At 40.5% G+C, this 144,179-nt stretch overlaps 1 protein-coding gene and 1 pseudogene across 1 annotated transcript; one reads left to right on the forward strand and one right to left on the reverse strand.

Annotated features, from left to right (window-relative positions):
• The first annotated feature begins 20,174 nt into the window (after window positions 1–20,174).
• LOC149065024 (uncharacterized) lies at window positions 20,175–103,647 on the forward strand. Its single transcript, XM_089254372.1, has 4 exons — window positions 20,175–20,652; window positions 79,838–80,235; window positions 101,451–101,832; window positions 101,939–103,647. The coding sequence occupies exons 1-4, from the start codon at window positions 20,337–20,339 to the stop codon at window positions 102,394–102,396; spliced, it is 1,554 nt and encodes a 517-aa protein (XP_089110498.1). The 5' UTR covers window positions 20,175–20,336; the 3' UTR covers window positions 102,397–103,647.
• On the reverse strand, window positions 25,392–27,563 carry LOC149065025 (uncharacterized; annotated as a pseudogene).
• Window positions 103,648–144,179: the final 40,532 nt, after the last annotated feature.

Consider the following 144,179-nt stretch of genomic DNA (forward strand, 5'->3'; position numbering starts at 1 on the left):
TGGAGCGCCCTTTCACACACACATCCCCCTCCCCACGCTTTTCCTGTCACATGTACTCTAATTGCTTGTTTTTACTTGATCGTTCAGAGTAGGACCGCAACTAGATGCTTGGTCAGCCGGGGCAAGCACGTATTTTGAAGTTGGAATGTTGACGGAAAGGTTAATGGGTAAAATTTACGCTCCCTGTTGTCCGGGGCACCAGACCCGCTAGTAGTGCAGTGGTAAGAGGTGCTCATCTTTCACGATGAAGGTTACCATCTAGGTCCACGGGTTTGAATCCGAAAAAGAACATCAGAAACAAACTCTTTACCTACGTAGCCTGGGGCGACCATTGATAGATGGCACATTCATTTCCAACCCAACTTCACTTGTTGGAAACTGCTGTATGGCGATATATGACCGGAGTTAGTGTGCGGTAAAGTATACCCGCTTGCTCCTACTAGTTGCGGCTTTGGTACAGAGTTCTTAAGTCTGGATACCTTCTCGTGTCACCAGTTGGGATCCACAGGAAACCAACTTCAGCTGACCAGATGGGTTGACACGTGTTCACGTGACTAAATAAACTCTCAATCACATTTTTTTGGGAAGAGGGACTTCGGGAAGGGGATTACCATCTATCTGTGGCGTGTTCAAGATGGGGAGGTGGTGATTTCCCTTAGCACACCAACGCAACTTGGACGTATCCTGATGATGTCAACTACTGTGTTGGGGGAACGTTGAGAAGAATATAAATGTGTACCAATGACGGCTCTTTGCCTCGCGAAAACCCTTCGATTATCTGTTTTGTATTTGTTTTAGGAATCATTAAAAATTATTTATGTGTAGTTGATTTTTCTGTTTGTGCGCGTGTCTCTTGCAGGGCCAACAACATGCTGGAAGTACGATTGGAACGATCTGGAATCAAACCATCAACGATTCCGAGCTCTCAACCGGTACTTGCACGAACGCAAGCTGTTGATGTTGGTCAAGACCGATCACGACAGCGAAGGGCAGTCATCGATCCCGTCCGGCTGCAGTCAGCTTAGCGGCCATTTCGTGGTGTACCCGACCTCCCAAGATGGCACGATGCTAATCAAGTCTGTCGCCTGCAGGGAGATCCTCGTCCGCATGCCGGCCTCGGCTTTCGAGGTGGACGGGGACGTCCCACACGAGGTCACGGAAGACATCAGGCGAAATATGGACCGGTTCAAAGCCGAGAGCCTCTTCAATCCTATGTACATCGAGTCTGGACTTTACGCGTATCTGACAGGAATTTTGCGTAAGATACGGCCCCCGAACAAACCTACTATAAGATCTCTGATGAACCAGTTGACGGTGGATGCCGAATACAATCCCTCTGGTTCCAATCTTGCGGGGAATAGCAGTTTCTCTGGTAAGAAACAAGAGACTTCCGGTCCATTTGGTGAAGGAGATGTCACTGATTATCCACCACTGGGGGCTGTCACTCATGGAGGGGCTCGGCAAAAGAGACCCAAGAAGACCTTCGTTCCATCTTTCGTCACGGCTTCGGATTTCATGCGGGGGTCAAAGTGAAGCAAAAAACATGCTTTTCACAGACTTTATTTATTCGAAAAGTAGAAATTTCTTCACTTACCTCAAATACATATATATATATATATATGTATAGTTGCCATGCATACTTTGTACGTATATGTGTACTTTGCAATGCCAGTCGGCCACTACATCATATACGGCAGGGCCGTAAATAGGATTTTTCCGCCGGGGCAAACATGATTTTGCTGCCCCTACAATTTTCAAAATGCGATAATTTTGCAACGGTGTTCTTTGTTCCCACCTAAAACTACAGCCCCTGAATTTTGCCGACCGGGGCAGTTGTTCCCCCCCCCTCTAGTTCCGGCCCTGTTTACGGTATATGCATATAAGAGTATAGGGCCTATATATACATTTAAGATTACAGTGTTTGCATATGTATCCATGATGTTCAAATTAAATTTTTTATCATAATTTACATAATTACATGCATAATTTATTTATTTGCGATCAATTCGTCCTTCAAAGGGTGGCGATGCGTTGTTAGGGATTTACAAACATGTTTACATAACATATAAGGTGTTAGGAATATACACTGAAGAGCCAAAAAAACTGGCCCACCTCCCTAATATCGTGTAGGGCCCCCGCGAGCCCGCAGAAGTGCCGCAACACGACGTGGCATGGACTAGACTAATGTCTGAAGTAGTATTGGAGGTAATTGACACCAGGAAACCTGCAGGGCTGTCCATAAATCCGTAGGAGTAAGAGGAGGTGGAGATCTCTTCTGAACAGCACGTTGCAAGGCATCCCAGATATGTTCAATAATGTTCATGTCTGGGGATTTATGTGGCCAGCGGAAGTGTCTAAAGTCAGAAGAGTGTTCCTGGAGCCACTTTGTAGCAATTCTGGACGTGTGGGGTGTCGCATTGTCCTGCTGAAATTGTCCAAGTCCGTCGGAATGCACAATGGACATGAATGGGTGCAGGTGATCAGACAGGATGCTTACGTACCTGTCACCTGTCAGAGTCGTATCTAGACGTATCAGGGGTCCCACATCCCGCCAACTGCACACGCCCCATACCATCACAAAGCCTCTACCAGCTTGAACAGTCCCCTGTTCACATGTAGGGTCCATGGATTCATGAGGTTGTCTCCATACCCGTACACGTCCATCAGCTCGAAGCAATTGTAACCGAGAGTCGTCAGACCAGGCAACGTGTTTCCAGTCCTCAACAGTCCAATGTCGGTGTTGTCGGGCCCAGGCGAGGCGTAAAGCTTTGTGTCGTGCAGTCATCAAGGATACACGAGTGGGCGTTCGGCTCCGAAAGCCCACATCGATGATGTTTCGTTGAATGGTTCGCACGCTGACACTTGTTGATGGCCCAGCATTGAAATATGCAGCAATTTGCGGAAGGGTTGCACGTCTGTCACGTTTAATGATTCTCGTCAGTCCCGTTCTTGCATGAACTTTTTCCGGCCGCAGCGATGTCGTAGATTTGATTTTTCACCGGATTCCCGATATTCACGGTACACTCGTGAAATGGTCGTACGTGAAAATCCAAATTTCATCGCTACCTCGGAGATGCTATGTTCCATCTCTCGTGCGCCGACTATAACACCACGCTCAAACTCACTTAAATCTCGATAACCTGCCATTGCAGCGGCAGTAACCGATCTAACAACTATGCCAGACACTTGTTGTGTTATATAGGCGTTGCCGACCGCAGCGCCGTACTCTGATTGGTTCCATATCTCTTTATTTGCATACGCATGCCTGTGTACCAGTTTTTTTGGCTCTTCAGTTTAATATATCATATATTATTCAGTGCCAGAATATTTTACATTAAAAGAACAAGGAATGGTAATAATAATAAAAAGAATAATTATCTCACATAATAAATATAAACACGTATTATTATTAATAAATAAACACGTATTGTTATCAATAAATAAACACACACTATTAATTTAATTTGTAGGCTAAATAACCGCGAAGGGATTTAAAAAATGAATTAATTATCACACTAGGGAAAAATCTTTTAATTACAGCGGACTTATAATTAATATCTCATTAACCGAAGTTTAATTAATTAAAAATTTTTTTTCGAATCAAAGTCATTAAAATTTGTTTATTTTTATCTTCTTTTCTAGGCAAAATTCTAAAATATTCCAATGGAATTTACTCCTCGCGCACATCACATTGCAAGTACGTATAAGCACCATATTTTCTTTAAAAAAATAAATGAATAAAATCAAAAACAACTACTACTACTACTACTGCTGCTTGAAAGTTAATTAGATTTCTCTTTACAGTGTTAAAATAAAAAAAAAAAACTTTCCCGTGTTTGCGAGAAACTCTCGTGAAAATGAGTTTCCGAAATGAAGTTAAGGATTGGGGGGGGGGGGCCCACGAAAATAAGTCTCTGCTGAAAATTGAAGTGGGGGGGGGGGGTCCAAAGATATTTCATTTGCACGCGTTGAAGAAAGAAAATGTTATATGTCCGTCCGTACCCCACTACCCACAAAAAAATCATCGGAGCATCGCAGGAATCGCGAAAATTCCACCGAGAATTTTCATTAAAAATTGAAGATTGGGAAAAAGGAAGAAGCGGAGACGAAAGTATAATTAAAATTTACCCCGGGACCCAACCCTTCTTCCATCTTACCCGGAGTGAAAAAGTACCATCTTGTATACTAACTATCGCATTAGCTTGCAAATTTTGTTATATGTATCACGTCTTTCATAGGAGAGATTCGGTAGGAAGAGGGGAGTGGGAGGAGTCTTCCGGGGCAAAGTGGGTGGAGCTCCGATGACAGGGTGGGGGAATAAAATATTACATTCACCCCCCCCCCATATTTATTATTTTATTATTATTTCCGAGATCCGCAATCAATTCTCATCGCACAGAATTCGTTATCAATGTCGACACGCGCATATTGAGAGAAAAGCCGAGTAAGTATAGGCTACTGCATTTCTATTGTCCTCACCGAGATAATTGCATAGCAATTAAAGTCCCGGAATTGAACTTTTTCCTTTTAATTTTTAAAAGGAAGATAAATTACAGGAAAAGGAGGATTTCTGTGAAGCGATGAGTCGGGATTTTTGGACTCGTTCCGCTTTTTAAATTGAAACTGATGACTCCTCGGAATTGGAAGTTCACAGCGAGGCAGGGGATGTTTAATCGAAATCTGGTGTTGAAGAGAGGAGCTTTTTCTTTCTCGGGGTTCCGAGGAAGGAAGGGGGGGGGGGAGATAATTAATAACCAATTAATTTTTTTAAATTCATTTACTGTATAAAATTTTACCTACTAGGAAATAATTCGTAAGTTAACAATGTTAAGTGTTTTCGCTTGATGCAAATTATAATAGATGGCGGAATTTCTATTAGAAGTGTTATTTCTTCCATAGAGGGAAAAACGATGTCACTCTCCGCTATTCATACGAAGTACGAAAAGTCCGTAACCAAGCGGAGATTGAAATGTAGTTCGGAAAGAAAATTCACATTCCTCTATGGGGAATCGAACCACCAGTCTCTCACTATCCGGGCGACTGCTCTAACCAGTGAGCTACAGAGGACAGACATTTTCTTTCCTTAGAGCATATGAATGAATGTAGGACTGCGCATAGACAGCCTCCTAGCTCAGCTAATAGCTCTTACGACGTTAGCCCCCAGATGGCGACATATAGAGAGAAACGATGTCACTCTCCGCTGTTCATAAGTAAGCTGTCCATGCGCAGTCCCGTTCAGCATTCATACATATGCTCCAAGAAAAGAAAATGTCTGTCCTCTGTAGCTCAATGGTTAGAGCACTCGTCCGGACAGTGATTGGTGGTTCGATTTCCCCACAGAAGAATGTGAATTTTCTTTCGGAACTACATCTCAATCTCCGCTTGGTTATCCAGGCTTTCGAACTTTGTTACTTCTTCCATATTTTTCCGAAATGCAGTAGTGATTTTCAATAGGCGGTCCGTGGACCTCCTGTGTTATAACAAAGCAGACATTGGACTATAAATGCAGTGAGCAAGGGAGTCCCAGAATCAGAACTAAAATTTTACGTTGGTTCCTTGCCCCTTAGGGGTGAACTGCCAATTTAAGGGCTGCCCACATGGGCCTATGAAGGGACCAACAAAACTGTGCATGTTTGTGTATACTGTTATGTAGTGCATGTAAGTGTAAAGGAAAGGAAAATTTTGACCACTTCGGAATACGGAAAAACAACATGTCGAACGTGAAGTCGGTATCTTAATTTATAAAATTCAATGACAGACACTCAGATAATCCGAGCAGCCCTTCTTCCATTGACCATTTCTAGCATGTTGGTACATGCTTTTCAACATAGCAATATGGTCCTATCTACATTCGCAGTCGGCATCACATCAGCAGCAATGAGCAACAATTTGTCTGACTAAAAATGTTATCTTAAAAATAGTCTAAAAATTTTTTATGTGACTCTCTCTCTCCTAAAAAAACCACCACCTCTTAAAGTTTTTCCTCATCTTTTCTAAATCACCGTGTATAACCTGGCAGACGCTTCGCTCTTCATCTTGGAGTGGCAAAACCAGCTTTTTGTTCAAAGTGACGTCTAATCGTTAAAGAAGCATGATGGAGAACAGCAATTGGCTATAGCGATAATGCTGATGTCACAATGCACTCAAAGATGGTGTATAAGTCAGCATAGGGTTTCAAGAAACCCTATTTCAAGCTACTTGTTAATATTTTATTAACGCTTTAAGCGGCAATTAGAAATCACTAATCCCCAAAATGCCATATCTCTTTTTATGAAACAGGTTTTCTTCCGATTTTCAGCAGGTAAAAACTAAGGGGCGTAGAGAAAGGAAATTCCATTCGGAAATAATTTTTACAAAATATCTGGGTTAGTCAATGCTAAAATAAGGGGCTTTCATGGAAGTGAGATATCCCGTCATTGCCGCTCAAAGGGTTAACATTTTCCCATATTACAAATACAAAGGCTACAACAGGAAAATTGCTCATCGTCGTAGCTGTGAAAAAAAATGCCCATAAAAATATGAATGTTAAATGTAACCAAAATACAGCAACCCAATATAATAGCACATATCACGATTTAAACTATACTGGTGTCCCCTTGTCGATGCAGTTGATTGACGGTGTATTAATAACTCATGTGTGGTCCATCTTATCCATCGCGTTGAAAATTTTAAGCACTGCGATCATATCCCCCCCCCCCCGACACCTACGTTCCTATGTAAACGTATTCAAGAAATCGTCTTTCTTCATAGCTCAAGCCCCGTGTGCCAATAAGGAAACGCGTGGCTCTTCTCTGCACCCCCTCGACCAAGTCAATGTCCCCTTTTTAAGTATGGTCTCCAAAACCTCACGGCATACTCAAATCAAGGACGAACTAAACTCCGGAAAAGTGGAAGAATCATTATAGGAGAACGGAAGAGAACTTTTTGAGAATGAAACCGAGCATTCAATTTGGTTTTTGTTTTGCCACAGTTTAACAATGTTCAGAAAACCTAAGCTGCTCGTCAATGAGAATTCTCAAATCAGTAACCCTAGATGCATCCGGTATAGTGACACCATTCAACTCGTACGAGAAACGTGGGTTGTTCGAACCAAAATGAGTGACTATGCACTTGTGAACGCTAAACGTCAAGCTCCATTCATTTGCCCATGCTACAATCATATTCAAGTTTTTCTGGAGCTTCTCCCTTTTACTTTGATTCCCGACTACCCCCATAAGTTTCACGTCATCTACGAATGTGCTCACAATCTCATCGATAACCTGATAGAGCTTATAGATAAAAAGTGAAAAAACATGGGACCAAGTCACTTCTTCGAGGGACTCCACTTTTGGATACCTATCCAATCAGCAAATTTCCCGTTCACCATAACCCGTTATGACCTATCTCTCAACTACGATTCCATCCAATTCAACACAAGTTGCTTCAAATCCCAATCTGATGTAAACGCTTCAAGAGTTTACCATGTTGGACCCGATCGAATGCCTTCTGGAAATCAAGATAAACAACATCGACGCTTTTACCATTCCCTAAAGCGTTGGTCACGTGATCATATTCTGAGTCATTACTGAGTTTTGACCTCAGCGATGTGTTAGGAAAAAAACATTTTGTTCTCGAGGAAGTGTCTTTTGGCATCTTGATGTAAACGCAGAAAGTTTGGAGATCTCTGAATATAAATATAGCGTCACGTCTGAGGCACCATAATTTTGTCTCCCCCCCCCCCTCCCTAAATTTAATCAGCATAAATACACTGATAAACCAAACGTCTTTGACTCCAATCAATGAGGGAGCCCCTAACTTCAAATGCAAACTTTTCAACTTCCCCTTCCAGTGTAAATCGATCACCCTGCGTATGAATAGAATATTTTCAGTTTCATTTCAGTACAGACTGTATATACATATAGCAACACAAAATATAACAGATTGTGCCCATTCATAAAAAAGCAAAACAAGATTAGTTACACACGCGTAATGTACAGTAGGCCCCATGTACTTACTCTTTCACACAAAATGGATGACTTCCCCTTCAGTGTCATGCTGGCCCCTGGAGTGTGTTTGCCCCCAGTGTATATTACTGTTGAGTATTTTACGGGATGATGAATTTGCTTTAAAAAGAGCCCAGGCACCACCCTGCAAGCAAGCTCTATAGGCCGCATTTCGAACGATTAGAAGGGTGTTATAGTGGGAAAGTGAAAAATTATCCTTGGTAATGGGGACTAAATTACTTCGCCTAAAAAAACAACAACGGAGGGGCACTTTTCGGAAAACCCCTGACACAGAGGGGAGAGGGAAATTCTTGTCCGGGAAGGGGTAGTTGCATGATCGATGAAATCAACTGAATGATTCGAGTCCCACCAGCACCGATCTCGAAAGACTATTTTTTGAGGTTGTGATTATGCATTATGCAAACCTTCTATTATAAAGAACAAGATCACAATTATACATATAAAATATTATATAATTATGTAATGTGTTAGAAAAACACATTTTCAGACATATATCTGTTAATGTTAAAGCCCGAAATGCAGCCAATTCGCGACTGGGATGACGATTTCGCGATTAGCCAAGAATTTTGGCCAAAGTCCGAATTGCAGAAATGATTCTGATTTTGGCCAGCCAGTTCGTGAAGTGAATATTTCTCACTTTATCTGAATTTTTATTTATTATAAAATCATTTTTTTAACTAAATACGAATCTTCATTTATTTTGAAAATATTTCCTTCAGTAATTCTAGAAAAAAATATCTTCATTAATTCCGGAAATAACATTTTAATTCTTCCAATATACAATTCTAAAAATATATTTTCATTAATTCTGAAAATATTTCTTCATTCAGTACGCTATGAGTTTCCGAAATTTTTTTTTTTGCCATTAAATATGAACCATCATTCATTGTGAAAATATCTGCTTCCTCCATTCTGAAAATATCTCCTTTATTTATCGTGAAAATGTCTCCATTCATTCTGAAAATGTATCCTTCATTCATTCTGAAAATATCTCCTTCATTCATTCCGAAAATATCAACTTCATTCATTCTGAAAATATCAACTTCATTCATTCTGAAAATATCTCCTTCATTCATTCTGAAAATATCTCCTTCATTCATTCTGAAAATATCTCCTTCATTCATTCTGAAAATATCCCTTCATTCATTCTGAAAATATCTCCTTCATTCATTCTGAAAATATCTCCTTCATTCATTCTGAAAATGTCTCCTTCATTCATTCTGAAAATATCTCTTTCGTTCATTCTGAAAATGTATCCTTCATTCATTCTGAAAATATCTCCTTCATTCATTCTGAAAATATCTCCTTCATTCATTCTGAAAATATCTCCTTTATTTATCGTGAAAATGTCTCCATTCATTCTGAAAATATCTCCTTCATTCATTCTGAAAATATCAACTTCATTCATTCTGAAAATATCAACTTCATTCATTCTGAAAATATCAACTTCATTCATTCTGAAAATATCTCCTTCATTCATTCTGAAAATATCTCCTTCATTCATTCTGAAAATATCTCCTTCATTCATTCTGAAAATGTCTCCTTCATTCATTCTGAAAATATCTCCTTCATTCATTCTGAAAATATCCCTTCATTCATTCTGAAAATATCTCCTTCATTCATTCTGAAAATATCTCCTTCATTCATTCTGAAAATATCTCCTTCATTCATTCTGAAAATGTCTCCTTCATTCATTCTGAAAATATCTCCTTCATTCATTCTGAAAAATGTCTCCATTCATTCTGAAAATGTATCCTTCATTCATTCTGAAAATATCTCCTTCATTCATTCTGAAAATATCTCCTTCATTCATTCTGAAAATATCTCCTTTATTTATCGTGAAAATGTCTCCATTCATTCTGAAAATGTATCCTTCATTCATTCTGAAAATATCTCCTTTATTTATCGTGAAAATGTCTCCATTCATTCTGAAAAATGTCTCCTTTCATTCTGAAAAATGCCTCCATTCATTCTGAAAATGTATCCTTCATTCATTCTGAAAATGTATCCTTCATTAATTCTGAAAATATCTCCTTCATTCATTCTGAAAATATCTCCTTCATTCATTCTGAAAATATCTCCTTCATTCATTCTGAAAATATCCCCTTCATTCATTCTGAAAATATCTCCTTCATTCATTCTGAAAATATCCCCTTCATTCATTCTGAAAGTATCCCCTTCATTCATTCTGAAAATATCTCCTTCATTCATTCTGAAAATATCTCCTTTATTTATCGTGAAAATGTCTCCATTCATTCTGAAAAATGTCTCCATTCATTCTGAAAAATGTCTCCATTCATTCTGAAAATGTATCCTTCATTCACTCTGAAAATATCTCCTTCATTCATTCTGAAAATATCAACTTCATTCATTCTGAAAATATCTCCTTCATTCATCCTGAAAATATCTCATTCATTCATTCTGAAAATATCTCCTTCATTCATCCTGAAAATATCTCATTCATTCATTCTGAAAATCCTTCAGTAATTCTTGAAATGTTTTCATTAATTCTGAAACTATATAGCCTATATACAGGGCGTCCATAATTAAAAGACCTTATTTTAAAGTAGCCTGCAGGCGAAACCAGTGATCAGAAAATTGTGAAATTTTGTGAAGGACTTCATGAAGTGTGTGTATGATGGGAATTTGTTTCAGGGGGGGGGGGTTAGTTGCACATGTCACCACCAGAGGGCGTATCACTTTTAATAACTGTGGTAAGCATGTAAATTTATGTGATGGCTGCAGCTGTTATAAAACCTAGAAACATTCGCGGAGATCTTGTTTCCCAATTGCTGTTCACAATGACGATAAGTTTATGTGATGCGCTTTCTTGGTGAAATTGTTTTACCAAACCAGCAATTCCGCAGTAACTGCTCTACGGAAATACCGGACTTGGAAAAGGATTCGAAAGGGTCCATTGAATGTTAAAAACCTTCGGAGTAGGGTAATGAAATTTGAAACCACAGGAAAAACCAGGCTGTTCGTCCTGGAACAGGAAGAAAACCCGTTTCTATAGACGCAGTACATGAGGTTTCGCTTCAGGTGGAAGAGGACAGAGCTTCAAATTCTCGTGGTAGCACTAGTGTCAGGCGTGTAGCACAGCCGTTGAATAGGCCACTTTCAACTGTCCATAAGATCATGCGGAATGTCCTCCGATATCATCCGTACAAACTTTCACTTGTGCAGCGGTTGCTTCCACACCTCTGGACAGACGAAGTGCATTTTCACTTGGATGGTGCGGTCAATACTCACAACTGCCGAATTTGGGAACCAGAAAATCCGCATGTTATCTTAGAGCAGTGTTTCCCAAAGTGGGCAATATCGCCCCCTGGTGGGCGATAGAATGGTCCAAGGGGGCGATAGAACCTACTGATTTAACATAGGATCCTATGGGTTTACGTGAGTTGTGGGGGCGATGAGAGGAAAAAATTTCTGATGAAGGGGGTGATGGAACAAAAAGTTTGGGAGACCATGTCTTAGAGGTTCCGTTGCATTTACCAAAAGTAACGGTATGGTGAGGATTTACTGCATCATTTATTCTCGGTCCCAACTTCTATTAGGAGTTACGTTCTACAGGTCCAGTGACATGTTCGATCAACGGGAAGCGATATGTATTGCTGTTACAGAACGAAATTGTTCCGGCTTTGTAAGCACGTCACTGAACTTGCAGACACAATCTTTATGCAAGACGGAGCTCCTCCACACATTGCAGTGTGTGTTGAGAATGTTCTTAAAACCATTGTACAGAAGAACGTGTCACCAGCCGGCACTTCCCTAATCTATGGCCTCCCCGATCCCAGAACCTTAATCCATGCGATTTTTATCTTTGGGGACATTTGAAACGTCTGGTCACAGAGTAATAATACTATAGAGTGCGCGCGAGGGGTTACAATGTGAAGCAAAGATCCGGAGTCACGTGACTCCGGTCGAAAGGCTGGTCAGGGAATCTCGCTGGCAATGCTTTCCTTATGGCTACTCGTATGACGATCTACACGCGCTGTCTTATTTTTGATTAGAATGGCCAACACTTGCGCAGCTTTCGGATGTTCTGAGCGGTTTAGGAAAGGGGGACCAGTATCCTTTCACAAGGGAATACTTTTTTGCTTATTCCTCTTCTTATAAATTAAAAATTGGAATATTAAATTGACGATGCAATGGATTTCTGACGTAATCTCAGTTTTTAACGACTCCATTTTTGATTTAATTCAATTAAAGTTCCAAGTTTTGGTAAAATTCAAATGTCATGAATCATTATTAAATGTTTTAATAGAATTTTTGGCAATAAATGATTGAAATTGTGAGTTTTATGAAGTTTTAACTGAAATATACGTCTCCGCAAGATTTGGCGAGATTTGGCGAGCTAGTGAGTTCATTCGAGTTTTGCTCAACTTGGAAGAAAATACGCTTTTCAGAAGGAGAAATTTATGAAAAATATTCTATTTAAATAGAATGTGAGGAAAACTCCCCCCCCCCCTAGACAATTGCAGTTTTGCATAAAAATGCATAACAACCTCTAAAAATAATAGTATTTTTACCCCTCTTCACACCTGACATAAAACTATTACAGAAAAGAAATTTTTTTATTCATTAATTTATGTTTGTTGTATGTGAAATTGCCGCTTCAAACAAGAAAATTAATTATTCAATTGATTTTTTGAGTCAATATCTGTACTAAGACCTGAAGTCATATATTGTGTACCTCAGATGTTATCTTGAAAAAGAATCATTCTAAAAACGATTTAATACCTTAAATTAAGATTAACATATGCATACTTTTGGAGCGAAGAGATTACATATGTCACATATATATATATATATATATATATATATATATGTGACATGTGTAAATATTATGTTATGTATATGAAATATTATATCCTAAAATATTATATATATATATACACACTTTAAATTATTACATATATACTCTACATGGAATTTTAATTCTTATAATTTAGAGAAATTGATGATGAGATTCTGTAATTTTCTTGAGTAAAATCTATTTTAATCCTGAAATATTATGTAAGTGTTTACAGTTTTGTGTGATGAGGTTATAAAAGGTTTTTCAGGAATGTTAGAAATGAAACTTTTTCTTATTGTTTGAATATTATTTCATGACTGAATATGGTATGAGTGTGAATGTGTTACATTACATAACATAATATGATGCATTATAATTAATTATGAGTATATAGAGTAAGTGTAATGTTCTGGAAAGATATATTTTTGTTTTAATAACCCCTAGTATAAATAAATTTTCGAAATTAAAAGCGACAAAGTGAATGAAGAGAATATTTAAAAATATAAATGAATTAGGCTTTACAACATATACGTTGTTCCGTTTTCCAATATTTGTTTATTTTATAGAATTTATTTTTTCAAATCTGATACTCCCTAAATATTTCACATAAAAATGAGTGAAATTCATTGAAAAAATGAAGGAAAGTGTTCATCAACTTGATCGAATTGAGTCAAATTTCGTTACAGCAACATCCTAGCTTCTGCGAAAACGCGCCAAATGTAATAGCGCAGAACCTGTTCTTTCCCTGACAATACTGCTCATCTTTTCTTCACGTTCGACAAGTTTTATGAATAGCGTGCGCGGTCTATTTATATCTTAAGTCTATGCGTCTGGTAAGTCGTGAAAATCCAACAACTTTACCTGACCTTAAAGGGAGCATTTCACGCCACGTGCTGAGCATTTCCCCGCGCACACTTCAGTCAGTTGTGGAACATGCCATCTTGCGATTTCACATGGTATCTGAAAATGATGGCCATCATGTGGAACGTGTTTTGTTGCAGTAACAATGGTAAAAGTGTTTAACAATTGTTAGAATTGCAAACGTTTGCCTAAATGTGACAGTTCTTAATGAAACGCCCTCTGGTGTCGACATGTGCAACTGATTCTCCCCTCCCCCTGAAACAAATTCCCATCACTGCATGAAGTCCTCCACAAAATTTTACAATTTTCTGATGACTGGTTTCGCCTGTAGGCTACCTTAAAATAGGGTCTTTTAATTATGGACAATAATTCTAGAAATATTTTTCATTATGAATTTTCATGAATTATTAAATAATTTTTTTCCACGAATTCCAAAATTATTTTTCAATAATTATGAAATTATTTCTCGATTCTGAAAATAATTTTTCCATTAAATATGAATCTTCATTTATTCTTAAAATATTTCTTTCAGTAATTTTGGAAATATTTTCATTGATTCTAGAAATACTGTATTTCTTTCAGTAGTTTTAGAACTACAGTCGAATCCCGTTTTAACGAATATCGTTATAGCGAAAATCTCGTTTTAACGAATATCGTTATAGCGAAAATCTCGTTTTAACGAATACCGTTATAGCGAAAATCTCGTTTTAACGAACAATTTTCTAATCCCCCCCCCCCCCCCAGATAAGTTTACATAGGAGCAATGCGAAAACCCGGGATTCCTATATAACGAAATTCCGTTTCAACGAAGGGATTTCTCCGGTCTCCTGGAGTTCGTTACAACGGGATGCGACTGTATTTTTTTTAAATAAATATGTGACCATACGTATTCCCAAGAGAACTTTAGAATCTGCCCAGGGAATTTGTTAGTAGACATCCATGACCGAACCAGGATTCGTACCCAGACTTGCACATTCAGAAGCTGGCTCCCTAACCACTAGACTGCCAGGTGGCTTTTTCATTTCACTGCCGGTATTTTCATTTTTCTTCAAATCGATTTTCATGAAATGTGAAATCATTTTTTTATCACCTATTCCGAAATTACCTCATTCAATAATTATGAAATCGTCTCTCTCTTAAATCCTAAAATTATTTCTTTCAATAATTCAGTAACTATTTAAGCGTTTTTGTCGGCGGGGCCATTGCAAAATGCCTCGTGGGATGCGCGTGGCCCCACTGGCCATGCGTTTATGACCTCTTTCCTATACTGAAGTGTATGCACAATTGTGATTATACATAATCGTCAGTAAATGTGATAAATTCTCGTTATATATCAACAAAATTTATCAAACGTACTTGAATGGTCAGCGATTATTCATAATCACCGGATTTATTATGTATCCACTCTGAGTTGGCCTCTGGCTACGTCATGAAACGTCACAATGGGCGACGTTCCATTTATCTAAGACGCCTTCATATACTATTATTAAGGAGTTCTACATTTATCTATAGCCATTAGAATAAGGGTGATTCTTGATAAGGGGGCCTGATCAAGTCGTCTTACATTTATCTTCTTTCGGTAGAAAGAAGGTCGTAGGGGAAAGGAGCAGGTTGGTATTTTCCGTTGGCGTCTTTTGCGCTATTTTAGTGAATCCCCCTTCTCCCCCGTTTCCCCTCCTTGGAAAATGAACCCTCCCTTCACGCGTCAAGGTCAGAGGCCAACTCAGTATCTCAGTATGGCATACAATATCGCTCATAGCGTAACATATTGGCATACATACATTGGGAGTATAAAAAATTCAATGACTGAGCCGACTGATCTCTAATGTATACGCTTATACTGTATGTGATCATCACTATCATTCTGCCCCACCCCCCGCCCCAGCCTTTGAAGTCTATGTAGGTACTCAAGGCTAAAGCGCTGACTGGTGCACACAGGTTTGTTCCGTGGTTTAGAATTTGTATTTAAATAGGAGACGTTTGTGTGGAAAACATAGATATAGGCTGTATACAAATACAGGGTGTTCTGTTAATGGACCGACAAACTCAGAGGGTGTGTAGTAGGCATCAAGAGGAACAAAAATTGCAATGGAGCATGAATTGTTTTTACTTCGTTGTAGACTGTGCAATGACGTCAGCGGCCGCCACCTCCAACAACTCTTGTAATAATTAATCAAATAATCTTTTTGCAGTTATTATTGTACTTTTTGTCGTTCCAGCGGGACGTCGAAACCTGCATACTTCCGCGATTCTCACCCTGTCAACGTGGTTTCCGACACCCTGTTCCATTGCAATTTTTGTTCCTCTTGATGTCTGCTAACAACCATCTGAGTTTGTCGGTCTATTAACAGAACACCCTGTATACATATAGGCAACATATCTTGAATCAGCCCTATGCTGACCCAATGCGATGTGTCTGGAAGGGCGACTTTTTGTTTAGGTTCGTAGCATCATCCTGTGTCTTGCGGGACAGACTTATTTCTACCATATTACCCAGCTCTTTAGAGGGGTGATCGTCCCCATCTGCATCCATACCTGTGGTGACTATCAATTCTGGATCGGAATTACACTATAAAAGTTTTTTTTTTTTCAATAAAACTTGAAAAATGCAACCAATAAGCGTGTCGATGACGTTCTAGCGAATGTAACTGATTCGATAATTGGTTTCATTTTTGAAGTAGCCTATTATAAAACAACTTTTCTTAAACTTTTATAGTCTAATCCCTGCCCAGTTCGCGTTTCGCCTTGTCAGAAATTGTACCGTCAGGATTTCAACTTCCAGCTATCAGAAGAATTTACCGCATTGCCTTCAGGCTAGACCGGAAGTTGCCACTAAGGCTTACCTTCGGTTATCTTGCCTTGTCTTGCATATCATTTGTCCTAAGGCCGGGATTACGCTATAAAATTTTTATAGAAGTTCTTTTATAAAACCTGACAATTGCTAGAATGTGACCGATAAGCTTATTTGTTGCATTTTAAAGTTTTATAAAAGAGTTTTCATAAAAATTTCATGGTGTGATCCCGGTTAAGATGCTCGTCTTCCACCATGAAGGTTACCGTCTGGGTTCAAATTTTGAAGGAGAACATAGATAATAAGTTCATTACCTACCGAGCCTGAGGTGACCACCGATAGATGGTGTCTTCCTAAATCTATTGTTCTATCACTTTGGTTCCCCCTCCCGAAATGAAAGTGCCCCCCCCCCCGAACAAAATTTCTGGCTACGCCCCTGGATGGCATAGATGGTTCGCAAGCAGGTGATAAAATTATTCACCCGTTGTAATTGATATTAATAATATCCATATGGGTTCAAATAAAATTATATCTCCATACTTAGGTTCACCGTACATCATCGAGGAGGAGGCAAGAAATTGCTATCCTAAATACGGGATGCCACTAACTTTTGCCAAAAATTACAATTTATTGCTTTAAATGCAATATGCTAAATACTGCTAAAATTGCATAATTTTGTGGAAATAACAGCCTACTACTAATCACAGAAAATGAAAATTTATTTCACAAAAAAAAAAGATCAAATGATCTGATGATCTTATTTCATTGAGAAAAATAAAATTCAGTAAATTGGGATCTTATATGATAATCCGTAAAATACAGACAATAGCCATCAACAACATTTTCAGAAGTAACCAATTCCAAAAAAATTGAGAACAAAACGTTAAAGTTCCAAAATGTGTGAGATGAATATTGATAATCTTTGCTATAATTAATTATCGTAACATAATATATATTATGAAAACGCTGTATGTGTGTAATTACAAATTCAAATAAGTATCATTGAAAAAACTGCACGGATATGTAAAGAAAATCGGAACAAAGAAAATTATACAGGAATGTCCCGTAATTCGGGACACAAGTGGTCCATCAAATTGTTTCAAACATTTTACTGGTCCTTGTTTTCAGAGAGGTGGAGAAACACTGCTATATAAGGCGATATGACCGCAGTTGGTACGTGGTAAAGTAAATATATATATATATAAAAATATGGCTCTCCTGCTTAGTGATCATTTGACTGCAGTGCTTGCTGATACAATTATTGACAGAATCTGATATATATTGAGCTTTGTACAGTGCTGTCTTAACGCATGGGCCCACCCGGGCCCCAAGAGAAGAGGGCCTCAGAAAAACAAGAAGTACAGGGTGGGCAAAAAGTCCGTGAAAACTTTAAAAATTCATAAGAACCGGAAAAATAACCGAAATAAAAATCGGTATGCAGGATTAGCATTGCTAGGTCACGGAACTTTTTTTAAGACGGGGAAAAAACTCAAAAGAACAGCCGATAAGTGGCACTGGTACGAGTGGTACGGTCCCGGGTGCATCGATCCAGTCCATCCAATCTGTCGGAACTGAAAGATGCGATCCGCCGAGAGGTGTCATGTATACATCCGGACCTGCTGCACTCTGCTGTTGCTGGATTTGTGACTCGCCTGCAATGTGTGGTGGTGGTGGTCATGTGGAACACATACAGCTGCAATAAATGATTTTGAGGCATTCTGTTCGTTATTTGCGTACATTTTCTTTCACTTGGGTACGTCAGCGCCACCTATCGGCTGTTTTTGAGTGATTTTTTTTCTTTTTTTCTGTCTTAAAATAATTCTCGCGACCTAGCGATGCTAACCGTTTTTTATTTCGGTCATTTTTCCGATTTTTATGAATTTTTAAAGTTGTTACGCAATTTTTGCCCACCCTGTAGTTGAATTTTTTGAGAGTTTTCCAGATGGGGGGGGGGGGGTCAGAAGAATCACTTGGCCCGGGGGGCCCATGTGCTTTTAAGACGGCCCTGGCTTTGTACATATTTGAAAACGGCCTATCCAGGGCCGGATTAACCATTAAGCAAAACAAGCACGTGCATAGGGCATCAAGAGAAAAGGGGCACCACAAAAAATAAGTAAGTAGTACATTTTTTTAATTTAAATTTTTCTCCCAGCATCAACTATCCGGTAGAAAATTCTAAAACTTTAAGAGCACTTGATTGTAGAGTTGAATATCTTTATCGAAAGATTGACCAGGACTGCAACTAATTGAGGACGGGGGGGGGGTGTATGGTGCGCAGGCTCTGGACCAAGAAGGGTACTGAGTTTACTATTTTTTCGTTAAAAATTGTGGGGACGGGGGCGCCAAAATGGATACAGATTCCTCTAAGTAACAGGGTAGATTTTAGTTTCTAGTTCCGACCCCGAGGGTGACACAAAAACAGAACAACTAAGTTAATTGCAAACAAGAACTTGTATCAATGCTCAGTATTTGGATTGAAATTTTGCTATATTTCCATAAAGTACCGTAAGCACAGAGCTGTCTCAACAGAATCATAGGCCTCTGGGAAGAACAAATTTTTCTGAGGCCCCCCTCCCCCACTTAGCTATAAATACCCCTGCATACTTACTCATTCCAAAACTTCAACCAGATCAAATTGTCATGAGGCCTCCCGGTAATCGATGTTCCCGAGCCGTGGGATCATGTAAAAACGTGGGCCTTGAGTGAAATGATTTTTTTGAATCGCCCACCCCCACTTAAAAATAATTGCATACCAATTTACACACTTATTCGTGAAAATTGTAAACAGATCTAATTGTCATGAGGTCCCGGGCCATGCGTTAAGATTGAAAGAGGGGGGGGGGGGGCACCAAAATAATTTATCATTTGTGTGCTTAAGGCCTTCATATGGGTTAATCCGGCCCTGGGCCTATCGTTGTTCTTAAGCCTCAGTAGATCACATATTAAACTCATGGAACTACAGTTTCCGCTGAAGTAGGATACAACAACGCTACCAAGTGAGTGGGGTCGAACTCCAACCGTGGTCCCCACATCCTGGAGCAGGGCTAGGCTAGGATCTTCTGCGGGAGGGGGTCTCCGATCAGACTTTTCACGGGATCTTCTATAGTTAATTTGTAGTGTGAAAAAGCAAAAAATTGATGAAAAAATGGCCCCGGCCTAGAGCTCGGTCAGCCCAGCCTTTGGGGGTGGGGGGCACGACTCCAACCATCCAGCTTGAGGTTCAAAATGATCGCGTTCATTTCCTTGCCGTCACACAGCGTCCCTCTTCTCCTCGGTTGAAAAAGGAAAAGGTCAAAAGACGATTACATGGTGTTGAGACACGAGGATCCAATATCAAGGCACAGTTTCGAAATGATAATCTGATAATTCATCGCAAGATTCCATTCAACGTGTAATATTATTTTTCTTTTAATAACAAATCCATTCACTCAACAGAAATTCGAGTCTTCTTTTACAATCGCTAAAACTGTTATTTATCCCATTAATTACACATCCACGTGTTTCCCATTACGTTCACGTCAATCATTCCGTGTGTCACGCCTACCTTCATGATGTTTCGACACGCCTACGAAGCATCGTCGCACTGTAATTGGTGTTTTCAAACTGTTGGGCGGACATACGAGCGACGCTCGCCAGCGATTGGCAGCGGCCGGCCGCGAATGGGCGAGGCGATACGCGTCGGGAAGACCTCCCAGGCAGCCATGACAGGAGGCTTTTCAAACAGGAACCAGTCCCGGTTCCAAACCAGATTCGTCGGCGTGGATGCTGCACCCTGTTGTTATTGTTGTTATTTTCTTTTGTACCGACAAGTGAAAATTGATTCGCGTAATTGAAATTACATGTAGCCGGTTGTTTGTAATACCGACCGAGGCCCTTGAGCATGGACGCGAGGCTCTTGAGCCAGGGTTTCGGACCGGAGCGCTTCCTGAGCAGAGCCGCCGCTTTCGGGGCCCAATTCGCACCAATAGCTCCTTACAGCATCCCGCACCGTTCGCCATGTGATCCGAGACCGTTACTGGGCACTCCACTGACAGCCACCGGGGTCCCATCATCGTACTCCATCGACGGTATATTGGGGACCCAACCACCACATGTATCCACGGGACTCCAACCGAGGGCCCGTTTGCAATTACCGAGGACTGAATCGAGGCCTAGGACTGCGAGTATCTGTCCTCCGAAAGGTGCCAGCAAGAGAGGTAAGTTTGCGTTTCTTTGTTGCTTCAATAATAGCTTCAAATAACCTCCGATAAAGTAAAGTAGCCTATAGTCTCGATAATTGGATTCCCGAAATATCGAGATTCCGGGTAATCCGAGGTGCTCTGGAATTTTTCAAAATTTCTTCTCAAGAGCGCTTTACGAATTTCTTTTGTTAGGCTATTCCAATGAATGCGAGTAACTTCAGTTTCAACGGGTATTGATACCTAGGCTGTACAGTACCCCGTATGAGAGAATTTTCCACAGGCCCTTCTATAGTAAATAATTAGTGTAAAAAATAATAATAACATCATATTGGGCCTCAGGGATAAGAGAGCCCCTGTCAGCCTTCCTTATAAAGAGGCCATAGGTCTTAGAAGATCTAATCTTAATTAACCAAGCCAGTGGTTCCCAAAGTGTGCGTCGTGGCTCTCTGGGGCTTCGCCAGGAGTTTGTGTAGAACGGGGGGGGGGGCCTTCAACCGCTAGCGCAACGCAAACTACATCTGACGTTTTAGCCAGGCCCGTGGTTCGTTCGCTGAGCAAAACAACACACATGCTGTCAAAGAGCTCAGTGGGCCACAAATATCTCGGGGGCCATGCGTTGAATACCCCTGATACAGTGATTTGTGCTGGTTCAGTGTTTTGTAGTGATTCTTTTCTAGATTTGGCTACTTCGGAGGGTCGCGGATTAACGATGATAAGGCCAAAGGGAGCCATGGGTGGAGAAAGTGTGAAAATCGCTCAACTAAACCATTCAATCAAGGCCAAACTAGGTGAGAGTAAAGATTAAGTATGAATACATGTCTCTAACCCGCCACCCCCAAAAGCCGATTTATTTTGTTCAGTTTGGATTATCTGAGTTTTCAGTAAATCTGAGGTGACTTCGGTCCCGTTCACCTCGTATTATTATCGAGACTGTGCTGTAACATTTTCTCCCGCAAGTACGGCTATACAACCATGAATTTTAGGTTTTTCTTTTGTAAGTGTGGCTGTATCTCTGCTGCAATAGCTATATGAAATCCAACATATCAGGATTTTTTTCATTTTTCTTCGTATCTGAATTGGACCAATAAGGCAAGTCAATTTGTCCCTCGTTGCAAAGAGCAAGTTGTTTACCACTCTAATGGAGGCCTCCCCACATGTTGCAGCACGTCCCACTACGGCGAATTTATGAAGTGAAAAACAAGAAAATGATAAGAATCACACGCCCCCCCCCCCCGGGTTGGAACCCGGTCAGCTCTACCCTTGAGGGAGGGGAAAGGGGCATGAACACTACTGTTTGAATGTTTATCATGTCGCTATGCGTTGCCATTGCGTAATTTGTCGTTTCTAGCAGCAGACTTCATACGATAACAACAATAAATGTAATACAGTTGATCCCGCTTGGAACGTTTACCCGATTAGTAAGACTCATTTTCGTGGTCCCAACTCTTGATAACTCTCATCGAGATTTCCCGTTTGAAAAGTTTTCCCACTTACGACGCTTTTTCCTTGAAATTTAATTAAAAACGTTATAAGTGGGAAACACGGCCTACCAGCACATATACAGTAGATCCCGCTTTTGTTCAAAAAACCCATCATGGAAAAGTTATAATCGGGAAACGATTTCAACGGGAAATTTTGGTGAATAGGCAGGCCTATTACTTTGAGTTAGGACCAAGAAAATAAGTCTTACTGAGCAGGAAAACTTACAGGCGGGATCCACTGTATATTGTTGTAGACTGTTATTTCTCCGCTCACTAATACAGTGGATCCCACTTAGAACGTTTTCCCGCTTCTCATAGGCTACAACTCATTTTCGTGGTCCCAATACTCATTGAGATTTCCCCGTTTGAAGCGTTTTCTCGCTTACAACGTCTTTTCCTTGGTGATTATTTGAAAAACAGTATGAGTGGGATCCACTGTATATTGTTATTGGAGGAATTACAAATAAAGTAAAAGAAGTGAAGGGAAAAAAATCATTTAAAAATGATAAATGAAATTAAACAATCACCTGAAGAAAAAAAAATCAATCAATATGAATACAGCAAGAACTATTTTGAAAGCTATTGTTGAAGTCGAAAAGACATTGTTTAAATCGCAAAAGGCCTTATTCAAGCGAAAAAATCCATTGATAGAATCGAATTGTTATATTCTTGAGAGTCCAAAGTGCTCTTGCTAAGGTATCAGCCGTAAACGAATTTATTTGTTTACATAGGCGTACGCAGAATTTTCTCAAGGGGAGGGGGGGGGGGTTTACGTTTTTTCCAGGAAAATAACACTATTGTCTCGGCTTGACGGGGAGGGCTCCCCCTTGCGCACGCCAATGTTTGTTTACATGCAACAAAAGGGTGGTTAATTACACATATTGCGGGAAAGATAACCTAATTTTACCTATTATTTTACTTATCTTTGTATAATTTATTGGTTTTTCAAAAAGGGGGAGGTCTGTATGGGTTCCAGGGGCGGGAAAGTGTTTGTTCATTAATGAATTTACTGCTTCGTTTTATTCTCCGGGAGAGGTCATGGAGCCCCCCCGGAAAGAGCACTCGATGCTCTAAGGCATGCATCTTCAACGTGTTGCTCGCGAGCACCACGGTGCTCCCTGAAGTACCTAGAGTGCTCACGAGCGCTTGATCAACACTCCAATTAAACACTTTATATATAAATTGCATTCAAAGATCGAAATTATCCTAATTTCATGTATTCGTATCTCAAACTTGCCGTAAGGGTGCTCTTCTTTTGATGATGGGTGCAGGCTTTCTTTCAAACCGAGCACAACTCAGGTCCATCACCATCTATGTGCGATTTACTACCTAGTGAGCTGTGCCGGAAGTGTAACTGTGTGTGTGCACCTAACAGTCTTTTGAGTGTGTATGTAGTGTATTCAGTGCTGCCATCTATATTTCAGATTTGAGTGATGTTTTATGATTTAATTACATTTGTACTATTTGTGTAAGTCTGTTGCTCTTTGTGGCGAGACTTCTTAACGGTGAGATCGGCTCGCATTCGTGCCTTGAAGTTGGGAACCACAGAAAACCAACTTCAGCCGACCACCACTGTGATGACGGTGGGGTTCGAACCCGGCACCTCACGACGCGAGTCCGTCACTATGACCACCACAGCGGCTGATGGGTACAGGCAGTGCTCGCGACTGGAAAAGGTTGAAGACGCCTGCTCTAAGGGCTCCAGAGCACTGGACTACGACATATAGCCGAGCGTTCTTGGCTCCCTAGTTGTTTGATCTAGAGATTTTCATGGGAATGTAGGGCGACAACTACCACGTCATTGTTAAGACGTTGCTAAATACAGTGGTTAAGAAAGCCATTGTTAAGTACGGGAGACCATTGTTGACAGATGGCTTTCCAATAATTTTTGATACTACCTACGGCCGTAACTAGAGGGGGCGGGAGGGGAACTACCGCGGTTGGCAGAATTTAAAGGGTGGCGGTTTTATGTGGGAACAAAGAACACAATTACAAAATTATCGAATTTGAAAGTTGTAGGGGCGGCAAAAACCTAGTTACGACCCTGATGCTGCTACCTGTCGAGTTTTATAGCCGACTCCTATTTAATTTCATATTGGTTTGGATATGTATGCTAGTGTTCTCTGAAACCCATTGAGCTGCCACAGAGAGCCGGCACCGTAAAGTTCGACAGAACACTTACTTACCGTAGGCCTATAGGCCATGGGTGAAATCTTCTGTTTGAATCAGTGTGGATATAACCAAAATTTCGGACAAATATTTGAACAATTTTTATCTCATGTGATTTTAATTATTTTTAAGTCTGACTAAGGACCACCTGTCCCATCCTTGTGGGCCTCTTCTGGCCTACTCATCTCATAGAATTATAACTATACTTAAATTTTCAAGTCTTACTGAGGACTACCTCTAGTCGTTGAACCATAGGTTTTACGCTGATATAAGCTAAACTTGAACTAGTGGTTCTCAAACTTTTGTCACAAACGGCTCTCTTGCTTCAGTCAATATTTTTCCGCGTCCTCCGTTTCCCCCAGAATAGTCTAACAAAGAACCGCTTGAAAGACCGAACAGACCCACATCGATATCGCCAGCTTGCCGCGACGCACACTTTGAGAACCGTTGGGCCAAATGTTAAAGAATGTATGTATGTATTTGGAGATGTGTGTTACGCTACGAGCCGTAAATCTGGTGATTATGAATAAATGCCGTACATTTAGTAAATTTTGTTGATGTATAACGAGAATTTATCACATTTACCGGTGATTATGTATAATCGCCCAGCTGGTATCGATAAATTTGACAAATCGTCGATGAATTATTGAAATTCACCGGCAGTTGTGCATAAACTTCAGTCTAGGAAAGAGGTCTTGAACGCATGGCCAGCGGGGCCACGAATGACCCCCACATGGGCGGGGCTGATAGGGCTCTAAGCCTGGGGCTGAGGACAATTCTCATCATTTTTTGGCTTTTTTACGCTATAAATTAACTATAGAAGGACCCGTGAAAAGTCTGATCGGGGAAGCCCGCAAAAGATCTCAGCCTGGGGGGGGGGGGCTCTGCTCTAGGATGTGGGGAGGGCATGGGGCTACGTATAGCCCTTGAGGCCTTTTGCGACGAAAACGCTTAAGGTATCCGACTACGTTCGAGAGCACTTTTCTATAAAATGGTTGAGAAGTGAACTTTGATAACATTTTTTGATTGAAAGTGTCTTGAAATGATGGAAACAGTAACAAATTTAGGTCTCCCTATGTTATTTTCTATGAAAAATTCATTTTTATGTCAAATTTTAGGCAAAATTCACATAATATTCGAAACATGATTGCAAAAAATTTTTTGAATGAAATGTTTTGTGATTTTCACAGTGCATTTAGCTAGTGATATTACAGGTTATGAACCAAAATCTAAAGTATTGTGTGATATGCTCATAAGTTACACTCAAATACGTTAATGTACATGTGAATTTTTCGAAATTTCATCCAATATTTCGTCTATAAAACACAGTAATTCAAAAAGTATATGTGATAGACCTTAGATTTTGGTTCATAACCTCAACAATATATAATACAATATCATATTAAAATTTCGTAATGATACAGTGAGTTGATTTTCAGAAATCATGTCACAAACTCAAGTAAAATGTCAAAAATATCATTTTCTGTAAAACGCGTTTAAAGTTTTCATTCTTAAATTACTTGAGGTAGGGGAATGTTTGAAGTACTAAAATCCACCACTTTTGTACATCACACCTTGTTTCATTTCAGCGGTACGATTTTTATTCTTTCGAGCACCTCGAAGTTTTTTTCTAGCCATTTTCGTGGAAGGCAGTGAATGTCGTTTGGACTCTCTGATACGTTCAAAGTCAAAATCAATGAATTTTTCTGCTGTAAAAGAGCATTTGCTTATATTCAACTTATCCATAACTTGGCAAAGTCCTCTAAAACCATCATTGAATTTAATTACAGCAACATATGCTCCTAACTGAAGGGTTTGTAACTCAACAAACACATTTTTTGGTATTATCATCCAAATGACGTTATTGAAACTCTCATTTGCATTTTGAGTTAAGCCATGTAAGCATTTACTCAATAGTTTTTTACTACAAAGTTTCAAATATGTAGGCTTTATAATATTTACAATGTTCTCTGGAAGACCATTTCCACTTTGCGTGAACTTTTTTCCTAAAGAAAGAGCCTTTTGGTACTTGCACCAGCTTTTTGGGCCTTTCGGACACTGTCCATGCATCGGCTTCTTTCTGGATGAACAGCAGTGAGCGAATGCTGCAATAGTTGCACTTTGCATCTTTTGAAAATTTCCTGCATTACTTCTGATGGCGATGCCATAATAGTTCTGCAATTTATTTATGAAATCATCTGTGAGTTTGCCTTTTCCACCGAGACCTTTTGTGGTGGCCTTCAGTTTACGTAAATGAGAACCAACTCTTTTCTGTATGTGACCAATACATTCAAACTTTTCTACTGAATTTTGACCATAAATATGCTTTACATTTTCGTAAGCTTTTGAGTCACCATCTCCAAAGTACTGATTGTAGTGCAATCCCCTGAGATGTTCAGAACGCTCGAATATTCTATACGTCCCAACTACTTCCATGTTGCCAGATGATCCTTTATGATTTGAACAAATATGCTCATGTTTTCTAGAGTTAGGATTCTTACAAATTCTGCAAAACTGTGACATGATTTCCACGTCCAAAATTTTACCAGTTTTGACAGATATAACGCTTACTATCCCATTCAATGACGAATAGCCCCGCCGCTGCCACGTTCCATCAACAGACACACCACAATCTTTGACATCATTTGTCGTCGCTGTTTCGCAATGACTTATCTCTGCTGCTGCATTCTTCATGGAATTAATGGCCACTTTTGTTACTGCATTGCAGAATCTTTTTCTCTTGATATCTGAATGCTCGTTTTGAAAGGAACGAAGGTAAATTCAATGTGGAACATAAAACCTTTGCTGCTGACAAGCCTTTTCCAATTAGTCTGAGACCGTATATAAAGCGTGTATTTATCTCATTATTTTTGTTTTGCTTTGGTGTGCTTGAAAAACCTTTTGAAAATTGGCAGGTTTTACAGGAAATAGAAAAATTTGAGTTGAGACCAAACCTGGAATCTTCTATAAGAGACAGATTATTGGACAAGCATGTTGGACACAATAGCACAGAAATGACCGATAGCAACACTTCAATGTCAATAATTCTAAACCCTTGCAACTTTTCAGCATTCACATTTTTTGGAAATTCACAAACATTTTTAAGTTTTGAAGCACTAGCAGTTTCCACTCCGGTTTCCAAAGGCACACTTGGAGAAGTTTTTTTTCTTGCTGTTGACGAGCTCGAGCTGTACTGATTTCCAGCAAATTTACGCTTTAGAACACGAGTTCTGGCTCTTGCCATCGCCAAAAAACACGAATAAAGCTTTTAAATAATATAAATAAATTAAAAAAACGTGAAAAATGTAAGATATTGCTATAAAGAATGAGCAGATTCCCGTATAATGTGGTCACGAAAAATGTAAACAAAGATGTAAACAACCAGTTCAAGTTGGTAAAGTGTTGCCAGCTGCTAAAAAATATTTGTAGTGAAATATTTATTCTCTTCAGAAGAATAAAATAAATAACTCTAAAATTAATTTTGCTGGTTTTGATCAAAATAGACTGAAAACAATAGGTAAAACTCTGGATTTATAGCACTTCCGGTCCTTTAAATACCCACTTCCGGTTGTTAAAAGGACACACATCACTACACAAAAGTGGGCGTAACTCCAGTTCTAAGCGTCATATAAACAAAACAAGACCTGTTTTGAAATCGCAAAGAATGGGACTTTCATAAAAGACTTGAAAAGAAAAATCGATATTTTCTTCAAAAATGACGTTTTCAACGTAGTCGGATACCTTAAATAGTTACTGAATTATTGAAAAGAATAATTTTTTAGAATTTATGAGAGAAATGATTTAATAATTATTGAATGAGGTATTATTCCGGAATAGGTGGAAAAAAATTATTTCGTATTCCGTGAAAATTGATAATTAGTGAAAAGTATTGCTGGAATAATTGAAAAAAATATTTTCAGGAAAATGAAAATATTTCTACGAAATTGTTGAAATAAATACAGTAATACAAGATTCATTGAAAGACTGGTTATTTGTGGAGATGAAGATTACAAGGAAGTTTGCAAGGAAGATATACGTTTTCCTTGTGTAATCTTCATCTCTACAAATAACCAGTCTTTCCATGAATCTTGTATTAACAAGTGGAGGGGACATTTCTACATATTAAATACCGTAAAACGTCCCTTTTGCGGACACGGGCGGGACTAAAAATTCGTTGACCGTTATTGAGGGGTTTAAAATGCATACTTTTATTGAACAAGGGGAAATTATTATTTGGCCGTATTAGAGGGGTGACCGCATCACAGGGGGTGTCCGTTAAGAAAGGTTTATCTGCATTTTCAAAATGAATGAAGATTTTTATATTTAATGAAAAAAATTTAGGAAATGACTTGAATTTTCATATTTAATGAAAAAATTTAAATTTAGGAAATGACTTAAATTTTCATATTTAATGAAAAAATTTAAATTTAGGAAATGACTTAAATTTTCATATTTAATGAAAAAAATAATTTTAAAATTAATGAAGCTTTACATATTTAATAAAAAAAATGATTTTCAGAATTGAGAAATAATTTCATAATTATTGAAAAAATATTTCTAGAATTATTAATGACAAATATTTCTATAATTTTTAATGAAAAATATTTCTATAATTTTTAATGAAAAATATTTCTATAATTTTTAATGAAAAATATTTCTATAATTTTTAATGAAAAATATTTCTATAATTTTTAATGAGAAATATTTCTATAATTTTCAATGAGAAATATTTCTAGAATTATTAATGAGAAATATTTCTATAATTTTTAATGAAAAATATTTCTATAATTTTTAATGAAAAATATTTCTATAATTTTTAATGAAAAATATTTCTATAATTTTTAATGAAAAATATTTCTATAATTTTCAATGAAAAATACTTCCAGAATCAATGAAAGATAATTTCAGAATTAATAAATATTCATATTTAATTGAAATCTATTTTCGGAATCACATGAAAATTCATACTTAAATTATTACCTAAATTATTCTTTCATTAAATATGAGAATCTTCTTCAATTAGAAGAAGATTGTCATATTTAATGAAAGAATAATTTTAAAATTAAGAGAAACTGAGAGATCGAGAAACAATTTCCTCACAATTAGTGAAAATAAATATTTAATGAAAGAATAGCCTAAAGAGAATAAATAAAATTCTACAGGCCGCTCCGTTTGACTTGAGCCCTGGGCCCCCTTTGGGCCCTCCTGTTGAAACGCTATTTTGTGAGTGTAGATACCGTAGTATGACTTGTGGGTCCTGGGACTTCATGGATTTTTTTTGCCAGTAATGTCTACCCGAGGAAGATGTAAAAACTGCCTAACTGCGATAAAGCTTGGGCCGTGCTAGGTTTGGAATTGTTAGCACTAATGTTGGTTCTTGAAGAGGTTTCAAAGGGGTCCTTGAGTTTGGATGAAAAAAAAAATTAACTTATTGTTTTTACATTATTATGTGCTGAACATTATTCTGAGAATGGGGTCCGTGACCTTCATCTTACTGTCAACGTGGGAGGTGGGGGGTTTCCTGGCCTTGGTACAAAGGGTCCGTGAAACACAAAAGTTTAAGAATCCTTGTTTTAGGCCAACTATAGAGATCAATAGCAGTATTTCGAACACCTCTAATTCGAAAAAAGCGTCTCGTGAGCAAGGCCGTTCTGAAAACATCATTAGATCTCACAGGCAAAACAATTTTTCTAAGGCCCCCCCCCCCCATACCTGTCTCGAAATGCGCCTGCCCACAATTTACGTGCTTACTATCGAAAATTTCACCCAGATCTAATTTTCGTGAGGTGCCCTATGCAACAGATAGGGCCCTCCGAGTGGCCATTGCGTTAAGACGGCACTTCTCGTCAGTCAAGATCAGTGTTTCTCAATGTGGGTGACGTCGCCCACTCCGCACCCCCGAAGCACTGAAATAGATCGGGGAGGGTGTGTTACTAGCTACGGGTACAACATTGGATTATATGTGTTTACTTCATGTGCTAGGTTCTTTGGTGGGCCCCTAGGCCAGATATTTTATAAGCCCCTCCATAGTAAATTTATAGCGTCAAAAAACAAAAAATGCTAAGAATGGCTCCTTAAGACGAGGGGTGCTAGGAATTCAATTATTTTTTAGAAGGAGATCGATAAAACAGAAAAGTTTAAGAAACTGTGACCGGATGTCTTCCATTGAATATAATTAGTTAGGCCGTAGGTAATAGGCCTACTGAATATCGAGTTTGAACTCCACTCGTACAGATAAATATTACGAATATTGTAACATTGTTTTTTACATTATTTCGCACTGAATATTATTCTGGGAAGGAGGTCTGTGTGGCCTTCATTTTCATGGCACAGACGGTCCATAGCCTTCATCCCATCAGCATCATTTGGGGAAACGAAAAATTTAAGAGCTCCTGTGTTAGAAAGATAATGAAGGTGTCCATGCCGGCCTTTAGAAAGGCCGGTGAATAATGAATCGAGTTTGTAGACGAATTTAAATAGCAAGTCTGATTTGCAACGTTGATTCTACTCTGTAAAGCAAATTTAAACAGCTAGTCTAATAGTTGTAAGAGAGTCTAGTTTGAGAGTTTAAGTTGGAAAAACAAATTTAATTAATATAGTTTTTGAATATGAGTTTTAATAGCTAGTTTAGCTAGCAAGACGAATTGAAATAGCTAGATTGCAAATAGCGATAGTTTGTGAGATGAATTCGGATAATGAGCCTAGTTAGCATATAATGAGTCTACATTTTGCGAAGCAAATTTATAATTCGAATCTAATTCACAAGTAGTGATTATACTTAGGAAGAGACTAATTTAAATAGTGAGTCCAGTTTGTAGGACGAATTTGAGGATGTCTAATTTTTAAGATGAATTTGAATTCAGTGGATCCCGCCTATAACGTTTTCCTGTTCGGTATACGACTTATTTTCGTGGTCTCCCAACTTTTCCTAACACCCATCGAGATTTCCCGTTTGAAGCATTTTCCTGTTTACACACGTTATAAGCGGAATGAACTGTAATGTCAAGTTAGCAAGACGAATTAGAATAATGTCTTGTTTTTAAAACGAATTTTGTAAGATGAATTTGAATAAAATCTAGTTCGTAAGACAAATTGATAATTTTTAGTTTGCAAGATGAATTCAAACAATGTCTAGTTTGCAAGATGAATTCAAACAATGTCTAGTTTGCAAGACGAATTCAAACAATGTCTGGTTTACAAGACGAATTCAAACAATGCCTAGTTTGCGAGACGAATTCAAACAATGTCTAGTTTGCAAGACGAATTCAAACAATGTCTAGTTTGCAAGACAAATTCAAACAATGTCTAGTTTGCAAGACGAATTCAAACAATGTCTAGTTTGCAAGACGAATTCAAACAATGTCTAGTTTGCAAGACGAATTCAAACAATGTCTGGTTTTTGCAAGACGAATTTCGCAAATAATGGGTCTACTTTGCAAGTAGAATCTAAATTACGAGTCTAGTTCGCAAATAGCGATTCTGATTTGAAACAAGTTCAAAAATCGAATCTAGTGCAGAGGAAGAATTTAAATTATCGATTTCGTTTTGCAAGAATTAATTGTAAATAAGGCCGGGATTACACTATAAAAGTTTTCTAAAAGTTCTTTTATAAAATTTGAAAAATTCAACCAGTAAGATTATGGGTTGCATTTGCTCGAATGTAACCTATGAGCTTTATATTGGCTGAATTTTTCAAGTTTTATAAAAGGGATATTATCAAAGTTTTATAGTGTAATCCCAGCCTAAAAAACGAATAGGCCTATAGTTTTCTCCATAGCAGTTTTTCTTAATTTTTTTTACCCATGGCCCTCTTCGGACCATATTTTTCTTCATATGTATCCCCCGGTCTTATCCTCTAGCTCCCTCCCTATCAAGGAGCGAGACCTGCTTACTTAGGCCGTGATTACACTATAAAAGTTTTATCAAGGTTCTTTTATAAAACTCAAAAAAATGTAACCAGTAAACTGATCAGTTGCATTTACTCAAACGTAACCGATCAACTTATTGGTTGTATTTTTTAAGTTTTGTAAAAGATATTTTACAAAACTTTGACTCTAAAGAACGTGTTCTGGGTTTGTGTGTGGGGGGGGGGGGAGTTCTATCCATTGCTATCTTACCACCATGCGCCCTCGGGCAAAATATTTTCTGACCCTTTACTTTGGTTGGAAGCCAAAGCTTACGTATTTGCTTACTCTCACAAATGATGGTAGGCTACTAGATCTCATCATGTAGAACCCACTATTGACATCAGGATCAGGACCATACCTAGATGGGTCCTAGTTCTATGCAAAGCCATTTTAGTAGCATCAGGTGGATCATCTACTTGGCTGGGAATTGCCTGTATACATACTTATGAATACAGGCATACATATACATATACTTATGAATACAGGCATACATATACATATACTTATGAATACATATATTAGAATGTAGATACTTATTCTCAAAAAAAAAAAAATCGTATCAAATCTCAATATCGAGGCAGTGCTGTCTTGAAGCGTGGGTCCACCCGGGCCGTGCCCGGAAGCCTCAAGAGAAAAGGGGCCTCACAAAAATTAGATCCGGTAAAAATTTTCAAGAATTTATCAGGTAGGGCTTCAGAAAAACCACTTGGCCCGTGGGCCCATGATGCTCTTATGCTCTTAAATAACGAGTCTATATAATAAGTTTCCTAAACCTTTTGCTTCATCGCCCCTTTTCCAATCCTTCATTCAAATTTCGAATTTTCCCCCTCCCAATTCAAGAGAGCCAACCCATCGTATCCTTTACTAAACCCATAGCTTCTGATGCTCCCCCCACCCTGAACTATTCCATCGCTCCCAGGGGACTGATATTGCCCTGTTTGCAGGGCCGTCTTAAGAGCATCACGGTCCCCCGGGCCAAGTGATTTTTCTGAGCCCCTATCAGGCAAATTCTCGAAAATTTCAACCACATTTCATTTTTGTGAGGTCCTTTCGTCTCCTGAGGTCCCCGGGCAGTGCCCGGGTGGGCCTATGCGTTAAGACGACACTGCCTGTTTGGAAAACAGTAGGTCTAGAAGGAATTGGGCAAGGATTTTGATACACGGAATATGGTCTGATCGAGTTTGGAGGGCGAGCCCAAAATTTGAAATATACGTAAATGATTTCAAAACTTGAAAATTCATAACTAATTTAATGAGTAATTTCAGAATCAACGGTAATTCACGTGGAAACTTTCGTGAAAATTGGTGAATTATGTAAATTCAGAATTACCAAATATTCGATTTACTAAAATGAATCATTTTAGAATTATTGAGAAAAGTAATTTCAGAACCAATGTGAAAACTCAGAAATAATTAAAATTGAGATTTAGTTTATTTGACAGAAATAGTTTCAGAATTGCTGAAAATTCAGATTTAATGCGGGAAACCATAACCAATGAAAATTCAAGATTCAGTTTCGAGAAACAATTTCATAATGAATGAAAATTCAGATTTAACGCGAGAAATAGTTACAGAATCAAGGAAAATACAGAGATATTTGGCAAATAATTTTGGAATCAATGAAATTTAGTTTCAAATGCGGGAAATGATTTCGGCATGAACGAAAATGCAGATTTAATAAAAAATTTCATAATCAATGAAAATTCAGATTTAATGTGAAAAACAATTTCGGAATCCATTTAATGTGAGAAATAAATTTCGGAATCAATGAAAATTCAGATTTAATGTGAGAAATAAATATCGGTATCAATGAAAATTCAGATTTAATGAGATTAAAGTAAAATTCAGAATAAATTAAACAAAAATTATTGAAAATCAGAATAAAACTGGTGGAAAGAATAACAGAATTAACAAAATTTTTAAATTTTTTGCCCAAAGCCAAAAAAGGTTCCAAAAATGTCTGGAGCCCCCCCGGGAATCAATGCTTTATCCCATAGTTTACCCAAACTTCTTGCTTTCTCACCGCCCCCTTTATCAGAATTGTTTTCTCTCATCCTTCTCCAACTCAAGTGAACCGATAGGGTCGTAAGTTAAATCCATAGCTTCTATCAACCCCCCCCCGGGGGTGATATTGCCCACTTTGGGAAACACTGCTTTATCTTAAGGGTGCTTCTTGCATAACCCGTCCAGGGAATTTGATTTAGGAACATGTCGCGGGCCACTTGAGTTATCTGAACATGTCGCGGGCCACTTGAGTTATCTGAACATGTCGCGGGCCACTTGAGTTATCTGAACATGTGCCTGAAGCTACTTGAGTTATCTGAACATGTGCCTGAAGCCACTTCAGTTATCTGAACATGTGCCTGAAGCCACTTGAGTTATCTGAACATGTGCCTGAAGCCACTCAGGTGATCTCAAAATGTGCCGTTCAGGTGATCTCAAAATGTACCATCGTCCACCTCAAAAAACTGGAATTATGCTGCGAGTCATTCAGGTGACCTAAAAGTGTACCGCGGACCACTTGAGTGATATAGAAATGTGACCCGAGCAATTTAAGTGACCTGATCTGGAGATGAGCCGCGGGTCGTTAAAGTAATTTGGAAATGTGTTCGGGGTCTCTCAAATGATCTGCAAATTTGACGCGTAATCTGGAAATGTGCCACTTAAGTGATTTGATCATCTTTCGCAGGCCACTTGAGTGGTTTGGTTACTTGTCACGGGTCACATCTGTGGGCCATGGGTTAGCGTTTCATCCTATCAAGTCAATATTAACAACCTTTACATGACGCATCCATAATCCCAATACAGTTCCACAAAAAAAGATTAAAATTTTATACATTTCAAAATTAATTTTCTGTAAATTTTTTCTTTCATGGCTTGAGATGGCCACATACTTGTGAAAGCCCGTTGTCGCTCCCATTGAAAATGTCACCGTGTGGCCAACTGTCGTAGCCCCCAACCAATATTGCCCATGGGGGAACCCTACTAAGGAGAGAGAGAATTGAAATGTCTCACCATGTGTGTCGGGGAATCCGATTGGCACAAATCGGTAGAAGGGAACCCCTTAATTATTAAATTGCGTGCTCGATACCCGTTTGTGTGATGATTATATAGCCGTCATTTTGCTAAAAAAAAAAAAAATGGCATTGCTATTTTTGTTCTTTTCGCCGTGCATGCGATACATTAAGATGTAGGCTACGCGCATCTCCCCACCGCCCCGCGACGGGCGCCATCGATAAAAAGGAGAAACTGGGCGTCGACCGTGTCGTGGGCGTATCCGAATCTCCGCCCCTGGATCAGCTTATTGGGTCGAATGACACGGTATTTATCGGAACCGTTTCCCGCCAAAATGCTTTGGATGGTATGAGATTTGTTTTTGAATGTTAAATTCGCGTAGCCGTTGCAGGGCCCCCTGGGGCAAGATTTTCCACAGGCACCCCCTTTTTATTCATTTTATAAAAAGATAGGAAGGTTCCGATCCGGATTCCAGGACCAAAAAGTGGAGGATTTCGGGGTTTTTTAAATGTTTCTCTTATAACCCGTGGGTCGGGCCCACATCCGGAAGCCGGGCCCCTAGGCCGAGATCTTTAACAGCCCTTTCCATGATGAATGGAAAAGTACAAAATTAATAAGATTCACGCTGGGCCCCCAGGATTGGAGCCTTGCCTTGGGGGGGGGGACCATAGGCACGTTCGGCATTACCTAGAGCAGTGTTTCTCAACCGCCGGGCCGCGGCCCAGTACCGGGCCCTGACCTCATTCAAACCGGGCCGCGAGTGATTAGCGTTTCATTTTTCCTTATTAATTTCCCGATGGTCATGTATTTGACTGGGCCTTCGACTCACAATACTGAATGAAACCGGGCCGCGGGCTCGAAAAGGTTGAGAACCACTGACCTAGAGGTCCCAAATCATCATTGATCAATTGACCATCCAGTAATTATGCAATTATTCTTTCATTGATTATGCAATTATTCTTTCATTGATTATGCAATTATTCTTTCATTGATTATGCAATTATTCTTTCATTGATTATGCAATTATTCTTTCATTGATTATGCAATTATTCTTTCATTGATTATGCAATTATTCTTTCATTGATTGTGAAATAATTTCTATCAGAAATTACGAAATTATTTCTTACATTTATTCTAGAATTATTTCTTACATTTATTCCAGAATTATTTCTTACATTTATTCTAGAATTCTTCATCTATTCTTGAATTATTTCTCGCATTTATTGTAGAATTATTTTTTGCATTTACTGTAGAATTATTTTTTGCATTTACTGTAGAATTATTTTTTGCATTTACTGTAGAATTATTTTTTGCATTTACTGTAGAATTATTTTTTGCATTTACTGTAGAATTATTTTTTGCATTTACTGTAGAATTATTTTTTGCATTTACTGTAGAATTATTTTTTGCATTTACTGTAGAATTATTTTTTGCATTTACTGTAGAATTATCTCTTCCATTAATTGTAGAATTATCTCTTCCATTAATTGTAGAATTATCTCTTCCATTAATTGTAGAATTATTTCTTCCATTAATTGTAGAATTATCTCTTCCATTAATTGTAGAATTATTTCTTCCATTAATTGTAGAATTATTTCTTTCATTAATTTCAAAATTATTTCTTCCATGAATTTTAGAGAGTTATATCTTCCATTTATTCTAAAATTATTTCTTTCAGAAATTCTGGAATTAATCGTTTTTAAATGTTTTCAACCATTTTCTGAAAATGATCGACGGGCCACGACAAAAAGCCCCCCGAGGGCCAAATGTGGCCCACGGGCCATTTGTTGAAGACTCCTGGCTCAAAAGGGAGTCGTTGTTACCCTTCCGATTGCCACAAAGAAAGATTGAAACTTGGATGTGCGCATGAATTACAATATAATGTCATTCTCATTCTTCTCTCAAACGAGAGAAACGAAACATGATCGGAATTTTTTACATCGACTCACATCGGAAACCCCTTCGCGATAACAGAAACAGACAAATGAAAAAGAAATGGCGACACATTTGAAAGTCACGACAGTTAGAGAAAAAGACACAATCTGAAATTGCAAAATTATGCTAAACACTTCTGGGCTACTGGCGACATGTTTCTACTATGATGCGTACGTACTACTGTAGTACGCATGACGGGACACGAGTTTCGTGTGCGGTTGTCCGTGGAAAAGCTATTAGTTATTGCATATTGTATAACTCATATTATATACACACTATCAGGATTATGTGTGTGTGTAAACACATTGATAGTCTCATCATCCCATTTCGTTATTATTATTATTATCATTATTATTTCTTGTTTTATGTGAGATAATTGATCTGATCGGCGTCTTTTATTGTTCTTGTTTTTCCATCCATTTCCCGTTTCGATAACACCGAGATGACAAACATTGAAATTCTGCGCCCATCATAATCCCGATTCTTATCTGTATTTTTTATCTGAAAGGGCCCTTCGTGAGAGAGTTTCCGAAGCCTTTGGTTGGATTTGATTTCTTGCAATGGATTGTAATACTTAGTCCACATTCAGGGATTGTCTTGTACAGGGATCTTCAACCTTTTTCCGATCTGCGGAGCGGTGGAAATCGGAGAAATAATTTGCGCACCAGCAAAAAAATGAATAATAAATAGGAGAAAAAGCAGACAGAAATGATTCACGGACCGACAAGAAATGAATGGGAGAAATAATTCCAGATCGACAAAAAAATAAGTGAATAGGAGAAAATATATATAAAAAAATTTGCGGACCGGCAAAAAATATAATAGAAATGCGCGAGGATTAGCAAAAAATAAACTCAAGAAAAAAATACAGCGGTAGAGTAATAATTTGCGGGCCGGCAAAAGATAACTAAGAATATAAAAAACTGAGTAGAAATAATTTTCTGAGACCGACAAAGTAAGTAAATAGGAGAGAAAATAAATAGAAAAGGAGAAATAATTTGTGGACCAAGGGAAAAATAAACATAATATAGTAGTAATAATTTGTGGACCGGCAAAAAATAAATGGGAGGAATAATGTGCGGACCGGCAAAAAAAAAAAAAAAAAAAAAGGAGAAAAATAAAAAACAGTAGTAGTTAAGTAATTTGTTGACTTGCAAAATATAAATGAGAGAAATAATTTCCAGACTGGCAAAAAATAAATGAATAGGAGCAAAAAATGAATGAATAGGAGCAAAAAATGAATAGAAATAATTTGAGTACCCGCAAAAAAATAAATAAAATAAGTAAAGAAATAGTTGAAACATTTGCAGACCAGTAAAAAATAAACAGGAGAGAAAAAATATATATAGTGGCAGTAATAATTTGCGGACTGGCAAAAAATAAACAAGTAGAATGAACAAAAATTTGTGTAGAAATGACACGTTTGTGTAGAATTTTACGAAATGACAAAAAATAAATAAATAGGAGAAAAAAATACATAGAAAAAAAATTTGCGGACAGGCAAGAGAAATAAAAAGGAAAAATTATTTCCAGACCGGCAAAAAAAAAAGCGAGAAATAATTTCCAGACTGGAGAAAAGTAAATAAATAAGAAAAACAAATAAATAAATAGAAATAATTTGAGGACGGCAAAAAATAAACAGGAAAAAACGAAACAAAAACAGTAGTAATAGTAATAATTTGTGAACCGGCAAAAAATAAATAAATAAGAGGAAAAATAATAACAGTCAAGGAAACAGTTATTTTCCGGATATTATGCTGAGGTGAGCTCGGAAAGAAAAGTCATCACGTCTCCGCCGGGACTCGAACCCAGTCCCTCTTGCATACTGGGCAAGCATGCTACCATCTACACCCCTGGAGACACAATAATCTACCTTCCTAATTTCACGCACGTGCGTGTAGAGGGCCTGGGTTCGAGTCCCGGCGGAGACGTGATGACTTTTCTTTCCGAGCTCACCTCAGCATAATATCCGGAAAATAACTGTTTCCTTGACTGTTATTATTTTTCCTCTTATTTATTTATTTTTTGCCGGTTCACAAATTATTACTATTACTACTGTTTTTGTTTCGTTTTTTCCTGTTTATTTTTTGCCGTCCTCAAATTATTTCTATTTATTTTTTTCTCTTATTTATTTACTTTTCTCCAGTCTGGAAATTATTTCTCGCTTTTTTTTTGCCGGTCTGGAAATAATTTTTCCTTTTTATTTCTCTTGCCGGTCCGCAAATTTTTTTCTATATATTTTTTTCTCCTATTTATTTATTTTTTGTCACTTCGTAAATTATTTCTACAGATTTTTGTTCCTTCTACTTATTTATTTTTTGCCAGTCCGCAAATTATTACTGCCACTATATATGTATTTTCTCTTCCTGTTTATTTTTTACTGGTCTGCAAATGTTTCAACTATTTATTTACTTATTTTACAGTTTTTGCAGTGAGATAGTTTGCGGAGACCGGGAAAAAATAGATGTAGTAATAATTTGTGAACGGGAGAAAAATAAATGCATAGGAAATAATTTTTAGGCTGGCCAAAAAAAAGCAAATAAACATAATTTGCGGAGCGGCAAAAAACAAAAAAAGTGGGAGAAATATAATTTGCGGACGGAATAAAATAAATACGTATGAGAAAAAATAAATACAGTAGTAATAATAATTTGCGGACCGGCAAGAAATAAACAAGAGAAATAATTTCCACACCGGCGAAAAATAAATAAATAGGAGAAAAAAAATTTGTAGAAATAATTTACGAAGTGACAAAAAATAAATAAATAGGAGAAAAAAATTTGCGGACCGGCAAGAGAAATAAAAAGGAAAAATTATCTCCAGACCGGCAAAAAAAAAAAAGCGTGAAATAATTTCCAGACTGGAGAAAAGTAAATAAATAAGAGAAAAAAAATAAATAGAAATAATTTGAGGACGGCAAAAAATAAACAGGAAAAAACAAAACAAAAACAGCAGTCAAGGTAACAGTTATTTTCCGGATATTATGCTGAGGTGAGCTCGGAAAGAAAAATCATCACGTCTCCGCCGGGACTCAAACCCAGGCCCTCGTGCATACCGGGCAAGCATGCTACCATCTACACCACTGAAGACACATGAATCTGCCTTAGGAAGGAACTGAGTTTATATATATCAGAACTGGCAAAATCTATTTGGGAACGTTATAAGTCCAGTGCTTGGGTCTACGGGAATTCTTCCATTGCCAAGTTTGATCAACTAATGTGAAAATGATAGCAGTGCCGAGTCATTTTGCAGTTGAACTCGCATGTTGGTCTGCCTTAGGAAGGCAGATTCATGTGTCTCCAGTGGTGTAGATGGTAGCATGCTTGCCCGGTATGCAAGAGGGCCTGGGTTCGAGTACCGGCGGAGACGTGATGACTTTTCTTTCTGAGCTCACCGCAGCATAATATCTGGAAAATAACTGTTTCCTTGATATCTCTGGCTGAGAAAAAAGCCATCTATATCTCTAAAAACAATAGTAATAATTTGTGAACCGGCAAAAAATAAATAAATAAGAGGAAAAATAATAACAGTTTTCGCAGTGAGATAGTTTGTGGAGACCGGCAAAAAATAGATGTAGTAATAATTTGTGAACGGGAGAAAAATAAACACATCGGAAATAATTTTTAGGCTGACCAAAAAAAAGCAAATAAACATAATTTGCGGAGCGGCAAAAACTAAGAAAAGTGGGAGAAATAATTTTTGAGGACGGACTAAAATAAATACGTATGAGAAAAAATAAATACAGTAGTAATAATAATTTGCGGACCGGCAAGAAATAAACAGGAGAAATAATTTCCACACCGGTAAAAAATAAATAACCAGGAGAAAAAAATAGAAATAGAGTCGCATCCCGTTATAATGAACTCCAATAGACCGGTGAGATCACTTCACTATAACGACAATTCTTTATAAAGGAATTCCAGGTATTTGCATTGTTCTTATGTAAACTTATCTGGGGGATTAGAAAAGTGTTCGTTAAAACGAGATTTTTTCCGCTATAACGGTATTCGTTAAAACGGGACTCGACTGTAATTTGAGAAAAGGCAAAAAATAAATAAATAGGAGAAAAAATAATAATTGTTGTGTAGTGAGGTAGTTTGTGGACTGGTAAATAATAAATGTAGTGATAATTTGTGAATGTGAAAAAAAGTAAATAAATTGGAGTAATAATTTGCGGAGCGGCAAAAACTAAAAAAAAGTGGGAGAAATAATTTTTGAGGACAGAATGAAATAAATAGAAGAAAAAGTAAATAAATACAGTAGTGGTAATAATTTGCGGACCGGCAAAACATGGGCGGAGATACGGGGGGGGGGGCGCTGGGGGCAGTAAGTGTGACGTGGATCACTGAAATGATCTGGAAACGTGCCGCGGGTAGCTTAAGTGATCTTGCACTGTGGCGCCGGTCGCTTAATTGAAGCGAGAATGTGCTGCGGCCACTTAAGTGATCTGTAAATGTTCTGCGGCCACATAAGTGATCTGTAAATGTGCTCGCGGTCACTTGAGGGATCTGGAAAGATGCCCCGAACACTTAATTGAAGCGAGAGTGTGCCACGGGCCCCATAAATTATCTACTACTACTACTAAACCATACATGTACCTCGTCCATATTCCTCTGCGGAACCTCTAACGAATTGGTACATGTTGGAATGTGCGTGTACGTGCAGTGAAACCCGACGTCAAGTTTCTTTCTGTGTAATGCTTGTTATGTGTAGTGCTGCCATCTGCCACCAGTTTTTTCTACCTATGAGTGAAGTGTAATGATTGAACAATTGTATCGTTGTAGGCCTGTTACTCTCTGTGGCGAGACTTTTCAATGGGGAGATAGGCTCGCACTTGCGCCTGGAAGTTGGGAACCACAGGAAACCAACTTCATCCGACCACCAATGCGGCGACGGTGGGGTTCGAACCCGGATCCTCGCGATGCGAACCGTAAATGATCCGCAAATGAACTCGGTATCACGTACTTTGATGTACAGTAAATGTACAGTTAAAGTTTACTTTGAGGTCACGGGCCACATTGAGCTCGAGGGCCATAGCCCCCCCCCCCCAGCGCCAAAGGTGGAGTAGACTGATCTAATGTATAAATGTATATATGAATTGACATCATCGTCATCGTGCCCCCCCAGCAATAATGACCGTGCTCCCCCCACAGACTTCCAAGTCTATCTCCGCCTATGCGGCAAAAAATAAAAAAATATGTGGAAAATAAATAGTAGGAGTAATTTACTGTGGCCTTATTTGTAGTATTTTTTTTTTTTGCTGGCCTCATAGGTAGAAAAAACTGGTGGCAGATGGCAGCACTACACATAACAAGGATTACACAGAAAGAAACTTCACGTCAGGTTTCACTGCACGTACACGCACATTCCAACATGTACCAATTCGTTAGAGGTTCCGCAGAGGAATATGGACGAGGTACATGCATGGTTTAGTAGTAGTAGTAGATAATTTATGGGGCCCGTGGCACACTCTCGCTTCAATTAAGTGTTCGCGGCATCTTTCCAGATCCCTCAAGTGACCGCGAGCACATTTACAGATCACTTATGTGGCCGCAGAACATTTACAGATCACTTAAGTGGCCGCAGCACATTCTCGCTTCAATTAAGTGACCGGCGCCACAGTGCAAGATCACTTAAGCTACCCGCGGCACGTTTCCAGATCATTTCAGTGATCCACGTCACACTTACTAATCACTTGAGTTGCCTACGGCTCGTTTTCGAACCAATATTTGGAGTGACCCGCATTCTCCAAAAGGTTAAAAACCCTTGCAAGTAGAGCAGGCATCTTCAACCTGTCGCTCCCTGAAGCACCTAGAGTGCTCGATGCTCGTGCCCGATTTTATGCTCGCGAGCACTTATAGGTTCGACGTCCTAATTAAATACCTTGTACAAATTGCATCCAATGATTAAAATAATCCTGATTTCATGCATACGTAATATGTCGAGGGTGCTCTTCTTTTGATGATGGGTACAGGCAGTGCTCGCGATTAGAAAAAGGTTTAAGACCTCTGCTGTAGAGTCTCATAATCGGAGGTGAACGGGATCGAGGCAACCTCGGATTATCCTAGAAAACAATGGGAATCTGCTTTTATTGGGTGAGAGGTCTTAAAATAACGCGTTCGTACTTACTTTTTGCCCTCATCCATTTTGTTCTGAATTCGATACCTAAGTTCCGAGATTCTCGAAATTTTTCTACCCGTGGCTCCCTCATCATCGTTTATTCGTAATTATTATTTATTTATTTCTTTCCAGAATAGTCTAAAAAAGAATCATTTCAAATCACTGAACAGTCACAAAATTACTATACACAAATCATCTTCAACACATGGTTACATTTGGCTTCCGAGCTCTTTGATAACAAGTGTGTAGTAAGTCTATAGCTAGTGACCAGCAGGCTTGACTAAAACGTCAAATATGATCCACGGTGCGTTCAGCGCAATTAAAGACCCCTGCACTACACTGCCTCCTCGCGACGCTTTTGACCGAGATTAGCGACGCACACTTTGAGAACCACTGGCTTACTTCATTAAAAATGCAGCAGAGTCTCGATAGTTCGAGATTCCGTAGCATCATCCGAGCTGCTAAAATTTGTCAAAATTCCTCTTCTCAGAACATTATTCTTTCCCTTTTTGAACGCGTTTTGTTTCATTTTTCCTACGAATGCCGGTAATTTCAATTCGAAGAGGACGTTTTTGCCAGGGACCGAAGGGGGTCTTGATTCCCAGGCTGGAGATCTTCGTTTCCCCCCACTCCTAGAGACAGAATTTATCACAGACCCTCTATAGTAATTTCATTATTACCGCCTATAGTAAATTTATAGTGCAAAAAAAAAAAAAAATCATAGCTTCATATCGGGTCTCCCCTGGCAGGATCCCCTGTCAGGCCTACTTACAAAGAGGACATGGGTCTTGGAAGCCCAAATTCAGTGAATTAAGCCAGTTAATCAAGACCTAAAAAACTAAGGATAAGTACGAATAACGTAGGTCCAAAGAGAAAAAAAGAACAATTCAACCCAATATGAATGTTATTATTTTTTTTACACTATAGGAAAAGGCCTGTGGAAAATTCTGGCATGGGGGGGGGTCCATTGAAGACCCCAACCAAAGAATCAACACGAAGCTTTTTGAGAAGGAGTTTCCGGAAAACAGCTCTCCTCGGATTATCCGGGAACCTCGAACTTTCAAGACCCCACTGTAATCACGACCATTCTATTCATAATTATCGATCTCGATATCTTATTCCGAACGGGAAAACACCCCTTTTTTCCTCGAGAATAATTCTCGTCCGTGTCCCCACCCGATGTATGTCGTCGTAACGATGACGAGAGACGACGACTCCACCAGTTTCCATGGTTCGTGTTGGTCATTTGTCTTCAACGTGTAAAGAACGAACATAGCAACCACCGATTACCAAAGTCCCTCTGTCTACTCCTTCAAGAAAAGTTCCACATCAAATTCCCGATAAATGTAAAGAAATTTTTAGTGCCAAAAGATTCAAAATATCGAAAAAACAGAAATCGTTGAGATTTCGCAAATGTCTCGATAATTCGTTTCCTGAAACAGTCCATTAAGTTTTATTCGATGCGTGAAGATTAAATAAAACATTACCTTTTGTTTTTTTTCCATATATTGGGATAGTCAACAAATAAATCGAATCCATTAGCCCAAATGTTTGTTATTGGTGAGAGAAAAACCAATTGATTCCTAATAGGGTTTTTGTTTTTCGATTACGAAATTTCGTGTGAAATTAAGGTCTTTCTATTCATTTATTTGCTCATTGATTTTTTGGTATTGATCAATAACAAAGGTCTGCGATGAAAAAGCTTTCTTAAAAATAATTATTGTTTTTTTTTTTAAAATGATTTTTTGGTTGCTAATTACTGGTAAAATTATTAAAATACTAGCTATAATACCCGGCGTTGACCGGGGGTTCTTTAATGAGGCTTTTTCGATCACGTGATATCTCCCTCTTTCTTTGAGGGACATGCAAACCGTGTCTAAAGTTAACCAATATGGCGACTTCCTGCGCGTTTCATGAACTAAACAAATTTAGATTTAAAGAAACATGGAAATGAATATAGTCCCCCCCTTTTTTTTTGATGGGCGCTAGGTATTTCGATTCCCTCCCCCTGAACTTCAAGTTATCTATCTCTGCCTGTTTCAGCTTCCAAAAATGCTTAATTATAAAGCTGTGGAATTTTTTCGACGTACTTTTCACGGGCCCATAATTAATTTCAAAATATCCTAACCCACATGGGTTTATGCAGTTGAATATCAAAAGACAATACGGAGACATTAATTTTCATGCTTGAGAAGATGTAAATAAAAAGTTGAAATCAATGTTATTGCATGAATGTCCAACTCAAAAGTAGGTCCGGCTAATTACTTCATGATTAATCTCCTGGACTTCGTATATCTCTAAGCGACCTCAATGTTTCAAAAATCGGGAATTCAATGCAATTTTTAAAACTATTGATGTGACAGAAAACTCCACTAAATTTCCTCATTTCTACATTAAAATCGGCAATTTTAACACTGATTTCTATGCGGATTCCCTCTTTTCCCAACCCTCAAAGCGATGCTGATGATGATTACCACGTCTTTTCAAAAAGCCTCATTATTGGGAGCATTAAAAATGTGGCAAACCATTATAAAGGCATAAACTATTATACATATACGTACAGCATTGAGGAAATGACAAACCATTGCAAAGGCATATGCACGTCCTAAACGCATTGCTAGGGAACCACGGTAACCAAAGTAAACGTTCGGAAAGTGATTGTTGAGGCCCAAAAACCATTGTTGCCCTACGGTTTTATTTGCCCATTTGGGGCATTTGCCCTGCTCTGACGAAATTTTAAAGTAGCCTATCGTTCAAGTCGGGTCCCATTTGGTATATATGCCAAATTTGGCGACACACAGAAAATCAATTTTATATGTATAGATTCCATCGCGTCTAGTTTTGAGAATAAGAAGCGAAAATTGAATTTCAATACTGATTCATAGGCAGCATACAAATCTCATTCGAACTGTGAGTTATAAACAGATGTAATAAATCATTTCCAAAGATATTTCAGCGATTTTAGAGTCATTTTGGGGGCGCTGATTCCGAATCTGGCATGGGTTTTGTCAGATGGGATCTACTTTTTGAGATGAAGTGGAAACCTAATTTCAACGGTAATACATAATTAGCATACAAATCTCATTGAAACTGCAATGTAAACAAATATAGTAAATCATTACCGAAGATGATTCATTAATTTTAGAGGGATTTTGGGACATATCATTATAATGACAGAGCTAAGATGTGTAGATGTGGGACGTACAGCCAAATCTCGATAAGTCGAATGTGCAGCTGCAGACAAGTTATAACGAGTTACCGTTAGCTCGATTTAGGGGTCATTCAAGTATTACGTCAGCATCGGGTGGGGGGGGGGGGTTTCGGATTTGCTGACTTTTGATAACAGGGGGGGGGGGTTGAAGGTTGCTTACGTCATCAACCACCCCTTTTACAAGATATGAAATATTCTAAGCTGCTGACGAAATTTTGCTGATAGGAGGAAGGGGTCAGTGTTTTGCTGACAAGGGGGGGGGGATCAAAAATGGCTGAAAATCTGCTTACGCAATACTTAAATGGCCCCTTATCGGAAATTCCGAATTCAGAGTTTGGGGTAAAGTAAGATTTTGAAATCTTTACAGTGCTATTTACGAATATCGTATTAGCAAAATAAGTCAAACTACTTCAGATGAAGAAATTCGGAAAGATAAGTTATTTTATTTAATTATATTTTTAATCGTTTGAATGAGAAGATTCATAGTCCGTTTCAGGTTAACTTTGCAGTGAAGAGGAAGCTACGAGGGAACCTCATCACTCGTTGCTATGGCAACAAAAGCCTCTTAACCACTGTATCGATGCGCGGCCTGGGTAAGGTATGGACGATTTCTAGGATACCGCGAAAATGTCGTTGTGGTTGCTATAGATTTTTGGATAATGGTAACCAATATTTTTTTCTAATTTAAAAATTTCAAACGAAGAAGCATCGGTTCAAAACGATATTTTTCCTTTTTTTTTCACAAAATCATTAAAAAAATTGAAATATTCTGTATAAATGATCATCATAAAACTCCGATTTATGGGAACTTTATTTTGCGGCGGAGGAGTACACTCTCTACCTTTCTCTCCACTGCAAAGTTAACCTGAAACGAACTATAGAAATAAACTAGACGTTCGCACTGCATGATGGAAGCGGACGCATACATGATACTCACATAAATGAGACGAATTAAATAAAGTGTGTACAGGATTATTTCTGCCAAAAAATGCAATGACTGTCTCTCTATTTTTTGCCTTTCTTTCGTGAGAAAGCCATTCACATCTGCAGAATTCTGTTGTTAAATGCTGAATTCTATTGCTAAATGATAAATTCTTTTGTTAAATTCTGAATTCTGTTGTTAAATGCTGAATTCTGTTGTTAAATGCTGAATTCTGTTGTTAAATGCTGAATTCTGTTGTTAAATGCTGAATTCTGTTGTTAAATGCTGAATTCTGTTGTTAAATTCTGAATTCTATTGCTAAATGATAAATTCTATTGCTAAATACCTACTGAATTCTATTGCTAAATACCTACTGAATTCTATTGCTAAATACCTACTGAATTCTATTGCTAAATACCTACTGAATTCTATTGCTAAATACCTACTGAATTCTATTGCTAAATACCTACTGAATTCTATTGCTAAATACCTACTGAATTCTATTGCTAAATACCTACTGAATTCTATTGCTAAATACCTACTGAATTCTATTGCTAAATACCTACTGAATTCTATTGCTAAATACCTACTGAATTCTATTGCTAAATACCTACTGAATTCTATTGCTAAATACCTACTGAATTCTATTGCTAAATACCTACTGAATTCTATTGCTAAATACCTACTGAATTCTATTGCTAAATACCTACTGAATTCTATTGCTAAATACCTACTGAATTCTATTGCTAAATACCTACTGAATTCTATTGCTAAATACCTACTGAATTCTATTGCTAAATACCTACTGAATGAATGAACGCCAGGAGCTCTGCCACCGGACTTATCCCGTTGCCGAGATCTCTTAGAGCCCAGCTTCGTGGTAGAGTCTGGGGCAAAGTGAGTGCACCTATCAGTCTAAGTGTGTAGCTAGTGTTGTGTTTGATATTTCCATGCTGCCATCTATACTTTAAATTGTGAGTGAAGTGTAATGATTGAATATTTGTAACTTTGTAGGCCTGTGGCGAGACTTTTTAACGGGGAGATCGATCGGATCGCATTCGCGCCTTGAAGTTAGAAACCACAGAAAACCAACTTCAGCCGACCACCACTGTGGCGCCGGTGGGGTTCGAAGCTAAATACCTACTGAATTCTATTGCCAAATGCTAAATTCTGTTGCTAAATGCTAAGTTATATTGCGAAATTCTACTTTTTTTTAAATTATCCTGTTCCCGAAAACTTCGACTAAAAAGAAGATTACTTTTGAGTTAAGGGGAAAATTTTAACACTAACATACGGAAAAAGTTCTGGAAGTGAAAACTTCGACTTGAATAGATATTCGAGACAATGGAATTCGACTTAAAGCGGATTGACTGTACGTATTTATGAAGTGATCAAATAAAAATTCCAAACGGCAGTGAGTTAACGCCAGAAGAGAGACTACCACCGGACTTATCCCTTCAACGAGATCTCTTCCAGCCCAGATTCGTGGCAGAGTCTGGAACAAAGTGTGCTTCCCATAAAATACGGGATGACCTAACATACACGATAAGTCTCCCCTCCCGACACATCACCCTAGATCCTCGCCCGAAGAGACGCAATTACGCGCTCGATGAAAAATGGTGCCGGCGATTGGAAACATATACAGCCTACCTACAAATCGTAACTGGAATTACTGTTTGTCTAAAAATTCGTCACAGACATACGGCAGGACTACAAGAACCATTAAATAGGAAAGTATAAACACGGTGTTTATGAGTCATAACCGTATACTTATATAGCTACCAAACAGTAAATATGATGTCACTGGAGGTAAAAAAGAAAGATGGCGTCTTGAAATTAATTGTCCGAGGGTACGAGCCAGAATATATTAGGTACCTACAAGAGGGTAAGAGACGGCGTATTTTTCACACGACATTGAAAAACCTTATTTCAATTCCACCCCATATGAAAATAATTACCGCAATTTTCTATTCCCCCGACCATTTTCACGAACGGCCGGGAAAAAAAAACAAGAAGTAAAATAAAATGGCGCTTTCATATATATATATATATAAAATGAAAGCCAAAGTATAAATTAATTTCTCCCTCGGTGAATTCAGTAGCGACAGATCGAGCGTGACGCCATAAATAAGAATTTATTTCCCGTTAATTACTTAATTATACCCTAGAGGGAAGCCATTTTTTATTCACTCTCTCAACCAGCGCCATCTGCCGGACGGCGAGCGTATCAGCCGAACGGGTGTGTGTTGCAAAGGGTCTGCCTTTTCACCCCTGCTGTTTCCGTATTCCGATGGCGTTTTTTGTGTACTTGCTGCTGGCTGGCTTCTACTGGATCCGAACCCTTGTGTGTGTGTTTGAGGAAGCAATTAACAATCATTTTTCTTCTGGTTCGTCGTGTTTTCTTCTTTATTCTCCCCCTGATTCTTTTTGGTCTTGAAGATGAGAAAGAGAGAAAGAAAGTTGGGCCATTAAGGAGGGATTTTCTGAAGGCATGGGAAATCTCAAATGGAATCGGCCTCAATGGTCTCATTGTGTGACGTCGGTCGTTTTCTCTTTTGTGTCTACGCCTCGATGAGATTCTTGCTCCATTATCCCTTTCCTTATGTTATTAAATGCGATCCAAGCCGCCGATATGTAACACTTACTGCTCCTTATTCAAATTTTCAATTTCACCGGGACTTGAATTTCATCGCCGAGACAATTTCATCAGTTTGCAGCTACTACTAAGTACCTTGCATGGGCAGAGATACGCCCCCCCCCCCCAGCGTCAGAGGTGGAGTCGACTGATCTAATGTATATATATATATGTATATAAATTGACATCATCATCATCTTGTCCCCCCCCAGTAATAATGACCGTTCCCCTTCTCCCAGACTTCCAAGCCTATCTCCGCCTATGGCACCATGGCTGTTTTCGTACAAGCTGGAGTTCGCTAGCATTTATTTAATGAATGCTTTTTGTATGCTGATATGCTCCCATCAACATATCGTACAGTCTAATCCCGTTACAAACAGCACAAACGTAATTCAATCATAACACATCACTCACTTCACTTCTGAGATATACTGTAGATGGCGGCATTGCAAAATTCAAACACAGCACTACATACGCACTCAGACTGTTAGGTGCACACGCAGTTACACTTCCGGCACAACTCACTAAGGTAGTAAATCGCCCATGGATGGTGATAGACCTGAGTTGTGCTCGGTTTGAAAGAAAGAAAGAAAGTCTAATCCTGTTATTACGCTTCACTCACTATGGGTTGAGAAAAAACTCATAGTTAAAACTTCACGAAACTTCACTATACACACACACGCCAACACGTACTAATCCATTAGAAGTTCCGCAGAGGAATATGGACGACGTGCATGTCTGGTTTGGTAGTAGTCTAACCCCGTTATAACGAACATCAAGAGACTAGAGAAATCATTTCGTAATGACGAAATTTCGTTATAAAGGAATTCCAGATTTTTGCACATTGTTCCTGTGTAAACTTATCCAGGGGAGAGTAAAGAATAATTATTTATTAAATTAGATTATTCTCACAAGCACTCGAGATGCCAAACCACGAAGCCATTCGGTGGAAACACAGATTTATTTTATAGAACAGCCATGTACGTGTATTCACAAGCAGCGGTTTCGACGGAACACACTAAACAGAGAGAGCGACCTACAAATAACACCCGGTCTCCGACTGAAATTCAACAAACTGCTCATAGTTCCGCGGGGGCGACACTACTATATATTATCACAAAAAATGAGTAACTTTGCCTGGTTTTAATTTATACAAAAATTGCCACGTTTTTAAGACAAATAAATTACACTGGTCGAATGGTCGACGCGTTTCGGCTCTTCAATGGAGAGCCGTCATCAGGACCTCGTGGTCAGAACTCACACGAATGAAGAGTGATGTTTACGTCTGGTCGTCCGAAGAGTTCGCCTTTGTATTTGCTGCGTCCGAGTGGTCTTTGGATGCGAATTGGGGAGCCATCTGTTGTAAAGTGTTGAAAGTTTTTTCACGACTGAGGTTAATAAAGCCTGTCCAAGCTGACGAAATAGGTGGTGTGTTTCTTCCATCATTAACGAGGAAATTCTGGCATGTTCTGATGAAGTATCCCTCGAGAAAATTCAATTCCGAATTGTGTGTTGCTTTTTTAAAAACAAATGCTTTGTCAAAATCAAAATGATGTGAATGTTGCCAGCAGTGTTGGGCAATAGCCGAATTATCCGTCCGTCCCTTCTCAACATGCTTTCGGTGTTCGAGAACTCGAATATTTAGATTTCTTCTAGTTTGGCCAATATATCCATTTTCACAATTCTTGCATGGGATGAAGTAGATACCAGATTCTTTGGAGGGTGAGATAGTATCTTTCAGATGGGAAAGGTGAGTTTCGAAACAAAACTTTTGGAAACCCACCACTTCAAACTTTGGATCAGGTATGTTGATGACACATTCACTTTAGTTTATGAGACTGATGTCAATGTCACTGAGTTATTCAATTTTATGAATTCTATTGACCCACATATTGAATTCACCTATGAAATGGAAAAAAATAATATACTGCCTTTTCTCGACGTGCTCATTAAAAAGACAGACACTGAATTTCATACATCTGTGTACCGTAAGCCATTCGCTATCTCCATGCCACCTCATGCAAAATCCTTTCATCCTCCCAATCAGAAACTTTCGGCATTTTCTTCTTTTGTTCATCGAGCACTAAAACTTTGCAGTGATTCAGCCTCCCTCCAGAATGAACTCAATATCCTTCGTGACATCGCTTCTAATCGGGGTTTTTCACCTTTTATCATCGACAAGGTCCTCAGAAAAATGACCCAGACATGCACCACGAACCTGCTCCCAGCTAACTCAAAACAGTTTTCTAATACCGTTGTTCTTCCATTCGTTTCTTCAAGTTTCATGATCTCTTCTATCTTCAAGAAATTTGACTTCCATACAATATTCCAGCCAACAATATACTCACCTTTTCCCATCTGAAAGATCCTATCTCACCCTCCAAAGAATCTGGTATCTACTTCATCCCATGCAAGAATTGTGAAAATGGATATATTGGCCAAACTAGAAGAAATCTAAATATTCGAGTTCTCGAACACCGAAAGCATGTTGAGAAGGGACGGACGGATAATTCGGCTATTGCCCAACACTGCTGGCAACATTCACATCATTTTGATTTTGACAAAGCATTTGTTTTTAAAAAAGCAACACACAATTCGGAATTGAATTTTCTCGAGGGATACTTCATCAGAACATGCCAGAATTTCCTCGTTAATGATGGAAGAAACACACCACCTATTTCGTCAGCTTGGACAGGCTTTATTAACCTCAGTCGTGAAAAAACTTTCAACACTTTACAACAGATGGCTCCCCAATTCGCATCCAAAGACCACTCGGACGCAGCAAATACAAAGGCGAACTCTTCGGACGACCAGACGTAAACATCACTCTTCATTCGTGTGAGTTCTGACCACGAGGTCCTGATGACGGCTCTCCATTGAAGAGCCGAAACGCGTCGACCATTCGACCAGTGTAATTTATTTGTCTTAAAAACGTGGCAATTTTTGTATAAACTACTATATAGGTTAACGAAATCTTCTAGAATAATCTCTACAACTCTTGCGTGATCTGTACACTTCTCTTGGCGCTGTCATGACATCGTCAAATCATCGTTTTCGCCGGACCACAGAGAAGTACGCCAGATTTACAGACAGATGCATTAATGGTTATTTACAAGCGAGAAATGGCATAACATTATTGATGACTATTTACATAATTTTCGTAACAGCACGATGGTTTTTAACAGCTGGCTAATGCGAAGAGGAATTTAGGAAAGAGAGAAAATTCAACTGTCCTTGTGGGAAATCCAACCCACGTCCTCTGACTTGCCGGGCGAGAGCGCCAGACTACAAAGGCAACGAATACCTCAATCTTAACTTAGAGCTCGTGTGCATTGAACGGGACCGTGCATGGACAGTTGGACCTAATTCAGGCCAAACCTCACAACTGCTGCTACTGCCACCAGATGGCGACTAATGATGTCACTCTTACTATCCATACGAAGGTTTTAACAATTGGCTTTCTCTTTCCTAAATTCATCTGCGCATTATGACAACGCATATTTGATAATCACAACAGTACTGACGGGGAAGTACCCACCTCTGACTTGGATGGCTTCTCGATTGACAACAAACCACCGGGCAAATTAAAATGTGTGTTAATAAATGCCAGGAGCTTGGGTAACAAGAAAGATTTTTTAGAAACTATGATAGTTGTGGAGGACTTGGATCTTATAGCCATTACAGAATCTTGGGCAAACGATGGGGATGAATCTTTCTTACACATCTCCGGATACGATACTTTTTTGAGAAATAGATCTGATAGGAAAGGGGGTGGAGTGTTGATATACGTGAAATCATGTTTGAAGGCTAGAGAGTGTAACGTGCAGAGAAGTGATATTGAAACCATATGGGTTGAACTTGAGAACAAAAGACGTCATAAGCTTATTGTTGGGGTTTGTTACAATCCACCGAATAGGGATCAAAACTACATCGCCAAAATGCATGATGAAATTTCCTACATGTGTAAGCGAAAGAGGGTTCTCATACTAGGGGATTTCAATTACCCGGGTATTGATTGGGAGAACCTTTCATCTGGAAATCAGTATGAAAGAGACTTTCTTAAGTTGGTGCTCGAAAATTTTTTGTATCAGCATGTATCAGAAGCCACTAGGGGTACTGCTATTTTGGATTTAGTTCTTACTAGTTCTGAGGATCTAGTTAAACATGTTTCGGGGGGGAAGAGTTTTCTTCCAGTGATCATCGTATCGTCAGATTTCACTGTAACTTTTCCTCGGGTAAGGTTGATAACAAAAGACTGGTTCCTTGTTTTCGGAGAACTAACTTTGATGTTTTGCGAAGAAGGTTAGCGGAAGTTTTCAAAGACCGGTTGGAATCAGTAGGGGTGGTAAGTCAATGGGAAGAATTTAGTACGAAGCTGTGCTCTGTTTTGCACGACGTCATACCCTTTGTTCGAAAAAAGCGTGTTTGTACATCACACCCTCTATGGTTCACGGATAGCGTGCGGAACCTTTATCTTGAAAAGAAAAGAGCATTCAGAGAGTATAAAAGTGGACGAGGTGACCTATCATTGTTTACTGATAAAAGAAGACTGTTGAAGAAAGCGATAAGGGATAGTAAAAAGCAAGTTGAATCTAGGTTGGCAGATAACATTGGCTCTGACCCAAAATCATTTTTTCGATACGTCAATAATGGATGTAAGGGGACAGTTGGTCCCCTCTCGATAGGAGGCTCAAAAGTAGAGAGCAATGTAGGCATGTGTAGTGCTTTCAATGACTTTTTCGCGTCGGTTTTTAATGGAGATAATGATATTCGATATACGGGTGTTGCATGGGGTAATAAAACGCTCAACGATATTCAAGTGGAAGACGTGGAGGTCCTAAATCTTCTAAGAAATGTATGTGCAAGCAAAGCACCAGGACCAGATGATATCTATCCCAGGGTTCTCAGGGAAGGTGCTAATGAATTGTTGGGGCCAGTCGCACAGATATACAGGAGTAGTGTTGCTGAGGGTATCGTCCCGAGAGATTGGAAACTGGCTAACGTTGTTCCGATATTTAAGAAGGGTAGTAGAGAAGTGGTGTCTAATTATCGTCCAGTGAGTTTGACGAGCTCCCTCTCGAAAATTTTGGAAATTATCATCAAAAGGCAGTTTGTGAAGTGGATAGACGAGAATAATGTATTGTCGGATAATCAGCATGGGTTCAGGAAGGGGAAGTCATGTGTAACTAACCTCCTTTGCTTCTATGATTACGTGACTAAGGCTTTGGGTAAGAGCAAAAATGTCGACGTTGTTTACCTTGATTTCCAGAAGGCATTCGATCGGGTCCAACATGGCAAACTCTTGAAGCGTTTACACGAGATTGGAATAGGGGGCAACTTGCTGAATTGGATAGAATCGTGGTTAAGAGATAGGTCGCAACGAGTTATGGTGAACGGGGAATTCTCTGGTTGGACAGACGTCACAAGTGGAGTTCCTCAGGGAAGTGTCCATGGCCCCATACTTTTTTCACTTTTTATCGACAAACTCGATCAGGGTATCGATGGAATTACTAGCAAATTCGCAGACGATGTGAAGCTGATGGGGGTAATCGGAAATGAAAGCGATAGGGAGTTGCTCCAGACCAACTTAAACAAGATTGCAGCATGGGCAAATGAATGGAGCATGACGTTTAGCGTAGATAAGTGCATGGTCGCTCATTTTGGTTCGAACAATCCACGGTTCTCTTACGAGTTGAATGGTGTCACTATCCCGGATGCAACTAGAGTCACCGATTTGGGAATTCTCATTGACGAGCGACTTAAGTTTTCTGAACATTGTTCAGCGGTTGTCAAAAAATCGAATAGAATGCTTGGTCTCATTTTCAAAAAGGTCTCTTCGCGTTCTCCTAAAGTCATTCTTCCGCTTTTTCGAGGCTTAGTTCGTCCTGGACTGGAGTATGCTGTAAGGTTTTGGAGACCATACCTACAGAGGGACATAGACTTGGTTGAAGGGGTGCAGAGAAGAGCTACGCGTGTCCTTATTGGCACACAGGGCTTGAGTTATGAAGAAAGACTTCATTTTTTGAATATGTTTACATTGGATGAACGCAGGTGTCGAGGAGATATGATCGAAGTGTTCAAAATTTTCAATGGGATGGATAGGATGGACCATGAACTTTTAGTACACCGCCAATCGACTGCTTTTACAAGGGGACACCAGTATCGATTGGTGAGGGACAATGCAAGGTTATGGTGTCGCAGGGAATTTTTCTCTAATAGGGTTGTCAATAAATTGAATAGCTTACCCCCGGAGGTAGTAAATTGTAACACAATTGACACGTTTAAAAAGAAATACGATAAACATGTTGGGGTAAATCGAGAAGCTATCCATTCTTAGAATAAGACAACCATAAGTATTCTTTATGGGCATTGTATAATATTTCATCATGTGTATATATTGTTTGTAATTTGTGTTAATTGCATTTTTAATTGGGTTGCTGTATTTTTGAAATATATGACATCCATATTTTTATGGGCATCTTTTTATCAGCCACCTCGTTGGGCATTTTGCCTGTTGTGGCGTTGTATTTGTATTTGTATTTGTATTAGCCAGCTGTTAAAAACCTTGGTATGGATAGCGGATATTTGAGCTCACAGCTCAAGTTGGGTTACAAAAATGTTTTTGTCCTGGGCATGTCCCTTTCCCCAAGAGTGGGCCTGACAGGGCTCCAGCCGGGGACACGGGACGGTTTTCGTCATTTTTATGTTTCTCCCTTTCCATAAATAGAAGTCGAAGGTTCCAGCCTAATGCCCTGCTGGTCCAGGGTCCGGACCATTTCCTTCTTTACTTCAGAAAATAGAAGACAGGTGGCAGCACGAACGTGAAAGAAGCGCAGCTCGGCAGCATGAATACGTTAGGGTCACTCAGAACACACATTCCGGCATATGGCTTGCGGAACATTTCCAGATCGCTCATGCTACCCACGGCATTTTCCCAGATTGTCCAAGTGACCCCCCATGGCGCATTTTCAATTTACTTAAGTGGCTCGCGGCACAGTCTCACTCCACTCGAGCTACCTGAGGCACATTTCCAGAACACTTAAGTGACTCGCTGCACATCCCCAGTTCACTTACGCGACTTGGAATGCTATTCCAGATTAATTCAGTAGCCCGCGGTACATTCTCACCTCACTCATGTGGCCCGGGGTACATTGTCACCTTACTCATGTGTCCTGCTGCACATTCCCAGATCACTTGAGTAACCTCAGCACATTTTAACTTCCCTTGAGCAGCCCGCGGTACTGCAGCAGATCACTTGAATGACCCGTGGCACATACAGGGTGTTCTGTTAATGGAACGACAAACTCAGAGGGTTGTCAGTAGACTTCAAGAGGAACAAAACTTGCAATGGAACGTGTCGCAAACCACGTTCAGAGGGTGTAAACCACGAAAAACGCACGCAGGTTTCAACGTCACGCTGGAGCGACAAAAAGATTTATTTGATTAATTATTACAAGAGTTATTAGAAGTGGCGGTCGCTGACGTCATTGCACAGTCTACAACGAAGTAAAAACGATTCCCGGATGCGCTCGAAAATGCCAGATATGCTTTTGATGTCTGCCGCAGCGAAGACAATCCGCCCTATGAGATCCTCCGGTGTGTCCTGAGGTGTCACATGGACGAGTGATTGAAGGTGACCCCATAGGAAAAAGTCAGCGTATTCCTCGTTCGTGTGGTCAGCCATCACGATACTACTCATTGAAACAGAGAACTAACTGTCGCACGTGCTTATTACCGCGATAGCGCTAATTTACTTCGTCCGCAGCGCGTGATTTTACCCCAGCGCATGCGTTTCGCGACGCTGCTTACGTCAGATATGGTGAGCGAACCCACGAACGCATTCAGCGATCAATTGACATCCACCTTTCGTCTCCTCTGGAACTCAGAGCGTGAATGCGTTTTTCGCGATTTTCACCCTCTAAACGTGGTTTGCGACACCAGGTTCCATTGCAATTTTTGTTGCTCTTGATACCTAGTAACAACCCTCTGAGTTTGTCAATCCATTAACTGTTAATGGAAGTATTTCCCAAAGTGGGCGATATCGCCCCCTGACGGGCGATGGAATGGTCCAAGGGGGCGATAGAACCTACTGATTTAACATAGGATCCTATGGGATTACTTGAGTTGGGGGCGATGAGAGGAAAAAATTTCTGATGAAGGGGGTGATGGAACAAAAAGTTTGGGAGACTATGGGGAACATCCTGTAGACAGGTCATTTGAGTTGTCCGTGACACGTTTTGTGACCCACACTCTCCATCAGGCGGACCACCCTTGCCTTAGATAAAGTCAAATCTGAGAAATATTTATCGGTATATTTTTGGATAAACCGATATTTATTTAGATCCGAAAGACATTTTTAATTAATTTACAGTTCAATGGGATTATTGATTATTGAGCCAGTCCACCAGTCCATAACAGCAATAAAAAATATATTTATTCCTAGAAAGGAATTTATCGGTCCCGGATTCCATATAAGGGACACTGAACTCCCCTTTACTTTTCCCGTTTTTCCCATTAATCCCTGGATTTCTGGAAAATATCGCCTTTAATTAACAACGCTAACACAACTAAAACAATCTCGTCCAGACATGTTCACGTTTTTCCTGAACGGCTTCGCATTCATCTTGCCGTTATGCAATTTAAAATCTAAAATTTTCGTAAAGCATTACGAAGACTGCAACTCACTGAAAAGAGCACTCCCCGGTGCTCCTTTTTTTGGACTTTTAATAAACTTAAATTTATTTATTTTTTCCAAGTTCAAAATTCCTCTTCGGAGATCCCTGCACGCATGGTGCCGTACTTATATGGAGAGGAACAAGGGTGCTCGACGCCCGTCACCTTCGATTAAGTCAAATCTCAGTCGGTCTAGAGAGAAGTAAAGATTTGTTTAGATCACACACACATGCTCAACCCATGGCCCATCGGTCAAATGTGGCCCTTGGAGTCATCTGATGCGGCCCCGAGACCTCAAACCCAATTTTGCGAAGATGAACTAAGCGGCACATTTTCCGATTACTTAAGGGATCCGCTTCATGTTCACAGATCACTTGAGTTACCCGCGGCACAGTTTCAGACCGATCAAGTGATTTGTGGATCACTCCAGCGGCTCGCGGAAAATTTACAAATCACTTAAAAACAAGTGAACCGCAATACCTTCCGAAATCACTTAAGTGACCTGCAGCGTATTTTCAAATCATTTAAGTGACCTGCGGCATATTTGTAGATTACCGGAGTGGCCTGCGGTACATCTACAGATCATTTAAATGACTGGCGACAAAAATCTCAGCTGCCCGCGGTGCAGTTCCACATCATCCAAATTACCTGCGGTACCTTTTCAGATGACTCGAGTGATCCGCGGCACATTTTCAAATCACTTATATTGCCCGCTACACGTTTTCCAACCAGTGAAGTGGCCCGCACTCTCCTAAAGGTTCGGCACCCGTGATTTACATCAGCGTTTCCCACTAGTGTCCCGTATTACGGGAGACATTCCAGTATTTTCAGTTGCTCCGAATGATAATTATTATAATAATTATGATTGTAAATATAAATATTCATCTTACGTATTTGTCCGGTTAAACGTTATCCTTCATCAATTTTTCAGCAATTTGAACTACAATTAGGGATTTTGACAACGTTTTTGATGAAAATTGTCGACGTCCCGTATTTTACCGTTTTTTCCTCAATGAAATATGGTCATCCATTCATTCGAATGCTTTTTTCGTCAAATATATTTTTACTTACTGCGATTTATAGTAGCTATTTATTCCCCCCCCCCTTTACCCATTTTTGCAGTAATTAACAAATTCGTCATAAATTACATCTTAGGGCTACAGTTACAATCAGTGATGTCCCGTATTTAGGAACGCAATGTCCCAAATTTTCCTTGATGAGGTATGGTCAACCTAAGTATGAATGTACAATTTTTATTTGAAGCCATATGGACATTAGTAACATTAGTAATATGAATTACAACAACTGAATAGTACTTCATTCAGTTGAAATGGAATTATCAAGTCTGCCTGCGGACCAACGGTTGAGAAACAACGATTTAGACCAGTGCCATCTTAACGCATGGGCCCACTCGGGCAAGGCCCGGGGGCCTCAAGAGAAGAAGGGCCTCATCAAAATGAGATCCGGTTGAAATTTTCTAGAATTTATCAGGTAAAGCCTCAGAAAAACCACTGAGAAGGTCACTGAGATGTAAACGGTGTAAGTGATCTATAAACTTGCTTAAGTGGTCACTCAAGTGATATTGCAATGTGCTGCAAAGTCACTCAAGTGATATTGCAATGTGTCGCAAAGTCACTCAAGTGGTATGGCAATGTGCTGCAAGTCACTCAAGTGATATGGCAATGTGCTGCAAGTCACTCAGGTGATATGGCAATGTGCTGCAAGTCACTCAGGTGATATGGCAATGTGCTGCAAGTCACTCAGGTGATATGGCAATGTGCTACTTCAGTGAGATGGAACAGCACCGTGGATTACTCAAGTGCTCTGGAAATGTGTCGTGGGCCTCTTGAGTGATCCGAAACTGTGCCCCAGGTCAAAGTGACCTGTAAATTTGCCGCGGGACGTTTAAGTGCTCTAGAACAGCGGTTCTCAACCTTTGGGAGCCCGCTGTCCAGTTTCATTTGTTTTTGCAAGGGGAAGGTCCGGTCAAACTCACGAATAACGGCCGCAACTAGATATTTTGCCACCCGGGGCAAACCAGAATTTTGGTGCCCCTTGCCACGTAGAAGGAGCAGTTAAAGAGTAATTCGGAGCCTCTTCCGGTCCAGCGCCCGGGGCACCAGACCCCCCTGCCCCCCCCCCTCCCCCCTAGTTGCGGCCCTGTCTGTAAATACGCCGCGCGGAACTTATGCGACGCGTGGCATTGAAATCATTTCATGTCCACATTGGCATTGAATCGCTTAGTTCATTTTTTTTCTCCCAGGAAAACATTTGGCCCACGGGCCATGGGTTGAGCATATGCTTCACAAACCGGAAGGCAACGTTTCTTTCCCTCATTTATGCTGTTCTTTCCCACCTTTCCTGATTTTGAACTGAAACATCTCAGTGAATATTGTACATAGAAACGTGGAATCATTATTATTATTCTTGGCCTCTGGGTTATTTTGCTGAACATGCTATGTATGCTCTAATCTAAATCGAGGCTATAAAAGCAATAAAAAAAAATCGATTTACATCTAAAAATAAATCGATATTTATTAAAGATCTATAAAAATATCCGATATCGATGATATTCTTTGAATAAATAAAGAAAATATCGACATCGTGTACAAGAAAAAATATTAGCTAAGGAAAGCTTTCTTGTTAATGTTATTATTATTATTATTTCTTTTTGGCAGAGACCGTTTCTTTATAAATGTCGGCCCCGTCGTTTCAGTTTTCCACGTCGGCAATAACACCTATCATTTACGGGCAATTTTAATGATGTTTTCGAAGCTCGTTATCTTTTTTCTGGGACTTGTCGGCCGCGAAGAAGACATTAATCACTAAAATCTTCGTTGATGGTTGTTAGGTGATGCCTTAAACATACTCTTCTTCTTGCCCTAACGCTATATTTTGCAAAAAGAAACAACATGGCGACCTTTTTTTTTCTTCTTTCCTTCGATGTCTGCCGTTCGAAACACGTTTTACAGATGAAAGACGTTTTTATATAATTATTACTGATTTTATTTTTGTGTTTTTCAATTTCTCATGGTTAGCACGGCCATTATTACTATTATTACAACGCAACGCCTTCGTGATTGGTGACCCGGTGTTTTATCAAATGTTTGTATTCGAGTCACAAGTTTCGTGTGATGGAAAAATTGTTTGAAAGGGGAAAACACGAGTTAAAAATCTTAAAAATACATGCGTGAAATATTAAAAAGGGGATTAAAACTTAAAAACTTGAAAAGGGATTTCTGTGTGGTTGGGGGAAAAAAATTGCAAAGATTGTTTTTCTTTCAAGAAAATTCAATACGAAAGTCAAGTTCGCATTAAAATTGGTATAAATACGTCTTCATATGCGCTGATTTCGGCCGCTTTGTTTGATGGAAGGTCGTAGAAGTGTCACTATCGATTTCAGTAGGATTGTGTTTGAATATAAGCATTGATTGTAGTTTCCGTTAAAAAGACCATAGGACAGTAGTTTCCGTTGAAAAAGAATATAAATCACAGTAGTTTCAGTTGAAAAGGATATAGAGCACAGTAGTTTCGGTTGAAAAAACTGCAAATTGTTGTTTCAAATGCAAATGCAAGGCCACAACAGGCAAAATGCCCAACGAGGTGACTGATAAAAAGATGCCCATAAAAATTTGGGTGTCATATATTAAAAAAAAAACAGCAACCCAATTAAAAATGCAATTAACACAAATTATAAACAATATATACACATGATAAAATATTATACAACGCCCATAAAGAATACTTATGGTTGTCTTATTCTAAGAATGGATAGAGCTCTTCTCGATTTACCCCAACATGTTTATCGTATTTCTTTTTAAACGTGTCAATTGTGTTACAATTTACTACCTCCGGGGGTAAGCTATTCCATTTATTAACAACCCTATTAGAGAAAAATTCCCTGCGGCACCATAACCTTGCATTGTCCCTCACCAATCGATACTGGTGTCCCCTTGTAAAAGCAGTCGATTGGCGGTGTACTAAAAGTTCATGGTCCATCCTATCCATCCCATTTAAAATTTTGAACACTTCGATCATATCTCCTCGACACCTGCGTTCATCTAAAATGTAAACATATTCAAAAAATGAAGTCTCTCTTTATAACTCAAGCCCTGTGTGCCAACAAGGACATGCGTAGCTCTTCTCTGCACCCCTTTAACCAATTCTATGTCCCTCTGTAGGTATGGTCTCCAAAACCTTACAGCATACTCCAGTCCAGGACGAACTAAACCTCGAAAAAGCGGAAGAATGACTTTAGGAGAACGCGAAGAGACCTTTTTGAAAATGAGACCAAGCATTCGATTCGATTTTTTGACCACCGCTGAACAATGTTCAGGAAACCTAAGTCGCTCGTCAATGAGAATTCTCAAATCGGGTCACCGTACTTGCATCCGGGATAGTGACACCATTCAACTCGTAAGAGAACCGTGGGTTGTCCGAACCAAACTGAGCGACCATGCACTTGTCAACGCTAAACGTCATGCTCCATTCATTTGCCCATGCTGCAATCCTGTTTAAGTTTGTCTGGAGCAACCATCCTATCGCATTGATTCCCGATTACCCCCATTAGCTTCACATCATCTGCGAATTTGCTAGTAATCCCATCGATAACCTGATCGAATTTACCGATAAAAAGTGAAAAAAGTATGGGGCCAACGACACTTCCTTGAGGAACTCCACTTGTGACGTCTGTCCAACCCCGTTCACCATAACTCGTTGCGACTTATCTCTTAACCACGATTCTATCCACAAGTTGCCCACAATCCCAATCTCGTGTAAACTCTTCAAGAGTTTACCATGTTGGACCCGATCGAATGCCTTCTGGAAATCAAGGTAAACAACGTCGACATTTTTGCTCTTACCCAAAGCCTTAGTCACGTAATCATAGAAGCAAAGGAGGTTAGTTACACATGACTTCCCCTTCCTGAACCCATGCTGATTATCCGACAATACATTATTCTCGTCTATCCACTTCACAAACTGCCTTTTGATGATAATTTCCAAAATTTTCGAGAGGGAGCTCGTCAAACTCACTGGACGATAATTTGACACCGCTTCTCTACAACCCTTCTTGAATATCGTTTCCGTTAAAAAACCTCAGATTAGAGTTTCCGTTGGAAAAAAAACGCAAAACTTTCCTTAAATAACACAATTTTTTTTTTTAACGGAAACTAAAATCTGTGATCTAAAAGGGAAAATACAATCTTTAGTTTTTTTTTTCAACGGGAACTACACAATCTATAGTTTTTCTCAACGCGCGCGAGAACTACAATCGATAGTTTTCCACAACGGGAACTACGATCCTTGTTTTTCAATGGGAACTACAATCTATGGTCATTTACTTTCTGTACAAACTTTCTTCTGCACAAATTGCAGTTTCTGTTGAAAGACCACAGATTGTATTTTCAGTTGAAAAGACCACAGATTTTAGTTTTCGTTGAAAAAAACCACAAATTTTGTCATTTCTGTTTAAAAAAGACCACAGATTTGATTTTCCATTGATTAGACCAGTGGTTCTTAACCTTTTTTACTTAAACCTGCTTGACTCGAGGAGCCCTTTTTGTGAATAGTTTTCATGGTAGAACCCTTGTAAGCCTCTTTTTTTATTTGCTTATCAAATTTGTTAATTTATTTTATTTCCCTCGAGTGGAAGCGGAGCCCCTGGGAAGTGCACACGGAGCACCGGTTGAGAACCACTGGATTAGACCATAGATTGTAGTTTCCGTGGAAAAGACCAATAATTATAGTTTCGTTCCAGTTTCCAACAGAAACTACAATCTGTGATCATGTAGTTTCCGTTTAAGATAGCGCTAATTGTAGGTTCCGTTGAAATGCCGCAGATTGTAGTTTCTGTCGAAAATATTATAGATCTTAGTTGAATCTCCCGTTGAATAGACAACAGATTATAGTTTCCATTGAAAAAAAACCCGCTGATTGTAGTTTAAGTTGAAAAAGACCACAGATTCCGGTGAAAAAACCCCACAGATTTTAGTTTTCATTGAAAAGACCACCGATTGTAGTTTCCATAGTAAAGACCAGAGGAGCTGCAGTTTCTATTACAAAAGCCCGTCTAGAGCAACGATTCTCAACCTTTTTTTTGACTCGTGGAGCCCTTTTCAGTATATAATTTCTGCCCTTTTTGCATATAATTTCTATCTCGGACCCTTGAAGACCTCTTTTTTTTATTCATCTATTTTATTTACTGATTTATTTTGAGCTCTATGCGGTCGGGCATTATCATCCTGGAAAACAAAGGAATCTCCAATGGCTCCAGCGTAAGGGATGACATGAGGTCGCAGTATCTCGTCTGCATACCTTCGGGCCGTCAAAGTGCCATTCCGAATGATATGCAGGTCCGTACGTCCGCCTATGCTGATTCCACCCCCATACCATCCAACCAGCTCGTCTGTATTATGACCTTTCACGAACGAATGCGGGGTTATTTCGAGTGCCCCTGTCCCTCCATACCAGAACACGTCGGATGTCACACTCCAGACTGAATCGGGACTCGTCTGTAAACAGCACTTGGCTCCAATCACGTTGCTCCCAATCTCGATGTTCAGCAGCCCATCTTCTTCGGGCCGCACGGTGGCGTGGGGTCAACGGAATGCAGACCATTGGCCTACGTGCATAGAGCCCTCCCTCACGAAGCCGATTACGTACTGTTTAGCTGGACACCCTTCGTCCTGTTGCCAAGAGCAACCGTCTTTGCAGCTGCGTAGCATTCTCTGTTCTGGTTCGACGGGCTTTTAACCGTACATACCGGTCATCAGTTGCTGTAGTGGCGCGTGGCCGACCTTGCCCTGGTCGACGTCTAACATTTCCTGTTTCTTGGAATCGATTCCACAGCCTTGCAACAACACTTCTGGCGACTCCAACAGCGTCCACGACACTACGTTGTGTTTGCCCGGATTCCAGTCTGCCTATAACACGCCATGCCATGGATTCCGGTAGATCACGTTGTTGAGACATCCTCAAGTCACCTTGTCTCAAAAAAAAATACTGCGCAATCGAATTTCACAGTAAAACAGACGTTTCTGCAACATCCCGATTTCTGCCCTTATCTCCTTTTTGACGTCATGAACTTTGATTTGCATATGAAGTTTTCTTCTTCCGTTTCCTGCTAGGCTTTAAATTATGGATGATTCATTTTATGTTACTTATCGGTATACATCTTTGCGTAATTTTGTTAAAACCATGTGCTCCCCTAATTGTTTTGAGCAGTGTAGAACCTATGCTGTGGGTCGTCATCATGGGGAACCCTATGCATGGTTCGAAAAGCGTAGGCGCTTCTGAAGGGTGGCTGTGCCTAATTGCATTAAAAATGCCAACCCTTGTTCCCCGACGCCTGCCTTCTCAAAAACATGTTGGACGAAAAAAAAGACGATGAAAAAACGTTAAAAAATACAATATTAGAAAAAAATATATACAGAGCTTCAGATTATGAGCTCAAGGAAGCACGAGGAAAACTATATATTACAGGAAAAATACAATAATTACACCACTTTCCTCATTTCTCTTGTATTTTTTCCTACTATAAATATAAACTGAAGAGCCAAAAGAACTGGTATAGGCATGCGTATGCAAATATAGAGATATGGAACCAATCAGAGTACGGCGCTGCGGTCGGCAACGCCTATATAACACAACAAGTGTCTGGCATAGTTGTTAGATCGGTTACTGCTGCTACAATGGCAGGTCATCGAGATTTAAGTGAGTTTGAACGTGGTGTTATAGTCGGCGCACGAGAGATGGGACATGGCATCTCCGAGGTAGCGATGAAATTTGACGACCATTTCACGAGTGTACCGTGAATATCGGGAATCCGGTAAAAAATTAAATCTACGACATCGCTGCGGCCGGAAAAAGTTCATGCAAGAACGGGACTGACGAGAATCATTAAACGTGACAGACGTGCAACCCTTCCGCAAATTGCTGCAGATTTCAATGCTGGGCCATCAACAAGTGTCAGCGTGCGAACCATTCAACGAAACATCATCGATGTGGGCTTTCGGAGCCGAAGGCCCACTCGTGTACCCTTGATGACTGCACGACACAAAGCTTTACGCCTCACCTGGCCCCAACAACACCGACATTGGACTGTTGAGGACTGGAAACACGTTGCATGGTCTGACGAGTCTCGGTTACAATTGCTTCGAGCTGATGGACGTGTACGGGTATGGAGACAACCTCATGAATCCATGGACCCTACATGTCTACAGGGGACTGACTGTTCAAGCTGGTGGAGGCTCTGTGATGGTATGGGGCGTGTGCAGTTGGCGTGATATGGGACCCCTGATATGTCTAGATACGTTTCTGACAGGTGACAGGTACGGGTGCCTGAGTGGCATGGTGGTAAGATGCTTGTCTACCATCGTGAAGGTTGTTGTCAGGGTCCCGGGTTCGAACCCAAGGGAGGATATAGATAAGATATTTTCCCTAACGTACCCGAGGCGACCACCGATAGACAGCGCCTTCACTTCCAACCCATCTCACTAATGGCAGTGAACTGCAATATAGCGATATGGCCAGAGTTGGTGTTTGGTGAAGTAGTAGTAGGTGACAGGTACGTAAGCATCCTGTCTGATCACCTGCACCCATTCATGTCCAATCATGTCCTGCACCCATTCCGACGGACTTGGACAATTTCAGTAGGACAATGCGACACCCCACACGTCCAGAATTGCTACAAAGTGTCTACAGGAACACTCTTCTGACTTTAGACACTTCCGCTGGCCACCAAGATCCCCAGACATGAACATTATTGAACATATCTGGGATGCCTTGCAACGTGCTGTTCAGAAGAGATCTCCCCCCCCCTCTTACTCCTACGGATTTATTTACAGCCCTGCAGGATTCATGGTGTCAATTACCTCCAGCACTACTTCAGACATTAGTCGAGTCCATGCCACGTCGTGTTGCGGCACTTCTGCGGGCTCGCGGGGGCCCTACACGATATTAGGCAGGTGGACCAGTTTTTTTGGCTCTTCAGTGTATATGCATAAACAGACTATTGAAAAATATCTTAAATTGCAAAAAAATTAAAACATTGTGAAGTTCTAATCGAAAAGAACACACAACACAGATAAACACACTCACATTGTTAGGCTTTATTGTTAGTTTTTCACATTGTATTTTTTATCCACTGAAGTTTCCCTTGGGCAGATCACTTAAATTGAAGTTTCTATTGAAAACAACTCGAAATCGCAATTTTATTTGAAAAGATCGGAGACTGTAATCATCATTATAAGACTGTGAACTGCAATCACCGTTGTAAGACTGAACAGCAATCACCATTGTAAGTAAGACCGTGAGCTGCAATCACCAGTGTAAGACCGTGAGCTGCAATCACCATTGTAAGACTGCGAACAGCAGTTTTCATTGGAAATACCATATGTTTTAGATACCACCAATATAATAATAAAAACTAACTAGAGAAATGTTCTTTAACAATTTTCTACTAGCGGACCGGTGAAATTAAGTGAACGATTTCGTGGACCGGCAAGGGAAATAATTTGTGATCTGGTGAAAAATTTGTGATCTGGGGGAAAATTTCCTCACCATCGGACTATATAATGAATCATAAATCATTATAATTCCATATATTCACACTCTACTATTACACGTGCAAAAAACAGCGGTGAGTTGGGACTCTACCAGGATTAAAATTGGTTGTTGGTATAAAACCGGCGTGTAGCATGAAAATGAGCAACAAGCTGTACGGCGAGGGCTCAATCTTTTGAAGAGCGCGGACCACTTCATTGGTTTGGAAACCTGTTGCCGGCCACTTGAGTTACTCTGGAAATAAGCCGGGAGCCATCTAGAAGTGTGTCGCGAGCCACTTGAGTTATGAAGGTTTCGACAGCTGGCCGATGCGAAGGTAAATCCAGGATAGAAAATTCAACTGGCCTAGTGGAGCATCGAACTCACGTCCTCGCCCTTGCCGTTCGAGTGCTTCAGACCAATAGACTACAAAGCCAACGAATCCTCTTTCCTTAGAGCTCCTGTGCGCTGAACGAGGCCGTACACGGACAGCCAGACCTGACTCGGGTTAAAGTTCACAACACTTGAGTTATTCTGGAAATGTGCCCGCGAGCCACTTCAGTTATCTGGAATTGTGTCGCGGGTTACTCAGGTGATCTAAAAGTGTGCCTCGAGCCACTTGAGTAAGTCTGGAAGTGTGCCTCGAGCCACTTGAGTAATTCTGGAAGTGTGCCTCGAGCCACTTGAGTAATTCTGGAAGTGTGCCTCGAGCCACTTGAGTAATTCTGGAAGTGTGCCTCGAGCCACTTGAGTAATTCTGGAAGTGTATCGCGAGCTCTTTGAGTTAACTGGAAGTGTGTCGTGAGCTCTTTGAGTTGATTGAAGTGTGTCGCGAGCTCTTTGAGTTTACTGGAAATGTGTCGCTGCTCTTTGAGTTTATTGGAAGTGCGTCGCGAACTCTTTGAGTTTACTGGAATGGTGTCGCAAGTTACTCAGATGATCTAAAAGTGTATCTCGAACCACTCAAAGGGAGGGGATCTGAAAATAATGGACGAGCCATTTGAGTTATCTCCACACACTAACACACCAGATCACTTAAGTGATCTGAAAATGTGCCAACGCTCACAACCCTTTATTTTATCAAAATTTATCTCAATTCTAGAATTAGTCGTCTTTCAGTGTTTTCACCCGTTTTCGTAAAATGATAAACAGGCCACAACAAAGCTCCAAGGGTAAAATGTGGCCCGTGGGAAGCGCGTTGATGACCCCCCCCCCCTTCGACGATTTATTACATCAACCGGGTTTACGGAAAATTCACCGCCAACAATTCACCGCCGGAAAATTCACCGACAACAATTCACCGCCATGCAATTCACCGCTAGGAAAATTCACCGACAAACAATTCACCGACCAACAATTCACCGCCATGCAATTCACCGCTAGGAAAATTCACCGACCGACAATTCATCGACCAACAATTCACCGCCATGCAATTCACCGGTAGGAAAATTCACCGACCAACAATTCACCGCCATGCAATTCACCGCTAGGAAAATTCACCGACCAACAATTCACCGCCATGCAATTCACCGCCGGAAAATTCACCGACGACAGTTCTATGCGAGTCAGTTAGCGAGGGAATGAGCGATTGAGTTACTGAGTGAGTGACCCGGTGAGTAAGTGATTCAGTGAGTCAGTGAGCGAGTGAGTTACTGATTCAATAAGCGAGTAAGTCAGTCCGTAAGTGAGTGAGCGATCTATTGAGTGAGTAAGTGCCATATCCTAAAGATATGGCGGAAAGTTTAAATAATGACTTTATGAGAAGAAATTCAGATGATACGGATTTGGGTTGCTGTATTTTTGAAATATATGACATCCATATTTATTGTGGGCATCTTTTTCTCAGCCACCTCGCTGGGCGTTTTGCCTGTTGTGGCCTTGTATTTGCATAAATTACAAATTGCTGTTGCCCAATACAAGATAGTATATTCAACAAAATTCCATTAACTCGGTTTTACTCAGAAACTTCTAATGGAATGTTAAAAGGGATAATAACAGAATTAAAAGATATTAAAAATGCTTACAGAATTAAAATACAGACAGTATTTAATTAAATACAGAATTAAAAATGCTTAAAATCATCTTCTGTTATCACTTTGATGTTATAAAAAAAATCGCTGATCATCAGTAACCAATGGATTTTTTTTATGATGAACTAGCTGTTACCCGCGATTTCACGTGATGTACTTTCAGGAATCCCGCCTTAGTGCGTATCTAGTATATGTACTCTATATTTACTATATACGTATATATATATACTTCCTATGCAACGGAAATTAGTGACGATTTTTTTATTACGGGAGTCGGTGACGTTTTTTGAGTGATGGAAATCTGTTACGTTTTTGTGTTACGGAAGTCGGTTACGATTTTGGGATCAAGTTTTCATTTAACTCTTGCCGCTGTGGTGGTCGAGTGGTTATAGTGCCGGACTCGTGATGCGAGGATCCGGGTTCGAACCCCACAGTGGTGGTCGGCTGAAGTTGGTTTTCTGTGGTTCCCAACTTCAAGGCGCAAATGCGAGCCGATCTCCCCGTAAAAAGTCTCGCCACAGAGAGCAACAGTCCTACAACGATAAATCGTTCAATCATAACACTTCACTCATAGTTAGAAAAACTGGGGGCAGATGACAGCACTACACATAACAAGCATTACACAGAAACAAACTTTACGTCAGGTTGCACTACACGTACACGCACATTCCCGCATTCGTTGGGGGGGAGGGTGCATGTGTGGTGTAGCAGTAGTAGGTAGGGCCTCCAAAAAATGGCTCGGGGATCCATGATGTTCTTAAGTCAGCCACCTCGTTGGGCAATTTGCCTGTTGTGGCGTGGTATTTGTATTTGTATTTGAATATATCGGGACCAAGTTATGTGCATGTACCCAGAGGTTCCCACATCCTACAGCAGGTCCCCTAAGCGGAAATAGATGGCGGGCCCCCAAACCAGCGTTTTCACGGGCCCCTCTGTGCTTAATTTATAGTGTGAAAATATCACAAAGGATAAGAAACGTTCCGGCCCCTGTCAGCCCTGCCATCGTGGGGGTCATGCCGAGAGGTATGTATACGTAAAATATACATATATCACCAGTGCTCCCAACATACAGGGTCGGGGTACCCGGGAGATTGCACATACACCTTCATGGGGAAGTTAAAAGGTTCCATTTCCAGGGGTCCTTGATGGAACTCATTGTTTTCTTGCTGGTTTAACATTGACAAATTTGCGATAGCGGAAGCCCAATGTATATCTAGTCTCAGGTCCCATAAAATTTCCGAATTCGGTCACGGGTAATTGCGGGGGGGGGGGGGGCTGGATTTTATTCGTTGGTAAAATGAATATTTGCAGTGGCCTTCACAGGGGACGCCCGATTAGCTTCCGAGTCAGGGGTCCCGTTTCATTTTGGGGGCACTGGATGAATCTCATTCTTTTCTGTTGTTTAACATTGTAGAATTTTCAACAGCACAAGCCCGAGATAAATCCAGTGTCTGTGTGTCCCACTAAAAATCTGCGTATGGGGTCCCCGTTACTGGATGTGGGCCCTGGATTTTATTCGTTTTAAAATTGATAAAAATTAAAAATTTTCGTGGCCACTCACAGGGGGTATGTCCGACAATCCTTTAGGTCGGGGCCCCATGGAAAAGTTGATAGGTTTCATTTCGGGTGTCCCTGGATGAATCTCATTGGTTTTTGTTGTTTAACATTGTAAAATTTGCAACAAATCGGTAGCCCGAGATAAATCCAGTCAGGGCCACCCCCCCCCCCCACTAAAATTCAACGAATCGGTGTTTGGGACCCCCATGGGGAAGTTTTCTGGGGTTACTTGATAAATCACATTTGTTTTTTGTTGCTTTATTATTATAAAATTCGCTTCTTCAGTAAGCTGGTGCTTTCACGTGTCCCTTTCCATAGCACGCTGATGAAGTGGGACGAAATAAATAAGATATGTTGTGAATAGAAAAGGGGGGGGTGGGGTTTGACAGATGGCAGGGGGGGGGGCAGAGCCCCCTAGTACTGTATATAAACTAACATGTCATGCCTGATTCTTCATCGCCGAGCCAAAACCGCTGAAGCTGTAAATATATCAAATTTTGTGAATAGTTTTTTTCACGACGTAAAGACTCACTACTCACTAAGAAATGGTTTTTCCATATTCGATAACCTAAGGGCGTCATAAGAGTGGGGATCAACGTTGAAATCATGCCGAGCCGAAACAGCTGAAGCTATAAATATGACATTAGATCAATATTGTAATATAGACTCATTGAGAAGGGATATGTTTTCGGAACAATCGGATTTTTTAATCATTTGTGACACTACTACGTTAAAAAAATTAACTAACTAACCAATTCACTCACTCCCTCCCTCACTCACTAACCAATTTACTCGCTCGCTCAATCACTGACTCGATCACTCGCTCAATCACTCACTCGGTCACTACTGGGTCACTCACTCACCCGCTGAATCACTTACTCACTCGGTCACTCAGTCACTACTGGGTCACTCACTCACCCGCTCAATCACTTACTGGGTCACTCACTCACCCGCTCAATCACTTACTCACTGGGTCACTCACTCAACCACTGACTCGGTCACTCAATCACTGACTCGGTCACTCGCTCAATTACTTACTCGATCACTCGCTCAATCCTCTACTCACTCGGTCACTCGCTCAATCACTTAATCACTCTGTCACTCGCTCAATCACTTACTCACTCGGTCACTCAATCACTGACTCGGTCACTCGCTCAATCACTGACTCAGTCACTACTGGGTCACTCACTCAATCACTGGGTCACTCACTCTCTCGGTCACTCAATCACTGACTCACTTGGTCACTCAATCACTGACTCGGTCACTCGCTCAATCACTGACTCAGTCACTCAATCACTGACTCGGTCACTCGCTCAATTACTTACTCACTTGGTCACTCAATCACTGACTCACTTGGTCACTCAATCACTGACTCGGTCACTCGTTCAATCACTGACTTAGTCACTCAATCACTGACTCAGTTACTCAATCACTTACTCACTCGGTCACTCAACCACTGACTCGGTCACTCGCTCAATTACTTACTCACTTGGTCACTCAATCACTGACTCGGTCACTCGTTCAATCACTGACTCAGTCACTCAATCACTGACTCGGTCACTCGCTCAATCACTGACTCAGTCACTCAATCACTGACTCGGTCATTCGCTCAATCACTTACTCGGTCACTCGCTCAATCACTTACTCACTCGGTCGCTCAATCACTTACTCACTCGGTCGCTCAATCACTTACTCACTCGGTCACTCAATCACTGACTCGGTCACTCGCTCAATTACTTACTCACTTGGTCACTCAATCACTGACTCACTCGGTCACTCGCTCAATCACTTACTCGCTCAATCACTTACTCACTTGGTCACTCAATCACTGACTCGGTCACTCGTTCAATCACTGACTCAGTCACTCAATCACTGACTCGGTCACTCGTTCAATCACTGACTCAGTCACTCAATCACTGACTCGGTCACTCGCTCAATCACTGACTCAGTCACTCAATCACTCACTCGGTCACTCGCTCAATCACTTATTCGGTCACTCAATCACTGACTCGGTCACTCGCTCAATTACTTACTCACTTGGTCACTCAATCACTGACTCGGTCACTCGCTCAATCACTTACTCACTCGATCACTCGCTCAATCACTGGGTCACTCACTCACTCAGTAACTCAATCGCTCACTCCCTCGCTAACTGACTCGCACTAAAACTGTTGTCGGTGAATTGTGGGTCGGTGAATTTTCCTAGCGGTGAATTTTCCTAGTGGTGAATTGCATGGCGGTGAATTGTCTGTCGTTGAATTTTCCTAGCGGTGAATTGTTGGTCGATGAATTGTTGGTCGGTGAATTTTCCTAGCGGTGAATTGTTGGTCGGTGAATTTTCCGGCGGTGAATTGTTGTCGGTGAATTGCTGGCGGTGAATTTTCCGGACACGCATCAACCGTTCATTGAAGAGGAAGGGTTTCAGTTTGAAAAATTCTCAAAATATACACTCATTGCCATAAAAATTTGCGCACCCAGGAGAAGTCGTCAAAATGAAACGAAATTTTACACATGCAAGTACTACTTTGATATAAGTAAGTGATTAGAAAATCCAAGAAAAAGGATCATTTATTGCAGAAAAAAGTACAGATAAACAGAAGTTTTAGTACTCTGTTGGACCCCCTCTAGCGCGAATGCACGATGCGATACGAGCGGGCATTGAGGCATACAAGTTGCGTATGATGTCCTGAGACATCTCGTTCCACAGTTGCTGTAAATGCGCCTCTAGTTCGACCAACCTCGTAGGCTGTCCAACTTGCCGTCCCAAATGATCCCAGATATGATTGATTGGTGACAAATCTGGGGATAGAGCAGGCCAGGGAAGGGTGATAATGTGGCGGAGGCAGTCTTGTGACATCCTTGCTGTGTGTGGCCTAACATTGTCTTGTTGAAAAATGGCTCCTGGGAGTCCTGCCACGAGTGGCAACACATGTGGCTGAAGGATGTTATGGACGTATCGCTGGGCTGTCATTGTGCCATGGATCAATATTAGGGGTGACCGTGTATCGTAAGCAATGGCACCCCATACCATGACACCAGCTGTGGGAGCGGTGTGTCGCTGTAAAGCGAAGGCAGGATTGAAGCGTTCACCACGGGGCCTCCACACACGAACACGATTGTCATCACTGCTCAAGTTGAATCTCGATTCGTCGCTGAAGACGACCTGGTTCCATTCCGTTGCAGTCCAATCCCGTCGTGCTCGACACCACTCCAAACTGAGGCGTTGGTGGGTGGGTGTCATTGGCAGCACACGTAATGGGCGCCGCGATACCAGATGTCCTTCAGCCAGGCGCCTTGCGATGGTTCGGGAAGACGCAGGGGCCCGTGGTGAAGCTGCTGCCTGTGTCTGGATTGCGGCCAATGAGGCAGTTAGCTCTACGCGTGCGTTTCGGATGATGTGACGGTCTTCTCGACGATTGGTCTGTCGAGGGTGTCCTGAACCTGGTCGCCGTGTAAATGACGTCTCTTCTGTCCACTGAGTCCCAACACCTCCTCACAGTAAAATCAGAACGGCCTAGTTGACGAGCTACTCTCCGAGCTTCCATCATCCCGATGATTCTTCCCCTATCGAACTCTGACAACTGCTCATATGGTCTTCGACGGCGGCGTAACGGCATGTCTACCTCAGCATTTCCTTTGCAAACGATTAAATACACTCCAGCAAGCTCTGCTTACCTGTTTTATACTCCAAGGAGAACGAAGTTCAACGCCCTCTAGTGGCATTACGCAATGCGCAATCACGCTGCATTTCTAATCATTTGCATATCTGCCCGACATGTACCTTCAGGCCAACTTTCGTTTCTATCCCACAATTATTTCTTGGTGCGCAAATTTTTATGGCAATGAGTGTATTCAAAAATCACTCCGTACCAGTTTCGAGAGTGAAAATACAGTGTGTCATGAAATAAAAAAAAATCTAAATTTTTATACGACCCCCCCCCCCGTTCTCCTCTAACTTTCAATAAGAAAGTTGTGGCCCTGTTTTTTCCTGAGGCTAAAAGAAAATCCATATTTCCAAGTGCAATATTCGCTGAGATATTTATTTCAATTGAAAAATCTGATAAAAGTTAGGAAAGAACAGCATAAACCAAGGGCGCTCAACCTTTGGGTCTACTGCGGGTCACTTCATTGGTTTGAAAACGTCGCGGGCTACTAAAGTGATCTGGAACGGCACCTCAGGCCAGGACGGTCTTAAGAGCATCATGGGGCCCCCCCTCCCCGGTCCAAATGAGTTTTCCGAGGCCTTACCAGGCAAATTCTTGAAAATTTCTATCAGATCTCATTTTTGTGAGGCCCCTTTTCTCTTGTGACCCCCGGGCCGTGTCGCAGGCATGCCCTCCTCCTCCAAGTATAGTTCTGATAGGGCTCCAGGCTCCAGCCCAAGAGCCCGAGACTAATCTTATTATTTTTGATTTTACACTATGAATTAATTACAGGGTGGGCCCGTGAAAGATCTCAACGTGGAGACGGCTCCAAGATGTGAGGGCGGTAACTGCAGGCCACTTAAGTGATCTGAAAAACTCCGCGGGTCTCTTGAGTGATTTGTAAATATGTCACGGAAACTTTAGTGATCTGGAACTGTGTCGCGAGTCACTTACTTGAATGATGTGGAACTACACCACGAGGACTCACTTTTGGGATCTGTAAATGTGGCGCGGGTCACTTATAGGCTCCAGCGTAGTGCCGCGGGCCATTCAAGTGATGTGGAACTGCACTGCGAGTCACTTAAGTGATCCGGAAATCATCCGCGGGTCATCTTAAGTCATCTGCAAATGGGCCACTCGGTTCATTTCTACAAAATTAGGCACGAGTTCACCGGACGCAACAGATGATCCCGGGGACCACATTTGGTCCGAGGGCCATGGGCTCAGCATATGGAGGCACAAACTAACAGACAGCGCTTCTTTCCCTCATTTATGCTGTCTTTTCTGAAAGTTCAAAAATATCTCCGCGAATATTGCACTTTAGAAACCTGAAATTTTTTTTCTTTTTCGTTAGCCTCAGGGCAGCAACTCCCAAATCAGAAGTTAGAGGGCAGCAGGACCGTATACAGGGTGCGTTCCATGAGTAATGAGACCATTGATTGGGGACAGCACATCCATATTCAAGCTTTTGTGATTTCTGGTGCTAATCACGACGACATCACTACTGAATCTCAGATGACGTTCAACCAACTGACTAGATGGCTTAATGAGAACCATCTTGAGATGGGGGCCGAGAAGACGAAGTTTCTTTGGCCCCATCCTAAGAAAAATACACCGCGCATTATAATCAACAATACCCGCAATTGGCCTTCGAAGCAAATAAAGTATCTAGGAGTACATATAGATAGCCGGCTTAACTTTATGCCACACTTGATGAAACAGATTGACAAAGTTCACGAGACTCTGCAGTTGCTGCGAAGAGTTGCCGGACCACGGTGGGGGCCTCCGACGGAATTTCCGGAATATGCTCTACAAGTCGGTGGTGCAGCAGCAATTATCTTATGGATGCGCTTCTTGGTATCGGGATCCTACGCAGAGGCAAAGAAGAGGTCTGGATATCGCCCAGAGACCATTTCTGCTTTATGTTTCAGGGGCATACGTCACCACGGCCAACGCCATCTTATATGTGGCAACTGGGAATCCACCTCTCAGTAGTTTTCTTGATTACGAGGCGCGCAGAACACGACTGCTTCACCTCGACGAGGATATTGTGGTGGCAGCTAGACGACTGCGAGTTGCAGACTTCGAAAAGACGCTCAAGACCTAGCCTCAGCACCCAAGTATGGACATAGCGGTAAACCAGATAATACTGTCCAATAGTAATCTTGTGATAGCGTCCGATACAAGACTAGTTTTTACGGATGGTTCAAAGACTCCAGAAGGAACCGGTAGTGCATTCGTGGTTTTGCGGCAGGATGGCTCTCGTGAAGTATCTTGGATGAGAAGGCTTGCTACTGAGACCAGTGTCTTCCAGGCTGAGGTATATGCAATTTTACATGTAGTTCAATGAGCGCAATCCGAACAGCATCCAGTGCTCATATTTTCAAACAGTGCATCAAGTCTGTGGGCCATAAAAAATCCACGTTCACCGTATTACAACGTCAGAGAGATTCGTCGCATCCTGTGTGGAAATCCAAGAATACGGTTGGCCTGGGTGAAGGCGCACTCTGGAGTAGCTGGCAACGAGCAAGCTGACCAACTTGCTAAGGAAGCCGTTAATCTTCAAACTCCAGGTGAACACCCATGGCCAAGGAGCTTTGGTCAACGCTTATTGCGTGAGGATCTGTTGAAGACGTGGCAATGTAGTTGGAATTCTAATGCGGCCAAAGACGCATATAAAGTCCAACGACGGGTCCGTTGGCACCATTATGTTTGGCCCAGAGGAAAGATAATAGTGGTAACAGAGCACGGTCCATTTCCGGTCTATTTCGAACGGTTTAAGCGCTCAACTCACTCTGCTTGTAATTGTGGAGCTTCTGGATCTCTCTGGCACTATGCAACGCAGTGTCCAATGACGGCTCAGTTCCACTTTGGTAAGATGCCAGAGTCTTATACCTTAGCCTGGAAGATAAGGACTCTTCGTAGTCCTACGAACTTTCACCGCCTCATAGGTCTTGTCAGGTTTCTGGAGCAGAACGTTCACCATATGCACGACAAAACCAGAGGAGCACGTGAACCGAGAGGAGGCACCGACCCGACGTATGTGCCATCAAGGGAGTGCAGCAGTCAGGTGAGACAGTACGATTTGCGGCCAAGACTGAGAGGAGTTACTGACGTCACGCACCCGCCCTCGCGAGAGAGCGGCAGCCAGGCGATGATTTACAACTTGCGGCCTAGACAACGGCGGACCGATACTAGACCGATTCACTACTGAAGACCGATACCGACAATCGAACTGATATGTGGGAGCTGGACAATGGATGGCTTGGCGCGTTATCGCGATGAAGTTTCAGCGCACGACCCTCCTTTTCAGCACTTCCAAGTAAAAAGCTGCATTCACAGTGGTCTCGGTAGGTACAAATTCGTGGTGAGCAATGCCTCTGACATCAAAGAAGGCAATGAGCATGGTTTTGATCCTGGACGCGTCACATTTTTCGTCGATTCGGGAGGTTGATGGACGTCCACTGCGGGGTTCGTCAGCGACATCCTCTCGGCCCTCCTTGAATGACTTGTGCCATCGGTGAGAACTTGTGATTTGGACAAGATATCACTCCCAAAATTAATAGAAACGTTTCGGTGGCGGACTTCCCAAGTTTAACGCAAAATTTGATAGCGTAACGTTGCTCCATAGAACGATCCATCGCGCCGTCTTACATTAAGCTCAAAATGGGACTATTTCCGGCAGCTCGGAGCCGACCAGTGATGGTAACATCGTCAAGCAAAATTTCCCTTTTGACTAAATTTTCCCCACACATTCCCAAATTTGTGCTGCCATCTATTGGTGGAAATATGTAATCAATTATTTTACACTAGAAAAGCATTTGTGTGTGGTGGTGTTTTGTATTTATATATTTTTTTCCAACAAAAATTCTTTTGTTTGATGACCTCTCAAAATTTCCCACAAACGCCAAGAAATTTCCCATGTGGATAAATTTTGGCCAATTTTTCCCACGAGCTACCATCACTGGAGCTGACTGAGAAAATGGGTGCGTTATGAAGCTACCACCCCCCCTCCACCTAGCCCAGCAGGTTAGAGGGCGCTGCGGTGTATAGTCGCGTCTGGAAAAAATTGGTCTCATTACTTATGGCACGCACCTTGTAAGAATTAAAATTCTTTTCATGACACACTCTCAAATCTGTGCTGGGTACAGAGTGATTCTGGAACCTCTACAGCGAACAGTTGATGAGATTAGGACTTACTGGACACCCTGTATAAGGATGATAATTGCATAATCTAAAAATTTAAATTGGGTTTCGAATGTACTTGAGATGCCAATTAGCTAATTATGATGGATAATTTCTATTGTTGTAATCTAAAATTAAGAAATTGATTAATTTTTTTGTTTGCTCCTTCAAAAGCTTCCCATGGAGGAGGCTCGACGACGACCCGACCACAAACTCACCATAATCATCACCACCCGAGGAAAGACGTCGAGCATCAACTGGACAGCAGCAACAATGGCAACCACAGGCACGCGGCGACGGCGGTCGACATGGGCAACAGGCTGGTACCGACGACGACCATGTCGTCGACCTCTCCAGCGCCGTCGTCGAGGAGGTCGAGCGTCGAAGACGACGACTTGGACGTCGGCGACAGCGGCTTGTCCGGCAGCTCCAAGAGGCGACGGACCAGGACCAACTTCAACGGCTGGCAGTTGGAGGAACTGGAAAAGGCCTTCGAAGCATCTCACTACCCGGACGTGTTCATGAGAGAGGCCCTCGCAATGAGGCTGGATCTCATCGAGTCCAGAGTGCAGGTGAGTGTGACATCATCTGTAGAGAATAAACATCTCGCTCAATCCAGGGCCCGTGGGCTAAATGTGGCTCTCGGGGCCATCAGATGCTGAACGCGACTTCGAACCAAACTTTTGAACCAAGCGGCATCTGTTCAGAGTACTTAGTGAACCGCAGCGCATTTTTAGTTCACTTAAGTGAACTTAGGTTCAGGTTCTAAAGTGACCCGCGGCACATTCCCAGATCACTTAACTGGCCCGCGGTATATTTACTGATCACTACAGCACAGCTCCAGAGCACTTGAGTGACCCACGGCACATTCCCTAGTCATTTAAGAGACCCGAGCCATATTTAAAGATCACTCAAAGTGACCCATGTGACAGTTTCAGAGTACTTAGTGAACCGTGGTACATTTTCAGGCCGCTTAAGTGACCCGTGCCACAGTTATAGAGCACTTGAGTGTCCCGCGGCAGATTCTCAGATCACTTACGCTACAGAATATTCACAGTCGCTTAGTGGGTAGGGCGTCATAAGCTCATGCAGATTGGTCTTCGGGAAGTCCTTAGGAAACCGACATTGGGCGTTTCGCCCCCTGCACACTTCGCCGTCGGAAATTTCACCTGCCCTGACCGAGTGAGTGACCACGCAAGTGACTGAATGTGTAAGTGACCAAGTGATTGGTTAAGTGACCGTATGAGTGACCATATAAGTGGTTGAGTGGCCGCATGAGTGAGTGACTGTATGAGTGACCAAGTAACTGTGTTATTGACTGTATAAGAGAGTGAGTGAGTAGCCGTATGAGTCACCAAGTGAGTGATCGTATAAGGGACCGAATGATTGACTGTATGAATAAGTGCGAGTGATTGTACGGTCGACTAAATGACCATATGAATGAATGACTAAGCGAGTGACTATAGGAGTGAATGACCGTACGAGTGACTGTGTGACCAATTGCATGACCTCATGAGTGATGAAGTGCATGACCGTATAAGAGACCAAGGGAGTAATCAAGTTATTGAGCGTATGAGTCACCACACTTACTTGGTTTCTCACATGCTCACATATTGTGACACTCATTTGTTCGCTCATACGGTCAGTCACCCCCTTCGATTTGTCTCTCATGCAGTCTTGCACCCACTCATCTGGTCACTCACATGGTCACTCTTCTACTCACTTGATTATTCACACAGTCTTGGCAGGCGAAATTTCCGTAAACCTAGGAAAGAGGGTATTTTTGAAAGCTTCTTTCGTCGCCAAGTCGTTTCATTATTGCTCTCCCAGCCAATGAAAGGGTTCCAAGGTGACGTCTTCAAAAAGTAGTGACAAAAATCACCACTGATTCTGATCATTTAAATGTGAGTCAATCAATAAAAATGAAATAAATATTAATATTTTGAACGCCAATAGAAGCCAAGAACGAATTTAATAATCCTGCAACCCTAGAGTGTTTGAGTGATGTCATTCAAACAACACATGATCATGTACAGCACAAACAAAGAGAGGGGAAAGAAAGGAAAAGAAAGTGAAAAAATAAATTAAAAAAAAAAAAATAGATATCGCCAAGAAGCGCGAGAGGCGATGAGTAGCCACCTGTTATGATTTTTAATAATTTATTGTGGCTTTGATAATTCCATCCCGCTGCTAATTTTTTCCTTTGTTACGTGTTTCTGGGTGAGACGAATGTACTGAAATTTTTTGCATAATTTTTTGAGGACACGTTGGGATCCTTCACTTGTCAGTTTAGTTTTGCCTTGGCGCAGTACAGGGGTGCCAAAAATGGCACTGAAGACACCTGTAGAGGGGTGTTTGATGCGTGATCGCTGAACTCTGGTTCTCAAGACCGCTTCACCGCTGGGTAAAAAACAGGAATTCGCGTGGCGTGTCCTACCCAAGTCGATTCTTACTCTTGCAGGTTCATTCACAAGAGGCGGATTCACGATTTTTCCGCCCGCGGGCACTACACGAATTTTGCCGCCCTTCTCCTATTCTTGTCTAATTTTCTTTCTTGAACACTCATCTCTCGAATTCGACACCCCCTTTTTTAAAACCCGCTTGCCCCCACACTCCTGTAAACACGTCTGTCCCTCTAAGTCACTCTGTCAATCACTCCCATGCTTGCGTACTATTTTGGTCTCTCCCATTATCACACACTATCTTCGCCAAACTTTTGGTCACTCACGTAAGTGCACACACACGCTAGGTCACTCTTTTTGGTCAGTTCTATGCTTGCCCACGTCCTAGATCGGCGATTTCCCAAAGTGTGGGCAATATCGCCTCCTGGTGGGCGATAGAACATAGTTTCCCGAACTTTTCATTCCATCGCCACCTTCTTCAGAAATTTTTTCCTCTCTCATCGCCCCTCAACTCAAATTATCCCATGGGCTCCCATGTTGTAACCGTAGCTTTCATCGCCCCCCCCCCCGGATCATTCCATCGCCCACCAGGGGGCGATATTGCCAACTTTGGTAAACACTGTCCTAGAATCTAGATCACTATTTTGATCATTTACATTTCTGACTATGCTGTCTAGATCACTCTTTTGGTCATTCACATGCTTGCCACATGAGCTCAGAGTCAAGCTTTTGGTGGATCACTGACCTATTCCGTTGCTTTCTGAGTCATTCTTTTGGTTACTCCCATACTCACACACTCTCGAGACCACTCTTTAGGTAATTCATATACGTGTACGCGCTCTAGGCAGTGCCGGGCATGGGCCCGGAGGCCTCAAAAGAAGAGAACTGCCCACAAAAAATGGGATCTGGTTGAAATTCTCGAGAATTGGCCTGGTAGGGTCTCAGAAAAATCATTAGGCCCGGAGGGACACCCATGATGCTCTTAAGACGGCCCCTGTCTCTTGGTCACTCGTTTGGTTTCCCACTGACCTGGCCCCTCGCTTTCTAGATCACGCTTTGGGCCATTCACATGCTTGCACAGGCTTTAGGTCACTCTTTTAGTCATCCACGCGCTTGCACGCTCTTGTTCACTCACATGCTTACCAGCAGCTCTCTAGATAAAACAGTATGGTCACTCACCAACCTGGTCCTTCTCAAAGGCGAATTTATGGTGGAGCTACACAAATTTCACCGCCCTTCTTTCATTCTACTAATTTTCTCGGCCGTTCATTTCTCGAATTTGCCACCCTGGGCCATAGCCCACCGAGCCGCTGTCCCTGTAACTACGCCACTGCTTATCACACAATCCATAAACAAATGGCCCAACTTCAAATCCCGGCTTGGACATGTCCAAACATTCGTCGTTGCGACACACATTAGCCACCGAATAAATCAAATCATTCATCATCCGGGGAACGTGACGCACATCTAACCAAAGAAACAACGCAACGCAATCGAAGTGTTTTATAGTCGATCCAAAACAGATGGCACCACCGTCGCGATTAATATTTACAGCCCTCCACGTATCACCAAAACAGTGACCATCCGTTAAAGATAACGAATACAAATGGGGGGCCCCCTCTACTTCCGGGTCCCGCATCGCGAATTATTAAAACAAAAGAGTCCCAACAACAAACGGTTAAATTCGATGAGGAGGTTCTTCTAATTGCAGAGCCGATGAGCGGGGGACCTCCCTCGGGGGAGGGGGGAGGAAATAGTCCTAAAAGTGACCACCACGGATGAAAGTCCGTTTCTTATTCCTTAAGTGGTCAGTCAGTATAAACGGGAAAGGAATTTCCTTAATGGAGTGGTTTTCGCTGTTGCGGTTGAATAATAGCCCTCGAGGAAACAATTGGTATTAGGTGCGCCCTGGAGAGGGAACAAACAACGGGAGCTTGTTGTTGTTGTTGTTGTTTTTTGCGGCTCTTAAACAACGGGCTCTTCATTTTGGTGCGGCCCGTTTAGGGAATTTGCTCGCAAATGGTCATCCGCTGTTAGGGGATGGCATCTAAATATTTTTTTTGTCTCTTGTCCGTAAAAGAGGGGTTTACGGAAACTTTGCCTCCGACATTTCGCTCCCGAGAATTTCGTCAGCTTTGACCGTACGAGGGATTAAGTCAGTGACCGTATGAGCAAAAGTGGCAAAGTGAGTGACTAAGGGAATGAGTGAGTGAGTGACCATGGGACTGACCGTATGAGTGAACAAATGAGTTGGTCATTTACCCCCTTCCTCGTACATTTCACCCTGACATTTCGCTTGCCCTGACCATATGAGGGACCAAGTGAGTAACCAAGTAAGTGATCGTATGAATGATAAAGTGAGTTGGACATTCGCCTCTGATATTTCACCTGCCTTGACCGAATGAATGACCGCATGAGTAATCAAGTGAGTGACCAAGTGAGCGGCTGTATAAGTGACCATATGAGTGATCAAGTAATTTGGACATTCGCCTCCTTCCCTGACATTTCGCCTGCCTTGACCTTGACCGTATGAACAATAAAGTGAGTTGGACTTTCGCCCCCGACACTTCTCCTGCCTTGACCGTGTGAGTGACCACATGAAAGACCATATGAGTCACCAAGGGAGTAACCAAGCGCATCATAACCGCATGAGTGACCAAGTAAGAGACTGTGTGAGTGACCAAGTAAGAGGCTGTGCGAGTGACCAAGTAAGAGACTGTGCGAGTGACCAAGTAAGAGACTGTGTGAGTGACCAAGTAAGAGGCTGTGCGAGTGACCAAGTAAGAGACTGTGTGAGTGACCAAGTAAGAGACTGTGTGAGTGACCAAGTAAGAGACTGTGTGAGTGACCAAGTAAGAGACTGTGTGAGTGACCAAACATATGACTGTATGAGTGATCAAACATATGATTGTGTGAGTGACCAAGCATATGACTGTGTGAGTGACCAAGCATATGACTGTATGAGTAGCCAAGTGCATGACTGTATGAGTGGCCAAGCACATGATTGCATGAGTGTCCAAGTAAGTGACTGTACGTGTGACCAAGTGCATGAACGTGTGAGTGACTTCTACGGTCACTCACTTGACCACTCATATGGTCAGTGCAGGCGAAATGACAAGTGCGAAATTTCCAGATCCCGTAACAGCGGACCCCGATCTACAAAGCTTTTGCTTCTTGGTCCAAGAAACATTTCTCGCAGTTCGTGTAGCCACTGCATAATACAGCAAGGGGCTCTCAACTTTCAGGAGAATGCGGGCCACTTTATTCATTTAAACGTGTCGCGGGTCACTCAATTGTCCCCCCCCCCCCTTCAAAAAATGTCATATCTTTTTCTAATGAAGTTGGCTTCAGTAGCCGCAAACTAAGGTGAAAAGTTGCTCGCAAAATATCTGGGCTTGCCAATGAGGCTTTTATGGGGACGAGATATCTCGTCGTTGCCGCTTGAAGGGTTAATTGATCTGTAAGTGTGACACGGGTCGTTTGGGTGATGTGGTACTGTGCTGCGGGTGACTTAGGTGATCTGTAAATATCCCGCGGATCACTTAACGTATTAAATGTTCCGTGAATAAATGCTGTGGACCACGCAAGTGATCCCGAACTTTTCCGCGGGCCATTTAAGTGGTATGGAAATGTGCCGCAGGTCACTTAAGTGATCTGGGAATCTGCCGCGAATAACTTACGGGATTAAATGTGCCTTAAGTAAGTACCATGGGCCACGCAAGTGATCTGGAACTTTTCCACGGGTCATTTAAGTGATCTGTAAATGCATCGCGGGTCACTTAAGCGCTCTAGACTGTGTCACATGTCACTCGAGTTACGCTGTAAATATGTCGCGGGTCACTTCAGTGATACTCTAAATAGGGCGTGGGTCACTCAAGTCATCTATAAATATGCCGCGGATCGTGTGTCTGATGGGAATGTGCCGCGTGCCACTCAAGAGATCTGGAATCGTATTGCGGGTCTCTTAAGCAGTGCCGTCTTAACGCATGGGCCCACCCGGGCATGGTCCGGGGGCCTCAAGAGAAGAGGGGCTCCACAAGAATGAGATCTGGTTGAAATTTTCTAGAATTGACCAGATGGGGCCTCAGAAAAATCACTTGGCCCCGGGGGCCCGTGATGCTCTTAAGACGGCCCTGCTCTTGAGTTACCTGAAAATGTGCCGCGAACCGCTTGAGTGATCTGTAAACATAGTGAGGGTCACTTAAGTGATATGGGAATATGTCATGGGCCAATCAAGTGATGTGTAAATTGCGCCGCGAGTCAATTTAGTCATCCATAAATTTGTTTAGTTCATTTTCACAAAATTAGGATTGACGCCGTGGGCCACATCAAATGGTCCCGAGGGCCACATTTGGCCCGCGGACTATGGGCTGAGCATGTGTGGTATACAAAACAGGGTGCATAGCTAACTCCTCGCATCGCATTTTACTGGTGAACCGTTGGTTTTTTGGCATCGGGAGAGACAGGGCAACAACTTTCTAATTGGAAGTTAGAGGACAGGTGGGACCGTATAAAAATTTGGATTTTTTTTTTTAAATTTTGTGACACACTGTATTTTCACTCTCTAAACTGGTACGGAGTAACTCCTGAACACATCTCGAGCATTTTTCAAACTGAAACCATCCGGTGTGGGGGGGGGGGGGTTCAACGTATGACCCGCGGGGAGCACATTTGCCACTCGGAGCTTTTTTTGTCGTGGCCCGCAGATCATTTTCCAGGTCGGAACGAGCGGCCCACAGGGACACCACTAAACGTTAAGAATTCATAAAAACCGGAAAAATAACCGAAATAAGAAACGGTTTGCAGGGTTAGCATCGCTAGGTCACGGGAATTCCTTTAAGACGGGGGGAAAGACAGCCGTTAGATGGCGCTGACGTACACAAGTCAAAGGAAAGATACGCAAATAACGAACAGAATGCCTCCAAATCGTTTATTAGAGCAGCGTGTATTCCACATGACCACCACCACCACCACTACAGGGGATAACACATTGTAGGCGAGTCACAAATTCAGCAACGGCAGAGTGCAGCAGGTCCACACACACACACACACACATGGTTTACAACGGTGAACTGATTGTAGATTAGGAGCGCAAGTTCTTATAACCGTCTCATTTGCATATTTCCACCGAAGTCGCTCGTATCAGCGCCACCTACCGGCTGTTTTTTACCTATTTTTTTTCCTGTCTTAAAAAATTTCCCGTGACCTAGCGATGCTAACCCTACTAACCAGACATGCACCTTGTCCATATTCCCTTTGTGGAACTTCTAACGAATTGGTACATGTTGGAATGTGTGTGTGCACGTATAGTAGACCTTCCGTGAAGTTTGTTTCTGTGCAATGCTTGTTATGTGCAGTGCTGCCATCTGCAGTCAATTTTTTAAACTGTGAGTTTTTTCTCAACTCATAGTGAATGAAGTGTAATGAATGAATAATGATACTGTTGTTCTCTACGGCGAGACTTTTTAACGGGGGGAGATCGCCTCGCATTTGCGCCTCGAAGTTGGGAACCACAGAAAACCAACTTCAGCCGACCACCGCTGTGGTGACGGTGGGGCTCGAACCCGGGTCGTTCCCGCGATGCGAGTCCGTCACTGTGACCACTCGACCACCACAGCGGCGATATTTGAAGGCTATGAACTGAAAATGCATCTCTAATAAATTCATTGCGACCCATCCTATAAATCGCATAAAAGCCCATGGTCCGTGGACAAAATATGGCCCTGTGGGTTATCTGACGCTGCCTGCCCTCCTCAAACCTAATTTTGTAAAAATGAACTAAGCGCCACATTTACAGATCTCTTAAGTGACCCGTGATACAATTCCAAAACATTTAAGCGACCGAGTGATTTTTGGCGCTGATACAGGTCACTTGAATGACCCGTGGAACATTTAGAAACCACTTAAGTCATTGTCTCTCAATGATAACAAAAATAAATCAACCGGGAATTGGGCTTCGAGAGGTTGAGAACCACTGGCTGAATTAGAACTTACAGGGACACCCTGTACAGTGACGTATCTACCAGGGAGGGGGAGGGGTTAGCGGGCTATAGCCCAGTGCAGTAAGTTCGGGGGGGGGCAGATTTGACGAATGAGTGGCCTAGAAAATTAGTAGAATGAGAGAAAATTAGCGAAATTTGTATAACCTTCAATAACTACCCAGGTGGCAAGGGACCAGGCCAATGAGCGACCAAAAGAGTGACTTAGAGCGTGAGTAAGCATGTGAATGACTAAACGTGTGATCTACAGAGCGAGGGACCAGGTCAGTGAGTGGCCTAGAGCGTATGCAAGTATGTGAGCGACCTAGAGCGTATGCAAGTATGTGACTTACCTAGAGCGTATGCAAGTATGTGACTGACCAAGACAGTGTGCAAGCACGTGAGTGACCGAAAACAGTGTGCAAGCGGGGTCCCGGTCAGTGAGTGATCTAGAGCATGGGCGAATATGTGAGTGATCAAAACAGTGCAAGCACGCGAGTGACTAAAAAAATGTGTAAGCACGTGAATGACTAAAAGAGTGACCCAGAGACAAAGTTGCACTTGCTGGGAGGGGGGGGGGGGGCGAGACCAAGCCGGTTACAACACAGGGTGGCGAATTTAAGAAAACGCAGCCAAGAAAACTAGAACAGAAGGGCAGCAAAATTCGTGTGGCCCACGGGCGGTGAAACGATAAATACGCCTCTATAACTAGAACCCGAAACCACTCCTTGCAATGCGCATGCGCTCCAGAAAAGGAACAAGTACCCGTCTGCGGACAATTAGGACTCAGAAGACATCCTATATATATATATATAGAGAGAGACTTTGAGAGACATCTAGTGTTAGAAAGAGGAACTACAGCACGCAATCAGATATCCGCTGAGGTCATTTCTGTCGCCGCCGTCTTTTGTCCATTCCCTTCGGGCCAAGTGCGTAGACAGGTTGTGAATCAGACGCCGGAAAGATCCAGACTCTGATAACATCAACCCAGACATCTGCTGGTTATAAGAAACAAAAAAAAAACCCTCTCCTCGCGTTTCGATTATATTATAATTCATTTATAATTCGAGATAATTGGGCGGAATGAGCCCTCGATTATCATCCGGTGTGAGTTTGTAGATGCGTCCCTTTTTTGACCCGTCGCGAGCGGACGCGGGCGGATTATCAATGAATCGGTGACGTCCGTCCCCCAAAAAATCATCACGCGTCGCTGAATGAGCGTTTCCATTCGATCATGTGATTGTCGTTATTGTTGTCGGGAATTCGTTTCACTCGACTTTGGCGTCTCGGGCCGTATTGTGGCCCTAGAGGGCCGTTTTGCGTTGGCCCGATGTTCCTTCTTTCGTGTTGTTGCTGGCTGGTGCGACAACACGAAACGGGCACAGTTCTGACAACATGAATACGTTTAGGGCCGCACATATACTCAGAATGCACATTCCGCCATGTAACGATTCGTTAGAAATTCCGAATATGTACGAACAGAGAGGCACATTTATGGTGCTGCCACCTGCGGGCTACGCGAATTTTGCTGCCCTTCTCCCGTGTTAGTCTGATTTTCTTGACTACACTTTCCACGAATTCGCCACCCTGTGCTATAACCCGCTTAGCTTCCCTCCCCCCACTCGTGAAAGTATACCTGGGTCACTCTTTTAGTCATTCACATGCTTGCACACTGTTTTGATCACTCAGGCCCTACGTGCACAAGATCGATCTGGTCTGACCCAGGTCCCTCTCTCTGTAGATCACTCGTTTGGTCATTCACGTGCTTGTTCATGCGCTGTAGGTCATCCTTTTGGTCAGTCACATGCTTGCTCACTGTTTTGATCACTCACATGCTTGCTCACTGTTTTGATCACTCACGTGCTTGCACACTGTTTTGATCACTCACATGCTTGCACACTGTTTTGATCACTCACTGTTTTGATCACTCACATGCTTGCACACTGGTTTGACCACTCAGGCCCTACTTGCATACGCTCGATCTGGTCTGACCCAGGTCCCTCTCTCTGTAGATCACTCGTTTGGTCATTCACGTGCTTGTTCATGCGCTGTAGGTCATCCTTTTGGTCAGTCACATGCTTGCTCACTGTTTTGATCACTCACATTTTTGATCACTCGCTGTTTTGATTACTCACATGCTTGAACCCTGTTTTGATCACTCGCATGCTTGCACACTGTTTTGATCACTCACGTGCTTGCACACTGTTTTGATCACTCACATGCTTGCACACTGTTTTGACCACTCAGGCCCTATGTGCACAAGATCGATCTGGTCTGACCCAGGTCCCTCTCTCTGTAGATCACTCGTTTGGTCATTCACGTGCTTGTTCATGCGCTGTAGGTCACCCTTTTGGTCACTCACATGCTTGCACACTGTTTTGACCACTCACGTGCTTGCACACTGTTTTGATCACTCACGTGCTTGCACACTGTTTTGATCACTCACGTGCTTGCACACTGTTTTGATCACTCACGTGCTTGCACACTGTTTTGACCACTCAGGCCCTATATGCACAAGATCGATCTGGTCTGACCCAGATCCCTCTCTCTGTAGATCACTCGTTTGGTCATTCACGTGCTTGTTCATGCGCTGTAGGTCACCCTTTTGGTCACTCACATGCTTGGAAACTGTCTCTGTCACTCACATACTTGCACACGCTTTAGGCCCGGTCTGACCTAGGTCTTTTGCCTGTAGGTCACTCGTTTGGTCATTCACATGCTTGCTCACGCTCTTTAGGTCACTCTTTTTTGGTCGCGCACTCTTTTTTGTCATTGGTCCGAGATTATTATTTTTTTGTGCAATTCTCAAATTATTTTTCTTCCATAATTTTGAATATAATTTTCATTAATTATCAATTTTTATTTATTTCGAAAATATTTTTTTCCAATAATTCTGAAATCGTTTTTTTCTCCATAACTGTGGAATTATCCTATAATTCTAGAATTATTTTTTCATTTTTTTAACCAATTTTTATGAATTATGGGAAATTTTTCCCTAATTCTGAAAGAAAAATTCTCAGACGAAAAAAATAAATTAAGATTAATTCATAACGATAAAAAAATAGTTTCCAATTTGACGAAAACTCGTAAGCAATGAAAAAATAATTTCAAAATGTTTGATAGTTTCATAATTAATGAAAAAATAATTTCCGAATTGATGCAAGTTCATAACTAATGAAAAATAGTTTCAAAATCGATGTTCATAATTAATGAAAAAAAAGTTTCGAAATTAATGAAAAAAAAAATAGTTTCGAAAATGATGAAAATTCATTATCAATGAAAAAATAGTTTCAAAATTGATGAAGAAAATATTTTCGAAATTAATGAAAAAAATAGTTTCGAAATTAATGAAAAAAATAGTTTCGAAATTAATAAAAAAAATATTTTCGAAATTAATGAAAAAAATATTTTCGAAATTAATGAAAAAAAATATTTTCGAAATTAATGAAAAAAATATTTTCGAAATTAATGAAAAAAAATAGTTTCGAAATTAATGAAAAAATATTTTCGAAATTAATGAAAAAAATAGTTTCGAAATTGATGAAAAAAATAGTTTCGAAATTAATAAAAAAATATTTTCGAAATTAATAAAAAAATATTTTCGAAATTAATGAAAAAAATAGTTTCGAAATTGATGAAAAAAATAGTTTCGAAATTAATGAAAAAAATAGTTTCGAAATTAATGAAAAAAGTAATTTCCAAATTAATGAAAAAATATTTTCGAAATTGATGAAAATTGATAACTGATGAAAAAATAGTTTCGAATTTGACGAAAACTCATAAAGCAATGAAAAATAATTTCGAAGTTTTTGGCAGTTTATGGAAAAAACAGTTTCGGAATTGATGGAAGTTCATAATTAATGAGACCGCTGAGCGGAACGGTGGCCAACATCATTCGTCGGAAGATCACGTGACTCGGTGAAAACAAACACAATCCCCCGTTATTTCCTCATGGTATCCACAGGAATTTAAAACAATAAATGAAAGAAATGAATAATTTAATCTTTTTTTCATCATATATTAGATGAGTTCCCACAATACTTTTTTTTAATCTTTAAAACCCAGTACTTACTGTACTTACTGTACCGAACTGTACATTTCTATGGGAAAACGAACTTTGTTTTCACCGAGTCACGTGATTTCCTTGCATTCGAGGTCGCGGCTGCTGGATGCTCCTCCCTCCAGTAATATAAGCTCGATGTTCAAATACAACGCCACAACAGGCAAACTGCCCAACGATGTGACTGACTTAAGAACATCATGGATCCCCGAGCCATTTTTTGGAGGCCCTACCTACTACTGCTACACCACACATGCACCCCCCCCCCCCGCGGGGCCCCCAACGAATCGGTACATGCGGGAATGTGCGTGTACGTGTAGTGAAACCTGACGTGAAGTTTTTTTGTTTCTCTGTAATGCTTGTTATGTGTAGTGCTGCCATCTGCCACCAGTTTTTCTAACTATGAGTGAAGTGTTATGATTGAATGATTTATCGTTGCAGGACTGTTGCTCTCTGTGGCGAGACTTTTTTAACGGGGAGATCGGCTCGCATTTGCGCCTCGAAGTTGGGAACCACAGAAAACCAATTTCAGCCGACCACCATTGTGGGGTTCGAACCCGGATCCTCGCATCGCGAGTCCGTCACTATAACCACTCGACCACCACAGTGGCCATAAAAAAGAACAAAGATCACTTAAGTAACCTGCGACACAGTTCCGATCCGATCACTTGAACGATCTGTGGCAAAATCGATGAAAGTTCACAATCGATGAAAATTAGAATCTTGAATAATATTTATCATATTCAAGTGATCTGGAACAGTGCTGCGAGTCACTTAAGTTAATTATAAGATGAGCTGCGGGCCGCTTCGGTGATTTGGAATCGTGCCGCGGGTAACTGAACTGATCTGTGAGTATGATGCTGGTCGCCCAAGTGATCTGGATACGTGCCACTTAGTTCATTCTTAGAAAATAAAGTTTGAAGTCACGTACCCCACATCAGCTGATTCGAAGGGCCACGGTTTGAGAAACGTATGGGTTGAAGCATTTTTTGCTAAAGTCTATCTGAGATTCACCACCTTCAATTCATAACTCGAAAAGTTCGTAAGTCGGGGATTTTCTGGCTCGTCTAAGGAGCATTCTGGGCCACCAAGAAAAGTGATTTTTCTGAGACCCCGAACCTAGCGATACATGTTTAATTTAGGAAATTTTAACCGGATCCTATTTTCATGACCGCCCCCCCCCCGACGCCAGGGGCCGCACCCGGGGCCTGAAGCCTATGCGTTAAGACGTCACTGCCTGCAACCATCAGCGGAATCCTCGTCGAATACGCGTAGGTACGTAAATTACCAGAGAAAAAAAAACAATAATAAATCGGCACGCTCATTACACACACACACACAAAAAACCCTGATGGTGTTTCTCTCCTAATGGAACAGCCATTTTCTTTTTCAGGGGGCCACCCCCCCTGTCCCGTCCCGTCCCGTTTTTTTTGACTAAGTGTGTGTTCCAACGCGGCTTGTTCCACGAGGTAAAAGACCAGGGCCGCTAATTTTCCCCTTTGTATGCAAATTGAATCCACGCCATTCAAGATGGCGGAGGAAAAAGGGCGGCTTGAAAGTAGCTTGATGGGGGGCACCCCCCCCCCCTTGATGCCTTTATTATGACGAGCGGGCCCGCTTCCTCCCAGTGTTCCGCGCACACACACACACATTAATTTATTCTCCTAACGTCTTCGATGGTGATGTTGTTAAGGGGTAAAATGAGAAGAGGAGCGTAACAATACCGGAACCTTGCGGAACGCCGCCCTCCTTCCCCCCCCCGACCGCCTTCTTCACTTCACTTCTGGGGGGGGGGGGAAGGGGGTACTAGCAGCAGAAAACCCCTTATTAATTTGCTCGCGAGCGAACGAGCGATCCCGAAAAGGTACGAGAAGCTCATTTTCTGCCGCTGTGCCTCCCTCCTCGTCGGGAAGTTAGGAGGGGGCGGTGGTGGAGTTAAGGGGGGGGGCGCCCCTACGCCATTCCATGGCGTAGAATGAAAAATTAATATTAGGATCAACGCCGAGTTTATAATTAAGTCGACAATGATTATCGTCTTCGGGGCTCCCCCTCTAAATGGCCAAATGGCAAACTTTACCGCTCTCTTGCATTTTAATTTAGGGGGGAGCCGGATTTTTAAGCATTTACCGGGGGTTGAAGGTGGGGGGGGGGAGGGAGGGAGGGTTGCTGTTTCGATGGATGGATGGGGGCGCCCGTGGAAAGACGGGCGCCGGGAGTTGAGTTGTTGATTACGAAAATTTAAACTGGAGTTTTCGCGAAAAGTTACTAGGCTAATGCTGAAAATAATTATCTTCCGCACACATTCCAGAGCTGGGCCCCGCAAAGGCTGGAACTTTTTGGCAGGGGTCTGTCTTCAACCTACCTCCCTGCCATTGCGGGCCAAAAGCCCGCGGACCACCAAATCATATTGTTGTGCTTAGAATTGTAAGATGATGACCATGTTTCGCAAGGGCTTCGTGTAATGTACAGTGGCATCTTAATGTTGTATGGGCTCACAGCGGCCACCGGATTATTGAAGATTCTCATCAATTATCGAATTATCATTAACTCTGGAATTATCTTTCTCATTTATTCTGAAATTATCTTTCTCATTTATTCTGAAATTATCTTTCTCATTTATTCTGAAATTATCTTTCTCATTTATTCTGAAATTATCTTTCTCATTTATTCTGAAATTAAAATTATTTTGATTATTTCTGAAATTATCTTCGTTATAGAATTCATTATTTCTGAAATTATCTTCGTTATAGAATTCATTATTTCTGAAATTATTTCTCTCATTTATTTCTGAAATTATTTCTTTCATTTATTTCTGAAATTATTTCCTTCGTTTATTCTGAAATTATAATTTCCATCAATTTTAAAAAAATTATCCTTTTCATAAATTTTGAAAACTATTTTTTTCATAATTTTTTGAACCAATTCTAATTTTTACTCAATTATTACTGAAATTATCTGTTTCCTTGATTCTGAAATTATTTCTTCCCTTTATCATGAAATTATCTTTTTCATAGGCATTGAAATTATCTTCATTTTTTCCTGAAAATATAGCTTCCATTTATTTGAAAATTATTTCTTTCATTTATTCTGCTGTTATCCCTTATCTCAATTCTGAGATTATTTCTTTTATTTATTCTGAAATAATTTCTTCCATTCAATATGAAATAATTTCTTTCATTCAATATGAAATAATTTCTTTCATTCAATATGAAATAATTTCTTTCATTCAATATGAAATAATTTCTTTCATTCAATATGAAATAATTTCTTCCATTCAATATGAAATAATTTCTTTCATTCAATATGAAATAATTTCTTTCATTCAATATGAAATAATTTCTTCCATTCAATATGAAATAATTTCTTTCATTCAATATGAAATAATTTCTTCCATTCAATCCAAAATAATTTCTTTCATTCAATATGAAATAATTTCTTCCATTCAATATGAAATAATTTCTTTCATTCAATATGAAATAATTTCTTCCATTCAATCCGAAATAATTTCTTCCATTCAATATGAAATAATTTCTTTCATTCAATATGAAATAATTTCTTTCATTCAATATGAAATAATTTCTTCCATTCAATATGAAATAATTTCTTTCATTCAATATGAAATAATTTCTTCCATTCAATATGAAATAATTTCTTTCATTCAATATGAAATAATTTCTTTCATTCAATATGAAATAATTTCTTCCATTCAATATGAAATAATTTCTTTCATTCAATATGAAATAATTTCTTCCATTCAATCCAAAATAATTTCTTTCATTCAATATGAAATAATTTCTTCCATTCAATATGAAATAATTTCTTCCATTCAATATGAAATAATTTCTTTCATTCAATATGAAATAATTTCTTCCATTCAATCCGAAATAATTTCTTCCATTCAATTGAAATAATTTCTTTCATTCAATATGAAATAATTTCTTCCATTCAATAGGAAATAATTTCTTTCATTCAATATGAAATAATTTCTTTCATTCAATATGAAATAATTTTTCCATTCAATATGAAATAATTTCTTTCATTCAATATGAAATAATTTCTTTCATTCAATATGAAATAATTTCTTCCATTCAATCCGAAATAATTTCTTTCATTCAATATGAAATAATTTCTTCCATTCAATCCGAAATAATTTCTTCCATTCAATTGAAATAATTTCTTTCATTCAATATGAAATAATTTCTTCCATTCAATATGAAATCATTTCTTTCATTCAATCCGAAATAATTTCTTCCATTCAATCCGAAATAATTTCTTTCATTCAATCCGAAAAAATTCTTTCATTCAATATGAAATAATTTCTTCCATTCAATCCGAAATAATTTCTTTCATTCAATCCGAAATAATTTCTTTCATTCAATATGAAATAATTTCTTCCATTCAATATGAAATAATTTCTTCCATTCAATATGAAATAATTTTTTCCATTCAATCCGAAATAATTCCTTTCATTCAATATGAAATAATTTCTTCCATTCAATATGAAATAATTTCTTCCATTCAATATGAAATAATTTCTTTCATTCAATCCGAAATAATTTCTTTCATTCAATCCGAAATAATTTCTTCCATTCAATCCGAAATAATTTCTTTCATTCAATTTAAAATTATCCTCATCATCAATTTGAAATTATCTTTTGATAATTTTTGGAATTATTTTTTTTACTTGTTCTGAAATGTGATCCTTTTTATTAATATTCTGAAATAATTTTTTCTTCATTTGTTTTCGAATTATTTCTTTCATTTAACTCAAATTTTCGAAGATTCTGTGTGAAATGTCATTATTTTTCCGTTATTTCCCTTTCGACGAATGATATTTTATCACTGAAAATAATTGATAATTTTGACATGCTAATTTTAGCAATTAAACTGACTATTCTGATAGCGGAAGTAATATTTTGCACAACGAAGGCCCTCCAAGTTGTAATTTCAACAATAATAATCGATTCGAATGATTATTTTGACAATAAAAATGTTTTTTATGATAATCAGGGGGACAGAAAATGATAATTTCAACGATAGAAATGGCAATTTCCGTAATAAAAGATAACTTCATCAGAATAAAAATAGAACCGTTTACAATATTACTGGCGGTTTTGACAATAAAATATAAGGTTCCTGCCGTAAGCCGAACGTTTAGCACAAAGAAAATAATAGTTTCAACAATAGAAGTGGTCATTTTCGCAATAAAAGAGGAGAGGCATACCTTCAACAGTAAAAAGGTGTAATTTTCCAATAAAATTCATTCCTTCAACAACAGAAGTGGTAATTTCAACAACAGAAGTGGTAATTTCAACAATAGAAGTGGTAATTTCAACAATAGAAGTGGTAATTTCAACAATAGAAGTGGTAATTTCAACAATAGAAGTGGTCATTTCAACAGTTTAGGTGGTAATATTTTGACAATACTCATTCCTTCAACAACAGAAGTGGTAATTTAAACAATAAAAAAATGGTAATTTCAACAATAAAAATGGTAATTTCAACAATAAAAATGGTAATTTCAACAATAAAAAAAATGGTATTTTCAACAACAAAAGTGCTAACTTTAGCAATAAAACCGTATTTCCAACAGTAAAAGAGGTAATTTCAACAGAAAAAAAGTATTAATTTCAACAGTTAAGGTGGTAATTTTTCAATGAAAAAAACTCATTCCTTCAAAAATAGAAGTGGTAATTTCAACAATAGAAGTGGTCATTTCAACAGTTTAGGTGGTAATATTTTGACAATACTCATTCCTTCAACAACAGAAGTGGTAATTTAAACAATAAAAAAATGGTAATTTCAACAATAAAAATGGTAATTTCAACAATAAAAATGGTAATTTCAACAATAAAAAAAATGGTAATTTCAACAACAAAAGTGCTAACTTTAGCAATAAAACCGTATTTCCAACAGTAAAAGAGGTAATTTCAACAGAAAAAAAGTATTAATTTCAACAGTTAAGGTGGTAATTTTTCAATGAAAAAAACTCATTCCTTCAAAAATAGAAGTGGTAATTTCAACAATAAAAATGATAATTTCAACAATAAAAATGGTAATTTCAACAATAAAAATGGTAATTTCAACAACAAAAATGGCCATTTCAACAACAGAAGTGTTAACTTTAGCAATAAAACCGTAACCGTACCTTCAACAGTAAAAGAGGTAATTTCAACAGAGAACAAATGGTAATTTCAACAGAAGGGATAATTTTCACAGTACAAAAGCTATATCTCCAACAGTAAGAGAAGTAAATTTCAACAGTAAAAGCGGTAGTTTCAACATTAACAATTTTTAATTTCAGCAGTCGAAGTGGTGGTTTTGACAATAAGATAAGACTTTTATGACAAAGAAAGTGATAATAATTTCAACAATAGAAAAGTGAAAGTGGTATTTCCAACAAAAGTGATAATTTCTAGAAGAGATATGAATCCACAAAAGAGAGGTACATCCCAAAAGATTCATCCATTACCAACAATCGAACCCAAGTAACAGCACCAACATGGCGACATCCATACAAATTCCACCTCAGAACAGAAAAAAAAATATATATATATATTCACCCCTAAAATGTCGGAAGTATATTAATGAATCGACTACTTATTATTAACAATGTGTAAAATGTAACAATATTATACGATATGTTATCATTCTACCCCCAACGACAGGGGGCGTTGCTGGTAACTAACCAGGGGTGACAATGAAAACATGAAACGTAAATGGCAGAACGTTTATCAAAAGAGAATCTGTCACACACACATGTGTGTGTCGGGATGTGACAAATTATAGCTCTGTGTCACAAAATAAAAGACACATTGTACGTGTGTCGGAGAGAGAGAGAAACCGTTATGTAAATTAGGTGGGCGTGTCCGAAATTCTGATAACCGCTGTTCGTGCCGCGAGGACATTAATCACGTGACCCAGTGATTATAGAGGGGCGTGTCTCCCGATAAAACTGGTCTCGATACGTCTTCATTGTCACTTTCTGTCGTAAATGGCCGAAGAAATGCTTTCCCCATCGAGTTTAGAGATGTCGCAAGGTGTTGTCTTGGTACAGACATGCTCGACTCGTGGCCCACGGCGGCAAATGTGGCTCTCGGAGTCATCTAATGTGGCCCGTGACATCAAACCTTTTTGCAGAAATGAAATAAGCGGCACATTTCCAGATCACTTATCACGGCATAGTTGCGGCCATCACCAAAGCGGCCAGAGGCATTTTCCCTCCCTCCTACATTTTGCAGCAAGGCCCTTGGGATGGGATTTTGGTGCGCCCCAGGCCATTTTACGGACCCTTCTATAGTGAATTTATAGTGTGAAAAAGAAATGAGGAAAATTGTCCCGGGCCACCGGGTGGAAGCCCTATTAGCCCACTCTTCTGGGGTCATGGCTCGTGGCTCGTTTCCTGATATCTAGTGACCCACGGTGCAGTTTCACAACACATAAGTCACCCGTGGCACATTTTTAAGGGACCTACAGCACAGTTCCATGTTACTCGAGTGACTAGCGGCACATTTCCAGACCACTAAAGCGAACAGCGGAGCATCTTCAGTTCATTTAAGCCACCGACTGCACAGTTCCAGGTTACTCAACCGACCCGCGGTCCATTTCCAGATTACTTGAGTTCACCCGCAGCACAGTTGTAGATCACTCAAGCGTTTCGCGGCACAATTTCGTACCACCTAAGTGACCTGTGATGGCGATGATCCAGATCCACGCTTTCAAACCAATAAAGTGGGTCCCAACTCTCTCAAAGGTTGTGAGAGAGTAGGGTGAGCACACCCTTTTCTTGGTCCCACCATTTTGTTTTTGTCCCACCTCCATAATTCCGAGTCCAAGCGAAGAATGTTGTTGAAAGTTGTCCGAAAGCTAAATGGATTTACTGTCCACCAGAGGGCGTCTCTGACACGGACGGTCACTCTGTCCAAATGAGAAAATATCGAGAATCTTCTACCCTGAGTCCCGCGAGTCCCGTATATTTTAGTGCTTCCACTTTACTAGCATCTTGTCTTTGGTGAACAGAATCGTGGAAAGATTTCGAGAAGCATTTCCTTATTGAAAAGAATGGCGTTTTAAAGAGACCATGTTGTCCCCCCCCCCACGTCCTGGACCCGGACCCCGAGGCTTAGATCTTTTCATGGGGGGGGCCCCTAGGACGATATTTCCCATGGGCTCCTCTAAACCAGGGTTATCCAACGTGAAAACTCGCGTGGAACCCATGATGATTACGAGGCTTATTCTGTGAGGAACGCTTAACAAATTTTGAATACTTATTCAATATACAGGGTGTCCCAAAAGTCCTCATTCACTCTACGGAACAAGAATCCTCACTTGCGGTAGATAAAAAGCGTCTAAAAATATATTTGTGTGTTACACATAACGTGACCATATGACCCATATTTTACGGGACAGGGTTATTTTTCCCATAATATTCTGCTATTTCATCGTTTTAACAAAAATGTTGATTTTGTCAAGCTTGCTAAAGAAAAACTTACTTTAAAATTTTTAAATCGTGAATTTTTGTTATTTGTCGGGACTAAGCATGCAAATTTGTATGAGCAACCGCTTCTAGCCAGGTAGGGAGCCTAAGTAAAACCAATTAGCCCCCGCATGATGCTCTTAAGAGGCCCTGTTCCTAGGATAAAGTAGGAGCGAGTAAATCCTCCCAGGACCAAAGAAGCGTATATGCTCTCGGGGCAAAGGTGGCAACAAAGGATTAGCGACTAAGTATTAGTTCCCATCGCCCTAGAAGAAGCAGCACTTATTTGATCACAGGCCAAAGGAGCAATGACTATATGTGAAAGGGCAAAGAATCAGTGATTATCTGTTCCCAGGGCAAAGAATCATCACCTATATTCTCATATGCATGATATCAGGGAAGGGAGCCTTGGGTATTTGATGCCAAAGACGGGGAAGCATTCGCGAGTATATAATATCGAGGGAGGGGTGGGCAGACCATGGATATATGATTGCTGGGGGGGGGGCGAGTTACTCTGGAATATGTCATCCCAAGGCAAGGAAGCCATGGATGCATGATTCTAAGGGTCCCACGACCATGGCCCCTTAAAAGGGCGGGGCTGAAAGGGCTCTAGCCATGGGGCCCGCGACTATTCTCATCATATTTTACTTTTTCACGCTATAAATTAACTATAAAAGGGCCCGTGAAAGTGTGACCGTTTGGCCCACGTAAGATCCCAGCCTAAGAGTCCTGTTCCAGGTTGTGGGGCCATGGCCACGGCCGCCTAAAGTTCGCCTCCGATGCATAGAACTCGTGTTATAGAAGAGTAACGTAACTATCTCTTCAGGAGCCCATGCATTTAAAATGGGATTTTCTTTTTCTTCTGTCCCAGGTCTGGTTCCAGAACCGTCGAGCCAAATGGCGGAAGAGGGAGAACACAAAGAAGGGACCGGGAAGGCCCGCCCACAACGCACACCCTCAAACCTGCAGCGGGGACCCGATCCCGCCGGAGGAGATCGCCAAGAGGGAGCGAGACCGCAAGGAGAAGAAGCTCAGGAAGCAGGTCGAACGCCAAGCCAGAAGGTTACAACAGTCCAAGACGAAGCCCGGGGTGAATTTGGCCAGTATGACCGAAGCCCTCGCCCAGACACTAGGCTACTTGGGAAAGGTCAACGACAGGGGCAAGGGCCCGAAAGAACTTCTAGGTGCCGAGCTGTTTTCTCTAGTCACCGGACTCGGATTCGACGTCGAGGATGTCATCAGAAAAAGCAAAAGTGAGTAATTCGGTGAGATTTTGCCATTTTTCGCCAAATGAATTAACCCCCCTTTGTGTTGGTGACGACCGTGTCTTAAAACCGTTTTCTTTGTTTCCGTCTAAAGGTGACACGATGGTCGACCTGGACTTCAGGGACGATGACGACGACGACTATGAAGACCAGGAATCAAACCAGAGTGACTTAACGACAGGCAGAGCCGAGCATAAGGACTTGTACGACAACAATCCCGAAGCCACCTCCATTCTTGCCGACAGAGCCAAGAATCCCTTCAGCATCGCCAATATCTTGGCTACGGACCACGAGAGGCGTCGGAACAGCTGCAGTGACTTACCCAGGCGGCTTTTCCCAGTGACCCAGCCGGCTGGGTTCTTCATTACCCAGAGCGCCGCGGCGCCGATCTACAGAAACTGCGGTAGGGGCAGCGTCACGGACAGTCTGAGCAGTTCTCCTCCGACGAGCCCGGATCCGGGCTCTGAAGAACTCAAACACGAATACTCGCCGAGAATGGTGTCGAGTAATGCGTCGCCGTGTTCCTCGCCAATGTCACCAAATCCTGGTTGAATCACACACAAAAAATACGTATACGTATTATCATTATTACTTTCATTCGGGTTTTCGTAATATGAAAAAGCGTTATTTGACATTTTTCAGCCAACAATGATCTCATCTTCCTTTGATACAGAACCTTCAAAAATGCAATAACCACTTGGTGAGATGTAACAATTTTTGCGCCAATTTGGTGGAAAATATTCTTTTTTTTGGCTTGATTATTTAATATTTATTGCATGGCGAAAATTACGATATTTTTCTGTCTACATTCTAGTTTGGAGTCTTTTTAATGCATTATGTACGTTCGTGATTCCCGCTGGCACCCCAGAGTGCCACGAGATAGTTCAAGTGCCCCCCTCCCCCACAAGGGTGGGGCTGACAGGGCTCTAATCCTAGGGCCCGGGACAATTCTCGTCATTTTTTACTTTTTCACGCTATAAATTAACTGTAGAAGGGCCTCCGTAAAATCACCTAGCCTAGGGTCCTGCTCTAAAATGTGGGGATGCCACTAGGTAATCACAATCATATTGAACGCTGTAGTAATGACGCTGTGATTCCAGAGTGTTATAGCGTTTTAAGGAGTCACCGATGTGCCTCGAGATAGAGCAAGTGTACCACGATATGTTTGAAATTCCCAAGGGTGCCGCGTACTTGCAAAGCTTGGGAGAGAATCCCTGATGCATTCACCCTGATGAATCCCTGATTCCTCACATTACTCACACTCACAACAACGCTTGGCCTACGTTGGCGAGCAAAAAGGCAGCCATCGTGAGATGTAAAATTGCTGAAAAACGTGCAGTAACACATAAAGACTAATTTAAACCGAAATAATAGAGTTTTGCGATAACAAAAAACCCGCCAAATTTGGCATGTTTAGAAGCTAAAAGAAGCGGAGAGCGTCACGAAAGGGTTAAAAGTTACGACTAGCTCTAGTGATCAAGTGTAATCGTTTTGCATCTGCGAGAGGAAATCACCAGCCTGGTCTAATTTTACGATATGTCTATTCTTATTAATGTTTGATTATGCTAATTATTGATGCATTATTTGCATGCTTATCATGTCAACATACTCATGTCGATACACATTCAATTTAAAGTAAGTCTGGTTCTGTCATATCCGAGTCTTGATGTGGACTCTGAATACCATACGTATGTATATTGTAAATCGCGTGTGTACATATTTATGACATGTTCATGTGACTTTATACCATGTGTGTGTAAGTCCCAATCAATTTGCTGAAAATAAATCACATTGAAAAAGTCACACATTAATCACTCAATTGAGCCAAAATTCAATTGTTCGCCATATTTGTCTTTCAGTAAAACGCCAAGTAAAGTTTGAAAAGTTCGGAAGCACATACCGAGTCAAAAATGCTTCACTAACTCGTTAAAATGTCCCAAATTTAGCTCGGAAAGGCATTAAGGAGTAAGAAATGCAAAGTTGCGTCTTACAATTTCCCGCGTTATAAGCTCGGAAAGAACATAACAAGTCAGAAATGCATCGCCAAGTCGTTTAATGTTTCGAGTTTAGCTCGAAAGAACTTGAGTAGTGAATGCCCCAAATTTAGCTCGAGCGAACACGAGGAATGAATGTCCCAAATTTAACTCGAAAGAACATGAGGAGGGAATGTCCCAAATTTAGCTCGAGCGAACACGAGGAATGGATGTCCCAAATATAGTTCGAAAGAACGTGAGGAGTGAATGTCCCAAATATAGTTCGAAAGAACGCGAGGAATGGATGTCCCAAAATTAACTCGAAAGAACATGAGGAGTAAATGCCCCAAATATAGTTCGAAAGAACGTGAGGAGTGGATGCCCCAAATTTAGTTCTAGAGAACGCGAGGAGTGAATGTCCCAAATATAGTTCGAAAGAACGCGAGGAATGGATGTCCCAAATTTAACTCGAAAGAACATGAGGAGTGAATGCCACAAATTTGGCTCGAAAGAACGTGAGGAGTGGATGCCCCAAATGTAGTTCCAGAGAACATGAGGAGTAAATGCCACAAATTTGGCTCGAAAGAACGTGAGGAGTGGATGTCCCAAATATAGTTCAAAAGAACGCGAGGAATGAATGTCCAAATTCAGCTCGAAAGAACGTGAGGAGTGAATGCCGCAAATTCAGCTGGAAAGAACAGGAGGAGTCGAAAATGCGAAAATGCGTCCAAGAATGTTCCGAGGTTAGCTCGGAAAGGCATGAGGAGTCAGTAATGCATCGCTTTAGTCGTTGACTGTCCCAATCGGCTCAGAAGAACATACCGACTCGAAAATGCATCGTTGTGTCGTCGAATAAGTTTTCAAATTCAGCTCGAAAGAACACGAGGAGTCAGAAATGCATCACTGTGCTGTCGTAGAATTTCCCGAATTAAACCCGGAAAGGACGTATCAATTTGGAAATGCATCGTCAAGTCGTTTAATGGTTCAAGCTTAGCTCGAAAGAACAGTCCCAAATTTAGCTCGGGTGAGCTTGAGCAATTAGAAATGCATCACTCGGTCGTTGAACGTCCCAATTAGCTCGGAAGGACACACCGACTCGAAAATGCGTCGCTGCGCCGTTGAATGTCCCGGTTTTTAGCTCGGGAAGGCACGAGGAGTCAGAAATGCAACATTGATTGCCCTAGTTAAGCTCGGAAGGACATACGTGGTCAGAGAAATGCATCGCTACGTCGTGGATTGTCCCAAGTTAAGCTCGGAATGGACGTACCAAGTCAGAAATGCATCTTTGAGTGGTTTTATTTATTCAAGTTTAGCTCGAATTGTCCGCGACGATGGCATTGGTGGTCCGCAAGCGGACTATGTGATATAGTGGCAAGTGAATAAAACTATTCACCCATTGTAATTGATATTGGTAATATATTCGTATGGGTTCAAATAGAATTATACATTAATTTCATTAATGTATCATCATACATCATCGAGAAGAATGCGGGAAATTGCGATCTTAAATACGGGATATCACTATATTTTATCCAAAAATTTCAATTTATTGCCATAAATGCAAAATTTGCAAAATGAAGAAAACACGGTAAACTGGGATCTTAAATAAAATAATCCGTAAAATACGGGACATCGCCAATCTTCATCGGAAAGCATTGCCGCCAAAAGTAGGCTCAATCACCGATCGTAATGAAAATTGCGGAAACAACGTTAAATCTGCTGATATAGGGGGTAGGCCGGCCTACCCGAAAGCTTATACAGAGTTGGAAATGCCGCATTAAGTCAAAAAAAAAGATCAAAATATTCGTTTTGTATTTTTAGATTTAGCTGATCAAGAATGCCTTTTTGAGCCATTTAATGCAAAGTAAATGAGTAACGTATTTCTGAGTTCGAGATTATCCGATTATCCAGAAACGTCTTCGCATGTTGTCCAAGTAGGCATACAGAACCAATATCTCATGAGCACCGTGTCCGGAAAATTCACCGATGAACAATTCACCAAAATCAGAACCACGTGAATGATCGAGTGGGCAAGTAAACGAGTGAGTGAATAAATGATCGTGTGGGCAAATGAATGAATGAGCGTAACCGGCCTGTCACTAGAGCTAGCTCGCTCTCACTCACTTACTCCTAAGGTCACTCAGTCAATCATTAGATTGCTCATTTTATCACTCAACCACTGGGTCAACCCTCTGTCACTTATTCACTAGGTCACTCATTATATCACTCACTTGTTCACCAACTATGTTGCTCACTCTGTCACCAACTCAATCACCGGGTCGCGAACTTACTCACTAGGTCACTCATTCTGTCACTCGCTCGCTCACTAGATCCTTCTACAACCGGATCGCTCATCGTGAATGACACCCACTCACTCTGTCACTCGCTCGCTCACTAGATCCTTCTATAACGGGATCAATCATCATGAATGACACCCACTCACTCTGTCACTCGCTTGCTCACTAGATCCTTCTACAACGGGGTCACTCATCATGAATGACAACCACTCACTAGTTTGCTCTCTTACCAACGCTAACCACTCTGTCACTCACTCACTAACTACTGTATCAGTTACTGATTCTGCCGTTCACTCACTCGGTCATTTCTCGCTAACTTATTGGCTCACTGGCTCTCTTGTCGAACTGTTGTCGATGAATTTGCCTAGCGGTGAATCGCACGGCGATGAATTTTTGGTCGGTGAATTTTCCGCAAATCCGTAAGCACGGCAGCAACCACTTTGTCAGCCGAGTCAAGCCCGCATTTTGGCTCCTCCGGTAACGCGCAAAGAGCAGTTAAAGGATGAATTCAGCGCCCCCACCCCTGCGCCCTGGCTTGTGAACCAGACCCACCTGTCTGTAGAACTGCTCGTAAGATGAGCTGCTTTTCGTGCCTTTCAATGACCACCAGGTGCCAGGAATCATCTCTTCACGTAATAGTTCTGCGAGTCCACAGAAAAAAAAAAAAAAAAAAGGTACAATTTCACACACAGAGGACGCCATTAAAGGAAAACAATCGTCGAAGGTGATGACGAGAGAGAGAGAGAGAGGAATAAGCAAAGGGCAATAAAAACCCATAAGTGAATAAGAAGAAAGCTGCTGTGTGATGATGGACCATCAAAACGTATCATCATTCCCGAAGAAGTCGCCGCATCCCACTTTTGTCTTATTACCATGGACCGTATCATTAAGCCTCAAAAGAACCATTGCTTTTCCCATTAGCGAAACTGTGAACGCTTCTTCAAACCGCCATACCTTGTTTGTTTGTTCTCCCCCCCCCCCTTCACAACCTCTATTATACGTATAACGGATGGACTCCTTGGCCTCACTCTCGAACGGCCCCGTTGCACATCCCAGTAATAATAATAAGATAGAGAGAGGAAAAAAAAAAAAATCACCATGGTCTGCTTACGTGTATGTATCATTAGAAAGGCAAATGTTGACATAAGGGATATGATGGCCTGAAAGGCGATGGGAGGGGTTTCCAAGTTGCTCAAGGTGCTATTTTCGTGCCCCTCGTCAGTGATTTTTTTTTCTGAGATGGGAGAAATGGACTTTTAAGTAGGAGCTATAGATCGGGGGCCCTTAAAAAACCATTTTCTTGGGACCCGTGAATCTGCGTTTTCCTTCAGTCTCGTCGATCGGTCGACTGACAGGATATAGTTTTCGACGTTACCTGATGACATGCGAGAGTAAATGGGCCTTGTTTGTCTTGTAACTTAACCTACACTGATTCGAGAATTAAGGCATCGTCAGTCGTGAAAACCTGCATCAAGGATTTATCCCACAGGAATCCGTTTCTTCTTTCATCAAGGCCATAACGGCTGAAAACTGTCTATATGACATTGACGGTCTTTCTTTCTTATAATGCAATGTAGGCCCAATGGCTACCTTCTCATGAATAAAGGGAACAGTGATTGGTGAGAACTTTTCTCTGGGTCCCGTCATTTGCAAAAAAGCCAGACTCTGGACTTTTTTGCTTTAGCAACTGGATTCAATTTTGTAATCTGTGGTGATTAGAAGCTATGAGATAGATCCCAGACACGTAAATCACTGTGTTTCACAAATTTTCCTATCAAAAATGTTCTTCAATACTCACCATTGTCTCCTCTTACGGTTCCATAAGCGAGTTCGTGTCCTGGGTCGTAACCGAATCGGAAAGGACGTACCGATTCAGAAATACCTCGCTGATTCGTTCAATGCCCAGAGATTAGCTCGGAAAAACAGACCGAGCAAAAATGCGGTGCGTCGTTGAATGTCCAAATCAGCTCGATAGAACAGAGTCAGAAATGTCTCCATACGTTGTTAAATGTCCCAATTAGCGCGGAAGTCGAGTTCGTATCGAGTCTGAAATACATCGCCATTGAATGTTCCGAGATTAGCTCGGAAAGATATACCGAGTGTTAGAAATATTTCGCTGAGTCTCATTAGTTTGGTTCCGAACTAATTAGGTGTCCCAATCACTTCGGAGGAGAGCCTACTGAATCAGAAATACCTAGCTGAATTTTTCAGTCGAATGCAAGGCCGTAATTAGGAATTTTGTCACCCCCACAACTTTAAAATTCGATGACGATGTTCTTTGTTCTTACCTAAAATCGCCCCCCCCCTTAAATTTTGCCGCCCGGGCAGTTGATCCGTCCAGTTCCGGCCCTGGAAGAATGAAAGAAATTTACGCCCTACGTATATAATTTTTCCATCAGCTTTGTCCGTCTTGTAGGCTTGTTCTGTCGGCGAAATTCCGCAAACAAGAGAAAATCACGAGTCTGGCATAGACCAGAACCTGCTGGGAATGAAAAGAACTACTCTAAGAAGCAGGGTATCGCGCGATTTCAATGAACCAGATTTAAAATGTATGAGATTATATCGCAACTACATAAAATATTTCCGCAATACAAAAAATTCGGCGAACCAGGTAAAAAAAAGGCATTTTCCGCTGTGTTTTTTGGTTCAGCACTCGCATAAGTGGATGAACAAAATTTACGGCCTCTCGTACTTTTCAAATCATCATCACACAGAAGCATTCGGGGATTAGCGGAGGAAAATTAATTAACAAAACTTTAATTAATTTCTTCACTAAATGAAAAGTGCTGGAGCGGGTCTCTCTGTAGGAAGCATCTATTCATTTACGTACGTACGTACCTCCGGGGGGGGGGGGGACGACGACTCCTAGATTCCTCTCAAAAGCGAAAAGGATCGTTAATTGTGATTTCGCTCGCTTCCAGCATCAAGTCATCAAGCCGGAAGCAATCAGGTGGAAACACCGATCCCCCCTCCTCTTCCCTCATCGTTCCCCTTCCCCCAACCGGGACTCGAACCCGCAACCCTTTTCCAACACCGGTACCTCTCTCTCCAAAGCCTCAGTTTCAACTCTTTCCTCTGTCTTCCCCCCTCAACTATCTAGGACGATTTCCTCATCAAAGCGAATCGCTCTCAATTATGCTAATTGCCTTTGCGAATTCGTAAATGTTGTCCTTTGCCATTTCCACATTCCTCTTCTCTCTCTCTCTCTCTTTCTCTCCCATTCGATAATCAATTTGAACTTAGAGAGAGGGAGAGAAGCCATTTTGAAACTCTCTTGAGAACGAACCAATCCGTAGAAATAAATTTCAATTGTTTTCAATTGGGTAATTTTCTGTTTTTTTTTTTGGTAGCCTTTTTTTCCCCCAATTGGTTTGTTTGTTTGTTTATTCCTTCTTTTTTCTCCGCCCTTTTTTTTCGCTTAATTGTCTCTCATTGGCTGTCTTCCGCTTTCCTCCTCCCCCGCCGTTCCCTTCTCCGTTCTTATTGGTTGTTTTTTCCCGCGTTAATTTCTAACTTTCTTGATGAGGAAATTTTCGGACGCAAATGATCATTAGATCCTCATTTATTTTACTTTCGCTTAAATTTTTTTTCGAATTTTCCATCGTAACTGCACCTTTATTTTCCGGGAATTTTATGTATTTAAGTACATAATTGATCTCAGGATTATTCGGAATAAATTTTTTTCTCTAAAGTCTTATGGAGCATTAAGTTTCGTTTTTAGCGGTTGTTTTTCTTAAGGTAAATTTAGTTTATTTATTTTTTCCCCTCCATTTATCGTGAGGAAAATAATACAGATCAATTTTAAATCTTCCAATTTCTAATTACAAAAAAGGGCATCATCGTGAGATTTTTCTGGTGCTGCTGTGGATTCTGTTCTGAAATAATTCGAATATGACGTGAAATTGAATTAAATTGCATTCCAAATTGAATTAAATTTCAATTAAATCGAAAAATTACAATTAAAATAACATCACTAGAATTTTTTAGGTCTTTGACAGTCTGCGGGTCAGAAACTTTAATATATTATGCGAACCATATGGCTCGTATTTTACGGGATATTCACGTAGTTTCAACCGTCCCGACTTTTCTATAAAATGTCCCGTTTTTTTTGCACGATTTTCACTGAGTCTTACTTGAATTTATATTTTTTACTGAAATCCCAAGGAATTTTGTGGCTATAAATTACATGATGATAATTATCATAATTAAAGTTAAATAATTTTATTCACTTCTCATGTTTATCCAAACATATATAGTGTATCCCGCTTATAACGTTTTTGGAAAAAAACCGTCATGAAAAAGTTTTAAACGGGAAATCTTGATAAGGCCTTGGCATTACGCTATAAAAGTTTTTAAAAAAGTTCACTTATAAAACTTGAAAAATGCAACCTATAAGGGCATCGGTTAACAGACTTATTGGTTGTTGTTGTCGTTTTTTTCCAAGTTTTGTAAAATAGCTTTTCTAAAATTTTATATTGTAATCCCGGCCTAAGGATTAGTTAAGGGTTGGATCCACGAAAATAGTTCGTACTAAGTGGGGAAACGTTCTAAATTGACACGTTATAAATGGCATCCACCGTATGATGTTTATTTTTTATTTTTGGCGAATTACATTTTAATCAATATTGGCAGTTGCCGTACATGTGTATTTCCTTCCAGTGGAGATTTTCCAGCTGTTTTAACGATAAGTTGGCAACTTCACTCAACTTTGACAACTTCTGTAGCTACAATTAGAAACTTTATTTTCCCTTGACAACTTCTTGGCTTTTAAATAGCAATTTTACTTGCCTTTCCCAATTTTTTTTTCGTTATATTTAGCAACTTTGCTTTCCCTTGACAATTTTTGACTATATTTGGCAACTTTGCTTTCTCTTGACAATTTGTTTTGCCTATAATTAGGAACTTTGCTTCTCCTAGACAATTTTTTGGTTGCAATTAGCAACTTCCCTTCGACAAGTTTTGGTTATAACTAGCAATTTTACTTTGCCTTCGTCAATTTTTATGGCTATATTTAGCGACTTTACTTCCCTTGACAATTTGTTTTGCTTATAATTGGCAACTTCACTTATCTTTGACAATTTTTTTGGCGATGGCCCGTGTGGATCCCTATCTACCGCATTTTTGTGATGGAAATATGGTCAGCCTTTGACTACTAATAGTTTTTTTGCCGAAACACACCGAGCGGAGGTCGTGCAATCCTAATGTAGAGTAGGCCTGGTTTTCGCGGCCATCATCAGATGGAGATTGGCCTTTCGGGCTTGAAGTACGTCGTTTGACATGAGTTTTCCCATCCCTGGTTGGAGCAGATCCTGTGGATACGAGCTGTTAGAAGAACAAGATCCTTTCTCTCTTCAACAGAATGACAATAATGACCAATCAAATTATAACCAATTTTTATAATACTACACACGTTGGCTCCTGATGATGTCAGCCAACACAGTTGGAGAAACGTTGAGGGGGAAAATTCAAAACAAAATAACGGCCTTCAAGCCCACCACCAAACCAGAACACGGCTCCCACTCTGTCCCAAGATAGGGATATAAGCGGTTAACAAAGCCACGCTGGTAGTGGTGGTGGCCTTCAAGCCCGCAAACCAATTTTTATTTACAGTCATTCTCGGTTATAACGACCTCGGTTGTAACGACTACTCGTTTATAACGCTAATAATTGTCAGCCAATACAGTTGGAGAAACGTTGAGGGAAAAATTCAAAACAATAACGGCCTTCAAGCCAACCACCAAACCAGAACATGGCTCCCACTCAGTCCCAAGATAGGGATATAAGCGGTTAACGAAGCCACGCTGGTGGTGGTGGTGGCCTTCAAGCCCGCAAACCACTTTTTATTTACAGCCATTTTCGGTTATAACGACCTCGGTTGTAACGACTACTCGGTTATAACGCTAATAATTGTCAGCCAATACAGCTGGAGAAACGTTGAGGGAATAATTCAAAACAATAACGGCCTTCAAGCCCACCACCACCAAACCAGAACATGGCTCCCACTCTGTCCCAAGATAGGGATATAAGCGGTTAACGAAGCCACGCTGGTGGTGGTGGTGGCCTTCAAGCCCGCAAACCAATTTTTATTTACAGTCATTCTCGGTTATAACGACCTCGGTTGTAACGACTACTCGTTCATAACGCTAATAGTTGACTGTCTGGACTGATTCTCTTAGAGAAAGTTATGTATAGTTATTTATAGCCTTGCTTGTATAACGTCGATGAAAAACACAATGACCTCGTATATAACGACATACTTTCGTCACTTTTTTTCTGTTCTTACTTCCCCCCCCCCCTCCCCCAAGAAATATACCTTGAATAAGAGGTCATCATATAGAGCTAATGTTAGAGCCGCATATGAATTGTTACTGCAGGACTTTAACGCACAGCGAGTCAAACTTATTCACAGTCTACGCCGCTTAATGTGATCACATCGGGACTCGGGACATCGGTTTCTGATAACAATAACAGGCTGATAACGATAACTTACGGGGTTGGGGGGGGGAAGGAATCCAATTTCAACTTTGGCTAAATTTTAGCTTCATAATGCGCAAAAAAGAACTTACGACAGGAAAGAAGATTGATAACATTATCCGAAGTCCCAAAAGAAAAATTTTTTTCTCACGTTATGATATTGATCAGTTCCGTTCTTTGCAAAAGTGATAGCAATACCCTTAATGATAACATTATCCGTGATTCTAATTAGCGGCGTAGACTGTGATAAACAAAAAGCAACTAACTCGTCGCGCATACACGCTTACAACGACCGAAACAGGTTGCAACAACGTACACTCAACCCTCGGTTTACGAATTCGACTCGTTCTTGAAGTCCGTTCGTAAACCGAATCGTTGGCAACCCGAAGTGATTTTTTTTCCCCTGTGCATAAAACCAATATTGTTATCATTGAACCCACACTGAAAAAAATCACCAGTATTTTATAAAGAGACGAAATGTAATCGGAATGAAAACATTATGCGGGGGCAAAGTCTGCGCTATCGTGAAAATATATCGTCTATAATAGAGTAGGGGTCTTCAACCGTTTTCTAGTCGCGAGCACTGCTGCCTGCATCCATCATCAAAAGAGAAGAGCACCCCCCTTTTTGGATGAAATCGGACATGAGCATCGGGCACTCTGGGTGCTTCAGGGAGCACCGTGGTGCTCGCGAGAAACGGATTGAAAATGCCTGATCTACAATCTCACACTCCTCCTTCCAACCATAAAAAAAATGTATCGTGTCTCTTGTTGAACGGCACAATATGACCATCCCATATGACGAATTTTTGCTCTTTGGAATTATTAGGGGGCCTGCATATATATATACAGGGTGGCCGAAAAGTCCGTGGAAACTTTAAAAATTAATAAAAACCGGAAAAATAACCGAAATGAAAAACGGTTTGCAGGGTTAGCATCCCTAGGTCACGGGAATTTTTTTTAAGAAGGGGAGAAAACCCCCCTCAAAAAACATCCGATAGGTGGCTCTGACGTACACGAGTCAAAGAAAAGATACGCAAATAACGAACAGTATGCCTCCAGATCGTTTATTACAGCAGTATGTGTTCCACATGACCACCACCAACACGACAACATATAACAGGCGAGTCACAAATCCAGCAACGGTAAACCGTGTATATGGACCTGTTGCACTCAACAGGTCCATATACACGGTTTACAACGCCGAAAGTCGCTCGTACCAGCGCCACCTGTCGGCTGTCCCCCCCCGCCCACCTTAAAAAAAATTCCCGTGACCTAGCGATGCTAACCCTGCAAACCGTTGCGGTTGTTTCTTCGGTTTTTGTTCATTTCTAAAGTTTCTACGGACTTTTTGCCCACCCTGTATATATATAAAGTCGTAATACATATACTAAACACCAAATATGCATTCAAATACAAATACAGAGGCCACAAAAAAAAAACGGCCGGTATTACACTATAAAAGTTTTATAAAAGCCCTTTTATAAAACTTGAAAAATTCAACCAATAAGATTATCGGTTGCATTTTGCTCGAATGTAACCTATGAGCTTTATTGGTTGGATTTTTTTGAGTTTTATAAAAGGAATATCATAAAACTTTTATAAAACTTTGAAAATACAACCAATAAGCTGATCGATTACATTCGAGCAAATGCAACCGATCTGTTTATTGGTTGTATTTTTCAAGTTTTATTAAAGGACTTTTATAAAACTTTTACAGTGTAATCCGGGCCTAAAACAAACTTAAAGCGAAATACCTGCGTACGGAAAAGGCAGTGTAATGAGAGCTTAGCTAATTACTATCGTCACTAGAAATAATGAATGTAAATATTCTGTTAATAAGGCCTGAATAATGATAAGAGAATCAATTTAATACACAGCAGGGCCGTCTTAAGAGCATCACGGGCCACCGGGCCAAGTGATTTTTCTGAGGCCCTAAATGGCGAATTATAGAAAATTTCAAACAGATCTAACTTTTGTGAGGCCCCTCTTCTCTTGGGGCCACCCCGGGCCCATGCGCAAAGACGGCACTGATACACAGCAATTTCGCCTGTAGTCGCGGGCCGCACAAAATCACACCACGGGCCAGCCCTGATCTAGATTAAATAGTTTATATCAAGGGCCAAAATAGCATTAGTTATTGATACACCGATGAAAAATAATTAATCTATATCATGCAACCAATCATACAAATAATTACATAATTATCCAATACCTTTACATTTTCTATTAACACCAGTCTAGAATCCGCAGTACAGTCGAATCCTGTTTTAACGAATACCGTTATAGCGAAAATCTCGTTTTAACGAACATTTTTCTAATCCCCCAGATAAGTTTACATAGGAAGAATGAAAATACCTGGAATTCCTTTTATAACGAAATTTCGTTATAATGAAGTGATTCCTCCGGTCTATTGGAGTTCGTTATAACGGGATTCGACTGCGTAACAATAATACGAAACTAAATAATATATAACAACTCATGTGTAGGTATATTTTCTTTGTTTCAGCAACACAAAAATTAAAAAAAAAAGTATACGTATACGTTATATGGAACAATTGCCAACCCGTAACAAACCACAATAGTAAGACTGTTGCTGAACTACAGTCGAATCCCGTTTTAATGAATGCCGTTATCGCGAAAATTTCGTTTTAACGAAAGCTTTTCTATTCCCCCAGATAAGTTTACGGTAGGAGCATTGTAAAAATCTGGAATTCCTTTATAACGAAATGATTTGTCTGGTCTCTTGGAGTTTTTTTTATAACGGGATTCGACTGTAATATCACTTAGTGATACTACTTACTTACTTACCTTCTTACTTTACTTCTTACCTTACTTACTTTACCTTTAGTGTTACTTACTTACCTTCTGGAAGGACATTCATGTCCCTCGGGGTCAATTGCGCGCGCATTAAACGTTTCTATATGTACATGCTACTGCCAATGCCCGAAATTGGCCAGTTCGCGAACGGACCGGTGATCCCTGGCCAAAGTCTGATAACAAAAGACATGATTCGGGATCATCGCCAAGTTGGCGCATTTTTTCGTCTTAATTATGTCCACGTTAGTTATGGCAGCCCCCACGGAACTAATCCAATACATTTAGACATGTATCACACGTACACGTTTGCGATTAAAAAACATTATTTGGCTCCTACTGGGCCAGGTCTTGCATCAGCACATCGAGATTTGGCCAGGGATCTCCGGCCACTTCGCGAAATGGCGGGGCAACAGTACGGATCATTTCTGCAGTTTTGCACATCGAGATTTGGCCAGGGATCTCCGGCCACTTCGCGAAATGGCGGGGCAAAGTACGGATCATTTCTGCAGTTTTGCACATCGAGATTTGGCCAGGGATCTCCGGCCACTTCGCGAAATGGCGGGGCAACAGTACGGATCATTTCTGCAGTTTTGCACATCGAGATTTGGCCAGGGATCTCCGGCCACTTCGCGAAATGGCGGGGCAAAGTGCGGATCATTTCTGCAGTTCTGACTTTGGCCGAAGCTGTTAACCAATTCGCGAAGTGGCCGGCCCCGTCACGAATCGGTCGCACCTCGGGCTTTGGCAATAACATATTTATATCATTGTATTTGAGTAATTAAAAAAAAATTAGCTCTGTCCCCCCAAATCGTAACGCATATTGGTGGGATCAGAAGAAACGTACACGGGGGGGGGGGGGGGGCTCGTGCCTCCCGCACCCGACGGTCAAAAATTTACTTTTTTAATGCAAAAACAATATTTTTATTAACTCTAAGCCATATAATGATAAATCGCATAAAGGCCCTTGGCCCGCGGACCAAATAAGGCCCTCGGGGGTTATCTGATGCGGCCTGCACTCCTCAAACCTAATTTTGTAAAAATGAACTAAGCGGCAGATTTGCAGATCGCTTAAGTGTCCCGTGGTACAATTCCAGAGCATTTGGGCGGCCCGTGGCACATTTTCAGATCACTTAAATGACCCGGGACACAGTGGCAGAACACTTGAGCGATCCGTGACGCATTTACAGATCCCTTGAGTGACATGTGACGTAGTTTTAGAGCACTTAAGTGGCCCCCAGTGCGGTTCTACATCACTCATGTTACCCGCCGCGGCACATTCTCAGAACAAATTTAATAAAAATACAGTTGAAGAAGACCTGTTCAAAAACTAAGTTTCTAACTTAGGAAAAATAAACTAAAACGAAATACATCATTTTAAAAACATGAAACAGTTTGACAAATTTAAGTATAAAAATTCATGGTCATTGTTCATGTTAACATGTTTTACAATATAACTAATGATAGGGAGTTGCTCCAGACCAACTTAAACAGGATTGCAGCATGGGCAAATGAATGGAGAATGACGTTTAGCGTAGATAAGTGCATGGTCGCTCATTTTGGTTCGAACAACCCGCGGTTCTCTTACGAGTTGAATGGTGTCACTATCCCGGATGCAACTAGGGTCGCCGAATTCTCATTGACGAGCGGCTTAGGTTTTCTGAACATTGTTCAGCGGTAGTCAAAAAATCGAATAGAATGCTTGGTCTCATTTTCAAAAAGGTCTCTTCGCGTTCTCCTGAAGTCATTCTTCCGCTTTTCCGAGGCTTAGTTCGTCCTGGACTGGAGTATGCTGTAAGGTTTTGGAGACCATACCTACAGAGGGACATAGACTTGGTTGAAGGGGTGCAGAGAAGAGCTACGCGTGTCCTTATTGGCACACAGGGCTTGAGTTATGAAGAGAGACTTCATTTTTTGAATATGTTCACATTGGATGAATGCAGGTGTCGAGGAGATGTGATCGAAGTGTTCAAAATTTTCAATGGGATGGATAGGATGGACCATGAACTTTCAGTACACCGCCAATCGACTGCTTTTACAAGGGGAAACCAGTATCGATCGGTAAGGGACACTGCAAGGTTATGGTGTCGCAGGGGGAATTTTTCTCTAATAGGGTTGTCAATAAATGGAATAGCTTACCCCCGGAGGTAGTAAATTGTAACACATTTGACACGTTTAAAAAGAAATACGATAAACATGTTGGGGTCAATCGAGAAGCTCCATCCATTCTTAGAATAAGACAACCATAACTATTCTTTATGGGCATTGTCATAGGCGTACGCAGAATTTTCTCAAAGAGGGGGGGGGGGTGTTAAGTTTTTTCCGGCAAAATCACACCATAATCTCGGCTTGAGGGGGAGGGGTTAGAACCCCGAAACCCCCCCTTTGCGTACGCCAATGGGCATTGCATAATATTTTATCATATATATATACATATTGTTTTTAATTGCATCTGTAATTGGGTTGCTGCATTTTTGAAATATATGGCATCCATATTTGTTATGGGCATCTTTTTCTCAGCCATCCCGTTGGGCATTTTGCCTGTTGCGGCGTTGTTTTTGTATTTGTATAACTGTCAAGAAATGGAAAGAGTACATGAATACAACTACGTACCTAGGAATAATAATACAAGATGATTTTTAAAATGAAACTCATAGTGCGGAAAAATCATAAAAAAAAATTTATAGAGACTGAAACACACAAAATAGACAATAACTTTCTAAAAGATTTATTTTATGCTTGGATATATTCAATAGTAACATATGGAATGACTGCTTGGGGAGGTGCTTATCAAACAGATATACAAAAACTAGATAATATATGCCACAAAATACAAATACAAATACAACGCCACAACAAGCAAATTGCCTAACGAGGTGGCTGACTTAAGAACATCATGGATCCCCGAGCCATTTTTTGGAGGCCCTACCTACTACTGCTACACCACACATGCACTCCGCCCACACACCCCCCCCCCACCCCGCGGAACCCCCAACGAATCGGTACATGCGGGAATGTGCGTGTACGTGTAGTGAAACCTGACGTGAAGTTTTTTTTGTTTCCCTGTAATGCTTGTTATGTGTAGTGCTGCCATCTGCCACCAGTTTTTCTAACTATGAGTGAAGTGTTATGATTGAATGATTTATCGTTGTAGGACTGTTGCTCTCTGTGGCGAGACTTTTTAACGGGGAGATCGGCTCGCATTTGCGCCTTGAAGTGGGAAAATAAGATCCCAAATAACAAACACCACAATAAACATCAACAAAACAGAATGCCATAAGCTAACTGTAAGACAAAAAACTATGTTTATATAAAGAGTAATAAAATTTTTTCATTCTTAAAACAATAATTGGTTAGAAACGAAACAAAATGGAACCTCGTCTTGATTGAATAACTTATATCAAGTGCCGAAAACAAATAAAACGTTATTCCAAACGAGTTGAAATAGCGTTAATGTATCTATAATGTGTTATCGGTGTGTGTTATATACAGGGTGATCATCGAATAAGCCCTTATTTCAAAATTAAATATCTCTACAACAAAGATCAATAGAATTATGCGGTAAACGGTACGTTTATTAGCGAAACTGTAAGAATGTTGTACAGAAATTTCGAAAATTTAGTTTTTTTTTAATTTTTTAAAATTTAAGAAAAACAAAACTAGAGATTTTGGGGTTCCGAAAATCCTTATTTGTGTGAAGAGAAACCACTGCATTCGCCTAAAGTTACTGCATGGGCTGCGGTATGCGCCACGTGTGCTGACAAATTGTTCCAAAATTGTAACGTAACGTTCAGTAGTAATCGTTTCTCGCACGAAGAAGGGGGGCCGATAATGCCTCTGGCGCATACCGCAGTCCATGCAGTAACTTTAGGCGAATGCAGTGGTTTCTCTTCACACAAATAAGGATTTCCGGAACCCCAAAATCTCCAGTTTTGTTTTTTTTTATTTTAAATTTTAAAAAATTTAAAAAAAAAACTAAATTTTCGAAATTTCTGTACAACATTCTTACAGTTTTGCTAATAAACGTACCGTTTACCGCATAATTCTATTGATCTTTGTTGTAGAGATATTTAATTTGTAAATAAGGGCTTATTCGCTGATCACCCTGTATGTATGTTTCTACATATGTACTTGTATTTGTACTTGTACTATGTGTTTGTATATGTTATATATGTTTCTATATGTTTGTATAAACATGTTTGTACATGTTTGTACATTTTTGTACATGTTATATATGTTTTTATATGTTTGCACATGTTATATATGTTTTTATATGTTTGCACATGTTATATATGTTTTTATATGTTTGCACATGTTATATATGTTTTTATATGTTTGCACATGTTATATATGTTTTTATATGTTATATATGTTTTTATATGTTTGCACATGTTATATATGTTTTTATATGTTATATATGTTTTTATATGTTATATATGTTTTTATATGTTTGCACATGTTATATATGTTTTTATATGTTATATATGTTTTTATATGTTTGCACATGTTATATATGTTTTTATATGTTTGCACATGTTATATATGTTTTTATATGTTTGCACATGTTATATATGTTTTTATATGTTATATATGTTTTTATATGTTTGCACATGTTATATATGTTTTTATATGTTTGCACATGTTATATATGTTTTTATATGTTATATATGTTTTTATATGTTTGCACATGTTATATATGTTTTTATATGTTTGCACATGTTATATATGTTTTTATATGTTATATATGTTTTTATATGTTTGCACATGTTATATATGTTTTTATATGTTATATATGTTTTTATATGTTATATATGTTTTTATATGTTTGCACATGTTATATATGCTTTTATATGTTATATATGTTTTTATATGTTATATATGTTTTTATATGTTTTTATATGTTTTTATATGTTATATATGTTTTTATATGTTTTTATATGTTTTTATATGTTATATATGTTTTTATATGTTTGCACATGTTATATATGCTTTTATATGTTATATATGTTTTTATATGTTATATATGTTTTTATATGTTTGCACATGTTATATATGTTTTTATATGTTTTTATATGTTTTTATATGTTATATATGTTTTTATATGTTTGCACATGTTATATATGCTTTTATATGTTATATATGTTTTTATATGTTTGCACATGTTATATATGTTTTTATATGTTATATATGTTTTTATATGTTATATATGTTTTTATATGTTATATATGTTTTTATATGTTTGCACATGTTATATATGTTTGCACATGTTATATATGTTTTTATATGTTTGCACATGTTATATATGTTTTTATATGTTTGTACATGTTATATATGTTTGCACATGTTATATATGTTTTTATATGTTTGCACATGTTATATATGTTTTTATATGTTTGTACATGTTATATATGTTTTTATATGTTTGCACATGTTATATATGTTTTTATATGTTTGTACATGTTATATATGTTTGTACATGCTATATGTGTGTCTCGGCACAGAGATGGCAGCACTACACATAACAAGCATTACAGAGAAACACAAAAAACTTCACGTCAGGTTTCACTACACGTACACGCACATTCCCGCATGTACCGATTCGTTGGGGGTTCCGCGGGGGGGGGTGTGGGCGGGGTGCATGTGTGGTGTAGCAGTAGTAGTAGGTAGGGCCACCAAAAAATGGCTCGGGGATCCATGATGTTCTTAAGTCAGCCACCTCGTTGGGCAATTTGCCTGTTGTGGCGTTGTATTTGTATTTGTATATGTTATATATGTTTGTATATTGTATAGATGTTGTGTACAAATACGAAATATGTACATATTTCGTATTTGTGTAATTAAAACATAAAGAAGTAACAAAATAAAAATAAACTGATCGAAAATAAAGTGAATCAGAAATAAAGTAAAAATTTGGCAAACAAAGTAAACTATCGTATACATGCAATAAAAGAAGTAAATAGAAACATAATATAACCAAATATAACCAATATAAACATAACCAAACGAAATAAACCGAATAAAACAAAACAGAAAAAATTAAATACGATTTTAGAAAATACGCACGGGGAAAAAAAAATATTAAGAACAATAATTAGAATAAATTAGTTTATTCAGAATTTATTAAGAATAAATATTAATAGATATTACATCATAGTAATCAAAAAATGCGTAATTATTTTCATAATGGACGATTACGATTGATTCTTTCCGATGTTATCAATTTTCTTACAAACAACAATGACTGACGGTTCCGCATCAGATCACATCCATCAACAACGGACAATAAAAGACCTCCCCCTTTCCCCTCGAGGCATCCAATCAACGACGAGACCGCATCGTAGCCCCGCCCCCCCACCCACCTCCGTCAACCCCAAACCCGTAACCGCCGACTTCAATTCTAATCAATGTTATATGACGGATATCCTGGAGATAATTTCACTTTACAGAGCCATCAAGAAAGAGTAACACTTTCACCTCACTTGGACAATCTGTAACATTACTAGACACCCCCCCCCCCACCAACGTCTCTTACACGTCATTAAGAAAAAGAAAATAAAGAAACCCCATTCTCTCCCAGGGGACTATAACAAGGCTGAAATTTATGGTTTCGTTCTCCAAGAAAGCCATTCTTTTCTTTTCTGGAAGACAATAGAAAAAAAGAGGAACCCCCCCCCCCCCACCGCCATCTTTAAATGGGGTTCCTCAAAAAGTGTGAACAACCAAAGCCGACGAGAACCCTGTAATCAAGAACGCGTTTGGTCACAGACAATCCGATACAAAGGCGTGGGAGTTGACGCTCCGGTGGCCACACCCACATCCGCTATACTGTTCGGAACGGGTCGCGGACGACTCGTTAATGGTATTTGTACAATAAGAATAGAGAAAAATAATAGAATGGCGAGATTGCTGTTATCTTCCTTTGATGGAGCAGTCGTGATTCCGTCATTAATACAGGCTTCTGATAGAGACTCTGGAAGAATCCATTTCGATCCTGGGACCGTATGGATCGATGGTCTTTAACTATATAGACAAAGAAAACAAGGACTGCCCCTTTTATCAGGGTTCGTGATCCATGGGTCTCGCGTTACGTTGAAGGTATCATCATCGCCTTGATGGAATTGGTATCGTCGTTAGAATCTTCCGGGATACAAATTATATGATATGATTTTCTATACCTTCCCAGCCAATCATCTGATAGTATAGACGGGTAGACACATTTGAAAGGAATGGTGGGGGGTTCTCTTTGGCTCCTGCTGATGTTGTCGATAATCGAGTTTCGTTCTTATTAATCTCTAGTCTAATGGGATTTTTGAAGACAGTACCCGTTCGGAAGTCGGTCGAAGTTACAACCAATCAATAGTGCAATAGGGCTGTCGAAAGCGCTGAACTAAAATGAAAAAGTGATGTCCAGGTTTCAACCAATCCGTGGCACACTATTGATTGGCTCTTTCTGTGACTAACAAAAGAAACCAAGTTCTGTTGATCCGAAACTGCCATCAAGGATCTAATAATCAAACATTTCGATGACTTGATGATGATTTTGTGCTCGGCTAAGACACATGAAATCAATACGCTTTCTGGATATTATGCCGAGTTGGACTTGGAAAGAAAGTGATGTTTTCTCTCCACCGGGAATCGAATCCAGGACCTCTTGCGTGGTGTCTCTCCTCTTTCATGTATCTTTGGCCGAGCGAAAAATCGTCATCCTCCATCTCTACTGACGCCGCCTGGAGGCTATCAGCTCAAGTTAAAAAGGCTTGCAGTCTCTGGTCAGCAAGTCACGCTACCGTGCGTGTCTTAAGAATTTAAAGGGATCGTCTCTCTATGGCATAATGGTCAGTGTGCGCTTGCCCGATATGAAAGAGGTCCTGGGTTCGATTTCCGGTGGGGAGGGAATTTTTCTTTTACAAGTTCCCATAGGCATAATATACAGAAAGCGTATTGATTTCAATTTGGTTGCTGTTCATTCATTGTTATAGGGTCTAATCCATAATTTTCCAAAAGATTTTGTTCCATCGCCCCCTTCTTCAGAATTTTTTTTTATTTCACCGCCCCAACTCAAGCGAATCCACAGGATTTTATGTTATACTCGTAGCTTCTATCGCCCCCCCCCCCGGACCATTCCATCGTCCACCAGGGGGCGATATTGTCCAGCTTGGGAAACACTGGTCTAACCCGTGTTCTTCAACAGTTGGTTCGTGGATCGGTGTCGGTCAGTGAGAATTTCCAGCCAGTCTGTGAAACATTTCGACCGATTCATACACAGCCGCTGCTACATAATTTCAGATTCAACTGAACGTTACACTCGTTACCAAGTGGACGTAAAGATGAAGTTCGGGAAGAAAATTCACAACGCCTCAGTGTGGAATCGCAAAAATCAACCTCTAACATTAGCTACTAGTGGAGTCGGGAAGCGGTCCACGCGCAGTCCCATTCAGCGCTCTAAGGGGAAGAAAGCGACAGTCTTCTGTAGTTTAATTGGTAGAGCACTCTCCCGGGCTGTCAGAAGATGGTGGTTCGATTCCCCCACACCAGGCTTGTGAAATTCCTTTCCGATCTTCATCTCCGCTTAGTAGTAACCAGGCTTTCATGCTTCGTATAACTGCGGAGAGTGACATCATTTCGCTCTGTTATTCCGCCTTCACAATGGGTTTTCACCTCTTTTTGTCTCAGACGTCAACAGGTCCGCGAATTATATTTATTAATTTAGTTTTTTTGTCAGTCCACAAATTTTTTCTTTAATAAATTTATTTTTCTCCAGTCCGCAAATAATTTCTCCAATTTATTTTTTCTTCCTTTAATTTTTCCCAATTTGTTTAATTTGTTTGTCCGGTCGGCAAATCATTTCTCCTATTTATTAATTGTTTCTCTTATTTATTTTTTTGCCGGTCGGCAATTTTTTTTAATTTATGAAAACTTGACTTTATTTTGCGGACTGGTTTCTTACCAGTCCGCAATTATTATTATTATTCATTTATTTTATCTGGTCAGCAAATTATTTGTCAAATTAGTTTATTTTTTACGAGTCCGCATTTTTGTCTTTTTTAATTCATTTTTTCTACAACACAACCAGTCCGCAATTTTAATTTATTTTTTAACAGTCCGCAATTTTTAATTCATTTTTTAACAGTCCGCAATTTTTATTTATTTTTTAACAGTCCGCAATTTTTAATTCATTTTTTAACAGTCCGCAATTTCAATTCATTTTTCAACAGTCCGCAATTTTAATTCATTTTTCAACAGTCCGCAATTTTAATTCATTTTTTAACAGTCCGCAATTTTAATTCATTTTTCAACAGTCCGCAATTTTTAATTCATTTTTTTAACAGTTCGTAATTTTAATTCATTTTTCAACAGTCCGCAATTTTTAATTCATTTTTTGAACAGTCCGCAATTTTAATTCATTTTTCAACAGTCCCCAATTTTTAATTCATTTTTTTAACAGTTCGCAATTTTAATTCATTTTTTAACAGTCCGCAATTTTAATTCATTTTTCAACAGTCCGCAATTTTTAATTCATTTTTTTAACAGTTCGTAATTTTAATTCATTTTTCAACAGTCCGCAATTTTTAATTCATTTTTTTAACAGTCCGCAATTTTAATTTATTTTTTAACAGTCCGCAATTTTAATTCATTTTTTAGTAGTCCGCAATTTTTAATTCATTTTTTAACAGTAGACAATTTCAATTCATTTTGCAACAGTCCGCAATTTTAATTTATTTTTTAACAGTCCGCAACTTTAATTCATTTTTCAACAGTCTGCAATTTTTTATTCATTTTTTAACAGTCCGCAATTTTAATTCATTTTTCAACAGTCCGCAATTTTTGATTCATTTTTTAACAGTCCGCAATTTTTAATTCATTTTTTTAACAGTCCGCAATTTCAATTCATTTTTTAACAGTCCGCAATTTTAATTCATTTTTCAACAGTCCGCAACTTTAATTCATTTTTCAACAGTCCGCAATTTATTAATTCATGTTTTAACAGTTCGCAACTTTAATTCATTTTTTAACAGTCCGCATTTTTTTTAAATTCGTTTTTTTAACAGGCCGCATTTTTTCTTTAAATTAATTAATTTTTGCCAGTCCGCAATTTTTTTTCTTTTTTAATCCATTTTTGCCGGCCCGAAAATTTTTTCTCCAATTAATATATGTTTGCCAGTCCGCACAAACTTTTTCTTTACTTAATCTATTTTGCCAGTCTGCAATTTTTTTGTTTAATGAATTCATTCCTACCTGTCCATTGCTCTCTAAATCACTGTTTCGGTCATTCATTAGCCTAGTCCGAGGCAGATTTTGCCACCTTTCTCCCATTAATTGACGACTCATTCCTAAAATTTGCTGCCCGTGGCCCCACTCAACCCGCCTGTAAATACACCTATGTGTCTTGATGGTTGGCTTTTTTTCGGAGTGGCAAATTGCACAGTAGGCTACTCTTCTTCCGAGTGCCCTGTGCATTCTATTATGTATGACCGACTGACTGAGAGACTTGGAAATAATGAAAAAGAGGACAAAACAGCATATATATGATGTATTGCGGATGAGTGTGCTCCATCCAGTCGACATTCAACCCCCCCAAAAGAACAGGAATCGGGAGGAAGAGAGAGCAATGTTAAAGATCGGGAAAATCGGGATGACACTCGAGGGAGTTTTTGCTCCCACTTCGAATGCTCCATTGGGATTGAAATATACGCTTTTGCAGAGTGTAATTATAAGCGAAATGGCCGAAGGGAGGAGGAGGTCGGAAAGAGGACGAGCCCGCCTTGCAAGAACCGTCCTCCCCAGACCCTCCTTCAATGTTACACTTTTTATTATGGCTTGATCTTCGGGAGGAAAATGGCCCTTTTTCCTCTACCGGGTGTGAGTCAAAAAATTGAGAGGCGTGAAAGAAGATATATATATATAGCTATATTGCATAGTATACGTGACCACAGGAGAAAATCGGGATATATCCAGGAAATATATATATATTTTGCCCATTTCCTGGGGGGAATTCCTGATCAGTTTATGGTCATTTCCCATTTTTAATTATGTTTCTGGTGGTGACGGTACATAGAGTGCGATAACGTGGTGGAGTTTGGCAGAGGATTACAGATTCCGCTTTAAGACTGATTTGAAAGGCTTGTTCAGTCAGTCCTATGAATGCGTAGGAGTTTTGCTTATTTGGCATAGTGGTTTTCATACGCCTAGAAATGCGTGCGAAGTTTACTCACTCCCAGAAATGTGCGTAGGAGAGGTTTGCTTGCTCCTGGATACGCGTACAACTCCGGCTACGCTCTAGAAATGCATGGGAAGCTTGCTTGCTTGCCCCAAGAAATGCGTAAGAGATTTTCTTACCACTGGGAAAGAGTAGAGGTTTGCTTGCCTCTAGAATAGCGTGAGAGGTTTGCTTACTCCCAAAAATGCGTGCGAGGTTTGCTTACTAGAAGAAATGCGGGAAAGGTTTGCTTACTCCTAGAAATTCCATAGGAGACTTGATCGCCTCTAAAAATCCGTAGGAGGTTTACTCCCTCCAGAAATGCCTGAGACGTTTGCTCGCATCTAAAAATGCGTAGGAGTTTGCTTACCCATCGTCTCTCGAAGAAATGAGTGTGGGACGTTTGCCTACTCCCAGAAATGCATGAGAGGTTTGCTCAATATCAGAAATGTTTATGATTTTGTTTACCCACCCCCCCCCAATAATGAGTGGGTGACTTGTTTGCCTCTAGAAATGCGTAGAAAAATTTGCATACTCCTAGAAATGCGTAGAAAAGTTTGCATACTCCTAGAAATGCGTAGAAAAGTTTGCATACTCCTAGAAATGCGTAGAAAAGTTTGCTTACTCCTAGAAATGCGTAGAAAAGTTTGCTTACTCCTAGAAATGCATAGAAGGTTTCTTTATTTACTCCTAGAAATGCGCAAAAGGTTTCCTTACCTTTTCTTATAAATGCATAGAAGGTTTCCTTACCTTTTCTTATAAATGCATAGAAGGTTTGCTTACCTACTCCTAGAAATGCATAGAAGGTTTGCTTACCTATTCCTAGAAATGCATAGAAGGTTTGCTCACCTACTCCTAGAAATGCATAGAAGGTTTGCTTACCTATTCCTAGAAATGCATAGAAGGTTTGCTCACCTACTCCTAGAAATGCATAGAAGGTTTGCTCACCTACTCCTAGAAATGCATAGAAGGTTTGCTCACCTACTCCTAGAAATGCATAGATTTTCTTGCATACTCCTATAAATGCATAGAAGGTTTGCATACTCTTAGAAATGTGTATGAAGTTAATCACCTTGAGAAATGGGTAGGAGGTTTGTGTACTCCTAGAAATTCGTATCAAGTTTACTTACCTTTAGTAATACGTAGGAGAGTTTTATATAGATGGCCTACTCCTATAAATGCGTAGGAGATTCGCATACTCTTAGAAAATGCGCAGAACGTTTGCATACTCCCAGAAACGCGTATGACCATTGATGATTTTTGTCGCATCACGGTCATTTTCTGCACACGAGGGCTAATTAGACCGGGAAGTACAATTTATTGCCGATTCCGAACGGCAGGCTTGTTTTTTATATTCATCGAGAGGTTGGTACGCTAAACCCTCGATGGAGGACTTCCTGCGGTAGCAATTTTTTTCTGCGGTCATGTCGCCGTTTCTGTTGCACCCCTGCGTCAGGAAAGTTTCTGACGAGAACGAACCGGGTATCGAACTCGCGACACCTCTGATACTTTAGGCGAGTATCTTATCGACCTGGGCTACCGCGCCCGAAACGCGTATGCATTTGAAGTTTACTTACCCTTTGGAAATGCGTAGGAGGTTTTCATACTTCCAGAAATGCGTACGAAGTTTCATCATGACAAGAGCACCGTTGTATTGGAAATACTCACGAATGATCTAACTCGAATCAGCAAAATGCTAATCCTTCAGTGGAATCGAGCACTCTTGGTTCAATAACTACAAAGGTGCTCACACGGGCAGCTGATTTAAAAGATTACTAAACGTTATTATACTTTCTAAATATTCATTGCAAAGTTGTTCGCACCAATATAATGGATGACTCGCCGAGACGTGTCACGTCTCTACGAGCACTTCCCCCGCCCCAAGATGGCCACTCCCTTCCTGTGTTCAAGAGAACCTCATCTCTATCAACTGATATCGACGAAATTGGCGATCCACGAGTGACCTTGTAGCAATCAAGCAGCAAGAAAACACGCCAATTATGTTGTAATAAATCGATTTATTTCGGGGCGTGATCACAGATGTTCGATGGGAAATTGACTTATCTACGACGCCAAGAGAAAGAAATCAATAATCAATAACAATTTCGGATTTGATTATCGGTTTCATTGACCGATTCGAACGTAATGAAGTCGCCAAATGGGCCATTAATCAGTCGGAATTGGTTTTTGATTATTCTCGTTGGCGTGTTTGATCGGATGCGTGTGCGGAAATGGTGCCAAAAAGGTTGATTGAATTTCGTGGAAAAAATTAATTTATATTAAATTATTTTCTTCCTCAAGCTAATGGTGGCATCTGACTCTACCGGGTAGTGTCACAAGGAAATTGCCAGTGATTGAGGAATTCGCATAGATCAGTGTTTCCCAAAGTGGGCAATACCGCCTCCTGGTGGGTGATGCAATGGTGCAGGGAAGGAGAGGGTGGGGGGGGGGGCGTCAGAAGCTACGGATTTAACGCAGATCATAATTTCGCAAACTTTTTGCTCCATTTTCAGAAATTTCTTTCTCTCATCTCTCCCAATTCAAGCTAACCCATAGGACCCGTAGCTTCTATCGCCCCCCCCCTCCCCCCGGACCATTCCATCGCCCACTAGAGGCGATATTGCCCACTTTGGAAAACACTGATGTAGATTTACCAACAGTAGGGTTCTGTAAGATTAAAATGCGGAGAATCAATAACTCAGGAGTTCTTATCGTTTTGCTTTCTATGGACTCCTAGTACCAATGAAATGAAGGTCATGGACCCATTGCGACAATGAAATGAAGGTCATGGACCCCTTGTACGAATGAAATGAAGGTCATGGACCCCTTGTACGAATGAAATGAAGGTCATGGCAGCTTCGTACCAATGAAATGAAAATAAAATCATTTACTCCTTTGTACTAATAAAATGAAGGCCACGGACCCCTTGTACAAATGAAGAAGGCCATGGACATGCCCCCGATACTAATGAAATGAAGGCCACAGACCCCTGGCACTAAAACCCCTTTGTACAAATGAAGAAGGCCATGGACCCCTGGTACCAATGAAATGAAGGCCACGGATCCCTTGTACTAAGAAAATGAATGCCACAAACCCCCTTTATCAATAAAATGAAGGTCATGGATCCCCTCGTACGAATGAAATGAAAGCCATGGATCCTTTGCACTAATGAAATCAAGACCACTGACCCCTTGTACCAATAAAATGAAGTTCATGGAACCCCCTTGTAACGATGAAATGAAGGCCACAGACCCCTTGCACCAATAAAATGAAGGCCATGGATCCCCTCGTACGAATAAAATGAAGGCTGTGGACCGCTTGTACCAATAAAATGAAAGCCGTGGACCCCTTGCACACATGAAATTTATATCCGATTGAGGTGTGCCGGAAGTGTTGTGTTGGTACCTTACAGTCTTAGCGTATCTAGTGTTGTGTCTGATTTTTCAGTGCTTCCGTCTATATTTCAAATTGCGCGTGAAGTGTAATGATTGAGTATCTGTACCGTTGTACGGCCTGTTGCTCTCTGCGGCGAGACTTTTTTTTTTTTAACGATGGAGATCAGCTCGCATTCGCGCCTCAAAGTTGGGAACCACAGATAACTAAGGGCAGGCACCCCATAAACCCCATCCTTGTGTGGGTCCATACTCATAACCAGTGACCCAAAATTAATCCATGATCATTGGAATACGATTGGCAATGAGATATCAGCGTTGAGCAGATACCATTTAGAATGAAGTCAGTGATTTACGTGACCCATATCATTTGTGTGACCCGAAGTGAGATTCCAGATCATTTTAGATTTTTAGATCACTTATATTGTTTGCGGTGGACTTTTAGATCACGCAACTGCGGCACATTATCAGATAGATCACCTTGAGTGACTGGCGAGACATTTTAATTTTACCTGAGTAACTGGCGAGGCAGTTTCAGATGACTCAGTGTCTCGCGACACATTTTCGGATCATCTGAGTGACTCACGACTTATTTTCAGATTACCTAATACGCGGCACATTTCCACATAGCTCAAGTGACTTGAGACATATTTTAGATCACCAGAGTGACTCCCTGCATATTATCAGTTAACTTGAGTGGTTTGAGGCACATTTTCGATTACCAGAGTTACTCCTGCACATTATCAGTGAACTCAAGTGGATTGAGGCACATTTTCGATCACCAGAGTGACTCCTGGCACATTATCAGCTAACTCAAGTGGCTTGTGGCATATTTCCACATAACCCAAGTGGCTCTCGGCACATTTCTAGAAAACTCAAGTGACTCACGGACACATTTTCAATTAACTCAAGTGGCTCGCGACACATTTTTAATTAACTCAAGTGGCTACGACACATTTTCAATTAACTCAAGTGGCTCGCGACACACTTTTAATTAACTCAAGTGGCTACGACACATTTTCAATTAACTCAAGTGGCTCGCGACACACTTTTAATTAACTCAAGTGGCTACGACACATTTTCAATTAACTCAAGTGGCTCGCGACACATTTTTAATTAACTCAAGTGGCTCGCGACACATTTTTAATTAACTCAGGTGACTCATGGACACATTTTCAATTAACTCAAGTGGCTCGCGACACATTTTTAATTAACTCAAGTGGCTACGACACATTTTCAATTAACTCAAGTGGCTCGCGACACATTTTTAATTAACTCAAGTGGCTACGACACATTTTCAATTAACTCAAGTGGCTCGCGACACATTTTTAATTAACTCAAGTGGCTACGACACATTTTCAATTAACTCAAGTGGCTACGACACATTTTCAATTAACTCAAGTGGCTACGACACATTTTCAATTAACTCAAGTGGCTCGCGACACATTTTACACCACCCGAGTGACTCGCGGCCCGTTTCCAAATAACTCGAGTATCCAGCGACACGATTGCAAACGTATGAAGTAGCCCGCACTCGTCAAGGTTGAACAAAGCTAGGTTGAGCACCCTTGCCCTAACTCTATCTATCATCTACACAGAAGCCATCGACACCTGCCGCTTCTTGCCAGGCTTTTTGCAAGAGACATCACGCGTGACACTTGAGACACATTTTCAATTGTCCATGTATCGATCTAATATCGATAAGTCCATTTATATTCTCAAAAGAGAAGAAGAAGACATCTTCTCGTTCATGTCTTTCTTCCTGAAGACACGTCTGTCAGACAACGTAATTGCCGAGCGATTTATTGCCGTGATAAGGGCGGCCATCTTTTGTAGCTTCCCTTCTTTTTTGGTCCGGAGTGCGGAAATGTCCGTAATTATTAGTTACATACGAAAACTAAATGATAAGGTAATGATAACCCGTCGCTTGTCAGCGGTCGACATTTTATTTGTACTCGTGGCGTCTTCGGAAACGGTCTCGAATCTGACACCAGGTGTTCGTGGAAATCGCGATCGAAAATCCTCTGCAGACTGATAATATTTTGAATTGAATCATCCCCCTATTGTTATCAGACGTGTTATTATTTTAATCTCGATCACGAAATGAGTGTTATCTGTCCATAAATGTTCTCAGATAAGTTTCGTACTTCGTCTCGGAATGTGCGACGCCATGTTTCATCATGAACACATCAAGGAATATTCAGCGAATGTTCAGTAAGTTTGGTATTAAATCAGGGAATGTTCTGTGGATGTGCAAAAGATACGCTTGGTTCTTCTATGAAGGAATGTTCTGTGGACATTGGGGGGGGGGGGCGGCTGAAATTTGATGGTCGTATATACGCGTACGCAGGACAAGGATGACGTATTGCATTGTGTTCCAGAAATTATTGGGGGGGGGGGGGTGATCAGCCTCCTTACAAAATTTATTTGGTGGGGGGAGGGGACTCAAATGACCTCAGGAGGATGAGCCCGAAAGGTCGTATGGACGCGGTCATTTGGACCCATGCCCCTTTCGGACACCGTCCCGTGACCGCATTCAATCACGTTTTACTGTATTGATTCAGTAAAAAATGCTTAGATTTTTTTTTTCCGACTTAAAATGGTGACGCGTCACCTTCTGGAACATCGCCATGTTTTCTTTGTTCCGTAACATTTTTTCACGTTTCTTTGTTTTTTCTACATTTTCGTCTTCCTCAATGTATGGCCCTCCCTTTTCCAATCAGACTGTTTATGTGGAAACGATGGCGTCCAAACAGCCGACGTTCAAACGGCATGGGTCCAAATGTGCCGCGTCGAAACGACCGCGTTCAAAACGCAATGTACCGAAGGATGAGTTTGTTATTGAATCCGGAAATATTCTGTGTGTGTAAAAGATAAGCTTGTTATTTTATTGGAAAATATTCTGTGCGAAAGATAAGTTTGGAACTATACTGAGGATTATTCCACGCGAAAAATGAGTTTTGTATCAAATCAGGAAAATATTCTGTGCGAAAAATGAGTTTTGTATCAAATCAGGAAAATATTCTGTGCGAAAAATGAGTTTTGTATCAAATCAGGAAAATATTCTGTGCGAAAAATGAGTTTTGTATCAAATCAGGAAAATATTCTGTGCGAAAAATGAGTTTTGTATCAAATCAGGAAAATATTCTGTGCGAAAAATGAGTTTTGTATCAAATCAGGAAAATATTCTGTGCGAAAAATGAGTTTTGTATCAAATCAGGAAAATATTCTGTGCGAAAAATGAGTTTTGTATCAAATCAGGAAAATATTCTGTGCGAAAAATGAGTTTTGTATCAAATCAGGAAAATATTCTGTACTAATGAATGGTTTTGCATCAAGTCGGGAAATATTCTGCACGAAAGAAGAGCTTGGAACTAAACTGGAAAATATTCCGTGTAAAAGATGATTTTTTGGTATCAAATTAAGAAAATATTCTGCGCGAAACATAAATTTGGAAGTCAAGTGGGAAATATTCTGTGTGAAAGATGAGTTGTTTGTATCAAATCAAGGAATATTTTTCTGTGCGAATGATGGGTTTTGTATCAAATCGGGAAATATTCTGAGCAAAATATAAATAAAACATCGAATCGCGGGAATTATTGTGTTCGAAAGGTAAGTTTGGAACTCAACCTGGGAAATATTCTGTGCGAAAGATGTGTTTTGTATCACATCGGGAAGTATTTTGTACGAATGGAAAGTTGGGAATCAAATGGGGAAATATTCTGTGCGAAAGATAAATTTGGAAGTCAACTGGGAAATATTCTGTTCGGAAGACGAGTTTTATATCAAATCGGGAAATATTTTGTACGAAAGGGAAGTTGGGAATCAAATCAGGAAACATTCCGAGCGGAAGATAAGCAGTCTTCGATAGAGTTCACAGAAACATTCTCAACCTCCAGTTCAAGACACCCCAACAACATCATTCTCTAATGTTCAATATTTCAAGCAAATTTGGAAGTAAGGTCTGGAAATCGGTGCTGATGCCATTCGAGTTGAACCGCACACACATCGCAATCCTCCGCCATATTTCCTTGTAGCACAGTTGAAAACGATGTATTGACACACATGCTTTTGCCCGTGCAATCCCTCGAAATAATCGTGACCGAGTGGAAAACAAGCCGTTATATCTGTTTACGCGTTGATAGATGATACGTGATCAATTACGATCCATCCTCCTTTTCCATGGCCATTACCCTCCCGTCTCTGCCAAGACGCAGTTGTAGGTAGGGACCACGGTGCCCAATTTGGCTCCCATTATCGGGTTATCCCCCCACTCAACAAACTGGTTCATTCCTACCAATGTTGAAGAAGATATCACGATCGTGATGAGCTGTAGTGGGTGCCGATAAGGTCGGTCGTTTCCACCTGCCTTTGGTTATTTTAGTTGCCTCCTGGAAACTCCCGGAGCTCACCGGTGATGTGTTAATCTGAGCTGCGATCATCGGAAGGTCATGCAACAAAAACACGTGCTCTTTTTACTTCGGAACCATTATTGTTTCTATGCGGAGGGGGGGGGGAGCAAGGTCTGGTATTACCGAGGTACCATGGTAACTTGCTCTGTATTCGTGCGTTAAGTTGAATAACAATGTTCGGTGAGAACTGGAACCGAATGGGCCTTTTTAATGTGTATATTCTTCTTCTCATCGAACGCATTTCCAGAAGCTTGCGCACGCACACCTACACTTCTACTCTATCCTAAGGAGACACAAGTCTCCTACGCATTTAAGGGGGTACGCACGTCTCCTAAAGAATTTCTGGCGGCACGAAAGCCTCTTATGCACTGAAGAGCCAAAAAAAACTGGTTCACCCGCCTAATATCGTGTAGGGCCCCGCGAGCCCGCAGAAGTGCCGCAACACGACGTGGCATGGACTCGACTGATGTCTGAAGTAGTACTGGAGGTAATTGACACCATGAATCCTGCAGGGCTGTCCATAAATCCGTAGGAGTAAGAGGGGGTGGAGATCTCTTCTGAACAGCACGTTGCAAGGCATCCCAGATATGTTCAATAATGTTCATGTCTGGGGATTTTGGTGGTCAGCGGAAGTGTCTAAAGTCAGAAGAGTGTTCCTGGAGCCACTTTGTAGCAATTCTGGACGTGTGGGGTGTCGCATTGTCCTGCTGAAATTGTTCAAGTCCGTCGGAATGCACAATGGACATGAATGGGTGCAGGTGATCAGACAGGATGCTTAGGTACCTGTCAGAGTCGTATCTAGACGTATCAGGGGTCCCATATCACGCTAATTGCACACGTCCCATACCATCACAGAGCCTCCACCAGCTTGAACAGTCCCTGTTGACATGTAGGGTCCATGGATTCATGAGGTTGCCTCCATACCCGTACACGTCCATCAGCTCGAAGCAATTAGAACCGAGACTCGTCAGACCAGGCAACATGTTTCCAGTCCTCAACAGTCCAATGTCGGTGTTGTCGGGCCCAGGCGTAAAGCTTTGTGTCGTGCAGTCATCAAGGGTACACGAGTGGGCCTTCGGCTCCGAAAGCCCATATCGATGATGTTTCGTTGAATGGTTCGCACGCTGACACTTGTTGATGGCCCAGCATTGAAATGTGCAGCAATTTGCGGAAGGGTTGCACGTCTGTCACGTTTAATGATTCTCGTCAGTCCCGTTCTTGCATGTTCCCGTTTTTCCGGCCACAGCGATGTCGTAGAGTTGATTTTTTACCGGATTCCCGATATTCACGGTACACTCGTGAAATGGTCGTACGTGAAAATCCAAATTTCATCGCTACCTCGGAGATGCTATGTCCCATCTCTCGTGCGCCGACTATAACACCACGTTCAAACTCACTTCAATCTCGATAACCTGCCATTGTAGCAGCAGTAACCGATCTAACAACTATGCCAGACACTTGTTGTGTTATATAGGCGTTGCCGACCGCAGCGCCGTACTCTGATTGGTTCCATATCTCTTTATTTGCATACGCATGCCTGTACCAGTTTTTTTGGCTCTTCAGTTTACGTCCAGCAGTAAACAAGCTTTCCACGTATTTAAGTGCATATACGTCCACCTACTAATCATTTCTGAAACGACGCGTGTCTTCTATGCATTTTGAACGATACGCAAACCTCCAGTGGCGTACGCAAGATTTTTTCAGTGGCGGGAGTGGGGCGTTTTTCACTGCTAAAAAACTACCATCTGGGCTTACCCTCCTCCCATCCTTGAGTACGCTAGTGCACACCCCCTACGCATAGCCTCTAGGGCAATGGTTCTTGAACAGGGGGTCGGGAGGGTTATGGGTGCGAGATGGGAAAAGAAATTACGTGTTGACTGATTACTCAGAGAAATTGAAATGATGATAGAAATTGAATTTTTCAATTCTTTAGAAAAATGTGACTCATGCCTAGGCTGACCATATTTCCTCGAAAGAAATACGGGAAATTGGGATTCCAAATACGGGAAAATACGGGACATCGCCAATTATCGCCAAAAATGACGCCGAAACTAAATAAAGTTGCCAAATATTGGAGAAATTACGTGAAAATCAAAATGGCGGGAAATAAAGCATTACCGCAAATTGCGGTGGATTTATACAAATACAAATACAACGCCACAACAGGCAAATTGCCCAACGAGGTGGCTGACTGGCTGACATGCGGGAATGTGCGTGTACGTATAGTGAAACCCGACGTGAAGTTTTTTGTTGTTTCTCTGCAATGCTTGTTATGTGCAGTGCTGCCATCTGCCATTAGTGGGGTATCGTTGTAGGACTGTTGCTCTCTGTGGCGAGACTTTTTAACGGGGAGATCGGCTCGCATTTGCGCCTTGAAGTTGGGAACCACAGAAAACCAACTTCAGCCGACCACCACTGTGGGGTTCGAACCCGGATCCTCGCATCACGAGTCCGTCACTATAGGTGAATTCCACGAAATAAAACGTTCACCAAGACAAATGTGGGAGATTAATATTCTTATTTATAATTGCAATTATCATGATATAATTTGTAAGTGGGAAAATAATTTCATTCTTTAACTTCAATCTTATATATAAATGTGAAAGTATGTATGTATGTATGTATGTATGTATGTATGCTCTTTATACAAATCTACAGTTTTAGACCGATCGTCGCCAGATTTTGCATATATACCAAACAGGACCGGGATTGAGCCGTAGGCTACTTTAAAAGTTCGTCAGAGCTGGGCAAATGCCCGAAATGGGCGAAAAACTGTCGGGCAACAATGGTTTTGGGGGCCTCAACAATCACTTTCGGAACGTTTACTTTGGTTACCGTGGTTTCCAACAATGCGTTTCAGACGTGAATATATGCCTTTACAATGGTTTGTCACACCTTCAATTCTGTTATTATAACAGTTTATTCATTTATAACGGTTTGTCACATTTCCAATCCTCCCAGTAATTGAAGAAAACCCGGGAAGCGCCGAGTATTTTTGCTTGCCTGTATGGATTTTGCCAGTTGTTAAATTCAGTTCAAGAACTTGCAGACAAAGTCTTCCCAAACATTCAACAAAATCACCGAAACCATGACTGGCTTTGTGAGTGGCGTTCCGGCATCGAAAAATGACAGTGTGAACAAAATCAACGAAAAAATCCTAAAACTTATTCCGGGAGACTCCACATCTTATAAATCGGTTGCCACTGTCACAGCCACACATCGCAGACAGTTCTGTATCCTGCCGAATTTCTGAACTCTTTGGATATTCCGGGTGTGCCACCACACAATTTGGCCCTCAAAGTCGGAGCACCTATAATGCTTTTAAGAAATTTGGAGAAACCGATACTCTGCTATGGCAACAGACTCTGCGTGAAGAAATTGCACAATTGCATCATTGAAGCAACGATTCTAACTGGATGTTACAAAGAAAAAGAAGTCTTCATTCCACGTATCCCACTCATCACCGAAGAAATGCCATTCACTTTCAAGCGGTTACAGTTCCCGATTCGTTTAGCTTTTGCCATGACAATCAACAAAGTGCAAGGCCAGTTGTTAGCAGTGGCAGGTATCATGCTACTTGATCCCTCGGACACCTTTTCGTCACCTGTTCGAGTGTTGGTAATAGCAAAAATTTGTACATCTACACACCAGATGGAAAAAGAAAAAATATTGTGTATCCACAAGCGATTGCCTGAAGATTTTAATTAAAATATTTAAATATAAAAGTAATTTTCTCTTGATGCAGAAATTTTTTTGATTAAGAAGTAATTAATAAGCTATACATATATAAATTTTTTACGGGGTGGGCAACGTCGCCGGGTATCAGCTAGTCTTATATATAAATGTGAAAGTATGTATGTATGTATGTATGTATGTATGCATGCTCTTTATACAAATCTACAGTTTTAGACCGATCGTCGCCAGATTTTGCATATATACCAAACAGGTCCGGGATTGAACCGTAAGCTACTTCAAAAGTTCGTCAGAGCTGGGCGAATGCCCGAAATGGGCAAAAAACTGTCGGGCAACAATGGTTTTGGGGTCCTCAACAATCACTTTCGGAACGTTTACTTTGGTTACCGTGGTTTCCAACAATGCGTTTCAGACATGTATATGCCTTTACAATAGTTTGTCACATCTTTAACGCTGCCATCATAACAGTTTATTCCTTTATAATGGTTTGTCACTTTTCCAATTTAATTGCAGAAAACCCGGGAAGCGCCGGGTATTTCTGCTAGCCTATATACAGGGCGTTCTGTAAGTGCTAATGCGGCCTTTATCTCATCAACCGCCCATCGTATAGGTATAGTTTCAATTTAAAAAATGCGTAAAAGGCGTTTGAATAATATTCGCTGCACAAGCTGGACGTATGACGTCGCTAACAACAGAGAACAACAACTACGCTGACAAAACTGGGAATAAAAATGTTTAACGCCAGCTGATGAACTCGATGCTTGCCTCAAATCATCAACACTCTGGCACGAAGTTAAAAAATTATCATTATCCACCAACATGCGAGTTCAACTGCAAAATGACTCAGCACTGCTATCATTTTCACATCAGTTGGCCAACCAGTAGACCCAAGCACTGGAACGATTACGTTCCCAAATGGATTTTGCCAGTTGTTAAACTCAGTTCAAGAACTTGCAGACAAAGTCTTCCCAAACATTCAACAAAATGACCAAAACCATGAGTGGCTTTCTGAGAGCGATTCTGGCACCGAAAAATGACAGTGTGAACAAGATCAACGAAAAAATCCTAAAAATTATTCCAGGAGACTCCACATCTTACAAATCGGTTGACACTGTCACAGACACAGCGCAGACATTTAGTTCTGTATCCTGCAGAATTTCTGAACTCCTTTGGATGTTCCGGGTGTGCCACCACACAATTTGACCCTCAAAGTCGGAGCACCTATAATGCTTTTAAGAAATTTGGACACACCGAGACTCTGCAATGGCACCAGACTCTGCGGGAAGAAATTGCACAATTGCATCATTGAAGCGACGATTCTAACGGGATGTGCCAAAGGAGAGAAGACGTCTTCGTTCCACGTTTCCCAATTATCACTGAAGAAATGCCATTCACTTTCAAGCGATCACAGTTCCCGATTCATTTAGCTTTTGCCATGACAATCAACAAAGCGCAAGGCCAGTTGTTAGTAATGGCAGGTATCAACTTACTTGAGCCCTGTTTTTCACACGGACACCTTTTCGTCACCTGTTCACGTGTTGGTAATAGCAAAAATTTGTACATCTACACACCAGATGGAAAAAGAAAAAATATTGTGTATTCACAAGCGATTGCCTGAAGATTTTAATTAAAATATTTAAAAATAAAAGTAATTTTTTCTTACTTGATGCAGAAATTTTTTTGAGTAAGAAATAATTAATAAGCTATACATATATAAATTTTTTACGGGGCGGGCAACGTCGCCGGGTATCAGCTAGTAAAGAATAAAAATTCAAGTAGGCTTCGTGTAAAGAAAGGGAACAACCGGCACACTTTCGCCAAAAAATCGGGACGGCCAAAAAAACAGAAAAAACTGGGACTGTCCCGGGAAATACGGGACATATGGTCACCCTACTCATGCCGATATTTTGACACCTTTGACACTTATAGGAATGTCACACAAAAGATTTTTTTCCCAATTAGCGATCGTACTTGTTTTCTTTTCCGATCGAGAAAACAATACAGTGGCACTTCGGTTAACGAGAACGTGCTCGTCATCCGAGCAAAATACCTCGTATATCGAATCAAACTTCCCCCATTGAAAATAATGGAAACTCGGGAAATACGTTTCACACATTTATTCATTTACACCTAAGACAGTACAATTATTCAATCACTGTACTTCACTCATAATTAGAAAAATCGATGGCAGCACTACACATAACAAGCATTACGCAGAAACAAAACTTCGCGTTAGGTTCACGACACGCAGATTCCAACACGTACCAATTCGCTAGAACAGTGTTGAAGTTCACGGCACACTCGGTCATAACATTGAAAACATGGGGCATCCTTCCGTGAATACAGAATGCAGTTTACTACAACAAAAATCACCGAGTAAAAATACATCAATACAGTTCTGTTCGATTAATCATTAATATGAAATTTGTGATCGATGCTTAGAGCACAAATACTTGAAATCAGGCCTTATATTATAGTTGGCAACGAAACACGTAAATTGTCCTGAAGGTCTTGCAATCTATTTCTTGGCAGATGGCAGCACTACACACGACAATCATTACACAAAAACAAACTTCACGTTAGATTCACAACATAAACGCGGCATGTACTAGTTCGATAGAGATTCCGTAGAGGAATGTGTACAAGAGCTGCATGTAAGGCTTTACAGTAGCAAGTCTATTTCTTGCTTTGTATTTTATTGTCGCCATAGCAGAGTAGGCTTGCCCGCATAGATATGATGTTGGAAAGGGCAAAAGTGCATTTAGTTGCTTTCTTCGTTAGATTGGGATGCTCCTCTCTCAGTCCAAGCCAAACAGCAGCCACCGACGCCTCACTCTTGGTAAAGTTACCTTTGAGTGTGGAATCAGCGCAGAGATCAATTAATTCATCTCGTTCGCGAACAACGGAATTTATTTCCTCCGTACTATCTGCGAATTCAAATGGGGAAACAACCCAGTCAAGATTCTCAGTGGAAAGACACAGATGGAAAGTACATATCTATTGCATCTTGCAATCTTGATAAGTGTTGACAGAATAAATCTTGATAAGTCCAATTATCGTCCAGTGAGTTTGACGAGATCCGACTCGAAAATTTTGGAAATTATCATCAAAAGGCAGTGTGTGAAGTGGATAGACGAGAATAATGTAGTGTCGGATAATCAGCATGGGTTCAGGAAGGGGAAGTCACGTGTAACTAACCTCCTTTGCTTCTATGATTACGTGACTAAGGCTTTGGGTAGGAGCAAAAATGTAGATGTTGTTTACCTTGATTTCCAGAAGGCATTCGATCGGGTCCAACATGGTAAACTCTTGAAGAGTTTACACGAGATTGGAATTGGGGGCAACTTACTGAATTGGATAGAATCGTGGTGAAGAGATAACGAGTTATGGTGAACGGGGAATTCTCTGGTTGGACAGACGTCACAAGTGGAGTTCCTCAAGGAAGTGTCCTTGGCCCCATACTTTTTTCACATTTTATCGATAAACTCAAGTTATCGATGGGATTACTAGCAAATTCGCAGATGATGTGAAGCTAATGGGGGTAATCGGTAATCAATGCGAAAGGGGGGTTGCTCCAGACCAGGATTGCGGCATGGGCAAATGAATGGAGCATGACGTTTAGCGTTGATAAGTGCATGGTCGCTCATTTTGTTTTGAACAACCCACGGTTCTCGTACGAGTTGAATGGTGTCGCTATCCCGGATGCAACTAGAGTCACCGATTTGGGAATTCTCATTGACGAGCGACTTAGGTTTTCTGAACATTGTTCAGCGGTGGTCAAAAAAGCGAACAGAATGCTCGGTCTCATTTTCAAAAAGGTCTCTTCGCGTTCCGCTAAAGTCATTCTTCCGCTTTTTCGAGGCTTAGTTCGTCCTGGACTGGAGTATGCGGTAAGGTTTTGGAGACCATACCTACAGAGGGACATCGACTTGGTTGAAGGGGTGCAGAGAAAAGCTACGCGTGTCGTTATTGGCACACAGGGCTTCAGTTATGAAGAGAAAGTTCATTTTTTGAATATGTTTACATTGGATGAACGCAGGTGTCGAGGAGATATGATCGAAGTGTTCAAAATTTTCAATGGGATGGATAGGATGGACCATGAACTTTCAGTACACCACCAATCGACTGCTTTTACAAGGGGACACCAGTATCGATTGGTGAGGGACAATGCAATGTTATGGTGTCGCAGGGAATTCTTCTCTAATAGGGTTGTTAATAAATGGAATAGCTTACCCCCGGAGGTAGTAAATTGCAACACAATTGACACGTTTAAAAAGAAATACGATAAACATGTTGGGTCAAATCGAGAAGCTCTATCCATTCTTAGAATAAGACAACCATAAGTATTCTTTATGGGCATTTGTATAATATTTTATCATGTATATATATTGTTTATAATTTGCGTTAATTGCATTTTTAATTGGGTTGTATTTGTATTTATAAGTGTTATCCGAAGGTGACGTCACTCTCCGCTATTACTATGAAGTAGAACTCCTTAATACACAGGCTGGCGCATGCGGCATTCTGGTCCTTTTTGTAGCACTGCTTACTATCATCGCATTGTAGGGTCCTTTCAACGCTCCTATATATTAGTTAAATTTATTGTGTTTTTAGTTGTTTTTATCGATTTTTATTCGTGAAATAACTTCAGAAATGCCTTGTTGTTCGGCTCCAAAGTGTTCCAATTCCGACAAAAAAGGTTTTAGAATGTTTAGATTTCCAGCGGAAAAAGAACGACGCGAGAAGTGGATCGTGAACTCCAGGAGAGACGATTTCATACCAGGAAACGGAGCTCGCCCGTGTGAAGTGAGTTAAATTTAATTATTCTGTGTGAATTTTATTTTTTCAAAATCGTATTTGTGATAATGATTTTAAATGAGAACTATATGAAAAAATAAATCGTTTGGAGGTAGCAGACGATATTTGGCGCCATTGCTCACGTGTTGTGTTTAGATATAAAAGTTATGGTGATTTTCAATCATTTTCCCGGTTTTTTGTTCCGTTTGATTTAAGAGAAAAGATGCATAGGTACATAATTTTGACCAAGAGAACTAATTTAAATTCAAATTATTTATGAATTTATCGTGGAATGCTCGCTTTCTCGGCTCTTAGTTTGGCGATTTATCGCTACTACGACGAATTACTGTTATAGTGAATTTTGACTTATTTTGTTATGTTTTGAGGCAAAATTTCATGTGATATTTCTGTGGAAAATAGAAATGTTTTAATTTTGGCATTTTCAACTAAGAGAACAAGGTGATTTCAAATCAGTTCTTCAATCATCCTTGCTTGCTGTAGTGAGCTCTGCTGGTTTGGCGACTTATCGCTTGCAGATTGGGAATAATTAGCTAAAATTGTATCTTCACTGAAAATCAAATTTAATGGGATTAAAAATTAATGTGATAGACGTCGTATTTCTATTGATTTCATTTTCTGTCCCCCATAATTCTTTTAACAGACTACAAAATTGTGATTGGTATCATTAGTTTGTGTTACTGGACTGGTGAGCACTCTCTCTTTCCTGCAAGGCACATGCAGTGACTACTTTGCAAATTAATTACAAAGAATTAATTTAATCTTACTATTTTAAAATTAATTGCATGTTCAGCTAAAATCATTATCTTGCTTGGAAAAAGGTTTTTAAATTTTTTCACTCGCACTACATGCATGAGGATCCGGGTTCGAACCCCACAGTGGTGGTCGGCTGAAGTTGGTTTTCTGTGGTTCCCAACTTCAAGGCGCAAATGCGAGCCGATCTCCCCGTTAAAAAGTCTCGCCACAGAGAGCAACAGTCCTACAACGATAAATCATTCAATCATAACACTTCACTCATAGTTAGAAAAACTAGTGGCAGATGGCAGCACTACACATAACAAGCATTACAGAGAAACAACAAAAACTTCACGTCAGGTTTCACTACACGTACACGCACATTCCCGCATGTACCGATGGGGGGTTCCGCGGGGGGTGAGTGGGCGGAGTGCATATGTGGTGTAGTAGGTAGGGCCTCCAAAAAATGGCTCGGGGATCCATGATGTTCTTAAGTCAGCCACCTCGTTGGGCAATTTGCCTGTTGTGGCG

The sequence above is a fragment of the Pholcus phalangioides genome, unplaced genomic scaffold (genome assembly GCF_987345545.1).
Source record: "Pholcus phalangioides strain wild (caught in Gottingen) unplaced genomic scaffold, Ppha-v1.0 ptg000041l_1, whole genome shotgun sequence".
Classification (NCBI taxonomy): Eukaryota; Metazoa; Arthropoda; class Arachnida; order Araneae; family Pholcidae; genus Pholcus; species Pholcus phalangioides.

What these genes read in the sequence shown, in the direction of transcription:
- LOC149065024 (XM_089254372.1), top strand. Translation starts at nt 20,337, where the DNA reads ATGGACGCGAGGCTCTTGAGCCAGGGTTTCGGACCGGAGCGCTTCCTG. An exon ending in GAAAGGTGCCAGCAAGAGAG is followed by an intron (nt 20,653 to 79,837) that starts GTAAGTTTGCGT and finishes CTCCTTCAAAAG; the next exon opens with CTTCCCATGGAGGAGGCTCG. An exon ending in TCATCGAGTCCAGAGTGCAG is followed by an intron (nt 80,236 to 101,450) that starts GTGAGTGTGACA and finishes CTTCTGTCCCAG; the next exon opens with GTCTGGTTCCAGAACCGTCG.